At 35.8% G+C, this 123,446-nt stretch overlaps 5 protein-coding genes and 1 pseudogene across 12 annotated transcripts; 2 read left to right on the forward strand and 4 right to left on the reverse strand.

Annotated features, from left to right (window-relative positions):
• Positions 1–6,280: 6,280 nt before the first annotated feature.
• On the reverse strand, positions 6,281–10,376 carry LOC136808950 (uncharacterized; annotated as a pseudogene).
• Positions 10,377–11,503: 1,127 nt separating this feature from the next.
• On the reverse strand, positions 11,504–15,000 carry LOC136808951 (synaptotagmin-11-like). Its single transcript, XM_067065517.1, has 4 exons — positions 14,809–15,000; positions 13,330–14,444; positions 12,751–12,883; positions 11,504–12,055 (listed from the first exon to the last, which is right to left on the reverse strand). Exons 1-4 carry the CDS (start codon positions 14,825–14,827, stop codon positions 11,739–11,741), a joined length of 1,584 nt encoding a protein of 527 aa, XP_066921618.1. The 5' UTR covers positions 14,828–15,000; the 3' UTR covers positions 11,504–11,738.
• Positions 15,001–28,724: 13,724 nt separating this feature from the next.
• LOC136808952 (proprotein convertase subtilisin/kexin type 5-like) lies at positions 28,725–67,096 on the reverse strand. The gene is made up of 24 exons (XM_067065518.1): positions 66,755–67,096; positions 61,206–61,304; positions 59,806–59,895; positions 58,992–59,094; positions 54,855–54,892; positions 54,372–54,448; positions 52,664–52,752; positions 51,949–52,121; positions 51,067–51,282; positions 50,614–50,714; positions 48,165–48,386; positions 46,514–46,812; positions 45,769–45,974; positions 44,382–44,553; positions 43,427–43,706; positions 37,287–37,486; positions 36,414–36,735; positions 35,547–35,770; positions 34,973–35,175; positions 34,257–34,539; positions 33,708–33,808; positions 31,626–31,740; positions 30,958–31,122; positions 28,725–30,569 (listed from the first exon to the last, which is right to left on the reverse strand). Exons 1-24 carry the CDS (start codon positions 67,010–67,012, stop codon positions 28,819–28,821), a joined length of 5,787 nt encoding a protein of 1,928 aa, XP_066921619.1. The 5' UTR covers positions 67,013–67,096; the 3' UTR covers positions 28,725–28,818.
• A 10,398-nt stretch (positions 67,097–77,494) lies between these two features.
• LOC136808956 (uncharacterized) lies at positions 77,495–87,869 on the forward strand. Of its 7 annotated transcripts, XM_067065523.1 has the most exons (15): positions 77,495–77,591; positions 79,068–79,339; positions 82,056–82,176; positions 82,985–83,072; positions 83,470–83,541; positions 83,726–83,801; positions 84,054–84,131; positions 84,469–84,513; positions 84,618–84,680; positions 84,919–84,975; positions 85,244–85,412; positions 85,926–86,001; positions 86,404–86,475; positions 86,789–86,869; positions 87,115–87,869. In XM_067065523.1, the coding sequence occupies exons 4-15, from the start codon at positions 83,025–83,027 to the stop codon at positions 87,199–87,201; spliced, it is 924 nt and encodes a 307-aa protein (XP_066921624.1). In that variant the 5' UTR covers positions 77,495–77,591; positions 79,068–79,339; positions 82,056–82,176; positions 82,985–83,024; the 3' UTR covers positions 87,202–87,869. The 7 variants fall into 7 exon arrangements, with proteins under 7 accessions (XP_066921624.1, XP_066921625.1, XP_066921627.1 ...); XM_067065524.1 differs by lacking the exons at positions 77,495–77,591; positions 79,068–79,339; positions 82,056–82,176 and adding an exon at positions 82,203–82,474; XM_067065526.1 differs by lacking the exons at positions 77,495–77,591; positions 79,068–79,339; positions 82,056–82,176; positions 84,919–84,975 and having other exon boundaries at positions 82,481–83,072.
• A 3,501-nt stretch (positions 87,870–91,370) lies between these two features.
• Positions 91,371–98,414, reverse strand: LOC136808953 (uncharacterized). Of its 2 annotated transcripts, none has more exons than XM_067065519.1 (10): positions 98,332–98,414; positions 96,987–97,251; positions 96,731–96,894; positions 96,163–96,346; positions 95,536–95,908; positions 95,170–95,412; positions 94,445–94,609; positions 93,729–94,259; positions 93,087–93,287; positions 91,371–92,928 (listed from the first exon to the last, which is right to left on the reverse strand). In XM_067065519.1, the coding sequence occupies exons 1-10, from the start codon at positions 98,333–98,335 to the stop codon at positions 91,513–91,515; spliced, it is 3,546 nt and encodes a 1,181-aa protein (XP_066921620.1). In that variant the 5' UTR covers positions 98,336–98,414; the 3' UTR covers positions 91,371–91,512. The 2 variants fall into 2 exon arrangements, with proteins under 2 accessions (XP_066921620.1, XP_066921621.1); XM_067065520.1 differs by having other exon boundaries at positions 96,987–97,600; positions 98,332–98,400.
• Positions 98,415–119,231: 20,817 nt separating this feature from the next.
• LOC136808954 (uncharacterized) lies at positions 119,232–121,973 on the forward strand. The gene is made up of 3 exons (XM_067065521.1): positions 119,232–119,454; positions 119,580–120,011; positions 120,231–121,973. The coding sequence occupies exons 1-3, from the start codon at positions 119,278–119,280 to the stop codon at positions 121,971–121,973; spliced, it is 2,352 nt and encodes a 783-aa protein (XP_066921622.1). The 5' UTR covers positions 119,232–119,277.
• Positions 121,974–123,446: the final 1,473 nt, after the last annotated feature.

Here is a 123,446-nt window from a genome sequence, read left to right on the forward strand (position 1 = left end):
GTATTATGATTATAGGATAACGACAATACTTTTACAAATTCTAATGGCAGGCACAGAAAGAAAAAAATATCTTCAAAATACCCGTATTAATGGCATAATGTATAATGCTATTAGAGTTGATTTGAAATACAACTCCACTCTGATGAACTCCATTATATATTCCTGCATTCTAAAAATCTCATTATACTGTAGATAGAAATTTGTTCCCTGATGAATGCAAGCGTGATCAAATTCATTTTCTGTTTTTCAGCTTTTCTCATTCCCTCATTTTATGATTCTCCTTATAATTTGTTCTGCATCTAAACAAAAAGAAAAGTTAGAATTAATAGACCTTTTCGCCTTTGCGTCCGCCATATTGAATTGTATGCAAAAATACAGGAACGAAAATGCCGTGGTTGGATTTAGTTGGAATGTATGCAAAACATATGCAAGTTTACACAAAGATTAAAAAGACAACAAAGCATCTTATAAATAAATATTATAATCATTAGAACAATAAAAGATGGAATTTCTTAATCCAAAAGGAAATATTTACAGAACAACAAAAGCCTTTTAGGAATTTGTTCTTAAAGACATTGCATATTCTGTTTTCATGCCATTAAGAAATTCCACGAAGACGGAGTACACACATCAAACTTTCAAAACACGCAAACTGAAAGCAGTAATTATGACGTCACACTTTATCAATGTTTTGATTTGATCATTTGGCGGCTCTATTCCCAGGAGAATAATTTGCCGTCAGCCGAATAGGGATTGTTTTTTACCTTCGCGGGTGATTTTTCAGTTTGAGATTCTGTCTAATGTTATGGTCTTTTGAAGTGCTTGTTCTAAGAGATGAGTGAATATAATTGTTTTTAGTTTTCAAGAGAAGCAAATTTAATCTTTCTTCTACAAGATTACACTTTAATATAATGCCAATTATGCATGTAAGTTTTTATTTAGTACTTTCTTTTTGCATATGTTTTGCATACTTTCTAAGGGAATTTCACCACGGCAATTCGGCAACCATAATTTTTGCATACAATTCAATATGGCGGACGCAAAGGCGAAAAGGTCTATGGCAAAAGAAATCTCAATTTTTTCGAGTTTTTCTTCCCATGGAAGATTTTCAGACAGTTAGTCACACTAGGAAATTAAGCTTTCAGAAAAAACAACATCAGTCATCTACAGGATGTATTTCAACAACAAGGATGAGAGTTATCTGAATCAAGTTCAAGATCCCAAGACAATCAATTAAAACTTGCAAACTTAAAATGAGACAAAATTACCGATTGCGAACGTGCAGCAGCCAAATATCAACCAACCAAATTTTGTCATTCAATTCCCGAGACAGCGCTTCGATTTTTAAGGCCTTGTTTATACGCTAAAGTAAAAATAATTCCGCACATGTAAATGGGTCATTGTTTGAGGTCCGGCAAAATTTCCGGGAAAAAGCCTATCCGGCGGTGCGCGGATCTAGGTGGGTTCCGCCTCCCCCGTAGATCTTTTTCTTGGGAAGTTGCTCTTCAAATTAGTTTTCAAGGTTGGCTTGGCTTAAATTTTTTCATCTATGGCTTAAATTTTAGGCAATTTCTCAAAGTTTTTGAAAATGTTATTTTCATTAAAAAGCGCCGGGTTATTTTTTCATGAATCCCTTTAGAAGTTTTGCGGCGCATTTTTTTGCTTGAGAGTCAAGTAAACGATATAGCGCTTTCGCAGCATTAATCTTTGATATGCATTTTGGCGGGAAGCTAGTGTGACTAACTGTCAGATTGAAGTTTTTCACCCGCGCAGGAGTTCGCGGAGCGTTCTCGGCTCAATCCTCGGACCGCGCTAAAAATGGTAGACTGAGCTGTGATAGATCATTTCGATAGAAGTTGTTGGAATGTTTACAAGGCTCTTGACAGAAAATCGTTTGTTTTATTGTCAATGATGACAGTGCGGTTATTAATTTTGTTAGATCTGACAAATTGATGTTTGTAAGTGCACTTTATAGTTTTGATTCCCATTGAAGAATCATATTCTGGTTTTCATGTTATTAGATGCTGTTTTACAGCTTTAGGTCTACACTGCAGGATGTCCTCTTTGAAAAAAGGTCTATCGGAAGGCAAGAAGGCGCAGGGAGGCTCCAGTTACCAGTAGTTTGCATATTGCCTATTTCTATTCCTATTTGGTTGAGTTGCAGGAGGCTTAGAGGCCCATTCTCGCAACTATAGAAGCTATTGATCGATTACATCACCCAATCAATCAGAAGAATAATCACTCACCACCCACGCAACCGCCCCATGCCATCTGATCTGCTCTCTTTTTTACTTATTTCTCTAATTCTAATTATATTATTATCTGACTGAAAAGATTCTCTCTCCCTCTCGGAAGAAAACCATCGTTGATAGACAGGTCAGGACGACATGGAAACTACCATTTATACCACTTCAAGCAAGGTTAGAGATTACCCAAGTTCTCCCCACTACAAGCAGCTACCATTTTGAATTTAGTCGTAACCCTGGAAGATAAGTAAATTTACATGGGCCTAGCACCTCGGCTCTTTGGGGCCGTACTTCTCCTTCCTTCACCACACACAACACCACGCACCCCCCTCCCCCGCCGGAGTCTTTTCCACCCCTTTCTCACAGACCCAGAAGGATTTTAGATATCTGTTTCTACTAGAAATTTTGATTTGTTTCCCAATCATGACGTCATCAGCCGGAGGCGGGAGAAACAAATGATTGTATGTAAATGTAAGAAAATCGTCCTTCCTGGAAATTCTGATCTGTTTCTCAGTTTTCGGACAAAATCTATCTCCTGGAAAATAGATCAAAGAGAAACAGACATTTCGGGGAAACAGGCTCACCGAGTAAAAATAACGGACCAAAGCTCAACGGGGTTTGATATTTGCCATGTTTTTTTACTTTTTAGGGTGGGAATTTTATTTAATTCCATTGTTTTCGAGCCAGAAAAATAGTGGTTTGAAAAAGCATATTTTGCGGTGAGGATTTAATTTTCTGATTTTTTTTCAGCGAGGATAAAAGGTATAATTTTGGGGACCTTATTGCTAGGGAATCGGAGATTGTACTTCTGAAAACCCAAAAATAAGGTAAATATAGGCTAAAATAAGGCTTTTTGGAGAAAAATAAGGCGACTTCTTCTTGCTAACTGAAAATATTCTTAAAAATTAATAAACGAGGGGTCCTAATAAGGTCCGGGGAGGTTGGAAAATTTTCGAAAAATTAACAAGCGGGGGGGGGCGTTTATTTTGAACCTAAGAGTATTTGCTATTTCCCCATAACTTTCAGAGTTTTCAGCCAAAAAATTGTGAGATTGACAGGTATGTCAAATCCAAAGTTTGGAGATCCAACCCTTAGTTAGGGATTTAGATTTAGAGATTTCATCAATCTAATATCATTGACGTTTTCACGAGACTATTTCCCGAAGTTTTTAATTTAAAAGAATATATGTTTTCTATTAGTTGTTTTGTACCTACAAAAACCAACACGGATCAACACGTCATCGGTCGTTGTTTCAATTCAAAGCTTATTCTAACGATGACAACATTTTCGGCGTCACGAAAACTGATTTGTCGTCTACATCGATAAATTTTCAAGTGACTTCTTAAGGCCAAGGTTGTCATATTGATGAATAACGATAAAATACTATAACATTTCTTAACGTCAGTTTTTTAAGGGGAAATAATTCATTCTGGGCTTCTAACTAGGGTTGAGCACGTGTCAATGCAATGCCGTTGAGTCTAAAAAAAGCTTGGGAACGTGCGCTTCTTTTGTCGAGAGAGAAATTTCCCTTTTTTTCTATTTAACTGAAAATTTTTAAACGAAAAAGAATATGATAAAACATGTAAAAATCAAGTGCAATTTCTATATGCAAGCGGTGCACAAAAATAAATAATCTACATAAAATTATATCAAAATGGTTAAAAACTATTAACAACCCCTTGCAGTGTTTGTATATAGTTGAGGAGCTCGAAGATCATTATAGGGGCCACAAAATAAATAAAAGGACACTTCACATAACCACGGAGACCTTTTAGGATTACGGATAAAGTATCTACCTTCCATAATCATTTTTCACTTTTTTGTATTTAGAAATCAGAATGCCTGAGCCATTGATCGATTTGCACAGTTAAGGGTTCTGACCATAGTCAAAAAAATTGATTTTGGTATTTGAACATAAAATTTATGTTACTTTACACTTTTAATAAAGAATTGCCTTTACAAATTGCTTTTTAATTAAATTTCCTAAGAGTAATTAGGAATTTAATTGCAAAAATGACGTTATGAACTTTAAAAAGACGTTAATAATATGTTGCATCACCCACTTTTATAAAAGTGCTAAGTGTTAATGGGTAATTAACCTTTTTGTTTCGAAATCTTTTAAAACTGTCCGCAAATAATTGAACTGTTTCAAATTTTGGGTCCCAAGGATAGTTGGCCTAACAGAAAATGTATAACATGTCAAAGTTTTGTTAGCTACATCAGGCAGAAATTTATATTTTGTCCGTGACAAATATTAAATTAACTATGGTTAGAGCCCTTAAGGCCAAATTTAAACAAAATTCGGGTTTTTACTACCGCTTCCTACTGTTCCTTTTCGTAAGTAACAAGGTGATTAATTGCGATAAGAGTTTAAGGGCTCTGACCATAGTGAATTTCTCATAATTGCCGTGTTTAAAATGTGTTTTGACTGATGATTCTGACTGATGTAACCAACAAAACTATGGCATGTTATACATTTTCTGTTAGACAAACTGTTCCTGAATCTGAAAATTAAAAAATTGCAATGAAAAAAATTGACGAAGAAGAAAATGAAGACTTTTGCGAGGAAGAGTATTTCAACTTTGAAGAGCTTAGTTTCGGCGAAGAAAAAACATTTTGAAAAAATTTTCGCAGTAGATGGTGTATCTTTTACCGAACAATAAAAATTTTTGCGGAAAATTTTTGTAAATGCTTCTTTGTCTCGAAATTTTCAAAATAGTGGTTAGTGGACGGGAGACAAGAAATGGACACAAGACGAGTCTAATGACCCTGAATGATATATTTCATGTGATATTGCAAACTCTAGTGCTATTTATAAGTGTGGCGGAAGTATTGGGGTCACTCCTAAGAAACAGTCGGCGTGGTTATATCTAATACCAGTGGCCCTGTATGGCACCCGGTCGGCTTATACCAGTGGCCCCGTAGTAACCCAGTCGGCGTGGTTGCCTACCAGTGGCCCTGTGTGATACCCGGTCGGCTTGATAAAGTGACCCCGTAGTGCTGCTATTAATTCGGTTGAGGATCAGAGGCCCTGTGAAAGAGGATATAGGCGTCACAGCCATGTGACCGACTACGAGGAGAGACCCGGCTATTAAGACGCTGTGTTAGGGAGGGAAGGTGGGAAAAATAACATCCGAACTAGCGAAGGACGGAATGAGAATGAGGACCACGAGGAAGGACTGGGTCTAGTAGAGACATAGGGGCGGGGAGCAGAGGCGTATTCCTTGTCTACCGCCGCTAAACGAAATTTCGCGCCCCGGGCCCGAAACTGAGATTAGTGGACGGGAGACAAGAAATGGACACAAGACGAGTCTAATGACCCTGAATGATATATTTCATGTGATATTGCAAACTCTAGTGCTATTTATAAGTGTGGCGGAAGTATTGGGGTCACTCCTAAGAAACAGTCGGCGTGGTTATATCTAATACCAGTGGCCCTGTATGGCACCCGGTCGGCTTATACCAGTGGCCCCGTAGTAACCCAGTCGGCGTGGTTGCCTACCAGTGGCCCTGTGTGATACCCGGTCGGCTTGATAAAGTGACCCCGTAGTGCTGCTATTAATTCGGTTGAGGATCAGAGGCCCTGTGAAAGAGGATATAGGCGTCACAGCCATGTGACCGACCGCCAAAGAAATCGCCAAGGAATGACCCCAATGCCACAATCAGAGGGAAGGGGAAAGAATTGAACTAGACGAACTAGTGTGAGGGTGCCTATATGGTACACAGAAGAATGAACAGAGGCATGTTATGGACTGTTGAGTCATAGGACATAATATATAACTTCAAATGACATAATATGTGATAAGTGCTAGAAAGTTGAGAATAAAAACAAACAAAATAATATACAACTATGACAATCATAACTATAGGTACGTATGGAGAGTCTAAGTCTGAAGTCCATGTATGAGAAGGACAGCTAGGAAACAAGTAGTGGGCATGATGCCAGTACTAAGGACAGGCCGAGAGGTGGGCAAGTGAGGGAGGACGAGGCTGACTGATGAGTGTGAAGCAAAGTAGAACCTGAGTATCTGCGAGGTAGACCCATATGAACACGCAAGGCGATAGACAATAGGCTATGTATATGAAATAAATAATGCTAAGATATAGTAAATGATAGATATCAAATCATTGTTTAAAACCTATTGAGTCTGGGTTCCATATTTCATGTCCAAGTGTTTTAGTTCGACAGAGCAATTGTCCGGTTTGTCGGATGGTATTGTCCGGAATTCGGATGTAGGTTTCGAAACATGTACTATTCCATCTACCAAGTTGTTTGATCAACCAACTGGGAAGTCCTGCGGCGGCTGCTGTTGTTGCTGCCCCGATTCGGAAGGAGTGCGTGGATATTGGGCAGTGTGTGGTGTGGTTGGTTGAGTGTGCTCTGAAGAAATTCGTTTAGTTTTCGCCTGGTCAGGAAGCAGCCATTTGAGAATATAAATAGTGGGCCAGATTTTTTGAGATGTATTCGACAGTACTCTTTGAGGGCGGTGACAGGGCATATAGGGTGGTTTGTCGGACAAAGTCGTAGGATGCAGCCATGTCGAAATGGGTCGGTTTTGGAAGATTTGATACTGATATGCACCTTGGACGCCATGTGTGTGATGTCATTATACAGAAGGGTGGAGGATGGATCGTATTCATGCGATGATGGTGACACATATTCTGAAGATCGGAGAAAACCAAAGAATGCGGTGGTGCAAGCTGTCCAGAGCATTTGCCGATCGTGATTATTTAGGTTGGATGACTGCAAATGTTGGTAAATGGAGGTGAGAGTTTCAATGGTGATCGGTTGGCGTTTAGGCTTGGAGTGGGTTGAGCCATGGGTGCGTTTTATACTGCGAATGAGGAGATATAGACGTGGGAGTGGTGGTAGTTGGGTGTGGTAGCCATGTCTGATGTCATGAAACTTGATTGAGGAGAGGTGAACTTTAATGTTGCTATGTGATGAATGTTCTGAGAGGAATGTGGTGAACAACATGAGGTTGAGCTCGACTATGGGGAATGCCTGTAAGTTGTGGTGACGACAGAATAGGAGATAGTTGGAAGTGCAGCGGTGATATTGTGTATTGGTGCGTGGGGCCAGGGAGTTGGATAGGAGTTGGTGCATTTTCTTGGTGAGCGTATGAATGTCTACCTTTCCCAGGCGTCTGATGGTAGTTTGGTGGGGTAACGGTCTGCGGATGGTGCCAGCTCTCGAAACTTTGCTTCCTGAAACCGAGAAATAGCATCAGCAATAGGATTGTATACACCATATACGTGTTTCAAAGATATAGAACATTGATACTTTGCGGCTGTCATGTATAGAGTACGTACTAGAGTCATAAGTTCATATGATTTAGAAGAGCCCGCCTGCCAAATTTGGGTAATCGGAAGATTGTCGGTATGAAATACAATACGTTTCCCTGCCCATTCACCACCCCAGGTTTTGGTTGCTATAACTATGGTAAAGAGTTCCTTAAAGTCGATGTCGAATGGTTTCCTGGTAAATTTCTCTGGCCAGGTTGATTGAATCCAAGAATTCCTGTATATTGCACCAAGTCCAATGTTGGATGCGTCAGTGTGGAGTTGGATATCACTAGCAAGTATGGTGAAGGGATCTGGAATTAATGATGATTTGTTCCAGGTTGGTAGGAAGTCGATCCACCATTTGATGTCATCCCGAGCTTCACTGTTCAACGTTATGTGGTGGTGTAATTTCTTCACGGTTGTAGAGATATCTATTAGTCTACGTAAAAAGATTCGACCTGGTCTCACAATTTTACAGACGAACGACAACTTTCCAATAAGGGACAGCAGTTCTTTCTTGGTGCATTTCCGACGCGAATTCCAAAAAGGTAGAATTTCCATAAGTTCGGAGTATTTGTCGTCTGGTATTCGTATGGTTAAATTTGAAGAGTCTATTTCAATCCCGAGGTATGTGATTTGACTAGATGGGCCTTCCTGTTTTTCTTCAGCAATTGGGATTCCTAGCTGGTGAAATGCTAATGTGGCAGTTTTTATTTCGTTTAGGGCTGTTTGAATTGTCGGTGGGTGTACAAATAGAAAATCGTCAGAGTAGTGGGTTGAATCTTGCAACTGGTAAACGTTTTGTAGTATCCAGTGTACTGCATTTGCAAAGGAGGTAAAAATCGCTGGTGACGAACGTAATCCAAATGGTAAACGAGTATCAATAAAGTACAAGCCCATCCAATGAATACCAAGTAGTACCCACTGAGATGGATGCACAGGTAGGAGACGAAAAGCGTGTTTAATGTCAATTTTTGTCATAAGGCAGTCCTTTCCTTTATAGTAAACAAGATCCGTCGCTTGATCGAAATTTAGGTATTTAACTGTAAAATTTTCTTTGGGTATACCTTCGTTTATGGATTCACCATCTGGTTGTGATAAGTCCATGATTAGTCTTCTTGTTCCGTCTTTCTTTTCTCTTGACCCGAGTGGAGAGCAGTGAAGATCCTGTATTGGTGGTTTTGCAAAAGGTCCGGCAGTATGTCTGCGCGAGAGTTCCTTGCAAATGGCTTCAGTTACTGCTTCTGAGTGTTCGGTCGCAGAGCGTAAGTTTTTTGGCAGTGTGGTATGATGTGGACCTTCAAAGCCAATATGGAAACCATTTTGTAAGCCGTTTATTAAATATCTACATAGTTCCTGGTCTGGATGATATTGTAATGCAGAAGAAAAGTTTTCAATATTTACAGGAGTTATGATACTTTCAGGTAGAGGGTTAGTTGGTTGGAGGACGGAATGTTGTACGAGTAGAGGATGCGCCTGTGAAACATCTAGCTCCTGGGTGTCCTGCTTTGAAGCATTTATTACAGATGTGAAGGAAGCGACATGGTGGCTTGTTGCAGGCTCCGTTGTTTTGGTTGAATCGGTGGCAAATCTCTTGAGTGGTTTCTGAGCGACTATGATATTGTGTTTGGCTGTTTCCAGATCCAATACGGTTTTGTGGTGGTTGTGGGTCATTCCGAAACGTTTTATCTGGTGCTACATAAGTGTAGGGGTTGACATATTTGTTTGGTGTACGAGCGTTTTGTTTATAGGGGCAAGCTGACGCATAATGACCGTAGGTTGAACAATGATAGCAGGAGGGTAGGTGCGAATCTCGAAGGAAACTATTGAATAATTCGTCATTGAGTGTTGTCCAGTCGGTTGTTCGTAGTTGTGCAGGTAGGGAGTGTTGGGCAGCAAGTGTTTGACGCTGAGACTTGTCGTATAAGTAAATGTTTTCGAAACGATGTTTCCTTGCCAGGTTTGTAATTATTTTGAAGTACGAGAAAAGTTCATAATGTTTGTCGGGATGATAATGTAAGTAGGCTTGGTAAAAAAGGTTCCACGCACAGATCCATGATGGATAATCACGTATTCTTGCCTTATTTTGGTTCGGTTTGAGTAAAAGATTGTTATCTGCATCGAGTTGAAAACCGAGTAATTCTGTGCTACTGTTGACTGATGGTGGTGGAGGAAGTAAATCATCGAAATCGACGTATTCGGATTTCTTTACCTTAGTTAGGATAGCAGTCTTAAGTCCTGGTGGGGTGTATGGGTTTATAGCACTAGGAAATGTACCTTGATTTATGTGAGTGCTGCTTGGTGGTGATGTGAATCCAAAAGTGGGTGAATCATGCTGTTGGTCGTGTTCATTTTGCTCAGTTTCATCATTGCTAATTTCGATGACATTTTGCTGAATCATGTTTGTGCTTTGTTGTTGTTTATGTTTCTGTGTATTGATTGCACGAATTTCTTCTCCTGCGACGTTAATTATTTGTTGAGGATTTTCGAAGGAGGAGGGTGTTGTATTAATATTATTATTATTAATGTTGCTAAATTTGCTGTGTTTTTTCATAGTTTCAACGTCTGATCGTAGCGTCCTAAACTCCTGGATCAGTGTAGATAGGTTGGCTTGTGATATAGGTTCGGTAGTAGTTTGAATAGGGTTGGGATTGAAGTGGTTGAATAAACGGTTTTGTAGTTCAATCTTCTTACCGGTTGTTTGCAGGTTTTGCGATCGTAGTTTCTGACGAAGATTGTCGATTGATAGTTTACCCCAATCTTTGCTTGAACGTTCCTGGTCTGAGGTTTTTGTTGAGTTTTTCCTTGAACGAGGCATGATATTAATTCTTTGTGATATATGAAAATTTGTAGTTACTAAAAAAATAACATCCGAACTAGCGAAGGACGGAATGAGAATGAGGACCACGAGGAAGGACTGGGTCTAGTAGAGACATAGGGGCGGGGAGCAGAGGCGTATTCCTTGTCTACCGCCGCTAAACGAAATTTCGCGCCCCGGGCCCGAAACTGAGATTTTTAATCAATTTTTCATCTGGATTTTGCTTAAAAAACAGTCATTACTTTTGACACATCTTTTTAGAAAAATTTTCCGCAAAAGTTGAAATAGTTCAATTCTTTGCGGACAGTGTAAAGAAATTTTGAAACAAAAAGGTTAATTACCTATTAAAACTTAGCACTTTTTATAAAAGAAGGTGATGCAACACATTATTAACGTCTTTTTAAAGTTCATAACGTCATTTTTGTAATTAAATTCTTAATTACTCTTAAGGGATTCGATTAAAAAGCAATTTATAAAGGCAATTCTTTGTTAAAAGTGTTAAGGAACCTGAAATATAACTTTTATGTTCAAATACTAAAATCAATTTTCCGACTATGGTCAGAGCCCTTTAAGTTATCACTTTCTTTTTGACGTGTTTTTTGACGTATTTCATAACGTCAAAATAAGTTTTTGGTCGGTTTCTTGACATTGGTCGAATTTAAATCTCTTTCCGTAATCCCAATATTTATACGCTTCTTTTGAGCTTTATACGAAAGTGACAGAGCAGTGGGGAAAGGTGAGCTTCATTCACGTAAAATATGTTCGGAACTTGCTTTAAATTTGATGATAGGACACTGACCTCATTGTAAGAAAAAGTACGAATTTGGCTTTGAAAGCTTACATATTTAAAATGTCCTAGGATATCAAATCCAAAAGGATTTAGCAAAACTAATCAAGGTTTCCTTTTGGACGAGTTTGAAAGAATTCATGTAGAAGTAACGCCATGGCCCCCGTCACCGGGGGGGGGGGCAGGGGGGCCATGGCCCCTCCAATATTTTGCAAAGTAATTTTTTTTTAATTTAAAAAATCTTATATATACCGTTTAGAGGGGTGAAATAAGGGTAAAAAGTCGAAAATTTTCTAGGTCGCCCAACCATGGTGGGCGACATATTTTTTTGGCCCCCTCAATTCGATTCGCACGCCGGGGGCCATGAACGCTAACTCTTTTCCTCTAAATTTCATCACTTTCTCTGTTCCATTAAATAGGAATCATTATCAGCATCACAAACAAAGTTATTTTCAGTGTATCCAAAATCTCATAGCCAGAGTAACTTTGACCACTAGATTAAGGCGTGGTAGAATCCTTTATGGGCGCTGCTATCAGAATCGTATAATTGTGAAATAAGGGACTGGATACGAGTTTTGTGAGATCCAAGATGAAAATAATGTTATGGTAGTCCAGCTGGTTTGTTAGGCTTGATCTTATAACTCTGTTCATGATACGAAAAATCCAATAATTGACGCCATTGTTTGGTTCCTTCTCCGCCCGCAGACGCCCCAACAATGACGTAACCAATAATACCACGTGACATGGGTCCATGATGGCGGATTTCGAATAAAACATCGCATTCTGGTAAACGCTCTTTGCTCAGTTCGAATTCGAATGTTTCATTGAAGACAGGGTTCCGATCTCTTTTTTGGATTGATGTTGTTTTCTTGGATAAACGTTGGTTGCAGTAATACAATGAAGCCTTCACCGAAACATCTGAAATGAAATACATTTGTTTAAGAGCATTTTTTGAACCCTCCGGTTGTTCTTAGCTTTTTGAGTTTTAAGCCTAAAAATGTTCAAACATGTTCTTATTTTCACCGTTTTGTGAGTATTTTTGTCCATTAAAATATTCTGAACTTGTTCTTGATTTTTAAACTATAGGAGCCTATGTTCTTATATAGTTTGTTCTTATGAAAAAATTTGTACGTAGAAAAACAGCAAAGTTTCACTGATACTCTTCTCGAACAGACACAAGGAACGAAGATTTGTTGGACTTATGAGGAGTTGGAGATATCAAGGCAAGTTTATATATAAGTGGTTGTTTGAAGGAGACAGACTGGAAGTTGAGGAGAATTCGAGATTCGAGTCTCTCTTCTACCCCCTCCAAAGCAGACTGAAAATGGCCGAAAATGAAAATAAAGGATCCCTTTTAAAGGGATGTAGCTTTTGATACAAAAAATCTGTATAAATATTGAGAATCAGCGGCAAGTCAAAGTTAAAAGAAAAGTGATAGTTCAAGATTTCTGGTCAATTGATCTTCTCTATTTTCGAAATTTGGAACTTTTTTAAGATTTCAAAACATTGAAACGATTCGCACCGAAAATCCAGGAAAATCAAGATCAGCTAAGGTCAAGCTAGAATTTCTGGTTCTTAACACACACCATACACGTTGATAAAGTAACACTCACTCGGATGTCCTGTCATGCCAGACTTGGGTAAATTTGTTGCTTGAATGACTTTGACCACCAGTGTCTGGGTCATCGGATTGTACGAGACATAAACTTCTAGAAATCCAAGATCGTTACTCGCTTGAAGCTGAGACTAAAACAAAATGGTGGATATTGAATTTGTGTAACTTTTACTATGATTTTCAACACCCCTATCTCAATACTGTTGTATAAAGATGATAACAGATATTGGGTGAGCAATTTTTTTTGTTTAATTAATTGTCTTTCAGGCTCTTCCATATGTTCAATGGCTATTCATCCTATGTAAAAATAATCATATTTGATTATTAGCAAATTTGATTGGTAGTTGAAAAGGATTATCTATACCACTGAAGGAACAAAATATTCTTCCACTTTAAAATTAAAAATATTGGCTTACTAGTGATAGGGTCGTTTCGAAAATAAAAGAAAGATCTTTTATCCCACTTTGAAAAATTTGCCATTGAGATAAAAAAATTCTAGCCAGTTCTATTAGCCTGAAATGGAGAATCCTACAGATGTGTGAATATAACGCATACTAGAAAATACGCAGCGTGTTACCTCTATAATAACTTCTTCTTCAGGCAAGGCCAAGTTTGCCATGAACGGCAACAAATGTGATGGCTGTAGTCTTTTCAATGGAACCTTCACTTCTCCAAGCACAATTGGATCACATTCGCGGCCGAACTTACACAACGCGTGTATACATAAATACATATTAGATAATTGTTCGTGAGTGTGGCCATGAATTTTAAATTTTTCATTAAACACAGCACTATCTTCACCTAAAACTGTCTCGGTGCTTTTACAGAATCGCTTCTTAGGCAGTAAAGTCACATATAGTAAAAAAGCTGTTTCACCATACCCTGCAAGTTCTAACGTATTATTAGCGTTGCGAATCAAGTGTATCGTTGTACCATCTTTTCTCATACTACAAAAATCTGATCCTCGATCGATGACGTCCAATAAGCCAAGAAAACATTCAGGACGGAGTTGAATGTCCGATAATTGAGCAATATGTATTGTTAAACTTTTATCACTCGGTTCGTAAATAAGTGAGAATTCGACTTGACCAAGAGCTGGTGTGACCACGGAACTGATTTTTGATTTCGCTCGTTTAGCATGGAATCGTTTTCTCTTCAGTTCGGCACCGTAAGCTTTTTCAAAATCTTTATTTAATATAGGTTCAGATACAAAGCGTTTCTTCATTCCGCTTGTCAGCTTGCGTGGTTTACTTGCGCTAAGCGGTGGGCCCGTTGAATCTGGGTAACTTCCGTCATACTCACTACCCGATGATTTGGTTGACCGGCCATCATCAAAATGAAAAAGTTCACCGGACGCGTCCGAGTTTGAGTCTACCGTTGTTTTCTTTTTGGGTGCATTCAATTTGTTGAAATCATACTGATTATAGGGTGCTTTGTATTGATTACTATTAGCATCGAAAGATGATAGACGCCATTTGTTGCTATACCTTGAAGTTTGTTCTTCTTGTTGAAAGAAAAATGGCGGCGTTTCCGAGCCAGCGATTGGTGCTTTAGTATTACGACGACTAGCCTGTAGTTTTGAATATTTATGTTGTTTTCGTTTTGTGACTCTTTTCCATAGGTAGAAACGACAAAGTATAACGGTTACAGCAATGACCAATAGTACCAGAACAACAACTATTGGTACCAAGACTAAAGAAATTAAAAAAAAAGTTACGGTTTGAATATTGATTGCAAATTCAATCAAAGATCTGTAATAGATTTAATCTAGATCGAGTTGTTTACCGTACCGTAGACTAAAAAATACAAGAAAAACGCTACGGTTTTAATATTGATCCATAAATTCGATATTTCAGGGCCTTAATCTAATTCGAAGGGTATGTCGAAAGGATCAACACTTGAGAGCCTGGAGTCGCGCTCCGACTATAACAATTTTTCTTCCACTGAAAATCATTAAAAAACAAATCGAAGATCCTTTACTGCGATTGCGATATCACTACAAATGCGGGATATTTTAGACAGATGACAACAATATCAACTACCATAAATAAATTACCTTGAATTTTAACTTCCATTAGTTTTTTATCTACAGTTTTGAGCCATGTAATGATTCTAATGCCAGTAGTAGTCTCTCGTGATTTTTTTTGCAAAATTTGCAACAATGGTGTCTTTTTTTATCTTGATAATGACGTCTTTTTGAGGAGTTGAAGTATTTATTGGTTTAGCTGTCAAATCGTGTGGGAAGCTTGAAAAAATACAAAATTGATATATCATTGAAGTACTGTTATTATATATAGGTCAACTCAAGTACCGATACGGGCTGATCAAATTTGTTTTTCTTTCTGCAGATTTTCCGTTAAAAATCTAACTAAGCATGAAAGTCGACGAACTTTGAACTTTAGAGGTCATTGGTTACGTATTGCTTCATCCAGTTACAAACTTTTTTCTAACAGAAATTTTATAAGAATAAGGTTCAACTTTAGCCAAAACCCATGAGTAAATTAAGAAAAAACAAACTTTTTCTTTTATAAGAGCAATATTGCAAGAACAATTAGGATCAAAATCACCAAAAAATAAGAACGATTTAAAAACATTGCTGGTGCCTGGATTACTGAATTTCAAGCAATTTAGGGGTCAAATTAGTAAAGATTGGGTATGAGACCTAAATAATTTCACCTTAGTCTAAACAATCAACTACTCTACCTGAAAAAATAAACAAGCCTTGAGAATCATCAGGTCAATAATGGTCCTTACAACAGTACCAGACAAAAATTTTAACCGAAATAAATCTATAATAACATATAATGATGTACCTTGATCTATTAAGTAACTTCAAACTATAAACATTATATTTTTGTTAACATTTGCATAACTGGAACACTACCCCTATATACTACTAACTGATTGCTATCTCAAATAGGGGTGGAGTTTTCATAAATTTTGCTTTTTCAATACAAATTATGTAGTTCTTACGTCATGTGGTACAGAAAGACCAGAATTCCGGGTTTAAATATGTTTTTATACAAATATGGGCAAGGAGAAAAGTGCAGTATGAGCTTTCGATAAAATTTTCAAAATGTCAAATGTCGTATATTTTCTCACTTCAAAACTTATGAGCCACTTCAAATAGAGAAGTATTTTTCTTCTCTCTCTTACCGAAGAATACACAAAAGATGTTCCAATAAGACTAATAAGAAAATATAGCCCCTCCAAAATCGAAATATCCAATGAAATAAAGTGGAAGTACTGAAATCGCAACTCTCACTCGAACTTAAAATTACCCCAAATTATCTATATAAACGCTGTTATGAACGCATGATAAGAACTTTCGAGAACTATTCCTCGTTTACTTCACTAGGCATTTTTACACAGCTTCTAACGATATGCCAGAAAACATCTCAATGATTAATCAAGAGCACTCACATCGAACTTTCAACCAAATTATACACATCCTACACTTTATGGTAAGTGCTCTTAGCTAAAATAAACAACCAAGGTCCTCAACTAACCAAGGAATACTCATCTGATTTGTCAATCACGTAAACATATAAAATGACGTGATTACTGCCTACATTCAACGTTTTTTATAAGAGCAAGAAACTTTATAAGAACGCATGGCCAAAATATTAAGAACAAGTCAAGAATATTTTAACGCTTTCAGACTCTAAAACACAAATATTTCTTAGAAAATCGCACAAAAATACTCACGTAATGCTAATAAGAACATATTAAGAACGTTAGAATATATTAAGAACATTTTAGGCTGGGAACTCAAAAAGTTAAGAACATCCGAATGCTTCAAAAATTTTGAAAGTTCTTATAAAAAATGTGTGATTAGCATCCAAAGGAAATCTGTGAACATAAAAAAAGAAATTAATCTGAAGATAAAAGGCGAATAATTATTATTCCTTGCTAAGAATTAAACCCAATTATAATGTTTTTATAAGGGCTAATTAATTCTCATTACGAAATACTTGAGTAATTATGAGTTGCTGGGGCAAAATATCTCTCTTATTTAACATACTCTTATCTAACATAGGAATAAACAGCCCACGACAGGATAATCGCACGAAACCCACACTCTGGCCCCTGGGAGCCATGTTTTATCATGTAAACAAGCCCACCCACCAGCCAGAAGAGAATATATAGCTTTCTTTCTTTGAATGTCTACCCTAAGATAGGGGAGGGAACCACTCCTTTTCCTGGACTTCTCCAGGACAAATCCTTGACCCTTCTCTTTAGTTGCTGAGCATCAGTTAGAGAGGCATCAAGTACCATTTTTTGGGCATATCCCTAAAGTAAGTAAGTTTGCGACCGCAGTCGAGGGCGACCCGAAGGCTCCCTTTTCGTATAACTGTCTACCCGAAGGTAGGGGAGGGCGCAACACCTTTCCCTGGATTCATCCACCATATCCGTACTAAAATGCGTCATTTATAAGATATAAAATAGGACAGTCATCATTAAACAGCTTTCGAATATCCCCGGTAGAGGAATTTCTAATCTTTTGTCGGTACAGCACGTGATGGGGTATGCTGACCATAGTCCTTGGCCACAATTAAAAGCTCGAGAAAATAACGAAATAAAGTTGAGGTTTGCCATTGGGGTGATTTTTTGTATCGAAATTGTTTTGAGACGTAATTTAAAAACAGTTAAAACTCAGTGCTTACTTCTACTGAGAGTCTTAGTATCTACAATCGGCGCCGAAATATATTGGCAATTTTTGATATTTTAACGTTTTCCAGAATTTAAAGATCGAGCGAAAATTGTAATTTCAGCACTTCCACTTTGTTCCAGTGGAATTTTCGATTTGGGAGGGGTTATATGGCTTCCAGGCTGTATTCTCAGCCTTAATAATGGAACATTTTTGAGCTTTTAAATCCTGAGATCTTATGGTTCCTAAATGTTAAAACTCAGAGTTAAAACTCTATTTTCTAACCGTACTTTAAAGCACTTAGAAATCACTTGCGGTTTTAAAGTTTTGAGGGAATTCCCCTTTTGTGCCAAATATTTCGGCGCCGATTGTTGACTATCTAACACAGGTAGAAAAATCGAAAGGACAACGCGGAAGTCTAATCTCCATTAGCTTAGGAAAGATAAAAATGATTTTTGGAATCCATACAAAAATTTTTAGTTGCACACAATAGAATTTGAAATCTCAAACCACTAAAATAATGGTGATTTCCAATCCCTATTTGAGACAGGAATGTATAGTAAAAGGAACTTCATTCTCACCATCCCCTCTATGGATTTATGACGCTAAAACCTTAGTGGCACACAACCACATAACGTTGAATGAACGTCCAGTTGGATGGATGTATCCACAGTTAAACGTTAAATGAACGTTGTGCGAGTCTTCTCGTTTGTTTTTATGAGAACGACAACAAATTTTGAAGCCTTCGGATGTTCTTTTAGTTTACTAGGTTTCAAGTCAAATATGTAAAAATGTTCTAAAATTAAGTTAAAATTTTCAAAAATTTTGAGTATTTTGGTCTAGTTTCTAAAGAAATTTAGTGTCTTCGAGTCTGCAAACCCTAAAATGTTCTTTATAAATGTTCTTGGGTTTTTGGTATTCGAAGCCTTATGTTCTTGTATACTTTGTTATAATTAAAGAACGTAGCCGAAATAATATTCAATTATTAGAGTCACCAGACGTAAAAGCAAAAGATTTTCCTCTAAATAATTATAAGCCCTACGGTTTCGATGGAAAAAATATTTTGCAGTATTCATTCACGAGTGACTACAAAATTACTGAAAATTCTTGAATCCTTTGATGAAATAATACTATTAAAATGTGTTGCTCCGAAAATGACAAATTCGTTATCAAAAGCAAAAAACGAACGGCTGGTCATCTCAAAATAACAACCTCCCGAAAGAAAATTCAAAATACTATGAAATAATCTACTATTAAAATTCTAAAAGTCTTTTCTTCAAAAGCAAAAAACTCAAAATAACAGCCTCTCAAAACATTTTCAAAGTCTTATGAAATACTCTACTATAAAAGTTTGTTGCTCTGAAAATCATAAGTCTTTTCTTCAAAAGCAAAAAACTCAAAATAACAGTCTCTTAAGACATTTTCAAAGTCTTATGAAATACTTTACCAAATTTTCAGTCGATTTTCCCAGCCATGAGAGAGACATCATTACAGGACATTTTAAAGTAATATAAGAATATATAATGTTCAAATAACAGAGATAAAGATCTCACCTTTAAACAGCGTATTATAGAGAAATCATAGTAGGAAATGTATTATGATAGTATATTATAAATTTTGTGTAAGAACTTTTTTCAAAATTTACTTGAGTATTTCTAATACTAAAGTTTAGTTTTCTTGGGCATATGCTAGCGCGTTTATTTTTAAGGACCTTCAGCACTACCAACTAAAAAAATGGGACCAAAAATTTTTAATAGGACTACGAAAAAACCCAAATATTAAAAATGTTTTTTTTCAGAATTACGGCTACGCTGTTATGGGATCTGCTCGAGTCTCTGAATACAATCAAACGAAATTCTGTTATAAAATTCTTATCATTTTCTCCTGTGTAGTGATGAGTGTAGACTCAAAACTTTTCCATTTAAGTTTGACCTGTTGACTATGGAATATATACCTGATTATTCTTACAAAATGTATTCTAATAAAAAACCTTTCATTTTTATAATAACACTACCTACTCATATTACGATATTATACTCTCACACCATGCCTGGATGATGAGGTGGGATTGAAATCGCATTTAAATTCTTTTCCGAGTATGAGCTATTCTTATTTTTTTGAGTGGTTTCATTTTCTGTGCAACAAAATCTGCTGACTATATAAATTTCCTACCCCCCCCCCTCAACTAAGCTTTTTGAACTTCTAAACTATACTAAGAAAAATGACCCCCCCCCCCCCCGCTTTTTGAGCTTCTAAACTGTACTAAGAAAAATGGTTAGAGTTACATTTTACAGCCAAAAATCTCTGAAAGTGCTACTTTTTATAGTGGGACCATTTCAAAGACTTTCATCTTTCTCAACTGAGTAACATTGAGAGCTTTTAATTTTATTAATTGTTGTGTTAATTTACAGACAGACAGACAGACAGACAGACACCTAAAGAGGCATATGCCTAGTCCATAAAAAATAAGAGTGAGATCTCAGTGCTATAAAGGATCTTGAAATAAAAACATGACACAAAAATAAAATACTGAAAGTCCCCCTTTTAATCTGTCAGCCAAATTCCAGAAAATAATCTCAAAAGATTACTCTCAATAATCGAAAGTAATCTTTATTTATGTCTTTATAAATAAGCTCAAGGAAGTTTAAAAATGCTCGTAAAAATGTCCCCAAGATTTGACAATGTATCAGCAAAATAGTTTCTGATATCAGCAATCTAGAAAGTTGAATGATTTTCCCACAGCTGAATTCAAGTTAAAGCAAAGCCTGACACAAAACAGGACAGACCTTCTCAGAAGCAACCACCAGCCTTGAAGCTTATTCAAATCTCTCTGAAATCAAGCGCAGAAGAAAATATGTGAACATTCTGAGAAATCATATGACTCAAACATATTTTCAAAAGAGGCTCCAAGTTTGAACACGAAAATAAAGTTGATTTTAAGGCCTTTTTAAAGGGAATTCAACACAGAGGACATTTTTTGAAAACTAAACTACAATAACCCCTGACCTATCAAAGAATATGACAGAGAGCTGACCCAACATTAGCAGTGTGTATCAAATGGTAGGTTCAGGTGTAGGTTTTGTACAGTGTGAGAAAAAATAATCATTTCACCCACTCAATGTCTCGCTGCAGGAATGAGGTCGCGATTTACACATTAGTGATCACTGAAATCCTCCTGGAATACTTTCTTGGATTAACAGTGCCATTTTCGCGTGATTTGAAATATTTTCCTCCACGTACTGCTGTGACCAAACAACTAGTCGACAAAGTAGCAAGAAATAATCATTATGCCTTGAAATTTTATCCCTTCTTCTCAACGCGACTCAAACAACTACCTTGTATCTAAATTTCTTAATTTTTTTGTGGTACACCCCTGTACCAATTTAACAAAAAGGATCGAGAATATAAGAATTCATTTATCTTTCCTACCCAAATAACTTTCAGTAAATTCAGCACCAGTTGGCAGCCAGAAAACTTTATTACGTTCATCGGTAAGTATACAGTTTATAAAAAAATATATAAATAAAAATAAAAAGATCTCAGCGCTTATAAACTTTTTTGAGATAAAAATTTACAAAAAAACAAAATACTAAAAGTCTCTTACTCTGAGATCTGTCTGCAATTCCAGAAAATAATCTCAAAATATTACTCTCAATGTACAATGTGATTTTGAGACTAAGCTAGATTCAATCCTAAGTGTGGCACATCCCCGGGAGGGGGGGGGGCACTGACCTTGACGGTCGACGGGGACGTGCCACTGGAGTTTGAAAAGTGGACCCTGTCAGATGAGAATTTACGGAAAATTGGGACCCTGTCAGAACGAAAAATCGAAATTTTTTTTATTTTCACCATGAAAAGTGGCAAAAATCGCTGTAGTAGACAAAAAATTGAAAATTTTTCTAATTTCAACCCTGAAAATTGTCTAAAAAAACCAGAAGTCAACCCTGTCAGATTCACATCTTGAAAATTAGTAAATTTGGGACCCTGACCAGCGGCATGTCCCCGTACCCAATTTTGCCTAGGTACCCCCCCCCCGCAATAATTCTGATTAGGAGGAAAAATTCGCCTCTAGCCTTCAGCTTGAAATTCAATGATCTGAAGTTATTATTATCTGAAGTGTTATCAGAATGTTATATGTCAAAAGAGGGCAATGCATTGACTTTAGACAGCCCAGTTTATGCACACTTTAAGATCACCTTAATTCACAATTAGAATAGGTAGGGCGAAAAGTGGGCCGTCTAAACTAGAGCTTATTTTTAACCGACATAGTTCCCAGATCAACAAACAAATAAACTCTAAATTCACCAGTTCAGCAAAGATTCTCTTTATACTTTTTTGCCCCACTCAAAACCTTCTTGATCGCATGACATGTGGAAATTACAACGAACAAAAAAAATTATAACCACGTGTACAGACCTGGTAGATAACGATCAGTCTAAAAAGAATAAAAGAAATTGATGAAAAAGCTTCTGATAACGGAATGACGTTATCAAAAAAGGTTTAGCTTACTCATTGCTCGAAAGTAGTAAGAAAATATGATTTCCATTTGATGTGAAATTTTGAGCTTCATCCCTATTTGGAATTTCAAGGGAAAAAATTACACACAGAATTACACAAAACTATCTCACTGGATCTTTCACATTAGGTACAATATAATTTCTGTCCACATTGAGATTTCGATTTTCATCCCCTCTGTGGGAAAGATTCTTACCGGGGCTGTGAGACAGGGGTGTAATATTGATGCAAAAGAAAATGTTTCTCCCATTAAAGCTGACAAAGCTGAAGAATCGATTAAGCATGTTGAATGAGCAAAAAGTTAGGAATCGACATAGTACTGACAATTTGATTGGTCAGCCCCAACCTCGTCACGTGTATCCCAGGCTTTATTTACGTTACTGATAGACGCCAGAGAATACCCAAGTGTTGGCTGATGCATGTTCCCCCTCTCAGAGCTGGGGGCTTCTCAAAACAATACGTCATAAAAAATCTGACGTTACAAGACAAAGTTACAGTACAATGGAATGGTTTCAAATTCAGGAACGAATGAAATCTGACGTTTTGTTTTTGAATTGCGTAATCTTAGGCGTTCGAAAGGCAGACAATACAGTGTTTTATCTAAGTAGCGCTATCCAGTAAGCATAAAAAGGAAGATAATACCCAGGGATCGAGGTTGGGTCAGCCCGATATCAATGAAATATCTAATCTGCAAAAAACTGCATAAAACAGAAATTAAAACGTTAACTTGAGATACACAAAAGTTATAAACCAGTACCATCAACACAACATCATCAAAATATGTGACTGCATCAAAGAACGCAATAATGAAATGGCTGACAATTTTTTTAAATAAAACAACGGATTAATAAAATTCATTATAAGAGTCCTACGCGACTACCTTACCATTTTAATACCATTAAAAGAGAGAAGGCATTCTACGTGAAGGATTAAGATAAGAACTATAATATCGATCTTAAAGGAAAAATAAACGACTTTTTCATGTCATTGACACCTAGTGGTAAAAGTTGGGCAATGAAGGTAGAGATTTACAAAATCAGTTTTTCGTCTACTTCACTGACAAATGCTATATATTCATAGGTTGAGAAAAAGGCCATTCACCAGCCAAAAACTACCGAACTACAATGTTATGTCAGCTAAGTCTAATATTTCCTATAAGAAAATTTTTTTTCAGTTTAGTATACATCATAAGTATTTTATCAAATTTGATCAAAAAATGAGTGGGAAATCACAAACGTTTCTCTCTACTCTCTGCAAAAGACAGATTTAATCCTGATTAGCGAACATATGAAATACATGAAAATATGAATATAATTTTTATTAATTGATTTGTTACCAGGGTGTTTCAAATAAGAAGGCTGCACTCAAGAAGACAGCCTTCATTTTACATCAACCATATTAAACATCATGTGCGTTAGAGGGTAGATCTTGACGTTTTCACCAGCAAGAAGCTGAGAGACAGTTTATATCTGCCTTTTCGAAACTGGCTGAATAAATGTTTTCAGCAATCGGACTACATCAATGAAAAAGCTCTCTTGAGAAATAGCTTAAATCGCTCTTTTTGAAGTTATTGGGATTGAGCCTAAGAATAGCCTAGTCAATGGCAGGGTCCTGTTTTCCCCCTTCATGTTTAGGCCTACCAAACTAAGAATAACACGAAACACGCTGTCTAACTATTTCATCGACAAGAACATATTAACGGTACATTATCGGATTAATTTTAGCGAAATTTAATTTCGCCTTTTTGCAATTTTTGCATTTCCCGCAAAAAAAAACAAGTGATACTTTGATGGACCTACCTGGATTATGCATTTAGCACGTTTATAATTGATATATACGTGAGCGTGACCATTAAACAATCATTCAGAACAAATATAGTGACGATCTATTAAAATTAGTCGTTTGTTTCTTATATAAAAAAAACCTTTAGAAACCAAAATTTCATGCTCTTGAAATGTTCTTTCATATTCAAGACTTCGTGAACAAAAAAACATCTCTAAAAAATTGAGTAATTTGACTAAGAACATTGATGTATGTTTATTAATAGTGATTCTTATAGATAAAGATGCGATTTTTGAGCTGAAAACTTTTTACAAAAGTCTGCTTGAGCCATCTTTTATCTACTTTCATACAAAAAATCAGAAAAAACAATGGCCGTTTTTTTGGCTGAAATATACCCCAAATATTTTTTCTCCAGAAATCGGGCTCCGTCACATTCGAGGATTTATAGTTATGCATCTTTGTGCAAAAAATCATAAAAAATGAAAGAGCCAATCAATCTAATACCTAAGTTATTGATAATGTGCTTATAAAAAAATATCGAATTTGGCCAGTTTTTCTATAAAAACACGCCAAACAACCAAAATTTCCTGTCTAAACACTCGTGAGCAAAAAAAACATCATAAAAAAATTTAGTAATTTGACTAAGAACATTGATGTATGCTATTAATAGTGATTCTTATAGATAAACATGCGTTTTTTGAGCCAACAAATTTTTTTTGCAAAAATCTGCTAAAGCCATCTTTTAACTAGTACCCTACTTTCATGCAAAAAATTAGAAAAAATTAATGATCCAATTTTTCACAAAGTCCAAAAAACCTGTTTTTTAGCCGTTTTTTGGCCCAAATTTGCCCAAAAACATTTTTTTTTGAAAATCGGGTTCCGTCATATTCGAGGGTTTATAGGTATGCATCTTTGTGTAAAAAATCATAAAGAATGAAAGAGCCAATCTCGAGAAAAGCCAATACCTAAGTAATTGATAATGTGCTTATAAAAAAATATCGAATTTGGCCAGTTTTTCTATAAAAACATGCCAAGCAACCCAAATTTCTTGTCTAAACACACATATTCTTCAAAAGTAAGTCCTCATGAGCAGAAAAAACATCTATCTCATAAAAAAATTGAGTTATTTGACTAAGAACATTGATGTATGCTTATTAATAGTGATTCTTATAGATAAACATGCGTTTTTTGAGCCAATAAATTTTTTTTGCAAAAATCTGCTTGAGCCATCTTATACCTATGATGATACCCTACTTTCGTGCAAAAAATCAGAAAAAACTAATGATCCAATTTTTCACAAAGTCCAAAAAACCCGTTTTTTAGCCGTTTTTTGGCCCAAATTTGCCCCCCAAATTTTTTTTTCGAAAATCGGGCTCCGTCACATTTTGGGCATTGCCATTTTGTATCATTGTGCAAAAAATCAGAAAAAACTAATGAGCCAATCTCGAGAAAAGCTGGTAACTAACGGACGGACGGACGGACGGACCTCCACCGGGGTAGGTCCAATAAAAAAAATCACGAAATCGCATGAGAACACAGACTCAAAAAATTAAATTCATGCGAAAGCACACTGAAAATTTGCCATTTTTGGCGTTTTCATGGCCATTACAACTTTGGCTGATCAGCAAAATTAAGTTCTTGCGAAATTTCCTAATTTGCGAAATTAAATCTAAAAAAATTCAAGAAAATTAAACCAAAACGGAGTTTAAACTGACAAAGGTTAAAAAAATATTGTTTTCCTAATTGCTTGATGAAAATACTTTCACCATGAAAACTGAGATTAGACTCGACGTTGTCAAAATTTAATCATTTACAAATTTCAAACTTATTTTAAGGTTTTCGAGTACTGTATTCTTTAAAAAATCATAGTTAGAAAAAAAGTTCAAAGCAAAAAGTATTTTAAGCTATGTCTGGAATTGCTCAGTAGTGTGACAGTATGTTTGAAATTGTCTTGCCGAGAAAGGAGAAAAGCCAGAAAATAATTTCTTTCTACTGTAAATGCTCCTTTTGAAAAGTCTCAAAGATATAATTTTAGAATTAATTCTTTGAAAATATTTACCGGCCTCAAAGGTTTGAAGAGAAACTAACGCAACCGTTTAGAGGTTTGTTTTTAAATAAGAGTGATATCGTTTGCTTACTCATCAATTTTAATTCACAAGCTTTTTCACATTGGATTGACATGGACGTGGAGCAAGATTGGTCAGAAAGAGAAAAAGAAAAATATTTTCCTTGCTTATATCAGCATAATATAACAATAGGCAGACACTGCCCCATAGTGGGCAGAGGGGTATCAAGCCCCCCCTTAAAAATGGCACCCCCCTCTTTTAGCTCAACCCCCCTCTTAAAAATGAAAATTCCTCAACCCCCTTCTTTTTATTCAACCACCCTCTTTTTCCCAGGTTTAAGTTCAACCCCTCTCTTTTTTTCGACCTTTTACGCACCAACTCTTACAATCTCTAACTATATTCCAAGGTTATTAAAATGAAGAATACAATAATATGAATCTGATGGCAAAACACTCTTTTGCAAATTGCCAAATCTTCCAAGCCCCCCCCTAAAAAATTAACCCCCTTCTTTTTGTCCAAGCCACCCCTTTTATTTGAAATTTTCACAAGCCCCCCCCCTTCTTTTAAATTCAGTAAAATTCTCAACCCCCCCTTTTTGAAGGTGGGGGGTGCCCACTATGTGCCCTGATATAAAATATGTGTCTGATATGAAACGGGAACACTTGTGTAAAAATAAAACCTTTAATTCAAACTAAATTACAAAATATATACAACCCAGTTCAGTTGCTTCAAGCATTTCCACTTATCATTTTTGAGCAGAAAAAACAAAAACTATTAAAAAAATATTTTTTGCTGACGAAGAAAACAAATTTCCAGCATTTTCAAAATCAATGTTTCGAAATGTCTAAATTTTCCGAACCTAAGTGGTAAAAGAAAGTTTTTTTGTTATAAGAACTTTTAATTATCCTAGATAAATAAAAGAGTAATATTCTTGGTTTGATATCGATTGATATCGGTGGACCTTTAAATTGGCCTTAGAATACGCTTACTTTAAAATGTTAGTAATGTTTAGTAAACTTGCTTCTGCCTATTAAAGATAAACTGTCTAAAAGGTAAAAATGAATAACTTCTTATAACTTCTTCTCCAATATTTTCAAGAATTTTATCACTGATTTGCAAAAAACTAATTATTGACTTTGCGTTTCTTCTTCTTCATTATCGAGTTCATGATAAAATTGAGGGATCTTTGAGAAATGCCTGAGGCACATTTTTGAAAACATTATGGAAAGAAAAATCATGCGATGTGTATAAAAAATACTGTGTAAAAAAGTGTTCTTCAAGATTGAATTCGTTTCTGAACTAAGACATTAAGTTAAAAGCATTTTTATTTTGGTCTTTTCAAAAAATAGTTTTTGAGCTTTTCCTTTTTTGACCTTTTTCGAAATTTTGACTTATTACCTTGTTTTGTTTTGTTATTGTTCGAGTAACCTTAAAATTAAACCAGTCAAAATTAATTCTTGCCTGATTCGAATTTGTCCCTTTGAGTCTTCAATCACCCTAAAAATGCCACTTTTCTTCAATTCGCCAAAAAAATGAAATCTCTTTTGATTTAGAATTTAAAATTCCACCCCTTGATTGTAAAGAAACCGGCGAAAATATCAACCTCGAAAATTTTCTCATTGAGTTCCAAATCGTTAAAGTTACTCCATTAATAATAATTTTTCAAACTATTTTAATTTTTTAAACTTTTCAGGGTATATTCTTCCTCGGAAAAAAAATTAGAAGGTTTTTGGTTTAATAATATAATTATAGGTAAAATATATAGTCTTTGTGTTAAAAAATTGTTTGCGCCATTTATGGCATTTCCGAAAAAACATTTTTTTGGAACTCAACTCTCATTGGTTTATTTTCAACCAATCAGAGTTAATCCTCAAAAAAAATATTTTGGAATTATAAGCTACTGTCTCCAAGTTTCACTAATAAAATAATGATAGTATATTATTAAAATTATATAAAAAAAAGTATAAAACTATAAGCAAAAATAATGCATTCAAAAAATATAGGTATAAAAATATCTCTTTGAGCCATTATACAAGGTTTGATTAAGACTACGTTCACACGCTACGGTTCCGTTCCGCTCCGAAATGAAGCCATTCGATTGGTTAAATTCAAGTTTTACGTCACTTCTGACCAATAGAATGGCTATCAGAGCGAAACGGAACCGTTACGTGCGAACATGGTCTAAAACGTAAAAATATCCATCCATCGGTTAAGGGGGGAGGTTGGAAAGGTTACGACCTTTCACGAGGCCTTGAAGGGGTCAGAGCTAGCAAAAAGGTTCATAAAGTATAGAACAGCTTAAATTTAATGTCTCAAAAGATTTTTTTTTAAGATTTGGGTTTAAACAAAGAGAGTAGTTGAAAAAAGACCACAAAAGGTCAATCAAGCAGATGAAAACCTAAGACATAGGCATTGTAGCCAGAAAAAGGTCACAGAACGACAGGAACCTTTTCAGGGTTCAGGCAGAAATCCGTAAATAAATTTTGAAAATCAGGTACCCTAAAGCGTTTCTATTCAAAGGATCGGAAAATCGAATTTCCTGTTTTTTCCTCAAAGCAATTTTCCAGGTTTTCCAACGTCTTTCTGAACCCTGCTTTTCCATTCTAAAGATAAAGATTTTTTTAGGGAAACACCCCTCCCTCCGTTGGATAGTCCACTGATTGCGATGGTTCTATTCCAGCTGGCACACAACGTTGTTTCAACGTTCACCTAACGTTATATGGACGTTGTGAACGTTAGATAAACGTCGAAAAAACGTTGTGTGCCAGCTGGGATGGTCATGGTTAGAAGTTTCTCTAAGAGAAATTTTACAAAAATTTTGTCAAATAACATTTAACTTCCATTCGGTCCTTTCTGTAATTTTTCACATATCAGCAAAATCTCTGTGCGGAACATTTTTATTTATCAACTTTATTTGTTAACGCCCTTTGTCTCAAATACAATGGATCTCAGGTACTGAATAGTTCATCCATGAACTTAAGCGTAACCGTTTATACTGCTCGTGTAGATAAATATGTCATTTCTTTTTCTTTCGAATGAAAAGATCCACAATTCAATTCGGCAAGTCTTTATTGCGATCAATCTTTCTTGAACTAGCACGCCTCACAACAAACACCAAACATCCGGCTATTAACAGTGCACACACAATGGCTAGAGTTAGGGTTCCCTGGCTATACTGCTTGTGAGTAGGTTCATTAAAGTCCGTTTCTAAGCTACGTCGACTGCGTTTCTTCATTTTGGGTTGAATATCTGGATCAACCGTTAATAATTTTGGAATGTTTTTTACTGTCAGTGTTTTGTTCTTATTATTCGATGTTTTCCCACCAAGTAAAACGTCATCAGTAACTCTTTCCATGGTTTTTGGTGATTTCTTGATCGGGAAAATATTATCAGTTACTGCATCTTCGATGACCTTATCCCCGATTTCCGAATCGGTTTCAGTCATCGTTTCACCAATATCCGTGTTTGTTTTAGGTATTTGTTTCCCGATTCCCCCGATTTCCCCGATTTTTGAGTTCATCTCAGAAATCTTTTCTTCAATTTCTGTATCCGTTTCGAATGCAGTTTCTCCGATTTTGATATCCATTTCAGATGTAGTTTCCCCGATTTTTGAGTCCGTTTCGGATTCTATTTTCAAGGTAAGATCTTGATCGGTTAATTCAATTGGTTTCTTGATTTTTGACTTGAGGCCAACTTGTTTGAGGATGCTGTACAATTCGCTGGATGAAGAAAGAAAGGTTGAACCATTATCTGTATCTTCGTCGTCAATTACACCACTAATGAAGTCGTGTTGTGCTTCTTTTTCAACTGATGTGGGTGCATCAGAAGAGGGTACACTTTGTTGAACCTCTGTTGTTGAAAAAAATGTTGTTTTCGTTGGCAGTTCGTTTGGTTGTTTTGTTTGCGCGCTCGAATTTGTGGAACTTTCGCCGGAGGCGTTCGTTGTTGTTAAAGTAGTGTTGAGTTTGTTATGCTCAGTAAAAGGTGTGGTCGTTAAGTTGTCACGTGTGTTTGTTATTTGTGATGTAACTGTTGTTTGGGTCGTTGTGGGGTTTATTGTTGTTGTTTGAGTGGTCGTTGTTTTTAAGGGGGTGGTCGTAGTCATTGTTATGGTAGGGGTGGTCGTTGTCGTAGTAGAAGTGGTCGTTGTCATTATAAAACACGTTTGGTTGTCGTTAGTCAGTTCAAAACCTTTTTCGCAGCCCAAACATCTTTCTTTAGTACACGTATAACACTGTTCGAAAACATCCGAACATGAGACACATTTCTGTTCAAAAGCATAGAAACCAGGTCCACATTCACTCACACAAACATCACCTAAGAAATTGGCACCTGGTTTACATTTGCTACATCCATCTGGTGAGCATTCTGAGCAATTAGTCGAGCACGGGATACACTGGTTGGCCTTGAGGTCACGATAATAGGCTTCTGAGCATTCAGCGATACAGTTAGTCCTCTCCAAAATGTAGGGCTCGTTGCAAGATAAACATTGCTCACTCTCCGTCTCACAGGTCTTGCATTTTCCATCACAAGGCAGACAATGTCTCTCCTGTTGGTAATAACCGACTGGACATTCCAAAACACAGGATGTCTGTTTATCCCTCTTGATCAGTGTGAGAGCCTTCTTCCGGCATATTGGACAACCGTGTTTGGTAGGTCCATTACACGTGAGACAAAGATGATGACAATCAGCACATTTTTGTTCGGTAAGGTCTTGGTAAGTTCCTTCTTCACAAGCAGATTCGCATTGGTGACCAGATGTCGTTGGCTTGTATAACGTTTTACATTTGGTGCATTTCTTGCCTGAAATATGATAAAATCATAAGATGTAACCTTTAATCTCATTGGATGATTACGAGCTAGATTACAAACCTTAATAATAAAGGCTGATTGATGTCAGAAATTTTTTTGATTGATTGCCATCCTGGATGGCATGAAACTTTGATTGTGGAATTAAAATAAACCGTTTTCTTTACTCAAACTAGGCTGATATGTGATGAAGTTTTTTCAGTTTCATCATAGAGATTCTTGTAAACAAAACCTTCCCAGGTAGGGGGCTGGGACCGAGTTACTCCAAGAGTCGGGAGTTTTTCGAAAATAGTCTTTCTAATGGTAGGACTTCTGAGGTCTGATCAACAAAATTTCCAACATTCCCCACCCTAGTACAAATCCACCAGTCAAAGAATCTCACCTAGAGGACATTCCAAGCAATTATTGATTGAGCAAGATTTGCAAATATTGTCATAAGGTAGTCTGTAGGTTCCTGGTGAGCATTGTGGAGAACATGAGCCATCGAGTTGCAATGACGTCGTTCTTGAACAAATTGTACATTTCGGTTCCTTTGTGTCACCATGTTCTACAAATATTAAAGAGATAATGAATTGCTAATGGGGATGCACTTTCACTTTACAAAGGTAGTTAGAGATGAAGCTTAAATATTGTTAGGGTTATTGTATTGTTAGGCAAATGAATTCAAGAAAAAGAAAAATGATTTTGACAAAAGAATGGATGGAGAATAGGCCATTTCACAGTCGAAATGAATCATGGGTAATCAGGACCATCATGCTCTCATAAAGACTTTCTGTTGGTCGAAATTTTGAATGCTTTTGCGTCTAGCCAACGGGAAACCGTTATCAGGGCACAATTAGTCCTGGTTACTCATGATCCATTTCGACTGTGAAATGGCCTATATTATGCAGGAAAGAAAAAGATCTTTAAAAAAAATACAAACAGTGTGACCTACAGAAAATTAAAATCGCGATGCATTCGGCTTGTAAACTGCTTTCGTTTTGGTTAAATATGACAACACCTAGGATTTAAGGTCAATGTTTAGTCTATATCACTTCAGATTCTACCTACCATGGCATTGGATACAATCTTTAGGACATGCTTTGCAATTTCCACCATCGAGTGAAGAGTTGTATTGCCCGATCAAACATCCTTCAACACAAATACCTTTGTCCAAAGTCATCCCCTGGAATGAATGGTATTGGTGATTGATTGAGTTTAAGGGGTTTCCTTTCAAGGTGAGAATGTCATGTTTTAGATAGATAGATAGAGTCGACATTTTACGTGGATAGCTCAGAATTCTAGGCTACGTCATATATCTTCCTACGTTTCGAGCGTAAAACTCCTACTCTTTATAAGGCCTAAAAGCCTGGAGCTGTCTGTTAATGTTGCTACGCGGAAACTCCATGGAATGTGGAAACCTAAGAAAAAAGATCAATTGTGTTTACACAACACTTCGTTCCTTTTATAATGAAAAGTAAATAACACTCATTATTGATCACGAAACATAAAGGCCTATCTACACTAGTCAATTATAGATTGTTTTCTTCCTTTGTCGTTCAACCCTGTCTCAGTAGTAAAATTTCGGTACATCACGAAAGACTTCTTTGAACGTTTTAGGGAGTAGAAATCTCGTGGCAATCATTGAAAAGTGGAGTGAAAATCGAATTATCAATATTTTAGTTTTCAGTAAATTTCTTAGGCCCCTTCTGAAGATTTTTCAAGTTACAAGTCTCCTGTTTTTCCGTTGGAAAAATATGTGGATGGAAGTTTTTAACATCCCACATCTTAACAGAGGTCTGAATTTCTAAGCCACTCTCCTTTCCTCCTTCTATTCTGTAACGCGGAAACTATATTTCTAGACATTTCTAGACTATTCTGTTATGCAGAAACCTTTTTTCTGAACATAATCTAAACATATTCTGTTATTCAAAAACGATTTTTTGAACATTTTCTAGCCTATTCAGATCATGTCTAGACTATTTTTCTTACATCGAAACCATCTCTTTTGGCTTTTTTTATGCTATCCTGTAGAAACCGTTATTGTGCGTTATTCCAGGTACATCTATGATGCGTAAGCCATTATTACAAGTATCTATGCTATTCTGTTACGCAGTAACCACTATTCCAGGTTATTCTGTTATGCGAAACCACTATTCCAGGTTATTCTGTTATAGGGAAACCACCATTCCAGGTTATTCTGTTATGCGGAAACCATTTCAGGGTATTCTGTTATGCGGAAACCACTATTCCAGGCAATTTTGTAATGCGGAAACCATTATTCAACGTATATTTATGCTATTCTGTAATGCGGAAACCTTCATTCCGAGTATATCTATGCTATTCTGTAATGCAGCGAAAACCTTCATTCTAAGTGTTCCTATATGCTATTCTGTAATGCGGAAACCTTCATTCTAAGTGTTCGAATTAGAAGGAGTGGTCAATTGACAAAAAGAACCATTCAAACTAGTGAAAGAGAGAGAGAGAATAAAATCATTCGAATTAGAGAAAGAGTGAGATCGGTATAGAGAATCATTCGAATTAGAGAGAGCGATCAATAAAGAAAATCATTCGAATTAGAGAGAGAGAGAGAGTGATCGTTATTGTGATCTCAGGTTGGAAAATCTTAGCACTGAAAAAGTTAGAGAAAAGCCGTTTTAACCAATATTTCCTTTAACAGGAGGAAAACATGAAACAAAAGTGGCGAGTGTGAAGAGAGCTTAAACCAACAATGTTTAAAGAGACTGAGAGAGAAAAAAGAAAAGTATTAGACGATCATGTTTATTTAACGCATCAATAGCTCTATTTATTTGATTTGATCACGCTATGAATATTATAGTGGTTTCCACATTCCAAGACGTTTCCGCATAGCGATATTAACACTGTCTATTGTTTAGAAAGGTAATGTAGGACTTTTAGACAGTCTTTCGATTGTTTTCACGGGGTTCTCCGCCAGCCAACGGCTATCTATGAACTGAACGGAAAATTAAAAGTTCTGGAATTCAAACAGAAAACTAAAGTTTGAAACTGTCATCAAACCATGCCGACCTTCTCTACCCTTAGATACAACAGCGCTGACAAAAATATGGAAAGAAACAACAGATATGAGAAATTGAAGAAATTGAAAAATCTCCTTTTGATAATATAACATACCTCTGCACATATGAGACATTCGTTGGGAGCAGTACCATTACAAGTCAAACAACTTTCGTGACATCTGTAGCACCGTTTGTTGTTTGAATCTTGGAACATACCTTTGAAAAGAAGACACAAAGCGTTGTTTGTTGTAGTTCTTTAATTCTCCTTGTTCTGAAAAGCTCACCTTACCATATGGTACTTAAGGTCATAACTCCTGACCCCTTTGTTTGAATGGGTTTAAACTGAACCATTTTTTTAGAAAAAAACAACAAAAGAAACCAATGAACTATTGTCTAGCTTCAAAACTATTGTCTAACTCTAAAACTTTAAGCTTTTATATCACGTTGAAGTTTGGCATTTCAAAAAAGTTATAAAATTTCACATTTTTATAAGAAATAAGTGTTGCACGCTGAACATATTTGGAAATGTGAAATGTAAACTTCATTTTCGCAGAATTTCAATCAAAACTTTTATATCATTTAAAACATCTCTAGTCCTTTGACAAAAGAAAATTTCACAGAATTTACTCAATATATAGAAAAAAGCAAGGAAAACTCAACCAACCTTTTTCACAACTATCAAAACATTTGAAATCATGCCATACACGGTTGGAACCACATCCTGTACATAGAGTGGGATTATATTGGCAGCTGTTGCATTGTGGGCTACATCTACGACAAACTCTGGACACAGCTAACTGAGAGTACCAGCCGATCGGGCATTCGTTTAGACATGTGTTGTTGAAGAATCTCAGCTTTGGTGGACACGTGATACATTGGTCGGGATTGGCGCCGAAACAAGTGCCGCAAGAGTGGTGACATGGTCTGCAAGTTTGTGTCTTCATGTCCTAAATGGCAAGAAAGAAACAATAAACTAAAGTCTTTATAATCTTGTTTAGACAGCCAACTTGTTTGCCAGACGTGTTCAGGTAAAAGATTAGTCGATTTTCGGCCGGATTTTAAAATAGTATTGGAAATTCAATTCAAAATTTGTTTAGAGAGGGTAGAAAGTCGGATTACTATGCTAGAGCTATTATGGCCCCACATTCTTGCCCAATTACTTTGTTAGCCATATATTTGAGAGTTCGAGCTACGAAGGTAAAGAGGGCATGGCAGATTGTTAGGGAAATAACATTACATGGTTTGCATGCAAATTCAGTACTGTGTGCTTATACTATGGTGTGAAGTATTTACTATTTAGACTGAAATACTAGAAATAATCTTCACTTCGGCTTCATAACAGCATTCAAATATGAATAAAACTTAGGGAGATAAACTTACCTTGTAATATTTCCGGTGACAATTCTTGGTGCACTGTCGGGTCACAATATTAAGGAGATAACCACTATTGCATTGAAGACAATTCCTGGAGGACGGGCCGGAACAGGACAAACAAGTTGGATGGCAAGTTTCGCATGAGTTATCGGATAACCATTGTCCCGGACAAGGGTTCACGCATTTCTTATCGCGCATGTCAAGTTTGCCTGAAGATTAATTGTAAAAGATAATGAAAATTGAATCAATTGGAAAATGTTTTTATCTTTGGCAATTGTTAACATTCATCCTCGAAATGCTAGGTCACACTTTTATGTTACAACCATTTTTATAACAGCAGTTTAAGAACAATGCTGAAAGTCAGGAACGGCTTAATCTTATGCAAATTGAGAGTCAAAGCAGTAATTATTAAGAGTATTATGTATAAGTATTTTTCGTCTTACTACTGGCTTGCGAATCATTAAGGGATTAGAAATCGAGGGAAAAAATTGAAATCTTAGGTCCAGACAAAATTACTGCTTAAATTGTAAAGGCATAGAATTTAATTGACATAATTTCACTAAGATTGAGTGCTCCTTACCTATACATTTGGTACAATTGCCATAAGTTGGACCATCACATTCAGCACAGTAATGATGACATTGCTGATAAGAGCTGACTCCACCATATAATGCTACATAGTGACCGGAGGGTTGAGTCTCCAGACATTCGCCATTCAATAGAGAGTGGTCGTCTGGACAAAGGGTACAGTCATATTGTGAGGGACCATTACAGTGAGTACACGACGGATGGCAGCGATGGCATCTAAAAAAACGAAAAGATTTCAAGAAAATTTCACAAAACATGTTCGGTAATACAGTTGGCCAAAGTCTTGTTAAGGGTTACATATAACGTTATGCTGAACTTTAGAATATTTGAAGTCCGTTCCGATGGGGTACATACTAGGGTTGGTGGCATTTGCTATGGTGGAACTTTTCTGTAGAGAATTATAGGAAGGGATTTAATTAGGCAGTTTTGTCGTCTGTCACAAAGTTTATTGTTTAAGAATATCCAAGTAATAATTGGGCAGAAATCTGTAAGAAGTTAGTTGTGGGCCGTGTTTTAAAGAGAATAGATAGTTTTAAATAGATTACCCAGAATTTGCCCAACAAATATTGTGTGTGTAAACTTATAAAATACACGTTTTTTTTTTATAAGAACGTCAAAAATTTTCGAAGCCTTCAGATGTTCTTAGTTTTTTGGATTTGAAGCCTAAAAATGTTCTTAAAATGTTCTTATTTTCAGCATTTTTTGAGCATTTTGATGTAATTTCTTAAGAAATTGCATGTTTTTAAGTCTCCAAAGCCTTAGTATGTTCTTAGAATGTTCTTAAATTTTTGGGCCTCGAAGCCTTATGTTCTTATATAGTTTGTTCTTATAAAAAAAAACGTGTATTGAGACAACAAACCTTTGGCTGGCTACTGGGAAAGTTCCCTTTGGACATTCACTAACACATCGATTATCAGGTGTCAAAAAGTAACTCAACAAACATTGAGTACAACTCTTCTGCGATTCACAATGCGTGCAATTTGACGGACAGAAATTACACCGTCCCGTCTTTTTGTTGACGTAATAAAGGGAACGACATTCGTGGCTTGATACGCACGATTGTTCTTTGAGGAAGAAACTTTCACGGCACGACGTACACGCTGACGGGTTTCCAACTACACACGTTTTACATTGGATATCGCACGGTTCGCATGTTCGTTTCAGAAGGTCAGTGTAGTAGCCTGCATGGAAGAAAGATAGAAAATATAGCTTCAAAGATAATACCTTTGCAAGCTGCTTTTTTTACTATAACCCTTTTCAAAAAGTGTATTGTGTTAGTAAATACCAATTTTATGTATGTGTTTTTTTCTGCGACGGATACGGTTAGAGTTATATTTGGCTAGATCCTGATCAACTGAGGACGACGGTAAACCAGTATTTTACCGTCCCCGATTTTTCGGGTCTAAACTGCAGGTTGTTCCAAATCGCTTTAGTCACTTTGCCGTCCTCAAAACTGCAAGTACTCAAACTCGCTAGTATTGAAGAGAAGGAAGGTTCAAGTCAGCCCAGGGGCCACTTAAAGCTTTTATATAGACTGGGCGGTGTTGATAAGGCACTGGAAACAAAGTTAAGTCATAAGTAGACTCTAATTCAGGTTCACAATTCACATTTCAAAATTGCATCATGGGTAAATCGTAGACAGTAATCTGGCAAGGTTTTGAAAGCAACTAGTCGAGATAAATTATTCTATTTTCGGCCTAATTGGTAAGCTGGACAAAAGCCAACCGCCTACCTTCCGGACAGGTTTCAACGCATGTTCTTAAATCAGCTACCAGGAAATGATCCATCCTACATATTTCACATTTTTGGCCATTGTTTGAACACCTCAAACAGTTGTCTTGACAATCCAAACATTCTTTCAGTAATGTCTCGCTTTGGTATGTGCCCAAGGGACAAGTTGCCAAGCACTGACTTGTGGCTTTGTACAGGAACCTGTAGACAAAAGAAACAGAAATGAAAAATCTTTGTGCTGGGGTGTAATGCAACCTTGGTATTGTTGAATATGTTTCCATAAAAATTATAAAATTAGAAAAACCAAAAAATTTATTTCACAGTTTTCATTGAGTCTCACTTGTTTTCCTTTGTTCTTTTGTTTCATTCAGTCCCTTGTGACACATCAGTTTCTCAATTCTCATGTGGAGTGTCTTTTGTTTTAAAGTTCATTTTTGTCAACAATGTGTCACTCTAGGATAATTACTTTTAATTATTTATTCATTTAATTGCTTTTTTCACTTAGTTAATTTAATGACATAATATGGATAGGGACTTATTTTTTATATAAATACAGGCACACATTTCAGTTCACCTCAGATCTGACTTAACAGTCATAGAGTCAAGATGTCAAGGAAATCAGATTTTCACAAATTTTAATAATAATTCATTTTGATTTTCACTTGTGCACTGGGTACTCACAGTATTTATTCACTGGCTACCTGGTAGGTTTTTGTTTTTGCATTTTTGTTTCTTTGCTTTTTTCAGTGTGGCCATTTTGTTTTTCTTTCATGTGTCAGCCATTTTGTTTTTTTGTGCCTTAGGTTTAAGACTTTGAAAGTACAGTACATTGAAACTTATTCACTCATATAGACTTATACTTTTTCAATTCATATTTACACACTATACTTTCAAACATCTAGACTTATACTTTTATAGACATTTTGGAAAATCTTTCAAATATTTTGGACTTTTTATTTTGAAACTTATTTGACCAATTGTAATTTACCTTTTTAGTTTGAACAATATCAACGTTCCGAACACTGCCAGTCTCAAATCCCTTTGCACTACATTCAAACAGTCAGACACTTCAACTCAATTCAATTGTCAATGTCAAGACGAGGCATCACATTTTCTTATGTTTTCAGATAGTTATAAACTGGTTAATTTGGAAAAACTCGCTTATAACATCTTTACATGTAAAATCTTTAAAATATAGAGAAATGAATGAAAGTCTCTCTCTTGCTTCAAATATGTTTTGAAGTGCCTAATAAGTTCGCTTATGTAATCTTTAAAAATGGTGAATTTTAGAAATATGGTGCCCTACTTTGGACTGAAATTCCAAGCTTTTAATTCCACTTTTTTCAAAAAATTGTTCTTTTAAGGCAAAGTACGAGGTCTTGATTATTCATCTTCTTGATTATTCAGATTTGGTGTTCTCCTTGAGCAGGTGAAAGTGAAAACGGTACTCCCTTCTTTTGCGAAAGATGGGCCAACGTATAACACTACCGTTAACGTTACGTATATTATGGTATGAACGTTATTCTAATGCTTACGCCTTAAGTTGGTCTAATGTCGACATCCCTCTACTAATTTCGACACCCTTCTTTAGAGACAGGAATAATATGAAGGCCGGAATCACTGATGGAAACTATCTTTTTTGCTTAGCGATCAGGGAGGAAAGATTTTTTGTCTATCAGTGATTTCGACCTTTCTATTATTCCCATCTCTAAAAAAGGGTGACGAAATTAGAAGAGGGATGTCGACATTAGACCAACTTACGGTAGTGGGTTGTCCAAATCGTAAATGTCAAGAAAACGTCTTTTCTAAGCAGCTTTAAAAGAATAAAATTTCCATCCTATATGTTACCTGTAAATTAGTAGAAATAAAAAGGATTGAAATATCTTCTGCATTTTTCTTGATTGTTATATTTCCTAAATGTTTTGATTTTTATGCTTTGAGAAATGAAAATACAGATTTTTTTGACAATACACTCTTCTTCTTATAGGAACAAACTATATAAGAACATAAGGCTTTAATGTTAAGAACAAGTTAAGAACATTAAAAGCACCCGATTTCTTAAGAAAATGATAGAAATACTCAAAAAATGGCGAAAATAAGAACATGTTAAGAACATTTTTAGTCTTAAAATTAAAAAAGTTAAGAAAATCCCGAGGCTTCAAAACTTTTGGATACTCTTATAAAAAACCTGTATCAGTCCAGGTCGCTTTGATAAATAACATGAGCAACAACCTCTTCTTAACCCGCGAACTTGAAAAAGACCAACCGTATCCTCATCCATTTTCCCAACTTTCCTTTTTGTCATTCAAATCAAAATTCAAATGTTTTGAGGATTTTTTATGGAACACCTTGTATGACAAGGAAACAGTTTTTGCTCGATAACTTAAAAATAATCTTTTATTTAAAAACTTGTTACCCCTTAGATTGTAACCCCCTACCCTCGTAATTCAGAGAGGAAGGACCATAGATTTATAAAGCCCGAATAGGTCAGATTTCGTGCTTTTGCTGAGAAGTATGCCTTGGTTAGATAGAAAATCCTACCTAGGTCACGTGACATTACAATATAATTTCAGCGCTTGACCAATAAGAAGCTTCGCGGGTTTTCGAAAACAATAGCAACAATATTTCTTGCGATATTTACTTTTTTTTGCTTGGAAGAGCTTAGAAAGCACGACATCTAGCCCTTTGGGCTTTACAGAAATCCGTGGTGAAACTACATCGTGAACTAAAGACGTCCGGAATAAAACACTAAGAACACAAATAAATCACACCATCCACAAATCGACGAAAAAATAAATTCTACCAAAGGAGTCAAAGCAACACCTTACAAGAAATCTCAATTTTCACGTGTTTTGTCTTTGGCCTGACATAGATAGAAAATGATATTCCTTTTAATACCCCCTGGATTGTGCAAATAATGTCATAGAACAAAGGGCGTCTGTCAGACTATAAACGGGGGTTCAATTGCTCAGATATAATATCCTTTGAGTCATGTTGTGAAAATTGAAACCATTTTCTAAAGCCTTAATCGCGTTTTTAGACCGTCATATTCCTCTTGAAAATTTTGTGATGTTTTTTCAATTTAAGTACTTTGGGATGGAGTGAAAACACTTAAAATATGACATTCCTGTGAGATAAAGGGAATCCATAGTCTGTCTTAGAAATTTCATTCCAAAGGAACAACAAGCACTTCTTATATAAGTTTTCAGACTGAGCTTGCAAGCAAACATATTGTAATATGTACGGTTATGAATGTTACCGGGTTTCTTCGGTAACTCTCTGATTAACGGTTACTCTGAAATGTGGAACCCCAACCCACGTAGTCTATTTACAAAACTTGATCCTTCGGGTTAACGGACGTGATTATGAGATTTAGAGGGGGACAAGCATCATGCACAAAGTAGGCTTCTAAGTCATATTACATCGGAAACGCCCAGTAAAAAAGGCCGAGTCATTCTACCCTCTGCTTTAGTTTTTGAAATTTTAATCTTGAGGAGGTCAAGTTCAGGCTTAATTTAGGTGTTTCTGATAGGGAAAATGACGTAATATTGAAGCATACATGAAGAATATACAAATTTTCTTCAAACTTCAGTCGTTCTAAAAAATCCACAACTACGCAGTTTTTTGGTCACAAAAAAGGGAAATATTAGTTGTTATGAGGTTTTAATGGGGTCAAAAAATTCACTTTGGTCAAAATAAAGACTTAGAAAGCAGACACAAATATTGACTTTATCCTTTTTGACACGATTCACCACCGTTCACGGTTTCGACAAAAAATAACAAACAACTTAATTTCGAAAATCACAATCATCACAAATTATACACACTTTTGAATGACATCATTTTCCCCTTTCCCCTTGTTATTTCAAAGACACCCCTGGGATATTTGCCTATTATCTAAAAGATTCCCTTGTAATTCGACTCCCAAGGATTTCTTAGGTTTTTTTGGAGAGACCCCCGGGACAGAAAAATGACCTCCTCAACATAGAGATAAATTATTGTCTGGTATAGCATATTTGTGAAAATCCCTAATCTTCTGTATTCGAGTGCGGGAATCACATCAAATGCTCAAATTATAAAAAAACGATGCATCCCAGGAGTTATCCGGTGAAAGAAAAGTTTCAAAAGCACTTCAAGGGCAAAAGTTGGTTGACCAAACTCACGAAAAAAATTAGAATTTTGCGGCGAACTGTTCTTTTCATGGATAGTTTTGTGGGTTTTTAATCCAGACTTTCAGCAAAATAAGCAAACAAAGCAAGAACAGGTACGGAAATGTTCTATTTCTTGTGTTTAACTTCAAGTCAACACAGGTTGAAGCTGAAAGGTGCCGAAAAAAGTTTATTTTGGTAGATGACTAATGACTAATTCCTATCTTGTGTTATCGAGAGCAAGATTGCATTGAAAGAGTGAATCTTTTAAATTCACTCTAATTCGAACCTCTCTAATTCGAACAAATATAATTCGAATATTTCTGCAAGTCGAAGTAAAACATCGGATCTTTCTTTTAATATGAAAAAAGGCTCCGTTTTTGAAGATTGAATTAGAGAAAGACAACTGTGTCTTAACCACGCTGGTAACAAAACGTTTTTCTAACGTTCATGGACGTTTATTGAACATTACATGGACTTTGTCTTAATGTTGTTTCGGCTCGGAAAATAATTCAGTGCCATGATCTCTTCTAATACAAACATTGTTTGGGATTATGAACAAAACAATTTGAAGTGAACGGAAACGTGTGTGCTTCATATAAGCGTAGGTAGAACGAAAGGTCAAAGTTTTATCCTGAAAAGAAGGCTTGAATTTTTCATTACACTTTTTTATATACAGCACTAACATAAGAAGTTGAAAATAACTTAAGAAAAAGGCTGAGCCTAGAATAAAAGGGTTCACACCACCGGGGGGCCATGCCCCCCCCCCACTTTTTGCAAATCAAAAGTTTTTAGTTGCGCCTCCTTAGACTCTATATTCATTGGACCCCGAATTCTTTTTATATAACAACACTGACACAGAAAAATAAATAAAATAAGAACAAGGCTGAGCTTAGAATAACTAATTTTGAAGTAAATATAAGGGTCAAAGTATAGTTAGAATTTGGTATATAAAGCTTGAAGCACCTCAACCACTATTCTAAAAGTAAGAACATGATTAGAACAATTTGAGACTCTAAAAAATAAAATAATAATAGTAAAGCCTAGTCTCAACAACTTGTTCTTATAAAAAGACCACACAAAGAGTTGGATTCACTCGAGTTTTGTTTGGGACATTCCATTTCATATCCATACAGGGGGTGGACGAACATTTCCAGGGGGTAATCGGAGAAGAATTTCCAGGGGTTGTTTTTCGATTCTTGATATTTATTATACCAACAACTTAAGTTTTCAAAATCCTTGTTGGATTCTCTCGAGTTTCGCTATTATGCTATTATTATATACAATGGGCTATGCTATACAAAGGTCCCTCGATTCTTGATATCTATTATAAAATATATGGATACGATAAATTTTTCTTAGGGAATGGAGACGAGTGTATGTTAATTGATTTTTATTTTTATCCAAAAGGTCAAGACCTCTCAAAGCTGATAATAATGTGACAAAACAATAATGTCGATAGTTGATAAAACGTGACGAAAATTCTAGACACTATTTCCAAATACTTCAACAATACCCTTGTGACTTTCCAAGGATAATCGAATTTCGATACTGTATTCCAAAAACTTTTTCCAACCTTTCCTAGTGTTCTAAAGTACCCCCGTATTGGAGTTCGCAAACGATCAAGGCTATACTTGTTTGATGCTATGTGTAGAACCTCGATGGCCTGTGCCAAACTATCTAACACAGGAAAGAAACGTGAGTATATAGCAGCCCCATAAAAGCCGAATTTGAATTTATTAGACTTCAGTTCATGCTAGCTAGCTAGAAGCCTTTACCAAACTATTCAACACAGGAAAAGAAACATGAAAGTACTCGGCAGACGAATTTGAAGCTTTTAGATTTCAGTTCGAAATCTATACTGACTACAAAAAAAAATAGAAACAGAATTCACGAGGGGATAGCCATACGTTAATTAAAAAAGCAGATGGAATTAAACCATCGACTCACTTAAAAGCAAGAAAGTGGATTCTTAGAAATCTACTGTACAAACCTATCATATTTGTCATTGAAAATCTTTTTGGAGCAGCTCGTGCAATTGAACTCCATGCCACCAATACACGTTTTGCAGGAATTGTGACACAATTTACATTTATTGCCATCCAGCCATTGGTCACTGGCGCACGCTGCCGCGCATTGGTTTCCGTGAAGTGTGGAGCCTTTATGACACGAACTGCAGTTTGATGAGGTTCCGCTGCATGATGTGCATCGCTTGAAACAGAATTGACAATGATGAAGCTCCTTGTTATGTGTGTCTTGTGTCTTAAACATACCTATGGAAGGAAGAAAGCTATACACTTTCCATGAAATGCGAAAGATCATTGCAAAGCTCAGAAACCAAGAAACTTTAAAGTCAGAACGTTTGTGATGATATGAACGCTCCCAATAATTAGGGAATGGCTTACGAAGCTAGGAATTCCTACGCTTTCAAGTCGGAACGCATAGCGCTGTTCAGATACCATGATGCATAGTGATGACACTCCAACCCACGCAAGAGAGTATGTGCTCTTCGCGAGCGTAGAACGGGATGAGTGCCATCACATACCACATGTCTGGCATATGATTCACATTCTTGAATCAGAGTCATAATGCACAATTCGCTTCGCATGGGTTGACCTGGGCGAATGTATGCTCATTTGCCAAATGAACCGTAGTACTACTGTGGAAATCGAACTCGGACCGTCCAGACATGAGTCAAGAGCGACTACCGCCACACCAATAAAATATCAAATAAGTCAAATCCCTTTAGGGGTAGCATTTCTCAATCTATGAAAACTCAGAATTCCAGAGCGGTTGAACAAGAAACTGCCTTGGACCCCATAGGAGTCGTTATGGGTATTTTGAGTTAGAAATTAAAGTGCTGCACCACAAGAAATTGGATCTATACAAGAGGGGCATATGATTTGGAAAAGCCTATTTTGCACCGATAGATATTTACAACGACTGACCTTTCGGGCATTCTTTGACACATCGTCCGTTTAACATGACGTCATCAGGGTAACACGTGACACAATCTGTTTCGTTGCGACCAGAGCATTTAAGACATGTGTTGTGGCAAGAGAGACATTGTTTCTTTTCGTTGTCTAAATACATTTTGGCTGGACAGGTGGCCACGCAATGCTGTAAAAAATAAAGAATATTATTGCTAAACATAAATAGTGTGAGATGGTGAATAGGTTTGATTCTGTTGATAACGGAATGAACAATACCCAGGGGCTCTCAAGGTAAACGACCTACCGCACGCGCGGCCCTTAAGGGTATATTTTTCAAGCCTCCCAAAGTGCACTGTAAGGGTCAAAATCAGCAAAGATGAGAAAAATTGCACTCTAAGGGTCTGACCATATTTTGCCTGAAAATGGTCAAACATTTTCATTTGCAAAATTTTCTCTGCACTTTAAGGGTTCGATTTCAATCGAGTGCCCCCCCCCCCCGGAGACAATATCCTCTTGTATCAAGGGAGTGAAGTTTAGCTATATGTTATAATCAACCGTCCTTTAAATATTTTCATAACAAGATTGAATTTATTAAGCTTGCTTCAAAAATTTCAAAGCGATGTAATTATTAAACCTAAACCCTTATTAAACCCTTTTTCGATATATCCAATCAACGAGCCAGGGCGTTAGCCTTTAGGATGGGTATCAAATACACATTTTCAACCGTAGTCGTGCGGTCAGGCGCGTGCCACTTAATTATTCAATTATCCCCCTAAACTCGATCCAATCCTTTTTTGAAACATTTTTCTATTGTCTATAGGTAAGAAAAAAGGACTGGGACGGTATTAGTCGGATAAAGCGGACAAAAAACTGCTCGCGCGGCAATTGGCGGCTACGGTCAAAAAGGTGTATTGATTAAGGAATATGAATGGGCTTACAATTTTACAAACAACGGGACCACGCAAATCCATCAAGGAGCAAGCAAGTATCGTTAAAACTAACTCGTCACAAAAAAAAATATCAAACAGTTAGGTTTCAGGTAGCTTTACCAGTGACCAACGGGAGGTTTTTCGTTTGAGACGGAAAATGGATTTTACGCAGCAAATTAGCATCAAAATAACCTTATTGGGGAAAACTTCGTCGGGGAAAATTTTCGCCGGGGAAAAATTCGTTACTTGCTGGTAGTTGGTAAACGCATTAAGGCTGGGGAAAATTTTCGTCGGGGAAAATATTCGTCACTTGTCCAAAATTTCGTCACTTTTACCCGACGAAGTTTTCCCCAATAAGGTATTGAAATTTTGGTGAATTATGCTTCCGTTTGAAACTGAAAAGCCTATTTATAAACTTTACCGAGAAAGGTATCAGTCTAAGACGGGAGACCTTTCAAAACTGCTGAACATACCTTGGTTCCGGAATCATCAAGATAATGTAGATTTTTACAGCTGTCACATTCGTGATTTTCCGTTCCCGTGCAATAAGACGAACATTCAGCATGACAGAGGGAGGAATCAATCTTTTTGCTCGTGTCCTCCCCAGGCTTCTCCTCGGTACCGTAGATTCGTAACTTCATTTCTTGAGCGAAACCTTGGCCTTGACCTGAACTGGATCCTAAAGAAGGTAGTGAGTAGTTATCGTATTATTGAGAGAAATGGCGGAATGTAACCGTAACTTGGTCTAATGTCGACATCCCTCATCTAGCTCCGACACCCATTTTATCAGCTGAAATTTATATAAGAGTTGAAACTGTTTTTCTTTGCTTAGTGGTCAGAGAGGAATAATCCTTTTTCAATCAGTGATTCAAACTTTCATATTATTCCTGTCTCTAAAGAAGAGTGTCGAAATTAGACGGGGATGTCGATATTAGACCAACTTACGGTAACTTTTTCAGCTAGGTTTTTCTCGAGGAGTGTACTCCCCGATTTTAGGCCGACCTCGCCTGAACACTTCCAGCATTTTATACAGTGAATTTTCTCTCCATTCCGTTGAAGACTACTCTGTAGGGGAACAGATTCAATAAAGTTGTATTGATGAAAGTTAGACTTTGTGAAGGATGCAATATGGAGTAAAGATTTTTTGAAACACAAATGTAAAACTATTTGAGTTCCTTTACACATATCGAAAAAAAGAAAGAAAAAGAAAGTAGTTACCTGTGCTATAAAACGAGACTTTCCACATCCCTCTCGGATCTTCTCCCCAAAAATGAGTGGACAAGAATTTCCATTGGTTGAAATTACCCGGCATATCATCTCTATCACGGCGCCTGAGGACCCAACTGATCGTCCCCATAGGAGATTGTATGGAGATTTCAGTGGCGCCTCTTTTGTAGTGGAAAAGCGAAGCCACCAGCTGCACGTGTTCGATATATTTGATGTATTGTTTCGTTCCGTGACACGCTGTCGTGTTAAGGTGGAGGACCAAGGGTTGGGATTTGTTGAAACGATTTTGCCTGAAATCAGAGTAGAATTACCATGAAAAAAATTGAAGCTGAAACTTTTAATTGATTTCAGAGTAAAGGAAATAGTGGGTTTGCGTGGGTCAAAAAATTATAAAACTATTAGCTTAAAATTTCTAGATTTCTTATGGTAGGGGGCGAACCCTTAGCATTCTGATATAAAACCTGGCCAAACCTGGTCCATTTCAAAGAATGAAGTATTCAATGAGTTTTTTGCAAGGGAGATCTCTGAAAAGGCCTAGGGAAATTTTTTAGGACCCAAAAACTGACATCACAGACAAAACCCCTTGACCCAAATATTTGACGAAATTTCAAGGTCAATAAAATAGTATGGCAGAAATAAAATTTAACCTTGAAAAAAATCCCACGTTAACTTTCTTGGTACGCTTTGAAACGGAATTTTTTTAGGCTTAACTTACTCAAAGCCTCACAGTGAGGCCCACGGGGGAAAGTATTGGTGAAATAAAACATTAAGGGCCCATCTTCGCTATAATACGCCTTGAAAAGTGCTATCCTGGCAACCTGGCAATGATAGGTGCCTTTTAAAACACTCAATTAATATCCCTGTCTCAAAGATTTAGCAGGGGGGGTTTGTCCCGACAAACATTTCTGAAAACCACAATCAATTAAACAGTGTCATGCATGATATGAAATGGGCCAAGTGCAAGACAAAAGCCCTTGGGCGAAAATGGAGATAACGCCGACCTTTAAAGACTTTTTAGTGTTAGGTTTTTAGTGTTGCTGATGTACAGTACAGTGCTCAAAAATTTAATTATTTTAGGGAAAAAAAGTACACTTCAGGCTTGATTTTACCAAAAGTTTTCCCCAAGGGCCTCACCATGAGGCTCTAGAGTATGTTAATCTACATAAAATTCTTCTTCCAACGGTACCAAGCAAAATAGTGAGGAATTTTTTTCAAGGTTCAGCCCTGTTTTATCATATTTCAGCCAGACTAAAACCCAAAACTACTTATACCAATAGAAAGCACTCGAAAAACGATAAAGAGGACTTTTAAGTGATATATTCGATTACAGAACATACAACAGACGTCCATAAAACGTTAGATGAACGTTAAAACAACATTGAGTGCCAACTGCAAATCTAAGTACATAAAATAGGATATTCCATTTCCAGCTATTCCAGGTGTAAAAGACTGATTCTAGTTTGTTCACCTTCACTTTTAAGGTATGATAAATTTTTCCCAAGGGTTCTTCTGCAAACTTTGCCATTCTCCAGGGGGTTTCCACACATTTCTAAGAACCTTTTTTGCCTTGAAAAGGTTCGTCCACCCCCTGTATGGAAATTTAATAAAATAGCCCAAATCTAAAAACAGGAATCTTACATACGGGTATAAGACTTCCTTTTCTTTCACACAAACATGTTGTTCACCGATAGTTGGCCATTTTTCTGCCATGGTAACCATCTTGTCTGCGTTAATCAAACCGAAACCATAGCTGTGACTGAACCTCTTTTTCACACCATTATATTGGAAATCACTGTCTTCTAGATTCTTTAGGCTGGATGTCTCGACCAGTAAATGTTGAACGTCACGCCATGTTAGTTTAGGGCTGGAAAAGAGAGAATAAAAGAAGTTTATAGGAAATTATATGTAGAAGTCGTTCCTTTAGAAGCGTTCTCGCTATGGTTTTAACTGTCTGCCAGCTTACGATACTGACACGCAGTTTTTGGATCATGTGCTTTGATACGCCGTGTATCATTTGGAAACAAGCTTCAAACTCAAACCTCATCCACGGTGTATTGTGGAAATCAATACCAAGTATAAACAAGTATATAATCTGACGACGCGTAGACTGAATATTATATTCGTTTGAAAGATTCGACCCATTAAGCAGTCTTTTAGGAAATCCTACTTAAATCTTAAATTTAAACGAATCAAAGCGTATAGTTTGCGTATAGCATGGTAATTCATGTTTGAGTCCTGAACCCTGCTTTAGCCCAGTAATAAGTGAACCATTATTTGAATCGAGTTAAGGACATCTTTCTATTTCAAGGGACTGAAAAAGGTGTTTGAGATTAAAACAAGTGATACTTTTATGGACCTACCTGGTTATGCATTTAACACACATATATAATTGATATCTATGTGAGCGTGACCATTAAACAATCATTCGGAACACTAATAGTGACGATCTATTAAAATTAGTCGTTTGTTTCTTATAAAAACCGTTTAGAAACCAAAATTTCATGCTCTATAAATATTCTTTCATATTCAAGACTTCGTGAGCAAAAAAAACATCGATCTCATTCGTTTTATACAAAAATCTGCTTGAGCCTAGTCTAGCAAGCTAGACGACTAATTTATACATAGTAGAAATAAAGCAAAAAGTAATGAATGGAACAATTTTAGTCGTCTAGAAACCTTTGTGCACTAACTCCAAACAAAAGAAAAGTGTCAATATTGCAATTATAACTTTTTCCTGCTCAAATAAACTCTTGAGAAAAAAGAATATGTGTGGATTTGTGTATTGAAAGTTTTTCATTTGAGTTGATTTCGTTTTGAGAGTTTGTTGTTGCTTGATAAATTATTTTCTCGCTACGCAAGTATCTGCGTAGCTAGCCCCTGTATCTATAAGGCTGGAACACCGGATTCTTCCAGTCGTTTATACAAACTAAATCCCGTATTATTATTATTGGTATTATTAGTATTACACGCATTATAATAAACGACTCCAGTCTAGCTTGAGCCATCTTTTACCTACTTTCATTCAAAAAAATCAGAAAAAATTAATGATCCAATTTTTTAAAGTCCAAAAAACCTGTTTTTTAGCCGTTTTTTGGCCCAAATTTGCCTGAAAATTTTTTTTTCGAAAATCGGGCTCCGTCACATTCGAGGGTTTATAGTTATGCATCTTTGTGCAAAAAATCATAAAGAATGAAAGCGCCAACCTCGAGAAACGCTAATACCTATAAGTAATTGATAATGTGCTTATAAAAAAATATCGAATTTGGCCAGTTTTTCTTTAAAAACACGCCAAGTAGCCTAAATTTCATGTTTAAACACACATATTCTTCAAAAGTAAGCCCTCATGAGCAAAAAATACATCTATCTCATAAAAATAATTGAGTAATTTGACTAAGAACATTGATGTATGCTTATTAATAGTGATTCTTATAGATAAACATGCGTTTTTTGATCCAAAAAATTTTTTTTCCAAAAATCTGCTTGAGCCATCTTTTACCTATAAAATTTAATGATCAAATTTTTCACAAAGTCCAAAAAACCCGTTTTTTAGCCGTTTTTTGGCCAAAATTTGCCTAAAAATTTTTTTTTCGAAAATCGGGCTCCGTCACATTCGAGGGTTTATAGTTATGCATCTTTGTGCAAAAAATCAGAAAAAACTAATGAGCCAATCTCGAGAAAAGCTGGTAACTAACGAACGAACGAACATACAACGGTTAATTTATAGGACCTCCACCGGGGTAGGTCCAAAAAGGAACTCAAGCTGCAAGACCAGAGCCCGGAGACTGGACTCATGCCATCAAACATCATCAGAAAGCAAAATCCAGTCATAAATCCAGTCATAAATAAACTCTATTCTATAGACTCTAGTCTAGCATGACCTAGAGACCTAATCACATTCAGGATACAGATTATCGAGTAAGAGGAGCCCCAATGCTATATAAAACGAATGAGATTATCGAGTAAGAGGAACCCCAATGCTATATAAAACGAATGAGATTATCGAGTAAGAGGAACCCCAATGCTATATAAAACGAATGAGATTATCGAGTAAGAGGAACCCCAATGCTATATATAACGAATGAGGAACTTACTTTACTTCGAGCGCTAGTGCAGCCACACCTGCAACCATTGGAGGAGAAACGGAAGTTCCTGTATGGCTATCCGTACAACCACCCTTCAAATCTGCCGTCACCTAAAGTAGAAGAAGAATCGCTAGAAAAACTTAAGATGACTGCTTGCTAATCATTCGATATTCATAATCTTGAAATTCTGATCTTTCAGATTATCTTTAAATACCGAGTTTATGTATGTGTTTTTTTGGAACGGAGACAGAAAGGTTCTAATTTGACTGGATCCTGATCAACTGAGGACGACGGTAAATCAGCTCTTTTACCATCCCCGATTTTGCAGGTCCGAAGTGCAGGTTATTTCAAATCGTTCCAGTCACTCTACCGTCCTCGAAAGTGCAAATACATAAACTCGCTAATATCTAGATGTCAACAGTATCTTAATAGTGTCGTTAATATATCGTGGCCCATACTTACAATATGTTTGTCATGGCGACTCTTTCCACTACTGTACGTTGACACCAAAGTTGAAGCACAATGTTCAAGATACCAAGGCTGTTTACCGTGTGCGGTGGCAGCGGAAACAGATATGGTGTAAATACTATTCGTATAACCATCACAGTTGCAGTAATCCATCTGTTTGCCACCGTTACCTGAAGCCCACACAAAGATACTGCCTCTTCCTTTACGACCCTATAAAATGGTGAAAGAAGAAAAATATTCTAAAAACAGTATTGGTGAACTAACTGTAAAAGTTTGGATGATAGTACAAGATTAGCTTTTTTTAAATTTCTGAACAGAGGGTTTATACCCCATGTTGAATTAAGATAGAAAATTTCACAACTTTTGTATTCATAAAAAGTGCACACGGGGTCTGATCATTGAGTTTCAAGCCCGAAGGGCTAGAGGTCAATCTCTTTGGTAGGATTTGAAGCCAACAAATCCTACCAAAGTTGCGCGGCCTTGAGCGACCCGCCTGGTTTTTACACAAATGACAGATTGAAACTAAAATTTACCGCTTAATTTCGAAAAATATATCACTCGAAAACAAAGGAATTGCTAGATTCAATCCGTCATCAAAAATACGGCGCATATTTTAAGGCTTCAATTTTTCTTGCCTGAGAAAGGTTAGAGATTGACCTCTAGCCCTTCGGGCTTGAAACTCAATGGGTCTGATCCCCTTCTTGGCAACACCATCATATGGAAATACCAAGCAAGTCAAGGTCCAGTACAGGCTAGATTTTACCGTTAGAATTTTTTTATGGTTGACACTGACATCATGTAAGCACTGTGTTGGCTACTTTAAATAATGGTTACTCCTTTTCACGACTATAGATTCTCTAATCATTGTATGCTCACCAGTTTAGCGCCGGCCGCCAGGGTTTGTTCCGTTAATAATCCGGGCCCTTCCACAGTTCGACCGTCATCTTCCGGGCCCCATGATGAACTATAAATATCAATGTAGTCTCGATTATGACGTAATGATTGTGCTTCGATCATATCTGTAATTTCTCCGTCCAGCATTCGGATACCTGTAATGAAAATAAGACAGACTTCTGGAAATTTCAGTTCAACACATTTGATAGATTACGTCATATCTTCTTTCGTTTCAAGCGTAAAACTCCTACTCTTTGTAGTATCAGAGTAAGGTCTAGAGCTGCCAATTGTGTAGACTACACATTTGGTTTCAATAGTACCCGTTCAATCTAACTCCCAGGAGCCTAATAAACGCCCTACCTCTTCGTTTTTTAATTTTTAATTTTTTCGACTTTTTCGAACCTTATTAAAGTTATTATTCCCTCCCTTTATTAATTCTGAAAATATTTCTAATTATTGAACGAAAGGTCTTTTATTTTTCTCTATATAGTATATCGTCGCTGTAAAATAAGAGTGCCTCATGTCCAATACTACAAATATGAGAATACTTAAAATGCTATTTCCTCAAAATGTCAAAAATGGACATAAGGCACTCTTATCTTACAGCGACGATATAGGCCGATTTCAGTCTAAAGTTAGATTATTTTGAAACAGTTAGGGTTATCAACAATGAATAAAACAACAATAAAAATCAAACCTCCGATCCTTGCCCCATAAGCGACGCCCACCAGACATCGTGTATTGTTCGGTTTAGCTGCAACTTCACCAGCGCATCTTGTGCCATGCCTATTGGAGAAACTAGAAATAATTAAATCAGTCTAATAGGCTGTAGACCATTGAGTTTAATCTCTAACCTTTCCTAGGCAAGAAAAAGTGAAGCCACTTCCCACTTCTACTTCCCATCGATCCAGAACGCGCTTAGAACGTGCCGCGATCATGACGAAAGATTGTATCTAGCGGTTTCTTTGTTTTCGAGGATTGTACCGGGTGCGCCACAAAAAAGTTTCTCTCTTTAAAACTAATTTTCTCGAAATCTAAAAATGTTTTAAAAACTGTTCCCATTTCATTGGAAAGAAGAAAGATAAACTTAAATTTTGATGGGTCATTTATTAAATTCGATTCATTAGATCAAAAGTTATGCTCAATTAAATAAAAAAGTTACTTTCTGAAAGTGCTCAAAAGCGTTAATAATCGACATATCAAATTAAACAGAAGCATAATTACACGATACATCATTATCTTCGTTTCTGTCATTAAAAATGATAATTAGCTGTCTAAATGACCTTTTGTTGTATAAAGGAAGGTTGATTTTCAATAAAGGCAGAAAATTCGTCGAAAAAGACAAAAATATCTGGTAAAATTCATAGAAATACATCAAATATGGGTTTCGAGATACATCCAGCCTTACATAGACTTTATCCAATCTAAAACCAAAAATCGGAGGAAAATTTTGGTAAAAGTAAATTAAAGTGATTTTGATGAAGATTTTAAACCCTTTCGGCCTTTCAGTTTCGAAATTTATGTGTTTTATTACCGAAAAATGCTTTTAATCATGTAAAGGCTGTTGCGATTGACAATTTTAAGGTAAAAATTTGATAGGTCGATTTTCAACGTTTTCGAGCACTTTCTGAAAGTAACTTTTTTATTCAATTGAGGATAACTTTTGATCTGATGAACCGAATTTAATAAATGACCCATCCAAATTCAAGTTTATCATTCTCCTTTCCAATGAAATAGGAATGGTTCTTTTAAAATTTTTAGATTTCCAGAAAATTAGTTTTAAAGAGAGAAACTTTTTTGTGGCGCACCCGGTATTTTTTTTAAATCTAGCGATAGATTTTACTTTCAATTCGGCTTTTGTGTAAAAACCACGCGCGGGCATTCTGGATGGGAAATAAGTGGCTTCATTTCCCATCCAGCAGTCTTGAGTCTAGCCCTTCAGGCTTGGAAGTCAAATCTGTACACAGACCCGATATCTACGACTAATTTCAAAATGCATTGCCGTAGAGGTACTACTAGTGTAATACGAAACGATACACTCTGGTGCAGAGTAGACTTTTAATTTCCATTCTTTATTAAGCAAATGGACTATGGTTGACTCTCTCTAATTCGATCTTCAAGGGACCAAAAATTAACATCGAATTAGAGAAAGATTCGAATTACGGAGAGTATCTTATACGACTTTACAGCGGAGTGGATTAACATTTTATATCGAATTACAGAAAGACTCGAATTATAGAGGCTTAAATCAAAGAGTGACTGTAGTCATTGATCTTGGTACGGGTTGCTTTTCAATAATAGTCAATCAACACCTACATCATGGAGTGTTCTTAATATAATTTGTTTTTAGGTTTGGGCCAAATTTCAGCCTCATGTTCTAATAAAAAAGCCTGATAAATTCTTACGTATTGTCTTCTCGCCACGTATAATTGGGCATTGGATCGGTATCATTGTTATTGTAGTCAAAACTGGCTTTTTTGTCCTGCAAAAGGAAATAGTCTGACTTGGTATATACGGAACATAGTTATATAATAATAAAGCTTTACAGGTTTGCAGGCCACCGCGAAGACACATGGGCCTCTATAAACCGCTCGTACTTTTTTACAATTATCTTTTTGAAATGTATAACTGTTATGGTGTAACTGCACACAGTTATCAACCTTCGCAGTTTAAATCTTATATTTTTCGTATCTACTCTTTTAAGAACGGGTCGAGGACGTTTCCACACGTCTGACCTGGACAATTCAGGGCTATGATAAGTGTTGATAGATTGATTTAGACAAATCAAAAATTCGTCGTCTCCGCTGGAGAAAAAACCGCATACAGCTCGCTAGTTTCAACTTGATAGTGGGAAGGAAGAAATGGCGAATCAAATAATTAACCCTTACGTAATTATCTCGTAGCTCTGGATGCGTATGTTCAATCCCTGAAAAATCAAAAAATATATTATTAGCAATTGGAGAGAACTGAAGGCGGGTGAGTAAGGTTTTTTGGAAGCTGGGCCCCGTGGCTTTAGCAAAGACTTTCGTGTCAATAGGGTATCGCAAGTGGCACTAAAAAAGCTTTTCTTGTCAATATGGTACCATGAGAAAATTAATGATATTAAATTTAAAGGAATTATTTAATCTGACAATGCAAAAATGACCGGGCGGGTTAGCAACCGGATTGGCTATCACGATGAAATATATTAATCTTTGCAACACCTACTGAGGTTATCTTCTCAGAAATTAAAACAAATCTAATCTAATCATTTTTCAACACATTAATGAAAATAAATCGCTATATTTACAAATCGAAGCTAAATCGAAAACAAAGCCCACAAACAGCTTTTAATATCAATTTCTTTTTAATTCCAAAGCTTCACAAAACCAATTATAAATTGAAAATATAACTAGACTCTGGATGAGGGAAACCAAAAATAAAACCCTGATTAATATATTAGACAAAGAAAAGAAAATTTTCTAACTGAGTTTTCTGAGTTTTAAGCCGACAACAATATGATTCTTTCAATAGCGAAAGTAGTGCCATAACATTTATCGCTCTTGTATTTGGACCGTCTTGGTAACATTCTCTTTATAGTTATACAATTGAGTCCCCTTGACTCGGACACGTACGGGGAACACAACTTCGGAAATTTCGAGTTATAGGCTTATAAGGCATTGTTAACTTTAAGGGACGAGAAAACTTGTTCGAGTGAAGGAAACATTCGAGTCAAAGAGGGTTAAACAATATTTTCTAAATACAAGAATAAGCTTTGAGGTTTTTTGGTAACTCCAAAGATGGCATCTGAAACAATCACCATAACTGCAATCGTCCATTTCATAGAAGGGATCGTGTTGATGTTGGTGAATATCTTAGCTCTGGTTGTTGTATGGAGGTTGAAGCAATGGAAGTTCAATTCGATTCTTCTGGCTTTGTTGTTTACAGCTCATTCGTGTGTTGGACTAACCGTAGCTCTATTTATTGCGTTCCGTCATTTTACGGTAACGACAACTCCCAGTGTTCTAGTACCGGTGAATTCTATGCAACATTTCTTTGCTACCACGGAAGTATGTTTGACCTTGGCGATCTCTATTGAGAGATTCGTTGCGATCAAGACACCTTTCTTGTACGACCGTTTAAGAAAAATCCACGGTGTTATGGCTATATTGATTATTGTTATTTTATCCGTATCATTTGTCATTTGGATGAAAATATCAATGACTGTCTACATGTTCGCTTTTGCTGTAGTTCTTTTTGGAGCTATTACCATGTGCATCTGCAATTTCATTTTATATCGCTCCATCAAACGGCAATGTAGAAATATTTGTTCTACCATCGTCGGACGTTCAACGCAAGACCAGAAGGAACAACGAGACATGCTCAAGAAAAAGCAACTCAAATCGTTAAAATTTTGTTTATTTATCACCCTGTCTTACTTACTGACCTGGATCCCAATGACTACTTTTTTACTTCTAGAACGAACTTTCAAGCTGTTGCCGAAAGACCCTGAATTTAATTACATACCAGAGAGCATAGGTTACACGAATGGGTTATGGGATGTTGTGATTTTCTTTTATATCAATGAAAATGCGAAAGTCGAGGTGAAAAGTTGGTCACGGAAAATCAGCAAGAGACACAATAGTGTTGATATGACAACAGAAACTTCAATGGGTTGAAAGAAAGGTTTTTCGTCTCTAGTATTACATAGTTAATCGTCAGCCGTGCAAAATTACTCGAATCTGATTGGTTTAGAGGAGTGCGATTAATCGTTAATTGCACTATTACCACTTTTTGCACTCTTCGGCGGGGGGGACCTTTTGTCCCCTTATTCTTTTCTCTCCCAAGTTCTGTGTCAGATACTTTTTTTTACTATATAATAAAAAACAAAGACATTTTTTTTCTTCAATATAAAAAAGAACAAAGAAATTTTACGTTACAGTAGCTTCTTTTAATTGAAAAAACAAAGAAAAATTACACTGCAATGTTTTCTTTTTAAACAAAAGAAAAAAAGGAGGTTTTCGAATGTTTACTGACGATTACCTCGGAATCGTATGTTTTGTCGTGCAATTAACGATTAATCACTCGTAACAAAGGAGAAAATACCGTAATTTGCACTCGTCCTTCGGACTCGTGCAAATTACTGTTTTCTCCTTTGTTACTCGTGATTAATCGTTAATTGCACTCCAAACCATACGATTACTAGTACGAATTGACACATACTCTTGGTGAATTATGAAGAATTTTGAGACGGGACTCCTTTTATGTTGAAAACTTGGTCTAGAAGAATCAGCAATAGGCACAATAGTGTCGAAGTAACAATCCTGTTTCTATAATGCTCGATAGAGAAAACTTTTGACAACCTTTTTTTATTATATTCTAAAGACAATAAGGATTTATTTTTTTTTTACTTTTTTATTAATTGGCTATTCGTCCTATGTAGAAATAATCATTATTTAAATAAAAAGATAATTATATTCTATGAAAAAAAATATGCTGCAGAAACAAAACACAAAACAAAACTCAAGGATACTGACAGAGCCCACAAAATTGCAGAAAAAACCAGAAAGTATAGCTTGTTGATGTTGTAGTGGTTAATTTAGGAGAAGTTCGGTTGAGTTGTAGTAATATTGAAGGAATGCTAATTCAAATTCTTAAGGGCCCATGGCTCCGAATGGGGTTCTAGGTCCCCCCAACAAATTTAGGTCCCCCCTAAGTTTTAGGTCTCCCCACTTTTCAGTAAGGTTCAGGTCCCAGTTGAAATCTAAAGGTCCCTGCAAAAAGTACTTTCAAGGTTCAGGTCCCAGCAAAGAAAAATAATTACCACCCCCTCTCGCACGCAGATAAAAAAAAAATATAGGAAATAGGAAAATATACAAAAAATCCAGAACGAGTAAAATACTTGTATTATACACGAGCTTACGTAGTTTATCGGTGACCCAAAAAAAATGCACTTTTTGTGTTGGACAGGGCACAGAGCACAATAATCTTTATTATAGTATTTCCTACTCAAGAATGATCAAAACCTCACAAAATTCCGTGAAAGGACTCTGGTTATTTTAAAGATGCATCCTCCTTTTTGCTTCCCACCCAATTAGTTTATTTTAAAGTTGAGTTTGGAAAATATTGAATTGTTTCCATACAACCCTAACATTTTAAGGTTAGCTCCGAGTGTTATCTTGAGAAACACGAAGGGGTTCGGATTATCGGAATACCGGAATATAGAGCCACGTATTCAAGGGTTTGTCACCTACTGATGTAGAACTATTATAAGATCTAGAGAGACTCGGTTGGCAAAAAAAATTGGAAATCTCAATCACCCTTTAATTATCAGAAATAAAAGATTGCTAAGGTGTAGTGCACTGACCGTCATTTATATCCCTGGACTATATCCACCATCTTTGAGCGGATTTTTTTTTGGAATTGGTACCCGATAAGCCATTGCTATTTTAAAAATTGACGTATAGCGGCGCAACATCATCAAAAGTATTCGAGGAAAAGTAGATCTAGCGCTCTCGATGCATTTTCACCGCTATTGAGTAGTGCCGCCATTAGGGTATCAATTTCAAAAAAACTCCGATCAAAGATTTTTGGCTGGCCGGGATTGAGTAACTTGGTCCAGGGATATATAAAGTTCAGTGGTGTAGTGAGGTTTTTGGGCTTTCATGTCAAGAGAATACTGAAATACCACACCAAAGCTGCTATTTAACAAATGTACTAATTTTTTTTGTCAATCATGAGAATTAAAAGAAAGCTAAGGGCTTATTGAGGCCCCCGGGCTTCCGAAAGGTATTGACGGTATCAGACCTCAGACCTATTTTCTTCCGGTATGCCGGTATTCAAAAGAAAGTCTAGCGGTATTCTGGTATTTATGATGTCTGCGGATATCAGTACTTACATAAAAATTCACCTGTATTTGACTGGGTTTTTGCCGTTACCGGTATTGAGAAATTATTGACTGATATTCCGGTATTTTAAGAGGAAATTACCGTTTTTTTGGAATTCCGTCATACCCTCGGAAGCCCCCACTTAGTAAGGTCACTTACCATCATCAAGGATGGAGACAACCACTCCTTTACCGGTGATACCACGTTTCCACACAGGTAATATATTCATATCGTGACCCTCATAACCTGGTTCTGTGCGATGCTAAAAAAGAAGAAATATCGTTTTTGTCAAACTTCCTTATTACTAAAGGGCATTGGTCATGATATAATGCACGAACACGACTTTTAGCGCCAGAGAGCCGAGTCCATATATTTATAAAGCCCGAAGGACAAGATGTCATTCTTTGGCTGAAAAGTGTGCTGAGGTTAGGTAGGAAATCCTACCTTGGTCACGTGACATTACAATAGAATTCCAGCGCTTGGCCAATAAGAAACTTCGCGGGTTTTCGAAAACAATTACAGAAAAAGAGCTTAAAGCACTATATCTAGCCTTTCGGGTTTTACAGAAATCTGTGGTCGAGTCTACATATCGAACAATTTTGATGATGAATACACCAGATTTGCCATTTTTGTATAAAAATTTTGAACAAATAACCTCCTTCTTGACTTCAAGTTCTAGACAGCTTTTATATAACTTTTGAAGCCCTATAAAACCATCCCAAACTATAATCTACAGGTAAAAGGCTGAAAACCAACCATCATGGCTCATAAAGTCCATGTTACGGAGTAGGACTTGCAATCACTTTGTTGGTCTAATGTAAAGAGCTGTTGCTTGGGAATAAGACATCATCCGCCTTATAGAATCTACAAATAGAGAAGAATGCTTCTCCCGTTATTTTAGTAAACAGCTAAGGGAGTCAAAAGGGAGCCTTCGGATCGGCCTCGATTACCCAGGGCCCCAAGACTTACTTACTAAGTACCATTGATCTGGCCATTTTTCATCGTTAAAATGTATCGATCTTTTGACACGTCTTTTTGACGCTTGTTGTTGGGTCCATCGCACCTGAGAGGGAAACAAAGTAAGGAAAATTATTCTCACGTTACTAATACACGCTAGCAAACATCTTACCAAAAACCGGGATTTTTCATTCCATTTCTTGGTGAGGCTTTCAAGTCAAGTCTATTAACGCAAATTCGATTTTTTTTGCAATTGTCGACAAGTCGCAAAGTGGAATAGACGTAGCCTATACTAGACATCACCCGCGTTTTTCTACGCAATTAAACGAGGTGAAAAATCCCGGTTTTTAGCGACGTGCTTGCTAAAAAAGACGGTAATTGCGTAGAAAAAAAAACACGGGAGACGTTTAGTATAATCAAATCAAATCCTAAATTGTAAGTGCTTAACGCCTGCCGGTGAAAATATTTAAAAATAAGGAAATTATTTTTCTTAAATAGAAAACTTTCTCTATTGGTGAAAACTTTACGATATTCTCGAAAAAGCGCAATTACAAATAAAGGCTTTCGAGTCAAATGCTCCTGAATGATGTATTTTCCTCTATCGGGGATGCAGGGAAACCATAACATTTGACGATGCGGTTATTTCATTTTTTTCATCTAGGACCTCAAAATCAAAGACATTGAAAATTGATTTAATGGATTGTTTAAGTTACGAGTTTAAGTCGCCTAGTTCATCCGAAAGCGCTCAAAAATGATGAAAGGGATATTACAAGCACCCGTTAGATAATTTCTAAAGAGTTTACGTGCGAGAGGTTAAAGCGACCTCTAATTAAATAAAACGAATATTACGTCAAAACAACGTTGTACAAAACTGACCCAATGTGCAAACTCATCATTACTTTAAAAACCGGCACCGCGTACGTGACGGGTTTCGAGATCAAATTTTTGTTTGTAGGGCAAAAAGATTTCAGCTTTCTCGACACGGAACATCTTTGAGGGTCAATATTTGTATTACAAGGGTGGCAAAAAGGGAGTATTTATGACTGTATTTGTCCTGATACAGAGTTATCTATCCGTTGATATTAAGACCCCGTGTAGATCTACCAGCATCCTCCCTGGTTTGTTTTGTTATAAAAAGACGCGAATTAGACATAAAAACATTACCAAAAGTATTGTCGAGATTTCAAGAATACGCACAGCCTAATTACAGAGCCATTAAGATCTTTGACCTTCCTTTTTATTGCATTTTCATGATAACTCAATTCTCTCCCATGGTAATGAAACCCTGAACCATTAGTCTTACTGACGGAAATTCTTTGTGGTTAATATTAATGACTTGAGACCAAATTACGATAACGTTCACCTAACGTTCAGAACGTCCATCTAATGAACGTTGAAAGAACGTAATATACTTACTCTATTATCTTTACCAAGGCGTAACGTTTTAATGAACGACGCCCTTTTCCGCCTGCGTGGAACGCCCCTGTGTATGAATTCGTAAACATCACCGTACACCTAAAACCAAAACAAAATGATAGAAAATTTAATTTTCTACATGTAAAGATTTATGGGTATAAAAAGCAAATATGACGGATATGTTACGGATAGGAAGTGTTCATACTCATTTCTGAAGATTTCGGAGCAAGAAAACGAAGCAGTTCCGTTCCGATGAAAATAGTGGAGCGAAACTGTTTCAATCTGTTTTGCTTTGAAACGTCGCCTTTTTTTGATATTTCCAATTTTGAAGTTAACACAGTGTTTCGGAACCGCTTTGTTTCGGAGCGTAACCGAACGTGACGTGTGAACTTGGTCTAAAAGTAGCGAGTTTATGTATTCGAGATAAATCGAGGGGACGGTATAAAGCAAAGTTGACATGTCTCCAAAATCACCGTCCACTTTACTCGACGACGGTAAAAACACCAAATTACCGTCGTCCGTTTATAAGTATGCAAAGGCGATATAGAGCCGTACATCAACTATCGACTTTGTTTTGTATCCATTTCACTTGCCGTCGCCCTCGAAATCCTCCGATATATAAGCTCGGTAGAAATTCAGTTGACGCCTGCTAATTCGATTTTCAATGGATAAGTTAGTGTAGGTCATTTGACTTTGTCTAATTACGACAGTGTTGTCAGAATGTTTTGGGTTAAAACCATCAGAAGATAAATTTAGTATTAGATAGTTTACAAAAAAAATGACCTTTTCCTTTCATCTTGTTGATAAGATAAGAAAAAATCGAATCCGTAATTAAGCTGGCTTACGTAAAATTATCACGTAACCAGGCACAACGGATACGTAAAATGAAATGAAAAATGAGACGTGACTTTGTATCGGCACCTATTTGATATGTGTTATTGAGTATAGTTGACGCTTTGTAATTCGATTTTCAAAGGAAATTGGATTTCTATCAAATAAGGGAACGTATCGAATGGTAAAACGTCGTTTATGAGAGTTCCTTAATGGGGTTGGCTTTCAATATTATCGAATAATGGAGTGTATGGAATAGAAGAGTGTCGCTTATGAAAGATCTTATCAATGGTGACTTTCAATATCATCGAATAGCGGAGAGTTGTGTATCGAATAGTAGAACGTCGAATTAGAAAGCGTCAGATTAGAGTAATACATTTTACTGGACGTATGATATGAGAAAAACAAACAATCAAAGAAAAACTCCAAAAAGACCAATCTAACGGTTTCGCGATATCACAAATCGGAAATGAAGCGGACCTGTAACCACTGACCTTTATATATCCCTGGACCAAGCTATGTCCACCATCTTTGATCGAAGTTTTTTTGAATTGGTACCCGCAAAGAAGCCATTGTAGTGTTTGAAACGTTGCTAATAATAAACGGCGCTACATTATAAGTGTACAAGCGAAACTAGATATAGCGCTCTCTGCGGGTACCAATTTCAAAAAAATTCCGCTCATAATATTTTGCTTGGCCGGTATTGATTAACTTGGTCCAGGAATATATAAAGGTCAGTGCCTGTAGGCGTAAGCGGACCTTCCGCCGATGTTAAGACTGAATTAAAAAAGACTAAAACCTTTATGGCCAAAGGCTTTTCATGACGCAGAAAAAAAGTATTTGGAAATGAGATATGTCAAATGAAACCCCATTGAAGTTTTAAAGTTGTAGTAAAAAACAAATATTTTTAACATACACATGATAAAAACTTAATCCCCTGAGATACCCCATTGACGGCTCTTTATCCTTAGAAAGTCGAGAGGGGCTTTGTTTGTCATTTCAATAAGGATTTTTTTTCCGTTGTAGGTCATATCAAAAAAGGAGGAGAAAAATGTTGTGTTGTAAAGCAAATGAACACGAACAGAATACAAACCCCCTACAAAACGTCATCTCGATTATAAATCCTAGATTTATATTGTTTTTTCAAGCAATCTATAATTTCAAATTCTCTCCCTCGATTTTTATTTCCCATTTTGTGAAATTAATATCAAAATGCTTACTATGGGGCGAAAATTAGTTAGACTGGATACACACCTAGGAGAAAAATAAAATTGATCTCCGACCCGGGCTTACTTCTGTTTTTTTTAATTTTTTTCTGGTCTTTCTAGTGACCTTTTTCAGACAATAGTATCGTCTAGATTGGTTAAAAATAATGATGAAAGTGAAAACTAAAAATTTAATTTCATTTATTATTTGACGTTTCGGTGTCTTCTTTGCACCATGATCACAAGTATAGTTAAAAATAACTAGTTTTAAATAAAAGTTTACCGAGGTCTGCTTCATTTACCTTCTAACACTGAACAATTTGAGAAAGGGAGGTTGGTTACCGTAAGTCATACACGGTTCCTATTTGACCCACCCCTACAATACACCTTTTCGTCCGTAGTCGCACGGTCAGACGCGCATGCTACTTAATTATTTAATTATCCCCCTAAACTCGTTCCAATCCTTTTTTGACAGAATTTTCTATTGTCTAAAGGTGCGAAAAATAGACTGGGACGGTTTTAGTGGATAAAGCGGACAAAAAATGCACGCGCGGCAATTGTCGGCTACGGTCGAAAAGGTGGCTGAATAAAAACAAGAACGAGTTGAGAAGAATTTGCTTGCGTGATCGAAACATTCCATGATGCGACATACAAATCCTGCTTAATAATCTAAAATTATCACAACGACGTAACAACGAGCAAACAAAAACAATACAATCCCGTTACATTGACGTCATGGCGGAAACGTAACTTGGACGTACTTAAAATGTACGTAAGACGTAAATATTGTTTTGTTTTTCAAACTAGGGAACGGGTCGGACTCTTGTAAAAAAGGCGACAAGGCGCCAATGTGTGCGCTTTTATACAAACATATAGGTTTCCCCCTGATTTTTACTTATTGCACTTTCATGACAAAAGATTAAAAGTATAAAACAAAAAGGATTATTAAAGGATGTTAAAGTTGCAGAAAATGTACAAGAAAATCTTAGTATGACATTGCAGAAGAATTTCCAATTTTGTCGGACGGAAAAACCCTGTGAGAGTTCGATATTCGATATTTCGTAAATTTGGGACCCTTTCAGAGACTCAATTGCTGATTTATGGTTTTTTACCCCTGAGACTTTCGAAGGGTCTGAAAAAGGGACCCTTTCGGCTCGCACATACCCGGGACCTATTCTGGCCCCCCTGGACCAGGAGGCTGAAAGCAAAGGAGCATTAGTTGAATCCTGATGAATTATATGCATCATTCTATCTTTCTAAAAGATTGTTGCTTTTAGAAAGGAAAAATTGGCATTCTAGATTTTCAAAAAAACTGAACTGAAACATTTTTCAAGAGTTCTATTTGACGAAAAGATAACAATTCTTTGCGGTAGGAAATTTAGCATTTACAAAAATAGAAAATAAATCTTGGATTATCTCCTGAAAAATCCATTTAAGGGCATACGTATTACGTAAAATATTTTGGTATTCAGTTTTTCTGAGGGGGATTACACTTCTAAACCAATTGCTTGTGGTTTCCTATTGCTATTTCCGAATTCGAATTTTTTTCTGAAAGTAGCATTACATCGGATCTATGGTAGCCAACAGGCGTGGAAATATATAGCTCATAGTTCGACCATTGAAAGCGATGACAAAGATATTTTAGAAAGGAGGAGCGCCTTTTCATACTGATAAAGCAAAATTATCAATATATTTTCTCAAAATTTGTGCTTATGCGGTGCCGAAAGGAACAATCTATTCTTCCATTTGTTTAAAATCTATGTAAGCAAATGATAGGACCATGTTACCATCTTACCTATTCATTGAGATTAAAATCCAGAAGGGGCTATAGAGAGGAATCTTTAACCTTTCTCAAAAAAGTGAAGCCTTAAGATTTGTGCCGCATTTAGTATGACAAATTGAATCTAGCCCTTTCTTTAGTTTTACTCGACTTTCCTTCATTACGGCGTTTTGGATGGGGTATGAGTGGATTCATTTCCCATCAAAGAGTTTTTGTCCCTTCGGGGCTTTGAAATCGATGATTTTACCACACCAGAATAAAAAGTAATCGAGAGTGACAATAATTCGTTAGTTGAGGTGTAAACAAACATTTGAAATTAAAAGATATTTGAAAACATACACCGCTTCATATTTTAAGCCGAAGTGCTCGAGATGGCAGTCCGTTTTCATAAGAAAGGAAAAGCAATATAAGCACTTGTACATCTAACAACGATAGTAGGACCATTTTATGTGACTGCATAGTATACATATTTTTTGTAAGTACAAACTATAATATAAGAACATAACCCTTTAATGACCAAATCATTAAGAATAAGCTGAGAACATTTCAAAGAGGCTTTACGGACTCTAGAACACCAGTTTCTTTGGAAATCGTACAAAAATCATCACAAAATGGTGAAAATAAGAGCATTTTGAGAACATTTTTAGGCTTGAAACTCAAAAAGTTAAGAACATCTTCAAAAAGAAGGGAAAAGCACTATAAGATGAACTCAATTCCATGATCTTTTCTAAACATAAGACAAACACTCCACTTTTAAGTAATGATGTAAACAAACACACGAAATCCTTCTTAATCCAGTCTTAATAAAACTTACATTTCGAAAAGTCAGTTACTTTTGCCAACCGACAATGGAATATTTACAATTTGCCGATTTCATAAAATGGCACGAGACTTAAAGTTAATTCAAGAAGTTAGGTACTTTAAAATTTTCAAGTGGACGATGTCGATTTACTTTAATCCGATAAATTTTCGCGAAACAAACATTGCGAATCAGCGTTTTGAAAAATTTCGCGTGGATTCAATTTTCGAGTTAGTGATTTTACGCAATAAGCGTAATTCATTTTCGCGAAAATCGCAAATATTCTCAGAAAGAACCCAAGCTTATCACTAGTATTACGGCAATGAATTTTGAAATCAATCTGCATTTAGAAATCGTGTCTGTGTAGAAAGAATGATGCTATCTTTAGCCTGGCAAAAGGACTAATAACTCAACATATACAATAAAAGGACTCAAGCTTTATCGTAGTACGGCCTGATTTTACAGGTATATTTACTCATCGCCATTTCAAAACAGTAAATACCAGGAAAGTGGGAATGTGGGAAAACCAATTTCAATTAGTTAGGCGGTCACATTCTATGCCACAGGGTATTGTCTAGCCTTTGTATGCAGCTAAGCCCTTTTTTGTCGGTTTACCGGATGGAAACGGTGCAAGAAGATCTTGGATATGCGAAACTTCAGCTGTTCTAAGGTTACTGTTTTTCATGTTTGGTAAAGTTACGTAACTCTCACCATTATGGAAGCAAACGTTCGAATCTGTAGAGGCGTTCTCTCACTTAAATCAAACGTTTGCTTCCATAATGGCGGGAATTACATAACTTAACACGACAAGAAGAACCTCTACCAGAAGAAATTAGTACTCACTTTTTCTGGTTTAACGACGAAAATGGCGGAAAGAAACTTCAGCCGTTGTACAGTCTATATAAAGAAGAAATATGGAGAAATTATCACTCACTTTTCCCTTGTACATGAATCCGTTTTCTACAGCGACTTTCTGTGCCATCAGATTGTCTCCCACCACTCGTACGGCCCACGAGTTCATATAAATATCTTTGGTAATCATACTTCCACTGTCTTTATGCTTCTTTAATTTCTTTGAACTTATCACTTGTGGTGATGAATGGTCTCGCCCCGCATGCGTAGTAGTGAGAAGACTGGTAAATAGGAAGACAAAATGTATGGATTTCATCATCTGGGCGTGTGATTTTCTCATGTTTTTTCTCAATTTTTATGTTCTTCCGTGTTCTTGGTGTTATATTTTGTATAGTAAATTTGTTACTTTTGTTTTTCTGTAGAAAAAAATATATACTAATACACATTTACTATAAAGGTATCCTAATGAACAAGTAAAAGAGCCCCCCCCCCCCCTCCCAGCGGTAACTCTGATCAAGATATCACGCAAATTTTTGTCTTCGATCACGATCACGTATAAAAAACAGCAAATAGTTTGCATTCCTTTGAGTAAGTCCAAATCACGATCACGTTTTGACCTCTGATCATAAAAATTTCCAAATCACGTAATCACGCAATAAAAAGTCCCTATTACGCCATCACGAAAACATCTTGGGTCCAAGTATTGGCCATTTGTTATTTTTTAACAACCTTGTACACCATGCTTTAACCTGTACTGAAATTATAAACAACTTTTACTGTTTTATTATCACGAGGATCATTTTTAAATCCGATTTTTGTCAGACTTAAGATCAAGCTTCGTCTGCACCTCAGCTGGTTAATGAAAAAAGGTTTCAAATACCAACTTGTGATAAAACTTCGTCTTGACGTCCATATTTGATGAACCGTGTTTTGACGTTCTGCGCCATGACAAATGCAGCGAAAGATCCAGGATTTCGAATCAGGTCGTCTGTTTCTGGTTCTGTAACTTGCACGAAAAAATGTCCAGTAAACAAACTATCTGATTGAATAATATGCTAATGTGCACGGTTTTTAGCCAATCAGACAGTTTTTTCAAAATTATATTTTTTCCTATGAATTATTTCAAACTCGTGTATTAGACAAGAGACGAATAACCTATCTGTTGTTCCATGGGTCCATAAAATGAAACCGTCATCGTAGTTTAGCAGAAATTGAGAACCAATCATTCGAAAGAATATTGTCGATTTTAATGAAAGCACACTACTCCTTTTCCCAACCTTTCAACAGTTTCCAAAATTAAAAAAAAGACTTTCATATAAAACACATCACCATATTTCAAACTCACAAATTCATTCATAAAAACTTAAAAATGTTTTTTGAAACATTACTAGATGACAAATTACGTTGAAGTTACATGTTCAGCCATACTTAAGACCCAGATTTGTCCATTGTTCTGAAAAATAAGCCTATCAAAACATCTTGATACTGCAAAATGAATTTTACTTCAGCTCGTATAAAATAAGATTTGTGTAAATCACAGAAATCAAACCACAGAAAACGCAAACAACATTTTAGCCATACAGTCAACTCTCTCTATTTCGAACTTCTATAATTCGAATCTTTCTGTAATTCGAACTAAAGCTTTGTTCCCTTTCAGCTGGACATTGGTTTAAAATGCTCTCTATAATTCGAATTTTTCTCTAATTAGAAGAAAAGTTATAGTCCCTTGAAGATCGAATTAGAGAGAGTCAACTGTATTCTAAAATGGCCATTCATTCATCCATTAATCCATTCACCCATTCACTTTTTACTTTTACCGCGAAAACAAATTAATATCCCTCAGAATTATTATGGGATAAAAGTTTTGAATGCCATAGAAATTTCAGGAGCTTTATTAGGAAAACTATATTATCTTTCTTCAGTTCAACTATACTTCAGTTCATACTATACAAAAAACACAATGACTCTAAAACTCTAAAATTCAAAATCTAAAATCCCACTAAAAAAACTTAAACTATGTAAAAGACGCGAGAAAAAAATGATAAAAAAGAGTCATAGTAGAGTCACTACTTTCGAAATTTTGTTCGAGTCACTTCATTGTAGTGTTTTGAAGAGGAAGTATTCATCTTTTGTTCCCTCTTCCTTTCAAAGAAAGATGTCTCCTTGTTTTTATACCATAGTATCGTCAATACACACTTGAAAGTCTTTTTGATAAAACAGCGAGTTAGATAGAGTGTAGACTTAAGCTAAGACACAAGTTTTAATCTTTCGTTTGAGGTACTAGATTAACAAAATTCGGTAGTATGTCCTTTATCAATTGGCTCAATAACCACTCCCCACTGGATTTTTTTAACTTGGAACAATAGAATTTTTATCCCTATCGCGGGGATTTCGATAGAGATTTTTGTCCCCACTGTGGAAAAAAGTTCCACCCGGGCTGCGAGACAGGGGTGTATCTATCTAATCACTAATATCTGATTCGAATAATAGTTTTCTTTCCATTTCTTGTGAATCCATAGTATACACATTTTTATTAGAACAAACTATATAAGAACCCTTCGATGGTAAAAATATTAAGAACAAGTTGACAACATTTCAAAGCTATATATAAACTCTAAAACTTCCGATTTCTTAGGAAAATGCACACAAATACCCACAAAATATATACGCTACTGAAAATAAGAGCATTTGGAGAAAACTTCTAAGGCTCAAAACTCACAAAGTTAAGAAAATCTAAAGGCTTCAAAAATTCTGGATATTCTTATAAAAAAACATGTATGCTGACTTTCTCTTGAACTTGAGAATATTATAGTTAACTCTCGCTAATTCGAGCTCAACGGGAAATCTTATTCATTCGAATTACAGAGAAAATTGAATTGAAGAAATTATAAAAATCTTATATAGATTTCTCCTTGACGGGGACTGGGAATAAGTTCGAATTATAGGAAAATTCGAATGATAGAAGTTCGAATAAGCGAGGGTCAACTGTAAAACACATTTTTCGGACCTTTGCGAATTCACATCAATTCATTCTCTCCGTTAAATAAACACTCTTCAAACCATCACTTTGGACAATGATAGATACTTGTTCAACTTCAAGGAATGATTGAACATAATTCGACCTCTTACAGCGACCTCGATCATCACTTGTACTGTGTTAGTTACTGTGCAAAAAATGATTACTTCACAATAAAAAGAGAATAGCATACGTCAAAAATCCAGGAAATTGCAATGACCTGTAAGAATAAATATAATGTCTACGAAACGTTTTCAAAACAAATTAAAATTCCAGAATTACAACATTGAAGTTTTTTTTTCAGAATGAGTTCGCACTTTACTATACTTTTTATAAGAACATCCAGAATGTGATGTGATTCTTGGCTGCTCTTAAAAGTAAATATTTTGTCGAATTACGAAAACAGTTTACAGTATGAGGTGTTCACATATTTGTTCTGAACTTTACCACGTGATACTGATGGCCGTAAAACTCGTAAAACTCCAACAAAACCTTTAAGCAACTTCGTTCGAACCAGTAGGAGAATCTTCCACTTGTTTTTATGACAGGCAGTGAAATCAAGGACGAAAGCGCAGTAAGCTCGTGCAAAGCATCAACACTATCAAGCTGACGCTTATAAGACGTTCTACGTTAAAACGAACCATACTTTTAATGGGTCCCATTAATGATAAAAGTGACTGCTGGACTATCAATGCACTATATAAATAAAGTATTTTAGAAAATATACATTGTCAATCTCGACCAATGATACCCCTTAGAAAACCATAATGCACGACGGTTACATAACTTTATCTTAAAAATTCTTATTCCCATCCATTCCAAAAAGACTTCTCCTGTAAAAATTGTATTCTATCAGTATTGTGTGACAGAACAGTCAGTTTAGAACCGATTAAACTATTAACTAAATCCCCCTACAAGTAAAATAAAAAACTGATGACCAGACGAACGTGAATTTATCATAATCTTTTCTTTTACTTCAAATCTCTTAAAACGTCTAAGACGATTTTGTATTTGACTTTGAAAATTCTTGTTTGATTTTCTTAAGCTAAAATGTCAACTAGCCCATGATAAAATGATCTTTCTATTAAATCGGGTCGTTATTCTAGTACTTTTAAGACTTCTATACATTCTAAAATCGTTTAAGAATCCCCAAATCCATAGCAAGCAGGGGTAGTGGGCACAATGCTATGCCCCCTCCTATAACCCTCACAAAACCATTAAATAATCATTCATAAACTGAACAAATCCTCGTCTATCTGTAATTCTCATGCTTGATAGGTGGGCCTGATCGCTGATAACTTCGATAACATATAACTTAAACTTTCTATAAAAAAAGTCAAGGTATAAGTCATCACTTAATTGCAAAAGCCTAGCACCTCATAGTGAGTAACTTTGCACCAAATAGTATGTCTTGCAGTTAATTCTCGTAAATGTTTTCACAAAATGTCCTTTCTTTCACAAAAGACGAAGTTTCATCAAATAACGCACTCTAATATCAAGCCGGTCAGACAAAAACCATATCGACACAATATTTTCTCCTTGTCATTTTACGTTTTCTTTCTGAAACTCAAAAAAAAGTGACAAGAAAAACATATAGACATTTCCTTCATTTAAAACATCTCAAAACTGTCAACCTCCGTCCTAGTGTCAAGTATTCTTTTATAAGAAATCTGTTTTGAAAACTTGTTGTTTTTGTTCATGTTCTTAGAAAATGACATAAACTAGAATTTTAGCGTTTAGGTCAAAAGTGTTGAAAGCTTTTTTTATGAGAATGTCACAAATCTTTTTGTTAGGCTTTCGGATGTACTGTACTTTTGAAGTTTAGGAGCCTAAAAATCTTTTAGTAAAACATTCTTTTTATTATAAAATATTCTTTAGAGTTTGTAATCACTTAAAATAATCTTAATCAATATTCGTACAGTCTTCTTAAATTTGAGCGTTCTTATAAATGTTGTTCTTGAACGGCGAATTTCGCCGGTCCAAGGCACGAACAAAATTAAAATTTGCCGTTCGAAAAGTTTGGTTCGCCGCTTCAAGTACATAATCAATACACTGCACTTGCTAAAAATTTGTCGGCCTAGAATCTAGAAATCGCCAGAGTTAAGGCCGGTCTCTACTTACGCGCGCTGCGATCGCACCGTGTGGCTTCAATCCTTTTTGCTTGGAAAAAAGATTACGCACTCGAATAAAAAGTTGAATACATTTCATTTCATTACACGTCAGATCGTACCAATGGAATTGCTTCATTTTTCTTTTGACCAATAGCGTGGAAGCTTTGCTAGATAAAGTGCGATCGCAGCCTTTAATTTTTCATTCGCCAACCTTACCAAAAACAAAAAAAAAACAAAGAAAAAACAACTGCTATACTATACTATCAACCAAATCACTTCCACGTCAACCGAAAGATTGGGATAAAAATATGTTAAGATAATCCGCCGCACACGTGCTTAAGAATACTCTTGAATGATTGAGATACTGATATGAAACTTTCAACTTACATCAAAAGTGGAGAGATACAAGGAGAAACAGTTCATAAAGTTTATTCATAAAACAATGCAAAACCAACTTCTATTTTTGATATTATGACTATAGCTTCTGGAAGCTCGTACAATATTATTATATAGCATTTCCCTCCCGGGGGGGGGGGCACTTAGGCAAATTGGGTACGAAGACGTGTCAATGGTCAGGGTCCCTTTTTTAGGCCACTTTTCAGGGTGAATGTGGGAAAATTTTCTATTTTTGTTTTGACACGGGCCCAAATTTACCAAATATTCATATCGGACAGGGTTAATTTTCCAAACTCAAGCGGTACATCTCCGTCGGCTGTCAAGGTCAGTGCCCTCTCGGCCATTTTCCTTACAGCTAGCCAGCTAGTATGAGCCCATGATATCTCATATAAAACACTAGAGATCAAAGCTTTAAAAGTCAATCAAGTCCATCCTTTTGTCTCGCTTATCGCCGTGATAGTTGTTTGTTATGAATGACCAAATTATTAGGATCAAATTTGCCGTGGCTTGGACACCCCCTTCTCACAGACCCGCTGGGAACGCTTCCCACTGAAAAAATTTGCCAAAAAATCGTCCGCGACGGAAAATTAAATTCCAACTTTTGTCCCCACTAAAATAACCAAATAAACCAATCCTCGATTGCAAAATATTATGCTATTTTCCCCATCCCCACTGAATTATCTGACTTGAAAACAATAGGATTTAAATCCCCTCTCATAAAAATATAGGAATATCAATCCCCATCGAGTTTCAGTCCGTTATTTTCAACCCAACTGATGAAAAAAATCCTACCGGGTCTGTGAGAAGTGAGTGTGCTTGGAAAAGCTAGAGAAGCGCTACCTAGTGTTTCATATATTATGTGATACGAAGTTCCATCTCTTTTTCTAAAGGTGCGGGAGAGCTTTCCTAAAGTCACAGAAAGGGTTTTACTCCAAAGGGGTAAGGATTTTAAAAACAATTCGTAATAAAAATGGATTGTCAAAAGGGAGAAGTTGATTTATAAATGAGCGGTACATATCCCTGCATTATGTTAGTTTGTATGGTTTTTTTCTTACAGAAAATCTTTCGGAGTAGATGGCAAAATACAATTTTACAAAATTTTAAACAATGCAAAAAAACTCGTATAGAAAATCTATGCTAGAATTATAAACAGTTTTTCCGAAACCGAACTCGCATGTTTATGACTTGTTTACATCGATTCGAGTCCATTTTTCGAAAATTTGACAGATTGATTTTTCCATTGAATTAAACAAAGATTTTCTTGAACGAGGTCAACTTTAAACATTTTCGGAACTTGACTTTTACTGTATGAATTTGAGTCCATTTTTATGATCTGTTCAAAAACTGTCAATTTATTTTGATTGGGAGAGAGTTAGACTTATGAGACCTTTTTCAATGTTATACAATTATGTAAATGTTTGACAGAATTGATTGAAATCCAAGAAAGGCTAAGATCAACTTTGAACCCTATAGCAGAATTATGAAAAAGGTTGGAGCAGATCAGTTCATGCAATAAGAAAAAACTACACACTTTTATGAGAACAATTAAGCCGCCTTCAAGTCAATTAGTGAATTAAGAAAGCATATTGAGAACATTTTTAAGAACATTTAAGCCTGAAAATCACGAAACAAATTAAAAACAGCCAAGCACCAGCCAAAATTTATTGGTTCTTCTAAAGAGAAGAGTGTACAAAACAGATCGTACAACGTTTTTTCAACGTCCATTGAACGTCCATAAATCTTTGAATAGAATTAGAGTTTATTCTTGCAAAACTTATAAAGACTGTATAAGATATCTTTCGACTGAAAAACGACGTTCCTGTCAAAATGTCAATTGGATTATTAATTTTGTTGAAAATCTGAAATTTCAAAGTCCTTGTCCAAAAGTTACAGATCTTTTATCTGATCCATAACAAATTGTTTATGAAATTACAACAATTTTACAAGAAAAATGAGGCTCAAAAATGACACCAGTTACGAGACTATCTAAAACAATTTGAAAAAATATTTGTACGGTAATAGACAACATTTGTAATTACAAAGGCTTACTAAAGATTAAAACTATATGAAAATAAAAGGAAATTTTGAAAATGATAAAATTGGAAATCTTTGTTACAGCCAATCGGATGACGTTCTCTAATTGTGAGAGTGGCTTGTCCGGCTAAAAGTCCAAATAGGTACAGATACCATTAAATTTGAAAATCAGAATATAAAGTCGAAATAGTAACATGGTACACCAAACAAACATCAACCAAAACAAGACACAAGAGAAGACATTCAAAATAACAAAAACCCAAAACAGTAAAAAAATTGACACTTTTATGGCACTTCAATATCGGAGTGAAGTGAAACGTCAACGGTTCAAATAACACAGCCTTTTTGAATTTTGAAACAATTTTTTATAAGAATACAGTGAAACTGCCCAAAAACCTCCATTCATTGGTCAGACCTTAAAAAATTAATCCATTTACAATTCATTCACGCTTCAAAGTATCTTGAACGAAATTTCGACAAATCTTTCTTATCTCTATTTCATTAAAGCAAGATTTTAAAGACCTTAAAGGATTATTACCTTTGGGAATAGTTTCAAAAGGAGGCAAAAGTCATTGACAGCATCGAGTTTAAAGCCCCAAGGGATTAGAGATAACTCTTTTAAGAAAAATCGAAGTAAAGTCCATCACCAGATTTGCCACGGATGAAAAGAAGGAAACTGTTAGGTTCAATCCGTCATTCCAACAGCTGTGATCGTCATTTTTCATGCATGCATGATTCCACTCTAGCCATTTGGGCTTTAGACTCAATAGTTCTAAAGTTGTTATCATTGATCAATTGTTTTCTGTAATTGGTTAGGACGAAGTAAACGCTACTAATCTTCCTGGACAATCTATTTTTATCAATCAATTAACGAGTTGCGGATAACAGTCTATAAACCGGCAAGCCGTTTGAAGCGAGGGGACTTAAATTTTGGAAGAAAGTTCTCGCCAACCATGGGTTAGACGACGAAGAATATTTTACACTTTTTGCACATTCTAAACACCATAAAAGATAAAGACCTTAAAAAATATTTGGAATGCAAAAAGGTGAGGAGACCAAAATTTAACAAAGACCAAAATTTGACGGATCCCAAAATTTGACGGAACCCAAAATTTGACGGAGACCATGCTCCATATATTACTGTATATTATACCTTATAAAGACCATAAAAAGTACAGCAAGCATTTGATAAAATTGCTAGATTCCATAAACAAAAATTCAAGTTTTAGTTCTAACAAAGAAAGGGGCGACAATTTCTTTTGATTCAAGGGCTACCGCTCAAAGGCAACACGAGAGTGATTAAATTTCAAACAACAAAAAGATGTGAACGGGATTCTTTGTGTGATAACTTTCAACAGAGATAGAGTCAGTCAATCAGCAAGACACCATTAAGACTAAGATGTTGAGGATTTGATGCTTAAAGGTTTACTTGGGGAACACACTAAAGTTAAAAAAGAATCTTATTTGGATATCTAGCCTACCTAGGTGGATAAGTTTGGCGCGGGTTTATTTTGATGCGACGGTTGGCCAAAATGCGGTCGCATTTGGAAATCTTGGCGAAGATTTAACATAATCAAAATTTACATCAAAATAACTTAATCAAAACAAACAATAAGCATACATACAGTTAGAATGTTTTGGAATGATTTCAAATTCCTTTAAGGTTTTAAATTTGCCAAGTCAGCAAAATATCCACTCTTCAAGAATAAGCTGTGAGTAATTTTCGTCCAAAGAAAGAGTTGGACTAAAGGACCTTAAACTCTTTTAATAAAACTCGAATAAAGGATATCTCCCAAAATGCAAGTTACGTACTCTTAGGTTCCGAATAAACGGGGCCCCCGCTTGTTAATTTTTCGAAAACTTTCCAACCCCCGGACATTTTTAGGACCCCCGGGTTTTTAATTTTTAAGATTATTTTCAGCCGTCAAAGTGAAGGCCTCTTAGTATGCTAGTGCCTGATTTTAGCCGATATTTAAGTTATTTTTGTGTTTTTAGAAGTACAATTTCCAATCCCACCGGCAATTAGGACCCCCCCCCCCGTTTATTTCGAAAATACAAGTTACATAGTAGTAGGACTCAGGCTGATCAGAAAATGTTTGAAGGGATTCTAAGATATTTTGAGATCTTTGGTCTATAAATTCCATCGAAATGATTCTGAGCAAAACCTCCGAGCCTATGCTTTAATGTTTCCATCTGAAGACGAGAGAGCCAGATTACATGTACACACCCCTTCTCATATCGCTATAAACATTTTTGTTAAAAAATCTTCTGCCTTTCATCTCTGAAACATTCCTTATCTTTCGACGTGGTATAGAGCATTTCCAAAAGACATTACTCACAATACAACCGCTTTCTCAAAATTTCTAAGCCAATCAAAATACGAGCATAGAAAACTGTGCTAGGCCTCTCTTGGAGAACAAATCCCTTGCTGAAGGCATCATCATCATAAAAATTGTATTCAGCAATCAGATTTTCACTGCCAGGTTTCCAGGCTAAGAACCGGCAGGTTTCCAGGCTAAGAACTGTCATGTTTTCAAAAACAGAAAAATCGATTCAAAGAATTAACACCCTTCTTATAAAAGGTACTTTTTAAGTAATCAAAACTTAAGTAAAATGGCTCTAAAAACACACACACATATGAAAGTACAATAACAGAAAATATAAATATCCCATTTTAAAGAGTGACAAATGACCACATACAAACTAAGTGAAAGAAAAAAAGACATATGTATGGCATTTTAGAGTTGGAAAGAAAATTTAAAATATGTGACGTAGTGCTGTTGTGACGAAGAGAAAGACCCACGTGGGCAAATGGACAACCACCTTGGACCCGCTGTGGGATAACCTGAAACCAAATCTCATCTACATTGAGAAATTCCATTATCAATAACAATCTGATCATGTAGAGGTCTTTCGAGTTTTGCCAAAATTAAGTATGTGAAGAAAAATCCACCATTTTGGAAGCAAACGTTCGAAAAGGCGACTCTATGTCAAGCGAACGTTTGCTTCCATAATGGCGGGAGTAACGTAACTTAGTCAACTTGAAAACCTATAACTTTATCATTTTTTAGCTAGGAAAAACTATAGTGAAAACTTTGGACTTTCTTCAGGAATTCTTTCAAGTCGAAGTAATAAAAAATTTGCTAAAATAACACTTTCAGCCACTCACCCTTCAATAATCTTCCTTGTCAGTTAGAGAAATGATCTATTCCGCACTCGGAGAAATAGCCAATCAGATTTAAATAGGTGTGTCCTTGTCGGTCCGCATATCCCGTGAACAAACCAGACTGCTCAGTCGGCACTCACAGTACCAATATCCAATACAAATGCCCTTAACAAGATCAGTTGAACCCGACTGGAAGGTACGTTTCTTTCTGTTTAAAAATTTCTTCTTTTATAGAATGAAAATTACTAGTCGAAGCAGCTATCTGTAAATCTTTGATTGTCTGTAAGGGGCCATAGTGTGCAATGGGGGATTGGTTATCAAGGTCCCACCTAAAAATTCAGGTCCACTCTCGAGAAATTCCCACCTGAATGTTGAATTTCCAACGACATTCTGGTCTGCCGACGCACACCCGACAGTCGGGTGCTGCTGTCGGTGTTTTGTGGGGTGCTAGAATTTCTAAATTTTCAAAAACACCCGACATCGCTCCATAGGCCTTTGACAGAAACTTTTGCTGTTTTCCATCCACCTGCTATACTTTTATACAGTAGTTTGCCCGTGTTGTCCACGTCGCGCCGTCCATTTCCAGAAGATCTCAATCGAATGGCATCGACGATCGAACCAGTCAAACCAAATGGAACGCAATCGACCGATTGAAATTCGATTGTCGAACGCAATCAAATCTCAATCGAACGTCAAAATTCTGGATAATAGTCGATTGGTTCGATTGTTGTTCGACTGGTTCGATTGTTGTTGTTTGATTGTCGTTGTTGTCGGGAAACGTTGCCTGGTTCAGAAGGGTATTGTTGATCGGACCATACTGCTTTCTAACCGTCAAAACAAAGATGGCTGCATAAAATAGACAATCAACTCTAGACGATCTCAATCGAAAGCAATCGAACGCAATTGAACATAAATCGAACGCACAATCCAATATCAATCCAATCTGAAAATTGCGGTAATATTCGATTGAGATTTGATTGCGTTCGACAATCGAATTTCAATCGGTTGATTGCGTTCCATTTGGTTCGACTGGTTCTATCGTCGATTCCGTTCGATTGAGATCTGGCCATTTGTTGGGTGCTATTAAAGCGTCCAATATTAACCACCCGACAATGAACACCCAACTGTTGGGTGTAAAAGTTTCTTACTTAAAGCACCCGACTATTGGGTGCGTCGGCAGAGTCGTACTTTTTAATGTTCCCCACCTAAAATAAAAGGATTGATTTTAATGAAACATGAAATTTAGACAATTGTTTTTGCATTTTGATAGCCAGAGTGTCAGGTGTGATGTCTAACCTCCTTTCAAAAAGTTTTCACTACACTTATACAGGTGCTTGATATCAAACAAACCTTTGTTGTGGTGTGTTACGGCTCGTTTTATTGCTGTGCTAAATATAGGCTATTTTCCATATATGGTCAATTTGCCACAGTGAGCGTTTGCGTTAAATGAATAAAAAAATGGCACCAGTTGAATCACTAGTCAAGTCACATCACTGCTCTTTCAAATGCTCTGCTGTGATTTCACTTGAACATATTTTAGTTGTAATTAAATTTCATTTCTGAATGATGCAATATTGATTGGTCAGCATCAGATGTCTGAGTGGTTTGATCAGCCAGGGTGGGGTTGGAATATTGACTGTATTTTATATTGTTCACCTTTATTTACTTCCAGGTGATGTCATTTGAACCTTATTGAACTGATTTTTGTAATTGGACCATCAAATTCTTTTGAACGCTTGGGAACGACAGATGGTCAACTACCGAACCAGATCGAACACCTATCGAACTTTACCGCAAAAACCTCTTGATTGATTCGATTTAGTTGTATTACAATTAGGATATTAAAAATTAATTGTAATTGATGTGATTGCGTGATCAGAGGTGCCGCTGAAAGCCTCATGCTTCAACATGTAGGGCAGAAAACAATCATAATCTGGATTTCAGGTGATCAAAATCAAACACATCGAACTGCGATTGAATCTGATTGAATAAATATCGAACCAATCGAACTGTTATCAGATTACTATCGAACAGTAATGTGCTGTTCCAGTTTTAGCTTATTATCCTCTAGTGGACATGGAATTTCCTTAGCAAAAAGTTTAGAAAAAGTTGCAAAATTTCTGTTGTAAAATCCCAAAAATTCCTAAAAATTCATGGAATTCCGATACTTCGGCCACAAAATTGGGTGAAATTTATGGAATTCTGATATCTTTTGCTTAAAAGTTGGCTGAAGTTACTTAACAAATGTGATTTTTAAAATTTGTGTCATCCACTAGGGGATAATATGCTTTTTTTCTGCAACAGCCCAATGGAACTTTACCAGAATTTCTTGGTTCAATTACTCTTCAATTTGGTTTCGTAATTATGTGGCGAAAATGGGCCTACCTACAGGCCTAATGTTGTATAAAAATACAGTTAGCTAGATTGAAATGAACACCTACCGTGAAGTTGGGTAACTTGCATCAGTGGAGGCTAACATGCATAGCCCTCAAATGAATGACCTGGCTGGTCCTTAAAATACAAAGTTAAATCAAAACAAAAATGGTAGAGTAGAGCTGTGAGCTGAGCTGCGTAATTCATTTGTTTTGAAATTTTGCTGCTTTGATTGGTCAGTCATTTGAGGGCTATGCATGTTAGCCTCCAATGATGCAAGTTACCCACTTTCATGGTATCTTTCAAATACATTCCATAAAGTTCTATTAGTTAATGGTAAACAGTTTGATTGACATTGCCTGGTTACTTTTTTTGACAACAGTACAACAAAAAATTCTGATTTATGAATGTGAAATATACCAACTACTATGTAATGTAATTAGCAATTTATAATTCTGATAAACTTTAATTGATGTTTATATTGACAACCTTTGTCCTATCTTATTAAAAAGGCGCCGGGGTACAGTGCTCATCAACCTTGATTCCTGTACGGGAGACCAAAGTTTGATTCCCACTCATAACAGCATATGAACGAACCTTCAGCCAGGTCAACCCATGCCATGTGAGGGCAATTGAGTAGTCAGTCCAGGGTTGCTGACAGGATGCTTAATCGTGTTAACACAGTTACAAGAACAGGCTGAATAGCCTCCTGTAACTAAACCAAAAAGGAAAAAAAAGGAAAACATTTGACTAAATCCTGAAATTTATGTAATCCAGCCAACACCATGCTGCTAGAAAAGGTCCATTAAAATGATCAATATAGATACAATACAAATGCTTTTTTCAGATGAATCAAAAGTTTTTTGCTCTTTTTTAAAATTGATTAATTGGATGGCCTTGATTGGACTCAAATGCATAATCATAGTTGTTTGTCGTTCATCAATCCGTCCCACATCCGGCATTTGATTTTGATCTTTTTTTTTTAATTTATTTTTGGTGCACATCATCTTCTTGGCTGTTACTAAAACAAATGGCAGCAACCAATTTAATTCATATAATAGGATACATACAATAGGAATTATTAACTTGGATACAATTTTCCTTTCCTTCTCTTGTTTAAGGAGCTGTGGTATAGTGGTCATTGACCTTGGTTGTTACACAGGCGACTGAGGTTCGATTCCCACTCGCTGGGGTTTACTTGGCAAGTGAATGAACCTTCCCCCGGGTTAACCCATGCCATGTGAGGGGAATTGGGTAGTCAGTCCAAGGTGCTGACGGGGCGCTCATTGAAAGTGTCTATAGTTGCGAAAATAGGCCTTAAAGCCTCCTGCAACTCAACCAAATAAGAAAAGTATATCTCTTATTTACATTCAAAGACAGCTTCAGAAGGTAGTATCTTGTTGAAACTGTTGGGAAGTATAATAAATGGTTTGTCAGTCAGAAAGTAAAAATGGTTTGGAAATGTTTAGGATTTTTCAAGGTTTGAGTCTAGTTTTCCTTACATATATATAAGGATTATTTACCTATGTTTGAGGTAACTTTTATACGCTCTGGGTAATGATCATCAGCTCCTAATCCCAGACCATCCAAAGCAGTAATATCAATTAAACAGAATGTGTATTTAACCAAGTTCCATGAAATAATGATTGTTCTCTTGGTCAACTATTTTCAAATTACACAAATGATTTTGGTGAAGTTACCACTCAGAAGTTGCTAAAAGGCAATATCAGAGAAATCATTATGCAATTGATTTATGCATGACATTACTTTTATTAGGTTTTTTTGAAATTACAATTTTGTAAGTCAGGTTGTTTTGATCATACTTTTTGAATTGACCAGAAAATGTTATCAAACAATAACACACTGTGCAGCTACCCTGTTTGATTATGTCACCCTTAACCAGGAGGAAATATAGGAGTGAAAGAATCCCTTATTGCAAATAATTTGATCGAAAATAAAAGAAGATTTAAGTGGTCATTCACTTTCAGATTTTTCAGATAGGACCTTTTCGGATTCCTCGACTTAATTTCTTGGAAAACACTGAATCCTTTTAGTAAAGCAGCTCAGGTTCTATAAACAAAATTATACACTGTATAAAATTCTATATTATATTGGCAGTAAAGCTGACGTAGACCTACAGGCTAAGAAACAAAAAAGTAAAATGAGTACTGAGCAACGGTGTGACTTAATTCATAGTGAAATAGGAGGCAAATAGAGATTAAAGGACAAGGAATCCTTTGTAAGCCGTGCTTTTCTAGTTTACTTTCATTATTCTCTTACTTTTCAGGGATGCACGTGCATATAGTTGGACATGTCCCCGATAGTTTACCAACACAATTACCACCAAAAAAATTAATCACACTAAACAAAACAACCAAGGAGAATGTTATTCACGTAATCACAGCAATGTAAAAACTTGTTTACTTCAATATCGAACTATTTGCCTCATTACTTATTCGCACTGATGAAAATTTAGAGAATGATTTATTCCTTAACCATATCTTTATTACCAAAATAATTTTCTATATAATAGCTAAGGACACCATGTAATGACCTGATTTACTTTGAAAGCCTGCTCAAATAGTATTCTTTTCTAATTCAACATTATGTTTTCACCAAATTTATCCAACAATCAAGCAAAAATTATTAGGAAAAATCTATGCCCAGCGTAGGAAGAAACTTAAAAATATCAAAACCAAACAACTGGTAAGTCAAATCATTTTCGACATTTTTAAAAAGTTGGGAAAATGGTAATCGTCAATGCTTCATCAGTGTTTATTATTTCGCAGTATAACATTAACAAAGAAATGAAAAATTATGCGATGCTTTGCTTACCTTGATTTTTATTCACTTAAATTTAACTAGCTATAGCTACTTAGTGTGTCCTTTTAATCAAAAGCAACCATTCGATAGTCAACATTCAACCAATTGATAGTCAATAATCAATCAATGATTTGTCGAAAATCAAGTACTTCTTTTCTTTAATGACCACAAAATACATACAAATCAGAAAGTTTATACATCATATTTAATAAGTCATATTAATTTCGTTTTCAATCTTTTAAAATCGTACCGTGATGGCACGTTCTGACACAATCATAATAATTAGATATTCTTGCTGATTAATCTTTTTAACCTTCTAAAAGGAGTCAGTCATAAGGTATTTGGTTATATTTTGTAACATTGATCGGTTTCATTTCTCTTTTCTTGTTAAAGGAAACATACATAAAGGTTAAATATTAGGAATTGATAGATCATGTCAACCAAACGTAGAGGAAGCAATGGGCTTGATTGGAATAAAACTGTAAGTCCATAATTATATTGAAGTTTAACTAAATTATTTTTTGTTTCATCATCAGAATTTTCAGGCTGATTTTGGATTCTTACAAGATTGTTAGAGTATTTTTTATGGTTCTATTACTGTTTTCCTATTTCACTGCCTTGAATTGCAGTGTTGTGTTTTAAATAATTTAAAATAGAATCTCAGCAAATATATTTCATGCCAATTAACGAATTTGGATTGTATTTACTGGACAGCGGCCGATTTTTTAGGGACGCTGAAAGACGGGGCACCAAAAGGCGTCTGTGATTTCTAATTTTGGCGCCCCTTATCTTAAAATTAGCAGTTTTCACTGGTTTTCAGCCAAAAAGAAGGAAAATATCCAAAAATTGTAGTGTTTTGGCCATTTTATTCTTTTCAGGTAAAATTGATTGAATCCAAAAAGGATCGTAATCGCAGAAACCGAGATTACATAGAACAAGTAAAAACGAAGGTAAAAATGACGACAGCTTCAGTGACTCACTACTCAGAAGTTTTTTAGAAGGCATAGTTTCATTTATTTTAAAAATTTGTGTTACTTACCGAATTTTCTTACTCAGAAAAAAAGTACTCGTGTGGTTGTGGAGAAATTTTCCTAACCTTCTTTGATTTAAATTTATGTTAACTATTTTCGTCAGGCTCATGAATGGAATGTTTATTGCAAAACTACAGTTGGATTTGTTGCAATTTATGAGGAAAAAATACATTATAGTGGTAGGATTCAAACTCTTAACTTTTTACCGACTTGCTTAAATGGTTTGTGGACCGTGTCGTAAAATATTGCCTTTGTCAATCATCCGGCGTTTCATAAAAGAAAACAACAAAATTGTTCTACAACTTAAAGTTAAAACCTGACGGCAGATTGGGGGGGGGGGGCAGACGTCACCTCCTCTCGTTACATTAGCATTATCAAAATATGATTATAATTGTTTTATTTGAGCCAAGAATCCATTTTTCATTTCAAAGGTAATAATCAGTCAATGGTAAATTTTCTAAATGACGAACGAGTGCTGACGATTCTAAAGGAATATTGTACATTCACAGGTATTGTATTTGATCACTCTTGGTTATTTTTCTTTCCATTGAATTCTGGTGCTTTTTTACCTTTTCTATATTTAGAAGTAGAGTTATGAAAATGGCTTATGAGGATTGCTATGCATGGTAGAATTCTGACCGCTTTTGAAAATATTGGCTGGAAAAGGATTCTGACCGCTTTATTTGGGAAACTCTGCATATGTAAAATTCTTTATTGCCATTTTATATTTTCTTTAAAGTTTTGGCAAAATAAAAAGTTTTTTCATAGCAAAATAGTAATCATCAAATTTAGGATAGGAGAAAAGAAACGACTCCCTTGTAATATTACAATATTTCTACTAAACAGATAAGTTGGAAGTGAAGAAAGTTTCAAGAAAAACAAATATTTGTGGTATGAGTGGTTTTCTCTTTAAAATCTTTAAGCTTTCATATAATGTAATGTAATCCTTTTAGAATCCTTGAGTTAATCCATTTCTTGTAATAATTATATTCCAGCTACTAAAAAAGAAAGAAAAACAAAAAGGAAAACTGGAATAAATCACCATTCGACTGAAATAAGTAAATATGATTTATTGCAGAAAATGTTATCAGCAATTCACTTGAATAAGAATAAATTCCTTGTTATAATGACTGAAATTCAAAATAATTTCTATAATTTGTAGAGATAATTTGTACTTGCTCTGGAAACGTTAATAGGATGGGAAGTAGATTATCAAAGCTGGCAAGTAACAGATTTACATTTTGTAACTTCTCGTTGACAAACTGTAATCAAAACAATATTTGAATCCTATTTTAGCAAAAAAGAGAAAAGAAGAAAAGAAAGCTGAAGAAAATAGCTTTCACACTAAAACAAGTAAACAAACTTTCACCGCACATTTCGATAATTTATTAGGGTAAATTACCAAAAGGTTAATACGATAGATCTAACTAAAGAACTTTCTTGAAAATTGAAAAAATTTATTTCGTGGTTCAATCTACGAAGTTTTTCTATACTTTTTGATAAAAGGTATATATTTGCTTGTCACAGTTTTTCTTTGACACTCTATATTTTTTACTGAACAACCGATCCCTTTCCGATAAGATATCCCTCGTCCGTTATATTTGTTGATTGTTTGTTTTAGACTGCTGCAAAGACTTTTGTCTGAAACCAGTTAAACCGATATACTCCCAAACGTTTACTTGTGACAAGTGCCTCAAGACTTTTCATAGTAAATGTGTGGAGCTTGGGACGTCACAACCCCGATCATGTGGATGTCACTTAATCACACCTCTGATCGTAGAGCATAAACGGTAATTGTGTACCTCTGAGGCTTTTAAAAAGAAAAGGTTCCTGAGACTTTAATTATAATTTTAATTTCATATACGTGTTTATTTATGGTCAATCTTATAAATTTGACAACGGGGATATCTCCTCTCATAGTAAGGGCTATCATTAGACTGAGAGGGAAAGATTTCCTAAGGTCTCATCTCACAGCTGCATTTCCTGAAAAAGATTTTACAAGAGCGATAAGGGTAAATTTGTAAAAATTTTCTGCAAGGAAACTCAAATCAAGTCTCTGGTGTGACTATACCATCGCGTTTTTTTCTGATAAAAAAGCCCTGGTACCGAAAGGTGGAGGGGGGTTTACAAGGGGTTAAATGAAAATCTCTCTCAAAGTAGAAGAGGATAATTTTTATTGGATCGCCCTAAAGCTAGGAGACTATTAAGAATGAAAAATTGAAAAGTCATCATTTTAAAAAGCTAAAATTTAAATTTTATTTGCTGCAGTTGTATAACGAAAGTTTTGTGTTGATTTCAAACAGGCTATCTTGGTTGGAAGATCTCGCTGAGTTTAAAAAGAGATATTTAAGAACTCACCTTGAAAGCATAAAACACATAGTAAGTTACTAAAGTCTGTCTCAATATAAATATATAAATTGAATATTGTACTTCTAGGAAAGAAATGAGAATTATCATTGTTGTTGCTTTAGATATCTGGCTGGTTGACTTTCGTTTTTCTGAGTCAACCAGTGATCAACTGTGAGCTGTATTATTTTTGACTGAATAAGTTTTTTTGAAAATGGTGTTAGTGATAATGGTCAAAGTTTGAAAATTCATAAAAATGGTGATAATAGCACAATAGTAGAAGATTTCAAACAAATTTCACTTGATAATATTCTACTCGCAAATACCTTTTTAACGGTCAAAAAATCGCATTCTCATTCAAACAAATTCAATAGTTACAGCCATTCTTATATCTGGAAAGACTTTAGTAAAAGCATGTTTTGAATCCATTTCTAGATATTGCAACGTAATGATGGATATCATGAGTCCCTGTCCTTGAGCATATTACCATTGTTTAAACCATATATTGTAAGTATCAGGAAAAGACTATTTAAAATGCTTTTTTGCTTCTTGACAAACTGTTCCAAGGCACATCGAATGTTTTGGAAAGATTTCGAATAAAATAGACAGAATAGTTACATTCAATTTTCTATAATCTACATAATTGTTTTTCTTTACTTCAGGTTTTTTAATCCTGCTAAAAGTTCTGAGAAACCCTGAAATATTTCGATTATGTTTAATCACATCCACTTTGCTTGATTCATTTCTAAATTTTCGTACTTTTAACTCGATTTCGAACTCTTGGAACCTTTATCATAGCTGTGTATCTTTGTATTTTCAGATTGACTATGTAGAAGGTTCATTAAAGGAAGTGCTACCCGATGCAGATGCCAAATTATTAAAAGATTTTTTCCTTCCAGAGGTAAAGCAATACTTCAAGTTTTTCTTCACCTTTTATTTAAAACTTACAAGAAATAGTTTGGGTCTGAAAACTTTTTGTAGAAATAATGAGGAAATTGTAAATTAAGTTTTCGAGACAACTCCAAAGATTTTTTAAATTGTCGATTTTACCTAAAGAAAATTCCAGTAAATTCTTCGGGAAAAAATGTTTTGAAATACCCTACAACAGTTTACCACTCCACTGAGACTTATGCTTTTTACATTTAGCTGATGGTTCGCACGATATCAAAAGAGTGCAATTGTCCGGTGTTGGCTATTCGAAGGCTGCTACTGGAGAAGAATTCTGAGACTTGATACACTCTTTTTTTATAAGAATAATATAGATTTAGGATAAAGTATTCTAAAGAATTTGACAAAATCCAAGGTGAACTATGCTTAACGTATTCAAAAGCTCAGGCATTTTTGTTACAAATTGAATATACTCTATGTTCCATAAATGTGTCCCTGGGGGTATTCCTAGAGTTTAATTAAGATTTGGCCAATCTTAACCCTTATGTTCTTGTAGAAGCTATTCTTATAAAATTTGCGTGTAACATGATAAAGAAATATACTGTAGCCTATACCTTTAAGGTTATTTTTGATACTCAGTAATGCATTTGGCCCATTTACAATTTTACTCATTCTTGCTTCACTCAAACTGTTACTAACATCACCAATCTGCCTGTCTTGAAAAATTAAGTCAAAGTATTATATATATTCTAAATGGTAACATGATTTTATAAATTTAGACTGCAACTGTCCATACGACTACGACTGTTCTATTGTTATATAGAGTGTTCGATTTCCCGTTCTTTTATTTTTCTATAATCCTAAAATATAGAAATAATTATAATTATGACAAATAATTATTATAGATAATGTATATATAGATGTAAAAGATTTTAATATGTTATATTAGATTCGTGTTGAGTGAAGAAATGTGTGTATTTTCGCCATGTTAAACTTAAAAGTAGTTTAAAGTATCTCTACTCTATTATTTATTGTTCCATTGACATAAATATGGATATTTTCGCGTTGATTGTCAGCAATAACGTAATTAGTCTGAGACGAAGAACTTGCATTTCCATTTCGATAATTGGTAAACCATTTCTATTCTCTTAGCCCTATTCATACTAGGCTTTTAGGGGCGGTTCAGAACTAGGGGGGGGGGCTTTTCTTGTACCACCCCTTAACTATTGATCCAATTGGTCTTTTTAAATGAAATTTCCCACACATGATCCTTGTCATGTAAGGTAACTTTTGACAAAAAATTTTATTAATGACGTCAGTGAGCAAAAACCGCAAATTTCCTTTCTTCGTCAAAAAGGCTATTGTAAACTAACAAAGGCTTTATAAAAGAGTTCTCTGAGTTTAAAAGGCTTTTATACTAAATATTCAATAAATTACGGTTTGAACGAAAATCGAAAGGGGTGGGAATTTCTCTCCTATCAGTATTTTTCTTTTTTAGCCGATGTTTAGACCCTTGAGACTTCAATATGTCCCCGAAGACAATTTGCGAAGATGAAAATCGAAAGGGGTGGGAATTTCTCTCCTATCAGTATTTTTCTTTATTAGCAGATGTTTAGACCCTTGAGACTTCAACATGTCCCCAGAGACAATTTGTGGAAGAAGAAAATCGAAAGGCGTGGGAATTTCTCTCCCATCAGTAGTTTTCTTTATTAGCCGATGTTTAGACCTTCGAGACTTCAATATGTCCCCGAAGACAATTTGCGAAGATGAAAATCGAAAGGGGTAGGAATTTCTCTCCTATCAGTATTTTTCTTTATTAGCCGATGTTTAGACCCTCGAGACTTCAATATGTCCCCGAAGACAATTTGCGAAGATGAAAATCGAAAGGGGTGGGAATTTCTCTCCTATCAGTATTTTTCTTTATTAGCCGATGTTTAGACCCTCGAGACTTCAATATGTCCCCGAAGACAATTTGCGAAGATGAAAATCGAAAGGGGTGGGAATTTCTCTCCTATCAGTATTTTTCTTTATTAGCCGATGTTTAGACCCTTGAGACTTCAACATGTCCCCAGAGACAATTTGCGAAGATGAAAATCGAAAGGGGTGGGAATTTCTCTCCTATCAGTATTTTTCTTTTTTAGCCGATGTTTAGACCCTTGAGACTTCAATATGTCCCCAGAGACAATTTGTGGAAGAAGAAAATCGAAAGGGGTGGGAATTTCTCTCCTATCAGTATTTTTCTTTATTAGCCGATGTTTAGACCCTTAAGACTTCAATATGTCCCGAGAGACAATTTGTGGAAGAAGAAAATCGAAAGGGGTGGGAATTTCTCTCCTATCAGTATTTTTCTTTATTAGCCGATGTTTAGACCCTTGAGACTTCAATATGTCCCCAAGACAATTTGCGAAGATGAAAATCGAAAGGGGTGGGAATTTCTCTCCTATCAGTATTTTTCTTTATTAGCCGATGTTTAGACCCTTGAGACTTCAACATGTCCCCAGAGACAATTTGTGGAAGAAGAAAATCGAAAGGGGTGGGAATTTCTCTCCTATCAGTATTTTTCTTTATTAGCCGATGTTTAGACCCTTGAGACTTCAACATGTCCCCAGAGACAATTTGTGGAAGAAGAAAATCGAAAGGGGTGGGAATTTCTCTCCTATCAGTATTTTTCTTTATTAGCCGATGTTTAGACCCTTGAGACTTCAATATGTCCCCAGGAGACAATTTGTGGAAGAAGAAAATCGAAAGGGGTGGGAATTTCTCTCCTATCAGTATTTTTCTTTATTAGCCGATGTTTAGACCCTCGAGACTTCAATATGTCCCCGGAGACAATTTGTGGAAGAAGAAAATCGAAAGGGGTGGGAATTTCTCTCCTATCAGTATTTTTCTTTATTAGCCGATGTTTAGACCCTCGAGACTTCAATATGTCCCCGGAGACAATTTGTGGAAGAAGAAAATCGAAAGGCGTGGGAATTTCTCTCCTATCAGTATTTTTCTTTTTTAGTAGCCGATGTTTAGACCCTTCGAGACTTCAATATGTCCCCGAAGACAATTTGTGGAAGAAGAAAATCGAAAGGGGTGGGAATTTCTCTCCTATCACTGTTTTTCTTTATTAGCCGATGTTTAGACCCTTGAGACTTCAATATGTCCCCAGAGACAATTTGTGGAAGAAGAAAATCGAAAGGGGTGGGAATTTCTCTCCTATCAGTATTTTTCTTTTTTAGCCGATGTTTAGACCTTCGAGACTTCAATATGTCCCCGGAGACAATTTGTGGAAGAAGAAAATCGAAAGGGGTGGGAATTTCTCTCCTATCAGTATTTTTCTTTTTTAGCCGATGTTTAGACCTTCGAGACTTCAATATGTCCCCGGAGACAATTTGTGGAAGAAGAAAATCGAAAGGGGTGGGAATTTCTCTCCTATCACTGTTTTTCTTTATTAGCCGATGTTTAGACCCTTGAGACTTCAATATGTCCCCGAAGACAATTTGTGGAAGAAGAAAATCGAAAGGGGTGGGAATTTCTCTCCTATCAGTATTTTTCTTTTTTAGCCGATGTTTAGACCCTCGAGACTTCAATATGTCCCCAGAGACAATTTGTGGAAGAAGAAAATCGAAAGGGGTGGGAATTTCTCTCCTATCAGTATTTTTCTTTTTTAGCCGATGTTTAGACCCTCGAGACTTCAATATGTCCCCAGAGACAATTTGTGGAAGAAGAAAATCGAAAGGGGTGGGAATTTCTCTCCTATCAGTATTTTTCTTTTTTAGCCGATGTTTAGACCCTCGAGACTTCAATATGTCCCCAGAGACAATTTGTGGAAGAAGAAAATCGAAAGGGGTGGGAAATTCTCTCCCCTCGATTAATGGGAATGAAATTGTGTCTCATGATGTATGAGAAGTGTTAAATATATATTGAATGAAAGCACAGAGGCAGTACTGGCTCGCCAAACATAAATTACTGACAAATTTAAACTAAATGGAAATAAAACTAATAAAATATAAAAATATCTAAGCACGGAGGCGGTCCTGGTGTAACAGAATAAGTACTCGCCGGAAAGTACAATAGATACCTCATTTCCAAGAAAAAGTGTACATCCTTATAAAGAAGACCCTCTTTGTAACGTTCTCTACGTTTGTATTCTTCATCACTTGACAAAACCTTTCGCCGATTATAAATGTTGTAGACTTTTTAAACTATTAATTTTTAGCAAGCTTATTTTTAACCGGACATTTATAAATCACTAAAGTATACCACAATTAATATTTAGAAAGTGTAGATCTAAATTTAAAAATAATGTTTATTTGTTTCGAAATAATGTTTTTTAAGCCTTAGAGCAAGAAAGTGCAACTTTGAGTTTCGTTGCAAAAGATTCATACTTTTTAGTGTTCCAAATGTCAATCATGAATTGTGTAAAGAAAACAAAGTGCTGCTGGGTCATATGTTTTCCAGATGCTTTGATGCATTGAAGGAAAGAGTTGAATTGCTCACAAATGCTTGTGTTGTATTGCATCATACCCTCCAAGCCTCTGCCATTAAACATAGACGAGCAAGAATGAGCAGGACCATGGAAAAGGTCATGATAGAAGCGACACATACGAAAATACTCGGCCTCTCGATTCAAAGTATATTCCTCCAACGAACATGCAAAGTCGTAAAAAATCATTTCAGGTGGGATTTCAAGATGAGTAAAAAGGGAGCAGGCTGCATCCTTCCTTCCTTCTTGTCCATTGACAATATGGGCACCATAACAATGTCCATGGGTAGGGCAAAACCAAAGAAAAGATACGATGCTCCGCGTGTGGCGACCGTTGGATACTTTTTTGTGCAAGATGAGGTGGTGGGTTTGTCATCGTGCACGCGTGTCGATTTGCCATCATCAATTGAAAAGTGACGGTTGTTCCTTATCTTTGCTCCGTCGGGTCTGAAATAATAGAATGAGCCGTCCTTTGGGTTGTATGGAATAGTTTCAGTAAGAGGATCTGAAACGTCAGGGTTGAGTGCTTCAGTTTCACGGATGCGGTTGCAAATGTATTTCAACAGATTAGCTGCATTCTCGTCGAGTAGACCATCGATAACAAAAGATTGAAGAAAAGCTTCGAGGGCGGGATTGAATTTCCTACACTCTTCGTAGACACTTTCAATATCATCGTCATCAAAGATGTTAGCTTGCAACAAACTCTCTATTGTAGGCAACAGCATACTCGGCAAGAAAGTGCGAAGTGCACAATCGAATGAGAGGAAATAGAACACCCTCTTTGTTGCGACCAGTTGGTCAAGGCTCATTTTCTGATTGAAATACGACGTGAAGAGAGGGACCAGCTCCTTGGGTATTACACCGAGAAGAAGTTTGGTTTGATCTTCGATTTCTTCTGGAGACAGCTCCAATTCATTTTTCTTCTTGTTCTTTTTCTTATCAGCATTTTTCTTCTCATCCAATACTTTCCTCTTTGTTTGGCTTTTTAAAAACAGTCTGGCATCTCGAATTCTTTTTTCTTTCTCTTCCTGTTGTTTGATTGTTTCATTTGGATCCTTTTCAGGGTATCTTAAAAAACAGCGGTCGTTGCGTCGATTCTGAGTCGGTAACTTCTGAGCATCTGATGATACTGATTCCATGGGAACGATGCGAAGATTGCGGCTCATAATGCCGATTTTCGTGCCATCACAAGCGAGTGCTTTCGGTGATTCACCGCACCAATGACAAGCACGACGAAACTCACGGTTTTGATGACTCGCCCAAGCGAAATAAATTTTCAGAAAAGTTTTTGAAGTGAGAAATTTTTTTGCTGATTGGTGACTAATGTAGATGTCATTCATACTTTTGCTGAATGAAGAAAAATTACACTTCATTGTGCAAACGTTATTGGTAAATTCCCAACATAACTCCTCTACGATGCAAACATTACGGGAAAGACGAAAGATGTTTTCTTTTGACCCGTTCCACACTTGGATACATTTAGAATTCTTGCACACGAGTTTAAAGACTTGACATTCTATGGTGCAAAGTTTGGTGTAAAGGGTTGTCATTCCGTCTGGCGAATACAAAAGGTTCTCTTGTCCATCTCTCCTCCAAGGTATCTGAAATATAATGTGTTGTTTTGATTAGAAATTTTGTAAGATTTAAAGTCGTTCAAATTGAACCTTTTTCATTTTTACTAAAATGCAAGTAATTTGGAAATCCTTCAGCAAACAAATTCTTAATTTTATCAAATTTTAATATATTATTCTCAATTCACCTCACAATCACAAACTTCAGTCTCAGGTGCTGGATGAAACGACGCAACGAATTCTCGATCTCTCAAAGCTTTTAAACACAGCTCTAAATGATTTAACGTGTTTTCTTTCAATTGATTATCAAAACGGTCAGTGCAAACATTCCTTGGAAAGCGCGTGTGAAATTTCCAAGTCTGACTTTCGCCGTCGAATCCATCGGTAACCTAAAATTGATTAATTTGAATCAATTCATAATAGAATCGATTTAGAAAGAATACTTGACTCTATAAAAGATTTCATATTGATCTCAGTTTCAAGATATCACTTAAATTCTATTGCAAAATCTTGAAGAGAACTTTAAAAGTTCCTTTCATGACAAGGCAAACAGAATAGAAGTCGATAGGGGGGGGGATAAAATCATGTTATTTTTTCAGACATTTTAGCTTGAGATGATCATAACAGAAAATGATGTATATTTTACCAGACGTCAACTAGTCTCATTGGAATATAATTGACACTTGACTGGAAACAACTTTTGAACCACTATTTCATGTTTCATACTTTAGGGTTTGAACTAGTTTGAAAACATATTTTGTCCAAAAACATATTTTGTCCAAAATATTTGATGATGTCTGTAATGGAAAATTGAGAGCGTAGAACTTTACCTTAGACGATTTAGAGTTTTCGGAAGCAAGCTCTTTTTCAAGCTCCATTTCAAACTCGTTTTCGACCTCATCTTCTTCCTCTTCTTTTTCTTCAACCTCGTCTTTATCGTCCATGGCGGTACCATCATCCGGAATATTCTGCCAGCGCAAGATTCGCAGAAGACGATGCTTTTTCCAGTTACAATCCAGGTATGATTTGAAAACAGTTAAGTGCGCACATAAAGCGACTTCATCCATCGTGCAGAAATTGACCAGTTTTCGATATCGCTTAGAGCATATTCCAGATTGACAAGCCACAAATACTCGATCATCTTGATTTGATTTGAAAACGTGAACGAAATGATGACCGATTGAGGAACGAACTGAAAATTTCTCCACATTTACACTGTCCAGAACCATGACATCTTCACTATATGCTTGCAATCCTTTTTCTATACGTTTGGCCAAAGCATTTTCACTTGCAACGGAGGCTGGTGGAATTGAATAGCTATGAGTAGCAAATGCTTCATGAGGCTTCACAGAAATTTTGAACTACGAAGAAAAAGAAATATTGATGATTTTAAGATGGAAAAACTATTTGACGAAAAGCAAAATCAACTAAATATGGATCAAATAATAACTGACTGATCAAAATCAAGAGCTTTTTCCGTGAGTTTAATTACTGAGAAGATTGTTAGGTGCCTGGTGATTTGGCTAAGCATGGTATCAATCCCTACCTCGCTATAAATGTCTTTGATAGCTTGGATATGACAGCATTTGACACCATCCCAATCAGATGATTTAACAACTGAAGAAAGTGTTCGGAAGGTGTCACAAGTGCATACGAGATGGATCATCGAGTTTCGACGAATTGTGCGGGTTATCATAGCAAAGTCATTAAACTGAAAGAACATTTTAAAAGATGTTAGCCTAAAATGCCTCGAAATTTACATCAGTAAAGTCACATTATAATAAGTCATTATAGATTTGGGTCTCTATGTACTAGAATTGCAAATATTAGATTTTGAATCACTTGCGGTACTTTTATATGGGCTAGTATATAGATGTTGGGGTTGTTGTTTATTAGGATCAGTCTATACATCAATATGTACAAGCAAATTTTGACTTGAGGCAAATCTGCAATCTCTACCTCATAAGGATATTCACTAATCTTAATTTTTTCATCCATAATTGAGCGAGAAAATTAGCACCTTGATAGTTCTTCATTTTCTCATTCTATTTGAAGCATAAAAAGGTATTTACGAGAAATCTTTCTACTACTCGATGTACCCCCATCGTTGATGAAAACAAATTCAGATTCCCCTTAAAGATAGAATTAGAGAGCATGAACTATACCATCTTTATCATTCTAAGGGCTTTTGATGCGCAAGCTAAACCGGCTTTTGCGACGACGGGAACCGCCTAGTATTCACTAATGTAATTTTGTAAAATATAATCTTACCTTAAATATACCAGTAAGGGAGTCGTAATCATTCATTACAACCACTTGTCTATTGATTGTATTCTCTCTCCAAAGGATAGTACCATCATTGAAAAGACTGTGTTTGAAATCTAAATATGGAGAAGGTTTCATCATCGTTGGAGCATCAAAGGTATCCTCTGGAAGGTCTAATTCATCCAATAGTTGGGCTTGAGTGAGAGTCTTTCTTGGCTTTTTAGTTAACGACAATCTTTTTGGTTTTGGCTGGAAAATAAGAAAGAACATTGTAAAAAGAAAAGCTAAATTTGATAGAAATACAATAATAGAATTCACGAATAAAAATATATACATTCAACAGGGAAAGAAGACTGTATTCTGTTTACTTACTTTCTTCTGAAGATTTGGTTTCTTCTTGAGATGATAGGCACCATCTAACACATAACAAAGTATTTTTATGATAAAATTATTATGAATGTCTTTATCCATTACGTCTAAAATCATATTACGAGGTGATCGACCAGTAGGGATAAAGCAATGCTCTTTTTTAACTCCGCTGTTGGAATCATTGGTCCAAGAGTGTATGTTTGGTAACGCAGATATTAAATCACACTGTATTTCTAAGGAAAGACTTTCCTTGTCTTTGAAGAAATCGTGAATAGAATTAGGTTCTAGACAAGTTCTTTCTGGTCTGTTGATCGCAAAATCTTTAATGAAAGAATACCAATGATCTTTGTCCCCAATACCATCCAATCTGTAATAGCTGAAAAATAAATAAAAAAACTCTCAGTAAAAGCTTGTAATTCTAGTTTTAGATTGACATGGTTTTTGGTTTGTTTTTCTACCCTTATCGCCATATCTCCCACGATATGTTTCTTTTGAGTAATGTTTTTATCAAAGTTGGGAAGACTTCAGTTGTAATTAGATTGTAGGATATAGACTCAACTGCTAATTTTTGTGATCAAAAATAAAATATTAATTTTAAAGAAACTACTTTATATAAAAATAATGACTTACTACTTATCAGATTGTCCATTTGCATAGCGAGCATTTCTATTACAATAAATGACAAAACCAGGCGCAAATTCGTTGTAATATTTCTGGAAAACTTTCAGTGCGGTAGGAAACGTTTTGTTCAGACAGCCACCTTTTTTGACTGTATTCTTTGAGAATACTTGCGAGTTGTTTTCTTCACTGTGTCCTTAAATGAGAAAATACATTGAAAAAAGGAAATGTTCTGATATAAAGGTAATAAATAGAATTTGCATTAAAAATTGTGATCGTGAGAAATGATAAATCGAATTCTGAATGAATTTTATTATTATTTCCATCAAACCGGAGTGATTCTTTGATCCTAGAAAATTATCACAGTAGAACATTATTCAAATAGTTTTATTCAGTATTACAGCAAAATATATTGAACAAGTTCCTTGAAAAAAAGATTTTATTGTCTTTCTCTAATTTTTAGACTCGAATAAGAAAATATCTTATTCATCTTTTGACTGAAAAAACAGTTTTGAAAACTAATGCTATTTTGTTTACTATGAGACACACTTAAGGTAATTTTTAGACAGTTATAATTTACCTTTCTTTGATTCTGATCTTTGAAATATTTTTGCATTGATGTCCCAATCATTAAAAATTCGAACAGGAAAAACCTTGGTAATATCATTCTCCTTAATAAAATCACCCATCAATGCACGAAGATTTTGTTTGAAAAATCCTCTGTAGATCCCAGTTTCGCAGTACCTAAGGAATTAAAAACATTACAAGTTTTTAAGATATATACTACAGTTTATTGATAAGATACTTTCATCTCTTTTTTGTATCAAAACAATTACCTGAGGTACAAGAATTTTTCACCATTCATTTCCAAAACCAAAGGCAAGCCATAAAGAATGCCATCTGTACATTTGGGGTATGATGCCAACAAAAGAAGAGTTTTCTCGCCAGTCAAAAGTGAGCTAGGGCCTTTCAGTTCAATGCATTGTTTAATTTGCGTTTGAAAGCCTATTTCGAGTGCTGCTGCCTCCTGACAAAGGGTCAATAGTCCAGCAATATTCTCAGCATTTTCAACAAGGGCAATATCTTCAGGTTCATCATTATCTAGTGTAGAGAAAAGATGTTGAAGTGGTGACGAAAAGGATAAATGTTATGTCAAATAAAGTAACAATTTTACACTCAAAGATTTTCCTCGAATAAAATGGTTGTGATACTCCTCAAATGTGCAGGATCAATTTATTTGCCTTAAAACGTTCGAGGATCTTACAAATTATCAAAGCAAATCCAAACATGGCTATCTAAATTTAGTAAGAAAATTGAAACTAAATAATTCCCTGATTTATGATGCCACTTCTTTGGTTATTGTTACTGTTATTGTCGTTGTAAAGTCTGTCTGTCATTGTTTTGTCACAGTTATGAGTCAAACAAATGTCCAGTCAATTGAAAACAAATCCTAAAATCAAAATTACTTAGTAACTTATTTTCATGTTTGTTATTTTCATTGAATAAACTTTCACATGTTTAATTTGATTGATTCTGTTCTTAAAATTATTCATATTGTTACTTTTCAGTGGAAATTTATGCATATAAATGATTAGAAATAGAAATTAAATGGATAGTGGGAAAAAATAAGAAAAATATTTATGAACTAAAGGTCTAAAGAAGATGGTTTGAGATTTTTTGCCTATAAATATATTACAGGGTCATTCTTGAGAGACCTTTCTTTAATAAATGAATTTAAATTTAAATTAATAATTGGGAACTATTATGAATTAATTATTCTATATATTGACTACTTTTTCACATCAATATTCTTATATAATTCTCATTACTGACTTGTAATAAATTCTTCAAAGCTAGGTAAAACTAGAAAAATGCAATATTAGACAGAAAATGCAATATTCAACAGAAAAAGAACCAAAAGAACTTTGACTTAAGTTGTTAAGTAGAGTACTCTGTTTCAAAAATCTAGGCTAAAACTTTTACTGTAATAATAACCATAATACAAAAACTTACAAATTCACAGGTAGTTCCATTTAATCATGAACATCTATCAAAAAAATCAGTCGAACAAAAAGAGCCAAGAGCATGTCAAAGAAAAAATGAAACAAAATAAAAAAACAAAATTGCCCCTCCTACAATTTAACCCTTTATGTATAAGGTACTCTAGGAAATTTAACTTACCCATTATACTATCAATTTGAAATTAGAGTACGTTGTTGAGACATTCAGCATTCCTTTCTGTTTTTCACTAAAAGAGAAGATGATGATAGGACTTCAGGACTTCAGAATAAATGTTTGGAAAGAGGTTCATTCCATGGGGATGATAAAAAATTCAAACTTCAAATTCAAAACTTCAGTATATAATTAATAAAAAAATTGATAAAGTTTACAAAAATTCAAGGATATAAATGTATTCGAGTATGTTTTTAAACAATCCACTGCATGTTGAGACTAAAATAGGAAAAAATCCTTGATTACAAGAATAATTTACGATTGTAAAACATTTTAATTTTGAAAATTTTGTACGAAAAAGTCAAACATGGAAAATTTTTGGTTTTTTGCACAAACCCCTGCAACTATGGTCAATCACCCTGTTGCTAAGATGTCGGCTTGAAATCAAAAATAAAACCACTAAAAACGAAAGTGAAATTGGCCTGCACTCTAAATCTCATAATCTTGATATATATAGGAAATTTAGTCTAAACTGTCTCCAAAGATGAGTGATGGAGAATTAAAAAGAGGATGTTGAAATTAATATAGACCAACTCACGGTACTTTAATGGGATTAAATATTGCGGGAATTAAATTTTGTGAATTTCGCAAACGTGGGTGTCATTTGCGAAATTAGTCCCAATCTGCCAATGAACATGACATGCAATGAAGCTGATAACACACTTCCACAGGTTATTGTTTGTACTGTTACTTTGTTACTATGTCTGATTTTGTGGTCATAGCAGCCTTCTATTATAATTAATTTTTGATAGCTTTCTCTATTATAGTTTCACGAACTGTAGACGGGGGTCACTATACCCTAAACTTTTGCTTGGCGAACGAAACTGTTTGATAAAAAGTTTTTTCAGATTTGAAAAGAAAAAACATTTGTCTTTTATTCTAATCAACCTTTGTTTAAAAATATTGAAGATTTTAAGGGAAAAGTTGCATTTTAAGTACATATTTTAACTTCCTGAAAAAAAGTAGCTTGCTCTAATTAACGAACGTGGTACGTTTTGGTAGCTCAACTATATCACAGGGGATGATGCAAAAAAATTAAGGCCAATAGCTGTCTCCGATGGCTAGCGCTTTGGATTTTAGTACACCCAGTGAAAAAAATTGCCGTGCTGTGAACAAGAACTTTGAAAAAACGCACTCCTGAATACTCATTTTCAAATTTTGAAGGAACGAGATAACGTATCTTCATAATTTTTTTTGAAGAAGAAAGCTGAATAAATTCTCTTTACTCTGGAAAAAACCTTTATGCTGAAAAAGGTTTTCTTCTAGGAGATATAAGTTTAAAGATTTTTTTTCCAAAATCATGTTTTGTTTTTAATACTGCCGCACGCGCAAGAGCTTCGACCTTCCTACTTTCTCAGAAGGTTTTATCTATTTATATCAGTCACAGAAATCCTTACATTTGCATGGGGTGTGCATTTGCAACGGTTTCAACAATTTTTTCAGACCCTGTGCAAGCATCAAATAGAACAAAATCTTAACTTTAAAATGAAAATGGCATAAAACGAAGACGAATGGCATTTTCATTTTCTCTTTAGAAGATTCTTTAGCCTTTTTAGAAAATTTTCGTCCACGGGTTAAAATTTTGATCTGTGCATATTTTTATAATCAAGTGTAACATTTTTCCACTCTGTGTAAATGCAACGGGTCGCAGTGATCGAGTGTATTTGCACGGGGTTTTTTTGTCACTTTCTTTTTCGACCTGTTGCATTTGCCGCATGTTGAACCCTTAGCTGGGAGACCCGTCTACTTCTGTTTATGATTTAGAAGTATAGCATTTAGTTAAAACGAATAATAATATAGAAATAACAGATAGAGTAGCCGGGTATTTTTGTAGATGCCAAATCTGGTCGCAGAATTCTATTGGCTGTTAAAAAATTGTTGAAACCACGTGATATTATTGTTTTGATTGGAAGTGCGTGAACCTGATTGGCTAACCTTATCAACGGCTTTTTTGGCACGAAATCCAAACCAAATGTAAATAAATTCAAACTGGGTGAAAAATACCATACTCCCAATGAGTAGAGAGTATGGATCTCCAGACTAGTCGAACCCTGTGCAAATGCAAGGATTTCCGTGACTCTGACTACAATATGTAAAAAAACAAGAGATCTTTTAACTACTTCACAGACCAGAAAGCTGCTAATGAGTATGACACAAATTTAACATTGATTGTGGTGGTGGCACGCATTACACAAAGTTACGGTATGAATGACGTTGACGACATATATACATTGATGATATGTTGTGTATGTAGCTGTAGGTAGGTACCGTGAAATTGGGTAACTTGCATCAGTGGAGGCTAACATGCATAGCCCTCGAATGAATGACCTGGCTGGTCATTAAAATACAACTACGCAGCTCTGCTCGCAGCTCTACTCTACCATTTTTGTTTTGAATTAACTTTGTATTTTAATGACCAGCCAGGTCATTCATTTGAGGGCTATGCAAGTTAGCCTCCACTGATGCAAGTTACCCAATCTCACGGTATAAAAATACCCATAGGTGTGCTTTTTGCATAACTAGATGGTACTGATTTGGCTTGCTAGTCTCCAGACGCAGTATGCCTGAGTGAGGCTATGACTGAGCCCGACCTGCCAGCCGCAGGGGCCGGGAGGGGGTGCAGTACTAACGTACGATGATCATCATCATCCGGATGATCGATGATATAAAGCCTGCCTCTCTTGTGTCTTCTGTGTCTCTCTCGCTGGTTTTTGTGTTCAATAATGTCAATGAGAGGTTATGATTTCTAAATAATAAAAGCTACTAACTCAGTCTATCAAACAATGAGTACAGCTAGTTTTAAAGTTTTAGAGTTTACAAATAAAAAAAAAATTCCAGGTCGGTGCTGCTATTCACTGCTTGATCTACCATCTTTAGATACTTCGGACTGTTACGGAACCACCAACACGATAAACCAATAAGATCGCGTTATTTCCAAGTGCGGAATAGATTATTCCTCGCCCTCTTGTTCCCCTATCATGGTTGACAATGGCAACTTACTTCAATATACCCTTGGGCCCTGACCAAGCAAAGAAACTACTGTTTGAAAGTGGCCACTGATGACATTGCGTCTATATATAAGTAATCGAATAATATAAATACAGAAGTACCATTTGTTTAGAGATTTCCGTTTCAGCAATTACTGACGTCCTTTAAAATCACGAAGGTTTTAGCCTTTACTTGACCTAAACACAACCTTAAATTTCGTGTGCAAAATTGTAAAGTAAATCTTTGACTCGAAAAGAATGCACCAATTTAGTCTAAAATACCACAGCATCACATATTCCTTTATAGCTTCAGCTTCACACCTTTTTATCGAGAAACAGTAAATTCACACTAGAAATTTCCAATTATTATCCTCAAGAAGTTCCTCTCTCTATGTCCTTGAACTTTCCCAAGCAGAATTTCAGAAGGTTGTTCTTAGGTAAACTTTATTCAAAATCGAGGCTCGTATTCTTATAAGGTTGTTCCTATATACAGCTTTAATACCACAAGATTACGTAATAATACCAAAAAACAACAATAGACCACGTGACTAAACAAACACCAATCCAATTGAATTCAATACATGGAAGTGTAGTAAGTAAGTGCTTTTGAACATAAAACTAAAATAAGAACCATGTCTAGACTAGTAATACAAAACACTGTGAAATTGGTCAAGTTTATGTAGCGCAATCGTAGTGACATCATTTCAACGGATAAATATCAGTGGTTATCTAAAAGAGTCAGAAATATTTAGGGCATTTTTGAAAAGATTTTCACCTGAGGTAGATTAACACAAAGCAATAGAAAGAGGGGTGTGACCACAGATCTGTAAAGCCTATAGGCAACTTAAAGCTTAATCCAGCAAAAAAAAGTGAAGCAGTACATATACAACATTTTACTAAAATATGTATGTTTTTAAAAAATTGTTCAATCCAATATACTTATGAATTTTAAAGAGGATCTCTTAGGCCCTAAACGGTTTCTATTGCCTTCAACACTCGTTAGAATTTCTTTTAAATATTACGTTTGCATGATGGACATGATGCAATCAGACCTTCACTCTTACATAATGTGAAACAAAGTTACATCACCTTAAATACGAACAGGGCATTTTTATATGTCAATCAAAATGTTTATAAAGGTTTGCTAGGGGACAGGATTCTTAGGCAATTTACCAAAGGATTCTTTTGTCAGTCATTTTCCAAAAACAGCTCCCGGAGAATTTTTTTTGATGTCTTTCTAAGGATGAGTCATCATCAAATCAAGTCACCGATGGTGTAACTATAACCACATACTAAAAACAGGTGACAGATTTTTTTATCCAGTAATGAAGGTCTTCTTTAAACTTTTTCAAGAGAAAACTTCAGGCTTCAGAAGGGATTCTTTAAATAATTTTCCCTGGATTTTGTTGATATTTTAGGCAGGTTCGGAGCGCACACTCTTAATTCAACATACTAGAGACATTTCAAAATTTTTGTTACTTGAGACTTGAGACCAATGATTGACGTGACATGAAATTCCATAATATAAGAATTTATTTCTAATTAAACCCTTGAATGGGCTCTTCCAGAAAAAAATTGTACATGGGGGGTGGAGGATATTTTGTCCGGGGTAGCAAAAAATCATCAAAATTTTCCTTGTCTGGGGGGTAAATTTGCTTTGTCCGGGGGTAATTTGGGGCAGATGCTTGTCCGGGGGGTAAAACCTATTGTCTGGGGGGCCAAAAGTCACCCTGTTCGGGGGGGGGGGGGGGTAAATCACTAAAAATTGTTATATCCTCCACCCCCCATGTACAATTTTTCTTTCTGGAAGAGCCCAATGAAGAAAAACTTTATTAACAACATTTTTAAAAAATAATAAAACTCTAAAACAAGTTTGTGGTACTTAAAGGCTGTCAGAGTAATGTCTTAATATACCAGCCAACCGTCTAAAAATCGATCATTTACTTTGATCCAACCCCTTTAATTCTTCTTTCTGATCACCGCACAAGATTGAGCATTGAAAAAAGTTTCAAAAGGCTTATTTTTTATTTCACCTTTCATCATTTCCAGCAATTTAACGGCCAATTTCCCTGCCCCACCTAACCGGACAGGGATTCTATCAGAAGCCACTTTGAGAGAACTGAAAATTACTTTTTGGGATAGTTTTCCAATGATAGTTATGTACTTTGTTTTGAGTTCAATCAGTTTTTTAACTTCATCGAAATTTGGATCAGGTGGTGTCAATTTTTGTGAGGAGGATGAAGACATTGATGACATTGATGCTCCCTTCGAAGACTTCGATTTTCATTTTGATGTTTCAATCCTTGCAAAATGTCATTAAAATCCTCAATAGACACCAGCCCTGAAGATATTCTAAATGGGAATTATAAACCTTCAGCAGCTATCTTTCCTTAAAAGTAAAAATTTCTATTTTCAACCTCCTTTATCCTTCTCTCTGTTTACTCTGTTTGTTCTTTTGATGCCAAGAGTAACACTTCCTCGATCTATACTTGGATGCTTTTTATAGACAACTGTCTTGATTAAACAAATAACTTGTGTATACTCAATGAGAGCAGACATCTTAAAACCAAATAATCAAGGCTGGGCAAGTTCAATCATGCATGACACCACTTTTCCTGTAGTAAAACGCCATTTTCACAACAACTTTACCATTATTTGCCAAAGATTTTTCAGACAGCTAGCATCAATTTTAATAAGGTTTGTTCAGTTCTTTATCTGAATATTTCAATACAATATGTTTTGATAACGCTGAACTTCATAAGCCCTGGAGAAAGATTCTTGAACACTATTATCAAAAGATTTGTACTACTAAATGGCAAGACTACCTAATACAGGTTCTGCCTTTTTATGACATACTGTACTGTACTGTATTTGTATTTGATGTTACATTTAGCTGATACAACTTTTCTCAAAACCACCCCCCCTCATACTATAAATATTTTCATAGATGGGGACAAAGATTTTGTCATTGGTATTGTTTTTGGTTATAACAAACAATGTTGCGGTTGATGTAGATGGACATATCTCCATTGATGATGGTACTAAGAAGATTTTCTCGAATTCTTCTTTCTGGGATGCTTTCAAAAACAATGTAAGTTGTAAAAGTTTTTCTACCATGCAGCCATGCCATCCAGGGGAGGGTGGCGGGTTGAAGCAGAGGGGCCTGGGCACCTTAACTTCTTTTTCAATTAAAAAGTTGAACTCAAGATTTATATTTTTATTAGTTCTATTTCTTAAGGCATACCGGTGCGACAAAAAAATGTATACACGTTTTCAAGATATTGTCAGCTTGTGGTTAAAGATTTTTTGATGACTCTTATTTCATTCTTTTTTTCATTTTCTTAGAGGAAAGCGTATGGTTATGCCTCCAGACCTTGGTGTAGGCCCTGCACCATATAGGCAACATAGTGTCCTCCCCCCCCCCCCCTGGATTCAGGGGGGGAATGGGTTTTGAGGTCAAAAGGACGTATAGGGGGGAAAGAATTTTTTTTGAAGCCAGGGGGGGGGGGAACGAGGGGGGATGGAAAATTTTCATTCTAGGCATGGGGGGGAACTCTCCAAAATCAATTCAAAATTGAAAAACATCTGGTTTTATGAGATGATATAGCATAATGCTTAGTTTTATTAATATTATGGTTTAAAAACACCATCCTTTCCATTTCTTCTTGAATTAGAACTACCTTAGGGAAAACAATAAGCGTTAAGTTCATCAAATTACAGCTTTTTAATTTTTTGCTTGAGGGGGGGGGACAGAGAAATTTTTGGAGGCAGGGTGGGGAAAAATGAGGGGGGGGGGGAATGGAAAATTTTCATTCTAGGCATGGGGGGGGGAAGAGACCCTGAAGGACACTATGGGCAAAGGAGCACTTTATAGTGCTCGGAAATGGGACCCAATTTGCTTATCGCTAAATGCAAAAATCATAATTTTCAAGAAAAAGCAATTCTGACAAGGAATTTTGTCTGAACCTCTTAAAACCATTATTAGAGCTATACTATACCAAGTCAAATATAATTTATTTGTATGAAATTCTTTACTTCTATCTTTTCGTTACATTTTTCAGGTTGACGTAAATGCAGGAAGAAGAACATTTGAAGACAGCAGGAAATTGTTAATCCAATGGCAACAAGAAGCAATGGAACAATTGCCAATAGCAGAAGATTTTTACAACAGAAAGATCAAAAAAGCCAATAAAAAAGAAAATTGTTTCACTTATACAACCGAAGAGGATAATAGAAAGATTACAAATACTATAAAATGCTTAAGTTATGAGGTGAGTGCAGGTGACAAGGTTACTCTTGGCTATTTATGTCAAATGTTGGTACATTACTTTGATCTTGATATTTTTGAAACAGAAGCTGGGAAAGACGAACCAACGCGTTTGGCTTTGCAAGTCAAGTTCATCATTGGAGGTTATCCTTTTGAATTCATCTTAACATCAGCTCCTCACGGTGGACGACAGATATTTGCACGTTTCACGAAAAAAGAGTTTGACCCAGAAAAGCAGCATTCATATCCACGATTGATAAAAGTTTTGGATAAGGAAGAAAATGATCAAATGGTTGTGGCAGATACCATCTTACGAGTACTGGGAACGAATTTAGGAGGTAAAGACGATGTATGGGGTTCCATGGATGATGAAAGTAAAGAGGCTGCCATGGAGTTGATTATTTTGTCTCAAATAGTTGAAGGAGCAACTCCAAGAAAACAAGATGTGCAACTGTTTTTAAGTAGAAGGGAAGAACGAGATAATTTGTTACAGTTGTTAGCCAATAAAAAAACCAAGCTATCGGAAATGCATGCTATCTTAAAGGATATTGAAAAGAAGTATTCTGATGCAGGAGAATTGATTGCATCTATCATGGTCACAAATGGTAAAGTGATGGACCTTCAGCTGGAAAAAATGCCAGAGCTTAAAGGATTACTGGAAAATAAACAGTATTTGAAAGTTAGTAGATTGGTTCGGACATTTCTCAATGACTTTCTTCTGGAATTGAAACGAAAAACTGGAGAAAAAGAAGCTACCGTTAATCGTATCGAAAAATTATTTGAAACTGCTGCAACTTTGTTTAAAGATACAGAAGATACTATTGAAGGTGGAAAAAAATTGGTTTATGAAACTGTCAAATCTTCAGGATTGGTGTCTATGAAGGATTTTAATGACATTTTGCAAGGATTGAAAGTATCTGGTAAAACATCGAAAGGAAAATCGAAAGGATCTTCGAAGGAAGCATCAAACGAAGCATCGTCCTCCTCAATGGCTTCATCTTCGTCACAAAAATGGACACCACCTGATCCAAATTCCGATGAAGTCAAAAAACTGATTCAACTCAAAACTAAGTACATAGCTATCATTGATAAACTATCCCAAAAAATAATAACCTCTCTCAAAGTGGCTTCTGATAGAATCCCTGGCCGATTAGGTGGGGCAGGAAAATGGGTCGTTAAATTGCTGGAAATGATCAAGAAAGGTGAAATAAAAAATAAGCCTTTTGAAACAGTTTTTAATGCTAAAAATGGATGGTTTATCTTGGCAAGAGGAGGGCTCAGTGCAGTAACAATTATCAAACAAATCTTGTATGGTGATCAGAAAGAAGAATTAAAAGGGTTGGATCAAAGTAAATGATCGATTTCTAGACGGTTGGCTGGTATATTAAGACATTACTCTGACAGCCTTTAAGTACAACAAACTTGTTTTATTATTTTGTGAAAATGTTGTTAATAAAGTTTTTCTTCATTCAAGGGTTTCATTAGAAATAAATTCTTATATTATAAAATTTCATGTCACGTCAATCATTGGTCCTCCACTTTTTGGAAAAAGTCTCAACGTCTCAAGTAACAAAGATTTTGAAATGTTTCTAATATGTTGAGTTAAGAGTGTGCGCTCCGAACCTGCCTCAAATATCAACAAAATCCAGGGAAAATTATTTAAAGAGTCCCTTCTGAACCCTGTTTTATCCCCAAAAAATCTGTCACCATCGGTGACTTGATTTGATGATGACTCATCCTTAGAAAGACATCAAAAAAATTTCTTTGGGAGCTGTTTTTGGAAAATGACTTACAAAAGAATCCTTTGGTAAATTGCCTAAGAATCCTGTCCCCTAGCACACCTTTATAAACGTTTTGATTTACATATAAGAATGCCATGTTCGTATTTAAAGTGATGTAGCTTTGTTTCACATTATGTAAGAGTGAAGGTGGTCTGGTTGCATCATGTCCATCATGTAAACGTAACTTCTAAAAGAAATTCTAACGAGTGTTGAAGGTAATAGAAACCGTTTAGGGCCTAAGAGATCCTCTTTAAAATTCATAAGTATATTGGATTGAACAATTTTTTTAAAGGATACACACTTTAGTAAAAGGTTGTATGTATGTAACTTATGTAAGCTGTTTGATTTTTGAAATTGTTAGGGAGCCGCCAATATAATAGAATTGAATAAAAATTCTTCAAAATGAAAAAGAAAACTAAAAATTAAAATACATCAGAACAGAAGAAGAATTGTTTTAAGCCATCTGGTTCCTAGACTAGAGTCTATTTCTGGCTGAATTCTGATGACGCTGAGTCCAGTGAAGTAGACTAGGAGCATTTGACGAGGTTGCCATTTAGAAAAAAAATGTTTAAAATCCAAATAACAGAAAAGCTACTTGAAGTTGAAAAATATAATCAAGAATGAGAAACAAACATCAATAGCAGATTTTTAATCCCTTATTTTCAAATAAAAACATTGTTTCATTCTTCGGGCTATCCAGTTCCCAACTTCTTGTATCGGAAAATGCACCATGTCATTCCCAAATTAGTCTAGTGGTAAAAAATGTGCACAGGGTGTGTTCCTCATAAAGAGGAGGATATGTATAACTTTTTTTTTTTGAAAACTTTATACAAAATGTAGTAAACACACAAAAATTGGTCCCTACTCTACAAAAGTGTCAACAATTTCTAGATAAAAATTATGATTCTTAATTTTTTTTGGAAAGAATTCTTTTATAACTGCATGTTCTAAACTCACATAATTATCATTGACCTTATTAGGTAGTATATTTCAAACGTGTTCATACCATGGGAAGAATATAAGTAAAATACTAAGAGTTACATTAGTCTTTAAAATACTCAAAAATTGTATAGTTTTAAAACAAAATATAAAAGGATCCTTTAATGGATTGATGCCAAAACACATTCTGAAGAAAAGAACACCAAATTGAAATTTGTTATCATATGGCTTGATTTTGAGGGGTGTTAAAACCAAAGAAGGAAGAATTGGCCAAATAATGGTGTTCAAAACTCAAAACACTTTAGTAAATTTAAGAACGCCGCATGGTCAAAATTAAACTCTTCGTTGTTTTTTCCTTACCCTATTAGCCCCAGGGGGGGTAGAATCTACCACGCTGGAGTTCTTTTGTTTATATCTCGGAGAAAAATTTTTCAAACGACTTGAAACTTTCTGACTTTTAATAAAATCTTATTAAGAGTACTTGTACAAAATTTTAGGGTCATAGGTTGTCCAGATCAGGTTTTATGACTTTATTGTGAAACATGACATAAAACCCAGCTAAAATCCTTAAAACTCAAAATTTTAAAGTGCTGACTTCTAAACTATTTATTTAATCATTTTCAAATTTTGACACATGATAGGCATTGATAATATAAATTTAAAAAATCTAAAGAAAATTTTTGAAAATCATTTATGACGTCATCAAATTTTGAAAATTTTACTCATCTTCAGCATAGATTTTAAGAAAAAATCTTCATGGAAATTGCAAAACCGGCAATTATGTTAAAGAACAGTCTTTTACCTTTCAGAATCTTGAAACAGAATCGAAATATCTTTATTGGTTCGACTGTAATAGACATTTTTGTAAATCATATATTTGGGCTTTTTTCCGACAGGTGGAAATTTTGTGATGACGTCATCAGTTTTTGAATGACGTCATCAATTTGTTTTTTCTTCCTGGAAAATTGTATCATGATGGAGAACATCTGTACCAAATTTCATGGCCATAGCTCTTCTAGATCGAAAATAATTGAGGGTGGTAGATTCTACCCCCCCCCCTGGGGATACAAAAGTCAAAAAAGCTTGGGGCTAATAGGGTTTAAATAGGAAAAATTGCTGTTTTATACGGAATCCTTCACTGTTTTATTGTTTTTTGTAACAATCATAACAGACATCTTGGCTAAAGAATCATGCTGAAAGACTGATTACTCCAGCTTCTAAACATATATTATGCATTCCATATTTATGACATTTTTCTAAATGTTCTCTCAACATTCAAATCAGACTGATTAGATCTCTTAATTATGATGTAATTTAGCCTTACTGACTAATTTGATTGCTTTTGGAAAAATAAGCGAAAGTAATAAGAGTAATACGAGAGCAAAAAAGGAAAATTGCATTAATTATATGATAGCTTCAGCCAACAAAATATTATAAAACCTGAGAAGCAATGTGGGCCCCCTTGAGCAATCTTCATTCGCATCCTCAGATTCTAAGTAATTCAACTTCAGCATTTAAATAACACACAAATAAACATAATTAGTTAGTATTCCGCAAGAAAGAATACATGAGGCCTTCTATGTTTATTGCGTTACTTTTTGTTAATTTCTTAAAAATCTAGTTCTTTTACAAATTGTTGTTGTACTGCTTCTAAAAAACTTATAAAAGCAACTAGGTGTTTAAGGAATATACCAGGTGGTCCAAAGAAGAACTTTTGATCTTTTACAACGTTTTTAGAGCTATCAAAGTGATCTTTAAGGTTTACCTTGCTTTGTCAAAGTTTGGGAGGGTCAAACTTAAATTTTGATGTATTACTTTTTTTTATTTGCACAACTGGTTCAAAAGTTTTGACCACTTAAAAGTCAAAAATCACTTTTCAAAAAGTGCAAAGAAATGTCAAAAAAAGATGATTAAAATTTTGCTTGATTTGTATTCTCTTTCTTTCTTTCCTTTTGTTTCAATCAGACAGACATGCATTTAATTAACTATTTGTTGAGTATTAAAACATACCAGAAGTTACTTGCATATAAAAATAACAATTAAGATCATCTGGTAAAATTTTGTTGGAAAGAAATGTTATTGGAAAGACTAGTGTGGTTCATCAAAATGCCTTGTCTTACGAAGAACCGGAGTGTGTGGGTTTGTCTGGAGTAGGCCAGGTTGCTTTTCCAAACAAATAAGCTTTCGTTTATTGTCTTATGGATACTTTCTTCATAAAAAAGAAAAGATTTTTGCCATTACAATCATTATTAAGACATAAGCCATTTCAGTTCCACCTATTTCTTGTTGTTACTCAATCATTTTAACTCATTTTGAAAAGTTCTATTTTGAAAATCGATTACTCAAAAACTACTGAACCAAACACCTCAAAATTTAAGCTAGACCTTCCTCTTTCTTATGACATTAAATTCAAGTTTAGTTCATCTGTTGATTTATTCTGTCCCTAAGGCATTGCCAAACAACCAAAGTTCTTTTGGACCACCTAGTGCAAGAAAACAACGTACTAAACATACATCACCTCAAGATCCTTTTCATTTTTCTTGTCTGACTCTCGTTATTATTTTGATACCGGAGTCAATTGGGCTGGAGTTTTTTAATTATTTAAAATGACATTGTGGCATGATTAAGAAGGAAAAGGTATATGCAGACAATCTAGGTAAACCAGACCGTAAAAACAAGACATGAAATAATATTATGATCTGGATATACAAGCTAATTAGCGCAGTGCCTGCTCAGTTCTCGGTCTGCTTCTTTTCCTAGTGTATATTAATAATTTTATTTTATTTCCAGATCTCGTCACACCTGTTTGTTGATGATGCATTGATGCCTGTATGTTCCAAGACAACTTAAATCAACTCATTGCATGGTAATCTAACTGGTCGATGGAATTCAACACTAATAAATGTAAAATATCTTGGTGTTCACAAACACTACTGTAACTTGGTCTAATGTCGACACCCCTCCTCTAATTCCGACACCCTTTTTATCAGCTAAAATTTATAGAAAGGTTGAAACTGTTTTTCTTTGCTTAGTTGTCAGAGAGGAATAATCCTTTTCCAATCAGTGATTCAAGCTTTCATATCGTTCCTTTCTCTAAAGAAGGGAGTTGGAATTAGACGAGGGATGTCGATATTAGACCAAATTACAGTACACTGTAAAAAAGTAAACCAAATAAGGTATTTGAGATCATATTAGCTAAGCACTAGTAAACTCCAATGCTCCAATGCTTTAAAACTTATTTGTGACCAATCTCAGAACATGGATCCATTCTCTCTATCAGTTAGTCACACTAGTGCCCCCCCCCCGAAATGCATATCAAAGATTAATGCTGCGAAAGTGCACTCGCAAGCAAAAAAATTAGCCGCAAAACTTCTACAGGGATTCATGAAAAAATAATCCGGCACTTTTTAATGAAAACAAGAAGCCCGTTGGGCGTGTAGGCAAAAGTGAAATTCTTGCGCGCGATTTTCGCGAATTTCGGAATTTCTAAAAATTCCAAAAAATGTTTAACAAGATTTCAAATTTCCCCCAGGAAAGGGATGGCCAAAGGATTTAAAATTTTACTGCGTCGAGCAAAACACAATGAAAAATAAGTCGACAACCCGGATAATTCTCCCTTTCTTCATTTCTTAGAACAGGGAAGTGAAAAAATAAACGAAACATAATGTTAGTCAATCAAAGATGAATTGAATGTTGAAAGCTCGAAACTTTCTACTCGAAGGTAAACAATCAAATTCAAAATATCATTAAATTCAACTTCCATAAGAAACAACATCAAAAAATGTAAAAATGGTGCCCCATCGATTTATTGAGTTTCTTTGTGTCGAGTTTGAAAAATCAAGCCACCAATTCGTTAGACAAAACAGATGCAGAAACAACCATTTTCACACGTAGCATCATGGAAAAAGTTCCAATCTTGTTCAAATTTACAAATGAGCTGCATTTTAGTCTCCATTGCCATAATCCATTAATAATCGGTATTTGGAATAATTCTGTGCTGCGAGTTTGAAAAATCAAACCACTAATTCGTTAAACGAGACAGATCTAGAAACAACCATTTTCACATGTAGCATCATGGAAAAAGTTCCAATCTTGTTCAAATTTACACATGAGCTTCATTTTAGTCTCCATTGCCATATTCCATTTTAAATCGGTATATATTTGTAATAATTCTGTGTCGTGTTTGAAAAATCAAGCCACCAATCGTTAAACGAGACAGATCCAGAAATAACCATTTTCACACGTAGCATCATGGAAAAATCTTGTTCCAATTTACACATTAACTCCATTTTAGTGTTCATTAACAAATTCCAGAATCAGTTTACTTGAAATAATTCTGTGTCGAGTACGTTGTCGAGTTTGAAAATCATGCCACGTCCCACTGTCACTGTACTGACCGTTGTTTAACAGTGACAGATCCAGAAGCAACATTGTGTCTTATTTAAATTTACACATTTCAGTTTATTTATTTCTATATTAGAAGCAGTTATTTCCTAAAAATACCTAAAAATAAAGTCTTTTTGAAAACAAGAAACTTAAAATGACAGTGATTTAAGGTAGAATTTTCACCCCTAAAGCTTTATGAAAACTTGAGCAAAAACTATAAGATATGACAGAATGATGAAAAAGGTTTACAAAGAAAATCACTAAAAGGTTTCTTTGGTTTGAAAGTCTCTAAAGCAAAGAAAATGTTCAAGAAAGTATGAATCAACACGAATCAATTTCCTCGCTTCGACCGCCATCTTGTTTTGTTTTGAAAACATTTGTTGTTTAAGGAGCGCGAAATCAGAAAATATATCTTTTTTAGCCAGTACCCGACTATAGCAAACTTTTCCCTGTCCAGACGGTCCAGACGGCAAAAGTGTGGTACTGGTATTAGGCGCCGTTTCTACCAAAACGGACAGACAGAAGGAAACACAAACAAAAAATAGTGAGACTCTCATTAAAGGCCCACTCGCTAGCGCTGGGCCAATAACATTTTCAAAAACTATGAAAACTTGCTTAAAATTTGAGTTGTAGATGAAAAAATTTGAGCCAAGCTAACCTTAAAAACTAATTTGAAGATCAACTTCTCAAGAAAAAGATCTACGAGGGAGATTGAACCCACCTAGATCCGCGCACTGCCGGATAGACTATTTCCCAGAAATTTTGCTGGACCTCAAACACTGACCCATTTACATGTGCGAAATTATTTTTAATTTAGCATATAAACAAGGCCTTAAAAATCGAAGCGCTGTCTCGGAAATTGAATGACAAAATTCTGGCTGCTGCACGTTCGCAATCGGTCATTTTGTCTCATTTTAATTTTAAGTTTTCAAGTTTTAGTTGATTGTCTTGGGAACTTGAACTTGATTCAGCTAACTCTCATCCTTGTTGTTGCAAATACATCCTGTAGATGACTGATGTTGTTTTTTCTGAAAGCTTGATTTCCTAGTGTAACTGACTGTCTATTGGATCTATATACACAAAGGAACTACAAATGGTCCAACACAAAGCAGCACGCTTTATCTTACCTCAAATGACTGGAAGCAAACTCTTAGTCCCAATGTATGGAACGCCATAGCTGCCATAAGTGCTCTTTTTATGCGCTCTTTTTTCATTATGATGCCCTTTTTTCATTTGCTCTTTTATTCGCTCTTTCGGTTCGCTCATACGCTCTTTTCATTCGCTCATACGCTCTTTTCGTTCGCTCATTCGCTCTTTTATTCACTCTTTTGGTGTGCTCTTTTAATTCGCTCTTTTATTCACTCTTTTTGTTTGCTCAACACATTCTGTTCGCTCTTTTATTTGCTCTTTTCATTCGCTTGTTTGTTGCGCTCTTTTCATTTGCTCTTTTTGTGCGCTCTTCGCCATGCGCTCTCTGTTCTGCTAATTATCAATTTGGGATTTTATCCATTCTGCAAATTATGAGTTCCATGCATAGATTTAGCGTTCTCTAAAGTAGCCTTTTTTCAATCCAACGTTTGTATGGGACTCAATGCTCCTAATGTACCTAGACTGCTCCTTCTCTAATCCTTCTGAGTACTCATCGCTCTGGGTTTAACAATTGAGCCTTAACTTTCCTGGGTGTTCGTCAAAGTAGACTTTAGTCGTTCCGCGTTTGCAATTTAGTCTTACCTTATCTTGAGTATCCAACTGGGTTTACGATCAAGCCTTCCCTAATTGCCAGTACCCATCACTCTGGGTTTACAATCGAGCATTCTTTTATCCCAAACACCTATCACCCTGGGTTTGCAATTTGATCTTCCTTCATCCAGCTCCTATCACTCTGGGTTTACATCGGCCTTCTATTATCCTACGAGCTTGCTTTTTTTTTAAAGTGTTTACAATTTGGCCTTCCACCGTCACACATACACTAGAGTTGAGCCCAGTGCTTTAGCACGTTACAGTTTCGATGTGTAATTTGTGTAAAAACCAGGCGTGTTGCGCTAGAGGCTGCACAGCTTTAGTGTGAGTTGTTTGATTCAAATCCTACCAAGAGGAGATCTGCAACCTTGTCCCTGTGTATTCCAGGCTTTATTTACGTTACTGATTGACGCCAGAGAATACCTTGGTGTTAGCTGATGCGAGAGGGGAAACTTCTCAAAACTATATGTACGTCATAATAAACCTGACATTAAGTTACACTGCAATGTAATGCTTTCAAATCCAAGAACAAATGAAATCTGAAATTTTGTTTCTGAATTACATAATCTTACATGCTCGAAAAATTGAAAAAATAGTTGCCCAAAAATTCTCCTTGCCTTGGGGCGAGGGGATGAAACTATTAATATTACTAATATTTCTCGAGCTTTGTCTAAACATTAAAAAGGCACATGATGAGCAAAGCAAAAACATAATAGCTATTTACAGGATATTTTTAGGATTTCCTTTAGGATAATGATAATAAGATACACTGGGAACGAAGTTGGGCGAAATAGCACAATCAGTTTTCGCGCCAAAAACGAAAAGGTTACTTTGCAGAACTTGTCTTTGCAGAGCTGATATTTTGCAGGATTGATAAGTCCCGAACTGATAGTTAGCACAACGCTAATTGGTAGAGAGCGCATGCAAAGAGTGCATAAAAAGAGCGCATAAAAAGTGGACATGAAAAGAGCGCATGAAAAGAGCAAATGAAAAGAGCAAATAAAAAGAGCAAATAAAAAGAGCGAATAAAAGAGCGCATCAACAAATGAAAAGATTGAATAAAAGAGCACATCAACGAATAATTAAAAGCGCAAATAAAAGAGCAAACTGAATGCTTTTAGCGAACGCAAAGAGCAAATAAAAGAGCGAATTAAAAGAGTGCACCGAAAGAGCGAATAAAAGAGCACATAAGCGAACGAAAAGAGCAAATGAGCGAACAAAAAGAGCGTATGAGCGAACCAAAAGAGCAAATAAAAGAGCGAACCGAAAGAAAAGAGCGAATGAAAAAAGCGCATCATAATGAAAAAGAGCACCTATGGCGTTCCATACCAATGCAATGCAATGCAACCTTGAACTGAAATCTCTTCAACTCGGGAGAACTAAAAACTGCTGAAAACATAATTTTTATTTGCCTGCTCCATTGCAAAGTAGAATCACTGTCTGAAATAGCAATAACAATGCTTGTCAACACAAATTCTTGACGCCAGACTATATATTAATAGCCGTAGTCTGTATGTCTGTTTGTTTGTTTTTTGTGTGTCACTTTCGTTTTCGCAAGCAATGTTTTGTTCTTTTAAAATATGACTTTTGCTTCTTGCTCCACAAATGTGTTAAATCAGATTCGCGCCGTTTTATAAAGACTACTTTGTTTTGATTGATAGATTAGACTTTTTCTTTTTTTTTCTTTCTTTTCTTTTGTTTTCTGTTTTCGAATGTAATTAACGACCTTATTTGATTTGAGACATTCGAATTCTTTTCAAAACAAAACAAAATCTTTTAAACAAAATCTGTTAAAGAAAAGAACAGATATAAAATAAAGCATAAGAATCACAAGACAAGTTTGTTAGAACAACAGCGACATTAAAAATACATTCAAAAGGCAGTAAAAACTAGAGTTCTTTCTTCTTAAAAAGGGACCTTTAAACATCTATGTCGATAATTATTTTGCTGTAAATCTAAGTCATTGTTGAATTTGAAAAGTTATCAAAGTTATGACGAAGTTATTTTATAAAAAGCAACATAAAATTGTGCTAGTATCACACTTTTTTGTCTGCTTGTCCTAGCTGCCTCTCTATCTATCTATCTTTTTTTAAGTATCAAAAGGTCCTAAGACCCATTATCCATCCATGCCTTCCGAGAGGACTATGGTTGCGAGCTGACTTTCAGCCCTGCCCCTCGGACCCTTAGCAGAATAAAGAGGAGAAGAAACAAGGGAAATTGTGTGAATTTTAATTCACTTTTTGGAACTAATTTGACCAAATTTCTATCTTTCTCGGGGCAAAAAGTTGAAATTTTCCTATTTTTCTGATTCTTAGTGGGACTGAAGTTTGATTTTCCAATTTTTCAAACCGCCATGTTTCAAAAAAGGCACCCTTAAGGCCGGCACATACCCATACCCTTCTCTTGCCTAAGTACAAACCCCCCCCGGCTGCCTTTTTTCTACGAATCTCGTGTTATGTCTCACAACACTCACATTTTTTTAAGCAATAGCAGTTCGTTTAGTTCGGTCAGTAAAAAGTTCGATTAGTTCGATGATGTTAAAATTCTCATATCTTCCCTCGCTTGCAGAAACTTTGTCCTGGCACGCGATTGCCAATTTCGACAGTTCCAGGACTTAACAGCTTGATGTTTATTGTACCCGGATATTTGTCTATCCGGAAAAAAAGTTCGTAGCCCCTCTGTTGCAATTTCGCCGCGGCCGAGTGGCGGAATACTACGCCCGTCCCAACAAACCGCTTTTTCTGGCGCTAAAAGTGTATACAGAATACAGGAAAAGTGTGTAATCCGTTATCGGAAGTAATTTCCCGATTTACATTCCAAATTTGGCTTTGAAAAGAAGCTAATATACGGTGGCGGAGCAGCACAAACTTGTCGAACAAAATTGGTTTATCTAACTGATCAAACCGAAACCCATTGATCGAACTTAATCGACCACTCACAATCTTTTAATAAATCTTAGAGTTTGATGATTAATTTATTTAATTGAACTTTAATCGTTCAATGGAGTTCGATTAAGTTTTTCTGCTTTCTGATCATTTTTGCCACAAAAATCTTTTTCAAAATATGGTTAAAAGATATGTTACCCGGGAGGGATAGAGTCAAACTTTGAAGAGAATATTCTTCCCTTTAATTTTGATTTCATCGTGTTTAAGCCACCTTCCCAACATCCAAAGGACTTTAAATGTGTTCAGCAAACAGCTAAACTGGCGTGTGACGCCAGGTACCGGCTAGTTATTCTTTAATAGTCTAATTAACAACCAGTTTACATCATCAATCAATGCTCAAAATGATTTCAAAGAATTTTTCTGGCCTCTTTTTTTAATTTTTTGCTAACGAACTAATATGAAACAAGAAACTGCATACCTGGACCTACTATATGGATTTTGATGAGAAAATGTTGGGAGCATGTGTCGCATGAAGGTCATGAAGTATGAAATGAACTAAAGACTTCTGGTTTCTTCCTTCTGCTGGTGTGGATTTCACTAAAAACGGCCACGTGCAAACAAGAAGGGTGCAAGTGAGGAGCCATTTTGAATCAAATGAAAACAAACTTTTTTGCGCGGGAAATTAGATTTTTACGTTCGTGGCAACCAATCAAAACGAGTAATAAAACTTATGACGTAATAATTCATTTTTTTTGGGTGATTTTGGCGGGAAATTTAAAGGTCTATCTATATCACTATATTTTTTTAGGGTAAAAAAGTAGATTTTTTAGTTGGTATTAATTATACTGAAATCAAATTAAAAATCAAAAAGAACTGAGAAATTTTCAAAACAATTATTTGCAAATTTAACAGCATCAAAGGATTAAAATTCTCTTAGAAACAAAATAATTGAATAATGTAGTGTAGACAGGCTATTAAGTTGAAATTGTCCCTCCAACAGATTAGACTTAGAACAGTGTGCCTTCAAAACAGCGCCACGCACGCGGTTCTTTGTTTTCATAACAGAACAGACCAGACTGCTTCCAGACTGTCGCCTAACGTTGTTTAACATTTCAAGAATGGCATCCTGTATTCGATCTAGAATTTTACAAACAACGAATCTCTTGGTTAAAAGAAGCATTCCATCTACAGGAGCTGCTCTACAGCAAAGAAATTGTATGTATTTTGTAGTGTATAGTCATCTGGGGTAATAACGGGACACTTAAAATGACGGGGTAAAAACGGGACACCCAAAATAAAGAACAAAGACTTAAAAGGATGAACTCAAATTTATGCCCCTTAAAAGATCATTTATAAGGCTGTAAAAAAAATCCATACTTTGATCAGCTTCATTCCTCTACATCAGAATACACCACGATGTTTCTTGGTGGTTGAAAACGTCGATTTTTCATTTCTAGAACGCTTTTTTCTCGACTTAGAATAAACGCCGTACTAAATGCAGGCGCTACATGTTTGGGTCATCGAGACTAGTAAACAACCCTATTTTGACCTGCCCAAAGTCGCAAGTTTGTACAGGGCGCCGTTTTTGAAAAAAAGGTGTCCCGTATTTACCCCGTGAAGATTTTTCTATGTTGGGGTAATAACGGGACGCGTCCCGTATTTACCCCAGTCTATATTTGGCGCGCTGGGGTAATCACGGGACGCCGTTTCACGCATGTCTAAGCCTCGTTTTGGTAGAGAGCATGTGTGTGGTCTGAAAATACGATGTCTGTCATTTCTTTCAGAAGATTGTGGTTGAAGAAGAGGGGGAACTTTGTGTGTCAAAAAGTTGAAATAATTGCTTATCTAAACCTTCTCTCTTTTTCCTAGCAATAAAAAGTAATACAAAAAGTAAAAGTACATAGATACAAATGCCGCGGAATCCAAAACCTCGCCCGAATCGCCACGAGAAGGCATTGGAAGATGCTATTGCCGAGAGGAAGACACTTGGCACATCTTATCGGGATTTGGCCAATAAGTATAATGTGCCGAAATCAACGATCGAAAGGCACATTAATAGTAATATTGGAAATCGAGGAAGGAAACCTGTAAGTCAATGTTTTTTTTAACTGATTCACTACATACCTTAAGTTAATACCTACCTCGGCCTTTTTGGTGATTAATTTTTATGATTGCTAGTCGTGACAAGCTGTGTTTTTATCTCGATTCTCAGGTTTTTGATGTAAAAGAAACAGCGGACTTGGTCGAAACAATTGTTACCTTTGCCGACATTGGCTTCGGAATGACCTCCAAAGACATTGGCGAGCTAGTATGTTCTTACGTGGATTACAACGACCACGTAAGAGGGAAAAAGGCATTTAACTTCAAAGGACGGAAAGGCTACCCTGGCCCCGATTGGCTCGAAAATTTTGTGAAAGCAAATAACCTCTCGGCGAAGCAAGCCACAACATTGAGCACAGCACGCTACAATGCGACAAAAAATCCGTTTGTGATCAACCATTTTTATGACTTATTGGAAGACACCATAAAAAAGCTTAAGATCGAGGACAAGCCTCACTTGATCTGGAACTGTGATGAATCCGGTCTCCCCCATGAGCCAAGCAAATTGAAAATCATCTCAAGAAAAGGTCAAAAGACATTACTGGTGAGAGGTTCTCTTATTTCAAACATATACATATTTCAATACAAAATTAAAACTCTATATAATTTTTAAGATATGTAATGCTTGAAAACACATGAATCTTTTGTTCGGCCTCGAGAATTTCGACGTCTTTTCGTGTGCGACGCTGCTCCTGCTTCTGCTTCTCTGGTTCTCTGAAAAGGAAATAAAAACAAAAATTTAATAAAAAATATTTCTTTATAGGTGAATCCTGGAGCTGACCGTGAAAACACAACCGTAATGGCTGCAGTTTCAGCGACTGGACAAAAACTGCCCCCGATGATCGTGTTTGAAGGTGTCCACGTTCAAACTACTTGGCGACCGAATCTTCCCAAGGATCATGAAAATTATCCTTGGCTCTACGCCAACAAATCAGGCTGGATGGACTCGAGTACGTTCTATCGCTGGTTTGAGGAATGGGAATCGAAAACCCGCACTTATGATGAAGATGGTAATTTGGAGCCACGTTTGCTAATATATGATGGCCACCTATCTCACATCTGGTACGGAACGATCGAGTTGGCGCGTAACAAAAATGTTTCGATTATCAAACTACCAGCCCATACAACCGACTTGCTTCAACCACTTGACGTGTCAGTTTTCAAGTCCCTGAAGAACCACTGGGCCGACATGCTGTTCAGTCGACTTAAAACCACAAGAAATCGCTTATCCAAAGCCGAGTTCTCAAATGCCCTTTGTGATTTGGATTGTTGGAGCAAAGCATTTTCAAAGTCGAATATCACAAACGGCTTTCGAGGATGTGGTATCTTCCCTCCTAACCGAGAGCAGTACCCAACCAATCGCTTTCACCCTCACCTGAAATCTCGATACGATCTGTGGGTTGCGGAAGGTAAACCTGAATTATCAGCGGAAGAACTGGATGCACTACTAAATGTCGCAAAGAAAGACGACGAAATGAAAGAACAAGAAGAAAACGAATCAACGCCAAACACACCAACGGCACTAGCAGAACTCAATCGTAATGGCGTCAAAGGAAAAATCATTTCGTTCTTTGTTCCTGACGAAGACCCAACAGCCATGGAGCGTATCGACACCCCACCTTCATCGTCTCAAACGAACACACCCGACTCTAACAAGAAATCGTTCAAAGAAGTTGCGTTAAAGGGGGTAGAAGCTATGCAAAACAACACGCCGAAGTCTTCCAAAGCTCCCGAAACCGTAAAACGTAAGCGAGTCAACCCGATGAGTGAGTTAGTAACTAGCGATGAAAAGTTCCAAAAAATCATTGATGAAGAGAATGCAAAAGAGGCAAAAAAGAACGCTAAAGAGGCGAAGAAGAAGGAAAAGGAGGAAAAGAAGATCGAAGCTAACAAAGAAAACGCAAAGACGAAGAAAAGAAGTGCAGCCAAACGTAAATTAAGTTCGAGCGAGTCAGAAGGTGAGTGGATTGACCAAGACACCGACGACGAGAGTGATTCTGAAAACCGACCCGAGCACAATGATCAATGCCTTTTCCCACCATCAAACGATCTCGATGGATATCGTTATTTGAAGGATGTATGGGAAGATTTTAATCCTCCTAACGAGGAAAAGGAGCTTCTCGGGAAAGTGGTCGCCTTTATCTTCTACGATATCAAACAGAAACCGCATCTGTTTGTAGGAAAGATCATTCGACGTTTTATGGTAGATGATAAAGGTCCAGTGAATCACATTGAAATTGTTAGTTTTAAGAAAGCCGCTACATCTACGTCCACGATCCTGGAGGAAACCCCTGACCACCTTCAAAAAGATCAGGAACTATGTAAGATACATAACATTATCTCTGCCCCTCTAGAGGCTAAAATCATGTCTGGACCGACCGGGCGCGGATCAGGGAAATGGAATATACCAACTTATCCATTAGTTGTAAAAACCTTCCAAATGGTCAAAGATTTAAAACGACAGGAGGAATATGAACGATTGTTTCCAATTACCACCTCTAAATAATAAGATGACTGACTACTTGTTCTTTTTGAGCTTCTATTGCACGAGATGAAATAGTTACTTACCAAGAAACTTTGATGTATATATCGATAGCTCATAAACTTTCTTTATCTTTTTTCCTGAAGCAAAAAAAACAAAAAAAAAAAAAACAAATTAGCATTAATGATATACTGGTGGTCTTTTAATATCTTCCCGATCCCGATCCCGATCTTAAGTCAAATGCCTGATTCCGCCTAAACTGCTTAAGAATTCTCTTTTCTAGGCGATCCTTATATCTAATATATGCATTAAAGACCCTCATTTGTGACATTAAGAAAGTGTTAAGACGTATTTTAGATACCTATCAGCATTTAATCAAAGTTTAGTTCATGTCCCGTTTTTACCCCACTGGGCAGAAAACAACGAGGGGTAAATACGGGACGCGTCCCGTTTTTACCCCGGGGGTGTCCCGTTTTTACCCCAAAATCCGGGGTAATTACGGGACGCATATCCGTGAATATTTTGCGAAAACTAAAAGTCATAAGTTTAAACCATTAAGAGGGTTGATAGATGACCATTAGAGGGAGTTGCTGGCCAAAAATCATGATTGTAGCTTTTGAAGTTCCTGAGATATGGAAAGGTTCGTCGATTTCGTCCCGTTTTTACCCCAGATGACTATAATTCTTTTTATTTTCAGATCCGTTTTATTTTTCAGTCTACAAGCTTAAACTCATCAGGATTAAAAACTAGGCTAGTCTTACCTCTTTTATCTTTCCTTTAACAACAAAACAATGCTGACAAGTTGACACAACACATGTGTACATGTGCATTGTATTGACAAGTAATCCCTGAGAGACAATTAAAAGAAACACCAATTACTCCAAATTTGAGTTTAAGGCTGATCTATGTGGAAGAGAAGCCTTTCTTTTTTTCAGGAAAAGCAAGAAAAAAAGAAAAACAAAGAAGAAGAACTAATAAAATGTACGGCAAATGCTGCTATGTCGGTTAAGGCAGCACTACCCACTTAATTATTAAGTGGCCGTTGGACGGACCCCTTGCTTGATGGTGCTTGATGGTGGATTGCTGGCTATCAAGTATCACCTGGACAAACTTTGTTCTGAAGATCAACAGAAGAGAGAAAGACCACCCCAAACTTTAACACACCAGGTTAGCCCTGGACTCTCGAGGTATACAACTATTTATTTCTATCTTAAACATCAACATCTCAATCAATATCACAGCGTAAGGGTCCTGTGGCTGGTCACCCAGGCATCTTGTTAAATCCTGAGGAACAGTTGTGCATGACAGAACTTGGGTTCACATGTGCAGCTGACCAGGTATAGTTTTTCTACTTTTCGTCCTGCTTTCTTCCAAGAGATTTCCCAGCACCTCACAAATAAGGAACCCTGGTTTGTGTCACGTATTTTATTTCTTGGATCCATGGCTACTAAACCAACGGATGAAATTGAACCAGAAGGGGAACCAATGAAGACGTAC

This window comes from Clytia hemisphaerica, unplaced genomic scaffold (assembly GCF_902728285.1).
Source record: "Clytia hemisphaerica strain Z4C2 unplaced genomic scaffold, Clytia hemisphaerica genome assembly, whole genome shotgun sequence".
Classification (NCBI taxonomy): Eukaryota; Metazoa; Cnidaria; class Hydrozoa; order Leptothecata; family Clytiidae; genus Clytia; species Clytia hemisphaerica.

What these genes read in the sequence shown, in the direction of transcription:
- LOC136808951 (XM_067065517.1), bottom strand. An exon ending in AAGAAGAAGTTATTATAGAG is followed by an intron (nt 12,884 to 13,329) that starts GTAACACGCTGC and finishes ATTTTGTTTTAG; the next exon opens with TCTCAGCTTCAAGCGAGTAA. An exon ending in TGGCATGACAGGACATCCGA is followed by an intron (nt 12,056 to 12,750) that starts GTGAGTGTTACT and finishes ATTTCATTTCAG; the next exon opens with ATGTTTCGGTGAAGGCTTCA.
- LOC136808952 (XM_067065518.1), bottom strand. Translation starts at nt 67,012, where the DNA reads ATGAGAAAATCACACGCCCAGATGATGAAATCCATACATTTTGTCTTC. An exon ending in GGCCAGATCAATGGTACTTA is followed by an intron (nt 59,095 to 59,805) that starts GTAAGTAAGTCT and finishes CTTCTTTTTTAG; the next exon opens with CATCGCACAGAACCAGGTTA. An exon ending in TTATGGGGCAAGGATCGGAG is followed by an intron (nt 52,122 to 52,663) that starts GTTTGATTTTTA and finishes TTTTCATTACAG; the next exon opens with GTATCCGAATGCTGGACGGA.
- LOC136808956 (XM_067065523.1), top strand. Translation starts at nt 83,025, where the DNA reads ATGTCAACCAAACGTAGAGGAAGCAATGGGCTTGATTGGAATAAAACT. An exon ending in GGCTTGATTGGAATAAAACT is followed by an intron (nt 83,073 to 83,469) that starts GTAAGTCCATAA and finishes TATTCTTTTCAG; the next exon opens with GTAAAATTGATTGAATCCAA. An exon ending in TAGCTTTCACACTAAAACAA is followed by an intron (nt 84,976 to 85,243) that starts GTAAACAAACTT and finishes TGTTTGTTTTAG; the next exon opens with ACTGCTGCAAAGACTTTTGT.
- LOC136808953 (XM_067065519.1), bottom strand. An exon ending in AAGATCAGAATCAAAGAAAG is followed by an intron (nt 96,347 to 96,730) that starts GTAAATTATAAC and finishes TTCTCATTTAAG; the next exon opens with GACACAGTGAAGAAAACAAC. An exon ending in CTGAAGTTTGTGATTGTGAG is followed by an intron (nt 92,929 to 93,086) that starts GTGAATTGAGAA and finishes ATTATATTTCAG; the next exon opens with ATACCTTGGAGGAGAGATGG.
- LOC136808954 (XM_067065521.1), top strand. Translation starts at nt 119,278, where the DNA reads ATGCCGCGGAATCCAAAACCTCGCCCGAATCGCCACGAGAAGGCATTG. An exon ending in GAAATCGAGGAAGGAAACCT is followed by an intron (nt 119,455 to 119,579) that starts GTAAGTCAATGT and finishes CTCGATTCTCAG; the next exon opens with GTTTTTGATGTAAAAGAAAC. An exon ending in AAGGTCAAAAGACATTACTG is followed by an intron (nt 120,012 to 120,230) that starts GTGAGAGGTTCT and finishes ATTTCTTTATAG; the next exon opens with GTGAATCCTGGAGCTGACCG.